General features: G+C 39.0%; 5 protein-coding genes across 9 annotated transcripts; 3 read left to right on the top strand and 2 right to left on the bottom strand.

The window, feature by feature from the left end:
* Positions 1-4,945: 4,945 nt before the first annotated feature.
* Positions 4,946-46,525, bottom strand: LOC117300340 (integrin alpha-9-like). 3 transcript variants are annotated; one of them, XM_033784101.1, is made up of 25 exons: positions 46,014-46,525; positions 39,820-39,947; positions 39,503-39,615; positions 38,002-38,125; positions 23,935-24,069; positions 23,200-23,292; positions 21,979-22,121; positions 20,891-21,028; positions 19,792-19,900; positions 19,273-19,367; positions 18,778-18,914; positions 17,863-18,020; positions 17,050-17,213; positions 16,397-16,546; positions 15,578-15,657; positions 14,800-14,944; positions 13,866-13,964; positions 13,353-13,522; positions 10,770-10,950; positions 9,847-9,954; positions 9,405-9,530; positions 8,657-8,782; positions 7,905-8,009; positions 7,045-7,167; positions 4,946-6,024 (listed from the first exon to the last, which is right to left on the bottom strand). In XM_033784101.1, the coding sequence occupies exons 1-25, from the start codon at positions 46,292-46,294 to the stop codon at positions 5,893-5,895; spliced, it is 3,363 nt and encodes a 1,120-aa protein (XP_033639992.1). In that variant the 5' UTR covers positions 46,295-46,525; the 3' UTR covers positions 4,946-5,892. The 3 variants fall into 3 exon arrangements, with proteins under 3 accessions (XP_033639992.1, XP_033639990.1, XP_033639993.1); XM_033784099.1 differs by lacking the exon at positions 38,002-38,125 and adding an exon at positions 36,216-36,342; XM_033784102.1 differs by lacking the exons at positions 39,503-39,615; positions 39,820-39,947; positions 46,014-46,525 and adding an exon at positions 36,216-36,342 and having other exon boundaries at positions 38,002-38,056.
* Positions 46,526-49,414: 2,889 nt separating this feature from the next.
* LOC117299787 (ras-related protein M-Ras-like) lies at positions 49,415-70,256 on the top strand. 3 transcript variants are annotated; one of them, XM_033783303.1, is made up of 7 exons: positions 49,415-49,550; positions 51,936-51,988; positions 55,429-56,715; positions 64,584-64,737; positions 68,165-68,264; positions 68,929-69,011; positions 69,150-70,256. In XM_033783303.1, exons 3-7 carry the CDS (start codon positions 56,517-56,519, stop codon positions 69,223-69,225), a joined length of 612 nt encoding a protein of 203 aa, XP_033639194.1. In that variant the 5' UTR covers positions 49,415-49,550; positions 51,936-51,988; positions 55,429-56,516; the 3' UTR covers positions 69,226-70,256. The 3 variants fall into 3 exon arrangements, with proteins under 3 accessions (XP_033639194.1, XP_033639195.1, XP_033639193.1); XM_033783304.1 differs by lacking the exon at positions 51,936-51,988 and having other exon boundaries at positions 68,932-69,011; XM_033783302.1 differs by lacking the exon at positions 51,936-51,988.
* A 2,418-nt stretch (positions 70,257-72,674) lies between these two features.
* Positions 72,675-84,329, bottom strand: LOC117299786 (protein disulfide-isomerase A4-like). Its single transcript, XM_033783300.1, has 10 exons — positions 84,155-84,329; positions 82,140-82,308; positions 81,187-81,392; positions 79,184-79,322; positions 78,468-78,673; positions 77,804-77,965; positions 76,903-77,051; positions 75,963-76,119; positions 75,208-75,450; positions 72,675-73,947 (listed from the first exon to the last, which is right to left on the bottom strand). The coding sequence occupies exons 1-10, from the start codon at positions 84,255-84,257 to the stop codon at positions 73,532-73,534; spliced, it is 1,950 nt and encodes a 649-aa protein (XP_033639191.1). The 5' UTR covers positions 84,258-84,329; the 3' UTR covers positions 72,675-73,531.
* Positions 84,330-86,113: 1,784 nt separating this feature from the next.
* On the top strand, positions 86,114-94,317 carry LOC117299939 (cyclin-dependent-like kinase 5). The gene is made up of 7 exons (XM_033783552.1): positions 86,114-86,211; positions 87,034-87,122; positions 87,729-87,914; positions 88,758-88,853; positions 89,249-89,420; positions 89,728-89,858; positions 90,456-94,317. The coding sequence occupies exons 1-7, from the start codon at positions 86,175-86,177 to the stop codon at positions 90,633-90,635; spliced, it is 891 nt and encodes a 296-aa protein (XP_033639443.1). The 5' UTR covers positions 86,114-86,174; the 3' UTR covers positions 90,636-94,317.
* Positions 94,318-99,548: 5,231 nt separating this feature from the next.
* LOC117300398 (alpha-1B adrenergic receptor-like) lies at positions 99,549-102,003 on the top strand. The gene has a single exon (XM_033784182.1). It carries the CDS (start codon positions 100,125-100,127, stop codon positions 101,337-101,339), a length of 1,215 nt encoding a protein of 404 aa, XP_033640073.1. The 5' UTR covers positions 99,549-100,124; the 3' UTR covers positions 101,340-102,003.
* Positions 102,004-114,087: the final 12,084 nt, after the last annotated feature.

The following is a 114,087-nucleotide window of genomic DNA, read 5'->3' as shown; positions in this document are numbered from 1 at the left end:
GTACACATTTTTAGCCAAAATTTGACAAGTTCACAAGGCCTTGTACACATTTTTAGCCAAAATTTGACAAGTTTACAAGGCTATAGCCTTGTGAACATTTTTAGCCAAAATTTGACAAGTTCACAAGGCTATAGCCTTGTACACATTTTTAGCCAAAATTTGACAAGTTCACAAGGCTATAGCCTTGTACACATTTTTAGCCAAAATTTGACAAGTTTACAAGGCTATAGCCTTGTGAACATTTTCAGCCAAAATTTGACAATTTCACAAGGCTATAGCCTTGTGAACATTTTTAGCCAAAATTTGACAAGTTCACAAGGCTATAGCCTTGTACACATTTTTAGCCAAAATTTGACTAGTTTACAAGGCTTATAGCCTTGTGAACATTTTTAGCCAAAATTTTACAAGTTTACAAGGCTTTAGCCTTGTGAACATTTTCAGCCAAAATTTGACAAGTTCACAAGGCCTTGTGAACATTTTTAGCCAGAATTTGACAAGTTTACAAGGCTATAGCCTTGTACACATTTTTAGCCAAAATTTGACAAGTTCACAAGGCTATAGCCTTGTACACATTTTTAGCCAAAATTTGACAAGTTCACAAGGCTATAGCCTTGTACACATTTTTAGCCAAAATTTGACAAGTTTACAAGGCTATAGCCTTGTGAACATTTTCAGCCCAAATTTGACAAGTTCACAAGGCCTTGTAATTTTTTTTAGCCAAAATTTGACAAGTTTACAGACTTATAGCCTTGTGAACATTTTCAGCCCAAATTTGACAAGTTCACAAGGCCTTGTAATTTTTTTTAGCCAAAATTTGACAAGTTCACAAGGCTATAGCCTTGTGAACATTTTAAGCCAAAATTTTACAAGTTCACAAGGCTATAGCCTTGTGAACATTTTCAGCCAAAATTTGACAAGTTTACAGCCTTAGTAATTATTTTTAGCCAAAATTTGACAAGTTCACAAGGCTATAGCCTTGTGAATATTTTTAGCCAAAATTTGACAAGTTTACAAGGCTATAGCCTTGTGAACATTTTTAGCCAAAATTTTACAAGTTTACAAGGCTTTAGCCTTGTGAACATTTTCAGCCAAAATTTGACAAGTACACATTTTTAGCCCAAATTTGACAAGTTCACAAGGCCTTGTAATTTTGTTTAGCCAAAATTTGACAAGTTCACAAGGCTATAGCCTTGTACACATTTTTAGCCAAAATTTGACAAGTTCACAAGGCCTTGTACACATTTTTAGCCAAAATTTGACTAGTTTACAAGGCTAAAGCCTTCTGAACATTTTTAGCCAAAATTTTACAAGTTTACAAGGCTTTAGCCTTGTGAACATTTTCAGCCAAAATTTGACAAGTTCACAAGGCCTTGTACACATTTTTAGCCAAAATTTGACAAGTTCACAAGGCTATAGCCTTGTACACATTTTTAGCCAAAATTTGACAAGTTCACAAGGCTATAGCCTTGTACACATTTTTAGCCAAAATTTGACAAGTTCACAAGGCCTTGTACACATTTTTAGCCAAAATTTGACAAGTTTACAAGGCTATAGCCTTGTGAACATTTTCAGCCAAAATTTGACAAGTTTACAAGGCCTTGTAATTTTTTTTAGCCAAAATTTGACAAGTTCACAAGGCTATAGCCTTGTGAACATTTTCAGCCAAAATTTGACAAGTTTACAAGGCTTTAGCCTTGTGAACATTTTCAGCCAAAATTTGACAAGTTCGCCTTGTACACATTTTTAGCCCAAATTTGACAAGTTCACAAGGCCTTGTAATTTTGTTTAGCCAAAATTTGACAAGTTCACAAGGCTATAGCCTTGTACACATTTTAAGCCAAAATTTGACAAGTTCACAAGGCTATAGCCTTGTGAACATTTTTAGCCAAAATTTGACAAGTTTACAAGGCTATAGCCTTGTGAACATTTTCAGCCAAAATTTTACAAGTTTACAGCCTTAGTAATTATTTTTAGCCAAAATTTGACAAGTTTACAAGGCTATATATAGCCTTGTGAACATTTTCAGCCAAAATTTTACAAGTTCACAAGGCTACAGCCTTGTACACATTTTCAGCCAAAATTTGACAAGTTTACAGCCTTAGTAATTATTTTTAGCCAAAATTTGACAAGTTCACAAGTCTATAGCCTTGTGAACATTTTCAGCCCAAATTTGACAAGTTCACAGGGCTTGTGAACATTTTCAGCCAAAATTTGACAAGTTCACAAGGCTTTCTCTTTTGCTGACAATGAGCTTGCAATTATAATGGAAGTCACACAGTAAGCATAAAATCTGCAATACTATAAAGATTTAACAGCTCTATGAATTTGGGCCCTTTTGGTAAATACATTAAAACATTTTAGCAAAACAAAAATTCAATTTCAATGTTGCAAAATATATTTTTGTTGACTTCATATGAAATGTATGAACATGATTTTACCTGTAATCATTAACTCTACAACGGAACTCCTCTTAAAGGTCCAGTACACGTTTATGCTTGGTATTGACTCTGAAAATTAATGGCGATGCAAACTTTCTTTGTAAAAAGTATAGCAGCTTAAAGGAACGTTACAGAATTGGTAAGAAACAAAAATCGTGAAGATTACAGAATTACATAAAACTTACACGGTCTAATGGTGATGATTGTTCAAAACATCCCTTGAAATAATATTTCTGTCTGAAATGTCATTTGATGAGAAATAAATCATCTAATTTCGCGTTTGGAGTTTATCACTCAGTGAGCGTTTTATTATTTTTGTTTTGGCATCGATGCAATGCAAAAGTTGTAATCGGTTTTTCACTATTCTCTCGTGACCCAGATGGCCGATCGATCTCAAACTTCTACAGGTTTGTCAGTTTATGTATATGGTGGATTATATAAAGTGATTGCACTGCCAGCAACTGTTTTGTTAGCCAAAACCCAAGTCTGTAATGTTCCTTTAAGTATAATGCATTTTGAGAAATTTTGAATTTGAGAAAGTAACGCTTCTCAGATTCTGTATTCCAATCTGCAGATTTTTGTCCAATTTCTCAACAACTTTACCACATTTTAAAATGAAATATTTGTACAGGTTAGTTGTATGGTATATATCTACAACTATATACATGATATAGGATTGAAAAGAACAGTAGGGTTTCCAATTACCAAACGTATACAATCCATTTAAATACAATCAATAAACTTTTTGCCATTAAAGGCACTGGACACCTTTGGTAATTGTCAAAGACCAGTCTTCTCACTTGGTGTATCTCAACATTAGCATAAATTTAAAAGTAACAAACCTGTGAAAATTTGGACTCAATTTGGTCGACGAAGTTGCGAGAGATAAATGGAAGTGGGTGAGGTCTCTTATTAAATTCAAATATTTAAGTGAGAAATTACTTCTTTCTCAAAAACTACATTACTTCAGAGGGGGCTGTTTCTCACAATGTCTTATACTATCAACAGCTCTCCATTGCTTGTTACCAAGTAAAGTTTTTATACTAACAATTATTTTGAGCAACTACCAATAGTGTCCAGAGCCATTCAGTTTACCACTTCCTAAATATATCAACGCCACCCTTTTTTCTGCAACATGGAACTTCACATTTTTAAACCATTCTTATATAATACCAAAGAGGTCATTGTTATCAGCACCATTTTAAAAAACTTGTAATTATTCAAATATATGCAGACTAAAATATTTAGCACACGTAAATTATTCTCAAGTGTATCGCATCTCATGAGATTTTGAAAAGAAATTTTCTAGTGCGTATGGCCAGTCTACTAAATACAAATCTTGCGGCACATAATGGCCTCGCGTTTGTAAATTAATCGTATAATGAAGTAAAAGCTTGTTATTGTTTATTAAAGCACGCAGACTGTGTTCTGGGTGCACGGCAAAGTGCAGAGTTGGAGGCACTCGTCGGAGAGGTGGCTCGTGGGGGCCAGCGGCGCTCCGTCCCCCACGAGAGTTACGTGAAGACCCGGTCCGTTATTAAAGCCCACATTTGTATGGTGTAGATGTCAAGGACCTTGTTACATGTATTACCAAATCACTTTAGGTAATCTTTCACTCGTAGTATAGTTTTTCTCTAGCAATACAAAGCATTGTACATTATAAAATAAAGGGATCACTCCCATGGCTCAACTTGAGGGGTGGGGCTAGCGGACAGGGGGGAATACACAAGACCACATGGTTATAGCTTAAAAATTTTAACCGGGCCTTGGCCATCGCTGCTGACCTGGGCCCAATTTCATAGAGCTGCTTATGCACAAATTTTTGCTTAAGCAAATATGTAAATTCAGATTACCGGCCAAGACTCCACTCAATTGTTATGCTAAGTAAACAACAGCTAAATACCAGTCACAAGCAATGTATATGGCATGAAATTTTTGCCAGTAACATGTGAAAAATAAGCGAGCTATTTTCCCGCTTAAGCAAGTTCTTTGCTTAAGCAGCTCTATGAAATTGGCCCCTGGAGAGGGTGAGTGCAACATCCATTGTGCTTATTGTCAATTTGTGCTAAGAGAGATTGGAGTCAAATTATGATTTAAAGCGTGTGTACCACGCAGCATATAAAAAGTGCACTACAGACATGTAGGGTGCATTTGTTAAGCTTCCCTTGGTCGACCCCGGTCTGCCCCGGGTGGGTTCAAATAGCTTTGATGTCATTCCAGGAGCTCACCTGGGTCAGCCCCAAGTGCCCTGCTTGTGGAGTGGGTCACTTGGGGGTGACATGAAGGTGCTCAAGAGGGCGAGTTTGATCGTTCGATAAGCTCTTGTCAGGGGCTCACCCGAGTGAGCACCACGGGGGTCGACACGGGGAAGCTGATCGAAAGCACCCACTGTTAAACAAACAGTGACATTGACTCCCAGCACAGTGCAACAAAGATTATTGTGATGGTGGCCCAATTTCATGGCCCTGCGCATTGCTGACCTTTGCCCATTGCGATCACCATTCTGCGCTAGCTGAGTGAGCGAATAATGCCCAGTAAACTTGAGAATGCACATATGCACATGCAAAAATTCCCTGCTGACCCGTGAGATACGCTTGACGTAAGAAACTGAATTCTGTGCTTCCAAAAGTGCTAAGCAAAGCCATGAAATATTAGGCCCATGTGAACTGGTTTAATACTCATAGCTGTAATCAAATTAAAGGTTAAGATTAGAAGTGGATTAAATATAAATCTGTTAAAGCCTCTTGTGGTGTCAATCGGATTAAACACTTTACACTGTACAAGTTTCACAGCAGCTGGGGCCCAATTTCAAAAAGCTGTTTCGCAGATAATTCTACTTAGCAATGTTAGCAAGGCGGGTAATTTTCCTTGGAAAATACCTTTGATAGGCAAGATTTTAGGGTGGTATTAGTCACAGCAATGTGAACTGTATGGTATTTTGGCTGTTAAATTATTTCTTCTGAGCAACATATTTCTGTGCAAGTTTTTATGCTTTCATGCTTTTGAAATTGGGCCCTAAATTCTGCTTTGGGAGTCTCCCTGAGCAGAATTTTCATTGACGCTTACTGTAAGCAAAAGCAGCTTGCTGACGGTTTCTGTAAGTATGGCAGTTGTGTGGATTCCGTGTTTCCGCTCACCACTTTCTTCTTTCAGGATGACTCCAGCACCACCATCAGTCCAACAAGCTCAGCCACAACATAAAAACATAGTTCTCAATGCTGACATCACGGATGTTGAGTCGTCACAATAAAATCTTTAAGTAGGCCACATTTGGGCTGCAACCGTTGTGAGCCTTGTATAAAACCCTTGCATCGTAGAACAAAAAAACGATAATGCACCAGCACTAGTAAAGTTGTGTCATCACAGTCATATGCTGATAAAAGTTCATTGGTCACGACACCCCTGTGGAGGTCATGGGGGTCATGACCCATCTGTGACCTCTAGGAAGGTCGGGTCAGTCCTCATCGTCTGCGAATGGCTCTTTGTAGTTTCCTCCGTCTACCTCGTGGTTCAACGATTCCGTCTCGTCGTTATCGCTGATCAGTTTCTGCATTTCTTCTCGCATCGGCCTCCTGAAGAAACCGCACTGTGGAGGGCAACAAACAAATATTTGAACGAAGTTGACGCTATGTCCAAAATGATCTTGAATATCAATTGTCGGCTCAGCGCTAACAAGGTCCTCATTTTAAAATCTCACATTGGTAATTAATCAAAATTGTCTGAACTCCAAACTTTTCTTTAAATTGGAAATATCAAACGCCAGCAATTGATCACTTTCAACGAAAGCTACGTTCATCTTTGCCAAACAACAACTTCGGGGAAGATAGATCAACTGTCATACTGAATTTACCAGTAACACTGAACCAACGATAAAGAAAACTAATGCCTACTAACACAATCGTCAATTCTTAGAATGTGAAACGAAGGTTGGCAATCGCAAAAGAAACATTCATAGATCTGTCAAAAATGTGGAAATCGCATGACACAGCCGAACGAACCAAGATTAGACTAATGAGTGCACTTGTCTTCAGCATCGCATTGGAGGCATAGACAACGCAGGATGAGTAAGCAAAAATAAAAAAGCTTTGGTACTAGAGGTGAATGCTAAATATAAAATGGCAAGACCGTCTCGGACCACCATGGGATGGCTGACGCCCTAATGGACTTTAAGAGAGAGAGAAAAAAAGGGAAATTTGAATGGGAAATAAATCTTAAAGACAGTGGACACTATTGGTTATTGTCAAAGACCAGTCTTCTCACTTGGTGTATCTCAACATATGTATGCATGAAATAAGAAACCTGTGAAAATTTGAGCTCAATTGGTCATCGAAGTTGCGAGATAATAATGAAAGAAAAACCACCCTTGTCACACAAAGTTGTGTGCGGTTAGATGGTTGATTTCGAGACCTCAAGTTCTAAACTTGAGGTCTCGAAATCAAATTCGTGGAAAATTACTTCTTTCTCGAAAACAATGGCACTTTAGAGGGAGCCGTTTCGCACAATGTTTTATACTACCAACCTCTCCCCATTACTCGTTACCAAGTAAGGTTTCGTGCTAATAATTATTTTGAGTAATTACCAATAGTGCCCACTGTCTTTAACTCACCTTCCACAATAATAGGACCACCACTATTAAAAAGAAGATTCCCGCAACCGTGCTGACTGCAATCACCCACGTTGGAACTGTCTTTGAAGTGATTGAGGACTCCGTGTACGCCACGGTTTCCACCTGCAATATGCAAACAATAAAGTAGTATTATAATAACGCCCTGTCAGTTTATTTATTTTTATTCTTCGGACAATACAATAATTATTAAAAACAAGCAGAGGCCGTCCAGGGAACGGCAAAAGTGACAAAAAATTAAAAATAAAATGTGCCCTCCTCACAGACCACGCTCGTATAAAGGGTAAACATTTCTATACTATACACAACACAGAAATCTAAAATTGTAGTGAACATTAAAACAACAGATGGCAAAAGTAAAAGCAATACACAAATGATACATATAAGGACCCCACCATATTACAACTAAAGCCCGGTTCATACTTCATGCGAAAGCGAAGTGAGTTTAACATCACAACCCTCCTTTCGCAAGTGAGTAGAGCAGAGTTGAGCTGCTGCGAATTATTCGTTGCGAATTTGTGACGTCAACATTCGCTTCGCATTCGCTTTCGTAGGAAGTATGGACCAGGCTTTAGGCTCCTACGTATTTGTCAAATGAAAGCAGACACACCAACCAGATGAGATGAATTGGGGGAAAATGGTAAAATAATAAATACATGAAATACAAATTTGTAAAAATGATAAATTCTAAACCTTGACTGAAAAATAGCCTGGCAAAAGATGTGTATCACTGGAACAAAAAAAACCTGCATGTACACACGAATCTTATTGTACCAAAATGCATCGTTGGCCGTTGGCCGAGCACTGAGTTCAATGCATCGAATTTTGAAACTGTTTCTTACCACAATGGAGTCCGGGCGACCATTTCTGGGTTGAACATGAACATTACCGTGGTTCTCCACTTTCACCATCGCGCGACCTTGAAGTCTTATAGTGCTGTATCCTAACTGTGAAATAAAATGAAACATAAACAAGTTTATTTTGTGCAATGCTGAATCACTTCTCCTTACCCTATTGGAACACCACAAAAACTTAAGCCACCAGAAGTGGATTTCACAAAGAGTTAAGACTAGTCTTATCTCGAGTTAGGACAAGTTACTCCTCCTAACTTACAACTAGCCTTAAGTGTTAATATCTCCTAAGACTATGGAACCAGCTCCCAGCAGCCACTGTAATGTCTCCTTCAATAGCAGCCTTCAAGGAAACTGCCCTACCAGCTATTAGAGGGATGAGGCTACCAGTGGGCTCACATCTCCTCTAAATCATCCGTCAGTTTTTAAGCACCCAAGTTATCGTTTTTTGTTATCAGTCTTTTTGTCTTGTCGACACCTTAACTTCACCTTATTTCTTATGCACCTTGCCTGTGATGTCACTTCTGCACCATCCTAGTATAGCTATAGATAGCTGAATAAGGATTCCACCATTGAAGGTTGAAGGACTAGTCCCAAGTTAGGCCACGAAAGCCTTCTTTTTTTTTTTGACTCAATTAAAAGATATTAGCATGAACTCTGACAAAACAAACCAACTCTTTCGTTTTAATTTTGAACTAAATTAGTATTTAATTTAAAAATGATAATATAATAAATATCCTTACATCAGCCAGTGTCTTTTCAAAAAAGCGTGCCTGGATCTGCACCACAGCGCCTTCGCCCATCCGTAGATTGTCAATGATGCAGTAGATGGTCGCACACAGGGCATTGTTGCAGTTGTACGTGGCTGACTGAAAAGAAAGATGAACAAAAAAACAGATCATGAAATTTTTATAAACTTACTCTACTTGGTTATAAAAGTAGTAATTGCTTCCCTACATCCAGGAGTAAGTATCAAGTGCCTGCAAAGGTTGTAAGGGGGTAGAAATAAAGTAGCTTTTTAGGATAGCAAAAGTAAGTGAACCATTTTAATTTACGTGGGGGGGGGAGCACTTCCGGTAAAATGCATTGTAGTTAACAATTCTACCAAAATGTTGGTGTCATATTACATCTCACAGGTCCAGATTTCTGACTAGGGGTGGGGGGGGGGGCAAATGGTGTTTTCATACATTGGATTTCAGAGTTGCAATTCAGGCAAACAATATGTCAAGGGATGTTTGCCAACATCACAATATTTGCACCATGTCAGTTACATGTGTCTGTAAATCTGTGAGCGTGAAATATTCACAGGTCAGTTCTATTGTACGTATAATTATATGTTCATTGATAGAGGATTAAAACGATCAAAATGCTCCACAACAAAGCAGAACCAATTGCTAAACATCACTGTGTGTGTAAAAGCTTGATGAAAAACAGCCACTATGAGTACAAAATCTGCTTACTTACATTCTGTAATATTCGATTTAGTCTTACCTCTCCAGATGTGTAGAAAGCAGGGGCACTGTTTTCCTGGCTGGTGGTATTGGCTCTGTACTCAGGCAGCTCCTTGTGTTGGTGCTGTAGGATGTGATTGTACTCGCATCTCCCTGTGCCTTGTAACTAAAAAATAATCAAAAATAGTTAATGGCCTGATGTTTCGACCCTACTGCTAGCAGAGTCCTTCTTGAAGGCTGTACAACCATAAAACAATGGCCATAAAAGAAACGGTCACATTGTCAGGAGCCATTCCGAATTTAAGTTTAAAATTAAACAGAAAATACATGTAGAAATAGCTGTTGGAAACAGCTTACCTAGTAAAAGGATCAAAAGGATCTGCGGTATAAATAAATAAAATGACTTAACAGTTTGTTTTTTAATTCTCTATTATGGCTATTTGTAATCTTGTGTAAATGCTTGACTGTAAAAGTTCACTCACCTCTATATGCGTAAAGTAAAGCAACCAATCACCATCAAGCGTCTTCCAAGGAAGACTGATGTTCACCGTTGTCAGGAAGGGGATTGTGCTAGGTCCTAAATTACGTGCCTATCAAGAAAATATTTTCATAATTTTATTAGGGTTATTAGGGAAGTGTATATATTTACGCTTTTTCATTTTATGAACTTTTTGAACTTTACTGAAATACTTGACCGCACAAATGACAAATGTGTCGGCGATTCGAGTTACAGTTTTTCAAATAATACAAATAATACAGCACAAGGAAAACTAACCGCGTAAATGTTTAACAATTCTTTTTTTTTAAATATACGAGAGCGGCATTTGAACCAATGACCTCTGGATTAAAATGCCGGTGCTCTGCCAACTGAGCTATCTAGCCCAATAACGACGGTGTCAAAATCTTTTTTTTTTTTTTTTAGGGGGGGGGTGCTAGGCAGAAGCCATAAAACTGTTAGCTGCCATGTAGCCAGGGATTACATCCAAGTTTATGATACAACCTGGGAAGCGGCAACCAGGGAATCATCTTAAGGGGATGCAACTTTTTTTTCTCATAATTATTATCAGTTTCTGTCATAAAAAAGTGCCTTTGACTGATGAAATGAGTGATTAGGGTTAATTACACGCAGACCTATGCCAGCTGCAAGTAGACAAAACTTAGCATGTGCAGCAGATGCACGTCAATGTGACAAAGCAATAGCATTTTTACGAAGATAAAAACCTTGGTGAGGTTTTGCGATAGCACCATGTGTAAATCTCTTTTGAGTAGCGGTGGTTATAAGAAGAACTGGTGGTTTAAGATTCTAAGTTTTGATCAGTATGCTTGTCTCCAGGAGGATGCTGGACTCTTTGCTAAACAAATTAAAATTAAGATAAAAATTAAAAAAGGAGGAAAACAAGCTTACATCATAAACATGCCTGAACTTGGGGCCGATGGATTCTTGTCTGTCTGCCTCCGATGTGAGATTCTCTCTAACAGGTATTAAAGGGATACCATCTGTCCCGGCTTCATACGACGTACTCCCCCCGTCAACCTTTTTTTTGCTTTTGGTCTCACCGAAGACCACTTGCTCTGGATGAGTAACCCTACGGAAAAAAGAAAAAAAAAAAATTCACGCTCAAGTTCATGTTTGAGGTGAACCTATATAGCATGGAATCAATACGTCCTAACGTCTATGGATACGGAACTTAAGATTAGTCCTAAGTAAGTTTAGTTGTGAAATCGAAGACCACTTGCTCTGGATGGGTAACACTATAGAACAAAACAAACCAAACAAATCTCATGCTCAAGTTCATGTTCGAGGTGAAATTGTTGTTCCTGCCGTCGATTTCACCAACTCTTCCTAACTTAGGATTAATCTTAGGACTTAGGACGAGTAAAGTTCCGTATCCATCCGTTAGGACGCATTGAACCCATCCTAAATTAGACACATCCTAATTTTAGATAGGATTAATCTGAACTTTTCGTGAACTTGGCTGCTGGGCCCGACTTCATAGAGCTACTTAAAGAATTCAGGTAATTTTTCAAAATGTCCATAGATTTACATTAAACTTACAGGGTTTGAAGATAATGATAGTGGAAAGCTTCCCTTCAAATATTACCTACTGAGGTGATGTAGTTGTTGAGAAATGAGTAAAACAACGTCATGAAAATGCATTTGTAAAGGATTAAAATAATTTTCGTCTCATGAGGAGACGAAAATTATTTTCATGACATTGTTCTACTCATTTCCCCAAAACTACAGCACCTCAGCACAAAATATTTTCAGGGAAGCTTTCTACTATCATTATCTTCAAACTGTGTAAGTGTAGTGTAAATCTGTGGACATTGTGTTTTTGTGTCCTACAAAAGTTACATAGACCCTTTTACAGCTGTCTTGTGCTTACTGTGCAATTTTCATTTCATAGCCCTGCCGTAAACACATGAAAAGGCGTGCAAACAAGATCGGTAAGGACAACAACAAATGCTGGTTGAATTTAAGTCTGAATGCTTACTGACTTTTTTTCTATGAAAAAATTTCCCTCTGAAATGAAGTCATATTTGAGAAACTGTACCGACACTTTAAATAGTGCCAATTTGGGAGATTTCACAAGTATAGTTTCAAAATTATACACACTGGGTGCGTTTGATTAGCTTCCCTGTGTCAACCGTGCGGTGCTCATCGGGTGAGCCCCTGACAAGAGCTAATCAAACAACCACTAACCCTCTCGTTGTGACATCATGCACCTCGGGTCAGCCCCAAGTGACCCGTTCCACTAGCGGGGCACTTGGGGCTGACCCAGGTGAGCCCCTGGAATGACGTCAAACTATTCGAACGTATCGGGGTCGACCCGGGGAAGCTAAATTGAATGCACCCACTGTACGCCCTTTAATGGATGGATAGCCGCGTTGACAAAGTTCTATTAACGGACCTTGGATCACACCAAAACTAACTGCGGTCATACAGGATGCTATGTATGTTGATCTCTCATGGTCACAGATAAATTGATCCATCCGTTCAACTTGATGAATGCTACCAAAAAACAATACACGGACCTCCGAAATATGATCTTGGCATTGTGGCTTTACTTACCACTGCGAAGCAATACCCATTGTCCAATAAAGTTGAAGTTCTTTGTCAAAATAAATACATTCGGAAGTTTGTGGCGGGAAGGAAGAGATCAAGTACTTCCTGTGAGGTCATCTGAAGACTTTGACCTCCAGGGATAATCGAGGGTCATCTTTTAATCACTGGATTTTGTGGTTTCTACGGCACAGATTTTAGTCATTGTTGCATGTCTAAATTTATCAGAAAGGTCAAACTGTGGTCATGCTATGTCATTCAAACACTTGTATCAAATGCGACAATCTAAACTAACAATAGTGATTTAAATTATAATTTCTATAACTTTTCAAACTTTTAACAGTATTTCAGACAAACAAATTTGTATGGTATGAACTTTAGAATCATTGAGCTTTCAGATGGAAATATTTCTCTGGAGGATTGGTACTGGTATGAACTTTAGAATCAGTGAGCTTTCAGATGAAATATTTCTCTGGAGGATTGGTACTGGTATAAACTTTAGAATCAGTGAGCTTTCAGATGGAAATATTTCTCTGGAGGATTGGTACTGGTATGAACTTTAGAATCAGTGAGCTTTCAGATGGAAATATTTCTCTGGAGGATTGGTACTGGTATGAACGTTAGAATCAGTAAGCTTTCAGATGGAAATATTTCTCTGGAGGATTGGTACTGGTATAAACTTTAGAATCAGTGAGCTTTCAGATGGAAATATTTCTCTGGAGGATTGGTACTGGTATAAACTTTAGAATCAGTGAGCTTTCAGATGGAAATATTTCTCTGGAGGATTGGTACTGGTATGAACTTTAGAATCAGTGAGCTTTCAGAGAGAAATATTTGTATGAAAATGGACCCAGAGTTTTGGAGTGCGGTTTGCTCTACCGCTCAGCCCTGGCACATCACTTCAATCATTGGTTCTTAACTCACCCTGATATCGTAACGTCACCCTCGATCTTCACCGGTAGGTTCATCACAAGAGTGTTATCCGCTAACGTACTGTTAGCCTCACTACTAGACGTCTTGGCATGGACCTCGATCTCCACCGTCTGGATCTCGAGGGTCAAGGAGGGAATGAAGAGCTTGACCATAAAAGATCTCTGCGGAAACAAGCAACAACAAAGAAATCCTCCAAGATTAAAAATCTCACAACAAAAATCCCAACACCAAAACAAAACTGAAGAACCGAAAGGTGTTATTGCATGTCTCTGAGAAAAGAAAAGAAGAAAAAAAAACTCCTTCCAGGAATGTTTAGAAGACAAAATCCCGAAACCAAAACAAAACTGAAATATCGAGGGGTTTAATTGCATGTCTCTGAGTAAGAAAAAAAAATGCCAAAAAACCTAGATTAAAAATCTCACATCCTTCAAGAATTTTTAGTGGATAAAAATCCTGAAACCAAAACAAAACTGACAAATCAAGGGGCGTTATTGCATGTCTTACCTTTCTGAATGCCTTCATGGGGTTGTCGACGTCGCAAAGCACTGTCGAGGTTCTGTTTAGACCCTTTTCTGGTCGACACACTACCACACCACCGCTCCTCTGTGAGGAAAAACACGAACAGGATTGCAGATTATCCAAAAATAATTGAATAAATAGGAAACACTTTGCAAAAAGCTCAATTGTGCTCAATTGTGCTCACTGTGCTCAATTACATGGCTTCGATGTGGCTGGTTCCCAAAAGGTGCCTTACTATAACAGTACATGTGAGGGGACCCTTAACAAAAAGAGCTGAAAAACTACATGATGTAAGAATGATCGTGTAAGGCTTGTCACGCATTTATGCTGGTCGCTGTGCACCCCATTAATCCAGTAACTTAGGCTTAACTCACATTATTGTAGTTGTACATTATTGTTGCCAAGCATATAAGGGAGACAAAAAAGTAATAATAAAAAATAATGGGAAAAAAAAAAAACGGAAATAAAAAATCGGCCTGATCAATAAAAAAGCGGATATCTGCTTTAAAGCTAAGGCTTGACAGGCCTACAATTAACAACCCTGTAGCTCAACCACGTTGAAGCTGCATCCTTCACCATTTAGCTTCTTAGTCTCTTAAATTATTATTTAGGATTGTAAGCTTGAATCTGAAAATCTAAATGATTGTAAAGTTCATACCAGTACCAATACAGATGGAGAAATATTTTCATCTGGAAGCTCACCAAATCTAAAGTTCCTACCAGTACCAACCCCCCAAAGAACTATTGAATTAGAACCAATTTACTCTTAAAAAAAAAACAGTGATTTTGTATTTTCCTTAAGGTGACACACTTAGTAGTCTGGAGTCCTTCTTTGGGACAGCACTGAAACCTGAAACAGTTATGATCAGCGGGGGGAACTGACTATAAGGTCAACGAACCCACAGGTCAACGAACCCACCTGGTCACTTTCAACTCTGACGAATGTGATGTCCATGGGATGCGTAACGATGACCTGGGTCAAATGGGCTTCCTCTCCGTGATTAGTCAGATCGATGTGAATGTATAAGTTCTCTTCATTACCGTAGGCAATGTACGGAGTCCCTCTAACAAGACAAGAATATCGACCAATGGTAAGTCAAGGAAAGATAAAGGGAGAATACACAAACATTTATCCAATTCATTTTCTACTTTTTGTTAAAGTTTAAACAGCTACATACTTAGCTTCAAAGAAAACAATTTCTGGGAATGCTATGTAAACTTAATTATGTAAGGTTTGCGGTGACACCATGTAAAATCTCTTTGTGAGTAGCGGTGGCTCTGCGAAGAGCCGTCTTCTCCAGAAAACGGTCATAGCACATCTGACCCAAATCGAGCAGTACAAATGGTGTCACCAAAAACCTTACTCATTTAGTATTTTCCACCATGCAAAGCCATGTCTTATCCATGTAAACTTGTTAAAAATGTACTTGTTTATCATTCAACTGTAAAATTGATAATTTCACACTTCTGATTTTGTTCATATTTATCAATAAAAAATTAGGGCCCCAACCTCTAGGCTTTTAAAAAACTAGCTCCACTCCTGCTGTTGACAGCGAGGGTCAAAATAACAACACAGTGCCTATACTGCTGTACTTAGGGCATTGTGTACTTTAGGTTTTCAAACAAATTCCAACACAACAAGAAAGACCCTGGAACATTTCCCGAGGAGCATTAAAGAAAACAATTTCGTTTCTAACCTTGCCAGATCTATCCTTCCTTTTAACTGCAGGTCCGTCTCACAGATCGAGTCCTCACCACAGTTGTAAATAAATCCAACCTTATAAAGAAACACAAAAACTGAAACGTTAGGGAACATGGGCATTAGACTTGTCTTTTACCCTGCACAATACGCCTCTTTGAGATATGGCGGACACAATACTACAACACTATATATATACATGTGAGGTTTGGGTTAATTTGTGTGTATACACTCAAACCAAACAGTACACTCCTATCACATCCGCCATACTTCAAAAAGGATTACGACACCCCTCTGATAGCTCAAATATCACCAACAAATTGTATTGTTTGTATACTCGATTAGATTTCTTCTCTTTTCCCTTTTAAAAATTAAACGCTGGTAAAACTAATATTGGATTCGATTTTCAGTCCCTACCTGATTGGAGTTTTCATCCCACATATAAAACTGGAAATTTCTTCTCGTTTTCTATTCATCCAGTTCCTGGCGCTAATGCGCCGTATTTTTTACCGCGTGAGGGAGCTCTCAAATGTAATTGTATCACTTCCGGGTGTACACTCATTCATACCCAAAACAGTTATTAAAGAATGGAACACATCACCACCACAGACATCATATTCACCACAGAAAATAACACCTTTAAAGGAGCCTTTAAAGCAACTTAAAAAAACGGCGCAACAAAAGTGACAGTAACGCCTATTGTATCCCAGAAGTGATTAAAAACACGATTAAGAGCGCCCTCAAGCGGTCAAAAATAAGGCTCATTATTGTGCTATTGGATGTGAAATAAATAAACAAACAGTGTTTCAAACTTTACCTGTTCTACAATAGTATTGGGTGAATACATGTCCAGTACGGGACAGAACCCGGTGCACGACGTGAGCGGAGGACCGACGGAGTTCTCCGTCGTTCTGATGTCAAAGTTCATTCTGAACGGGAGAGGGCTTAGGAAGTCTTTCATGTTGGGCTAGACGATAGGGAGAGAGAAAAAAATATATATATATAGTATATATGGGATTCCTGGACTAGACCAAAAACTAAAACTTTGAGAGCTGACAAATGGTAACAATGACTAGGATCATATACCTACATGTGTTGTAAGTTTATGAAAGCGAATGTTTTAAAGGCACTGGACACCTTTGGCAATTGCCTACACAAAAACCTAAACCAAAGTCTTTTCTGCATGTCGATTAGTAAGATTGTAATTGTCAAAGACCAGTACTCTCACTTGTTGTACCCCAACATATGCATAAAACAACAAACCTGTGAAAATGAAAGAAAGAAAAAACATCCTTGGTGCACAAATTTGTATGTTTTCACAGGCCTAATAACAGGCTTCAGGCCTGAAGTCTCCAAATATTTTATACTATCAACAGCTCTGCATTGCTCTTTACCAGGAAGTTTTTATGCTAAAACTTATTTTGAGTAATTACAAATAGGCCCTTTAAAAGAACTACTTGTTCCACTTACATAGATGTGTGCCTCGTACTCCTGGCAGGAAAGTATTCCAACGTTCAGAGAAGCCGTTCTTTCAATTCTTCCACCTCTACGGATTCCATTTTCGACCAACGTGAGACGTCCAGGTAGTCCAGTCTGCGCCTTGAAGTAATCAACCTCAAGTGTGTAGTTGATGGCTGGAGGAGACAAGATACCAGACAAGGGCCCAATTTCATTAGGCTGTTTAGCAGAAAATGCTGCTTGGCAAATATCTTTACTAGGCAAAAATTGAGTGGGGCACCAGCTGTAATAATGCAAACTGAGTGTAATTTTGGCTGGTGACCTGTTTCTGCTAGGCAAGACTATTCTGTGTTTACAGGCTTTAAAAAACTTGAGCCCAGATAGCTTATAGAATCTTGCTATGGAAGTCATTGGCTATGGCTATAGCTGCTTCAATGCAAAGGTGTATTCTTTAGTATCGTCTCTCAGCGGCTAACAAAAATAGCCAAATTTGTTTAACACAGACGAATCCTTAAGCCCGGTTCATACGCCCAGATTTCTGACGGTTGGTTTCCGAAATAATGCTGCGGGTGCCAAGAGATACATAGGGTTGGTACCTGCTTTCGTCTCGCTAAACATGGATGGCTTCGACAATCTTGTGAAAACACCTAACATGTTTTTTTATTCTGAGCAAGTATAGACACACAGTGTTCAGCAGAAGCTTTCACAAGTGACTTTCAATTGTATCTTTCTTGATAATTTAGCCGATAAATGTATGACCCTACCTTCAAGAAAATGAGCGAGACAGACTTTTAAACCAAAATGTTACAACCGTGACTGGCTTACCTATACTCTGTGGGAGCGCCTCGCCATTGTATATGAAGCAGGCTTCCACTCTGACGCAGGGTACCAGTTTACCTTGGTGCAGGCACTCCGTGCGGTTCAGGTCAATCGGTGTGCTGTGCACCACGATCGATGCCAGCATACGGATTACAGGCTTACTCCTGTTTACAATAGTAAACAAAAAAAGTGGGCAAAACATGAATGACCTTTTCGATAAACATTTCTCATGCTGCCACCTTCTTTAAATTGTTCCCTTTCGCCAAAAGCAATCATCAATGGCGATTATAAATTCTACAGAAAGGAACCAGACTATCAGCCACAGGACGTGTACAAATTAGTGGCAATGGTAATGTTATCACTCTTGGGGTGTTGTTGTTTTCTGGTTTTTTTTTTTCCTTCTCGCATTTGAATTCTGGTCCTTGTAAAAACAAATTTGGTCAGGTAAATATGTAAAGCTACAAGCCATAAGTCTTCTCACTTGGTGTATCTCAACATATGCACAAAATAACAAACCTGTGAAAATTTGAACTCAATTGGTCATCGAAGTTGCGAGATAACAATGCAAGACAAACACCCTGGTTACACGATGTTGTGTGCATTCAGATGCTTGACTTCGAGACCTCAAATTCTAAAGTTGAGGTCTCAAAAACAAATTCGTGGAAAAATTACTTCTTTCTCGAAAATTACGTCACTTCAGAGAGAGCCGTTTCTCACACTGTTTTATACTATCAACCTTATACCCATTACTCGTTACCAAGTAAGGTTTTATGCTAATAATTATTTGGAGTAATTACCAATAGTGTCCACTGCCTTTTAAAAATGGAACCTCGTTAAGATGCTGGCATACAATAGTCTTCCTTGCTTCAGCCGGAGACGAAGGCTGAAGTCAAGATTTGGAAAATGTCTCCTAAGACTTACAGAAACAGTAATGCCTTGTTGCTCTGATGAGCTCCTACTACCAAATCCGGGTAGCCGTTACCGTCCATGTCCATTCCCCCTGATATGGAACTGCCGAAGGAAACTAGAGGAACGCTGAAGGACTTCCCGGAGATCCTCTGTGGGAAAATGAGGGGGTCATTCAAAAGTCAAATAAAGGAAACTTAGAGGAAGGACTTCCCTGGATGGAAAAAGGGTAATCAAAGGTCAAATAAAAGGAGACTTAGAATGCTGAAGGACTTCCCGAATATCCTCTACAGAAAAAAGGAGGATCAATCAAAGGTCAAATGAAGGAAATTCTAAAGGAAATCCCTCATAGGAAAAGGGGTCAATTAAACGTAAAAAAGGAGGAATGCTAAAAGACGTCCCGGAAATCCTCTCAGAGAAAAAAGGGTAAATCAAAGGTCAAATGAAGGAAACTTAGAAAAATACAGAAAGTTTTTGAACCGGGGGATAAAAAAGCTAATAAAACCTCACCTGAGCAGGTGTTGTCTTAAGTCCTGTCATTGATCCATGGTAGATGTACACAGCACCAGCCAGTCCATCTTCATAAGGTGCACCGACAGCAATATCTGTCGCCAAAGAGACACAAGCTTCAAAATTAGTAAATGTTCAGACAAATTTATTTGAATAAACCATAAAAATTCAGTGTTGGTCAGGTTGGCATAGCGATATCTTTCCTCCCTTATTTCCACCTCTAGTACCCCTGTTCGATCATGCTGTGGGGCACTATATGTAGATTGGGGTTCCCAGTCCCTACATGTACCCGACTTCGTGGGTTTCCCGGGAATAATTCTCAGGGGTTTTCCTCCCACATCTAAAACTGAAACTTCCCTCTGTGTCTTCTCTTCATGGGGTTCTTGGCTAGTTCAGTGATTAAGTTTGCTCTTCTGAGAGTCCCTGACTTCACAACCAGAATAAATTAAATAAAATGAAATGAAATGCTCTGAAGGTCAGTTTCTATAGTTTGTTTGTTTTTCATTGACGTCAACTCACCATTGTATCGGTCCATGTTGAGATCGCCAGCGTCTACGATGACCGATCCGAATCTTGCATTCACAGTGTTCGACCCCGTCAGCATTTCTGGCAACTTCCGCATTATGCCCTAGCAGAGAAAAGCAAACAAGATATAACTTTGCTTTGGGGTTGAACGAAGACGAATTGACTAGAGCGGGATTTCAACCAACGACCTCCGGATAACCTTCTGACGCTCCACCATTACAACTAAGCTATCTTGTCCTTACGTTGACAGTCTCCCTATTTTGTCATTATCTTTGGTCATCGGTGCCAGTCAGAAGCCATTCAACCTGTAACTGCCATATAGCCAGGGATGACACACAAGTTTATGATACAAGCGGCAACCAGGCTAGGGGATCCCCTTAAGGGGATGCATACTTAAGATGTAACTTTTACAGCAAAAACTTAAAATCACAGTGGATGACATTGAATGGCACACAGTAGGAAGGGTAAACATTCTATATAAATATTACGTTTAAAATGGACATCACATACAAGCTATACAATTCTCTAGCCTTAGCAATATTTAGACATAGTCAGAAAGTGATCTAGCCATAGCCAGATAGTGATCTAGCTGTAGCTCTAGCTATGGCCAGATAGTGATCTAGCCGTAGCCAGATAGTGATGAAGCTGTAGCCAGAAAGTGATCTAGCCATAGCCAGATAGTGATCTAGCTGTAGCTCTAGCTATGGCCAGATAGTGATCTAGCCGTAGCCAGATAGTGATCTAGCCATAGCCAGATAGTGACCTAGCTGTAGCCAGATAGTGATCTAGCCGTAGCCATATATTTATCTAGCTGTAGCTCTACATGTAGCTGTAGCCAGATAGTGATCTAGCCGTAGCCAGATAGTGATGAAGCTGTAGCCAGATAGTGATCTAGCCATAGCCAGATAGTGATCTAGCTGTAGCTCTACATGTAGCTGTAGCCAGATAGTGATCTAGCCGTAGCCAGATAGTGATCTAGCCGTAGCCAGATAGTCATGAAGCTGTAGCCAGATAGTGATCTAGCCGTAGCCAGATAGTCATGAAGCTGTAGCCAGATAGTATACGTATCTAGTCTTTGGCCGTAGCTACTTACATTGCCATCATTTATATAAATGTACACTCTTCCTTCGTCTTCCACATCAGAGAAGAGGGGTGCTCCTACTAGTAAATCTGTGAGTCCATCGTGATTGAGATCAACACCTTTGACTGCTGCACCAAAGTAAGTTCCCATCTGTAAAGTAATGAATAACATTCAGACTTTGTTTAAATGATCAAATTATTCCATTGGGGATAAACTGTGGCACCTCTGTTAAAGGAACGTTACAGAATTGGTAAGAAACAAAAATCATGAAGATCACATATTTCATGAAACTTACACGGTCTTATGATGATATGATATAAATATTTCTGTTTAAAATGTCATATTTGATGAGAAATAAATAATCTAACTTCGCGTTTGGAGTTTATCGCTCAGTGAGCATTTTATTTATTTCTATTGTGGCATCGATGCCGCAATGCAAAATTTATAAGCAGTTTTTCACTTTTCTCTCGTGAACCAGATGGCCGATTGATCTAAAACTTGTACAGGTTTGTCAGTTTATGTATATGGTGGATTACATAAAGTGCTAACACTGTCAGCAACTGTTTTGTTAGCAAAAACCAATTCTGTAATGTTCCTTTAACTATGAGAGTTGATCCAGGGCAATCTCAGGGTCTTGAAGGTGAGAAACATGGAAGTTGGAGGTTCGAATCCAACCACAGACGCAAGTGAATTCCTGAATTCCCATATTCTAATTTTGTTTTCCACTGCACAAAAAGGAGTTCTGGGTTTGAGTCCCAGTTGGGATGCCTGCAGATTTGCAAATTCTGAATAGGGTTCTCTGTACGTTTTCTGGACAACAACTTGTAAGAAATGAGTAGAGAGTTACCCAATTCTGTTTTCCGCCGCTAACAAATGCTGTGGGTTCGGGTCTCATGCACACAGGATTCATGACAAATAATCTGTCCATTCAGATCAGTGTGCTCTGCACATCCCCCCAAAAAGTGCACTTATCATCATTTAGCGGTTGCAACCAAGATAGAAGTCGGAAAGTGCCGTCTACATTTGACCGCCTTTCGCTCTTCTTCAACCAAAAAAGCAAGGCTTCAAATTTTGTGTAGTAGGTAAGTGGAATGATTTACCGATTCTCCATTGAGTTGGGTGAGCAGGGTGAAGTCTGTCAGGTCGTAAATATAGACTCTTCCCCGCTGGTATGCCCGGGGTGCCCCCGTCACGCCCTGCGTCGTGATCCTTGAGATGAAATGACCCGAGGAGACTGAATAACCTTTACGGGGTAAAAGGAAACAAACCATTGTTAAAACATATTAGACAGTGATGGGTGCTGATGATATTTGCTTTGAAGGCTAGTCCTTGTCATTGCATAACTTATGTTAACGTTTCAGTAAACTGCACAACTTTTTTCTTTTTTTTTTCAGGGGGGGGGGGGATTTTGCGGCTAACTTTTTTCATCATTCCTTTATTTTTTTTAATTAATTTTTCTGAATGAGTGTCTAGGGAACAATGGTACCAGGGTTTGCTCATCCTGGAGGTTGCTATACAAAAGCTTGCCCCGAACCAGTCGATATAGCAACTGTCTGTATATAGTCTGAGGAAATAAAATGTAATGGGTATTTTGTAAGCAAGTCATTGTACCAGACATGATTGAAATCTAACTCGCAAACGGCTAATTACAGTACCCGTTCCTCATTTAGGAAAGAAATTATACAGCACATCCATTAATCTGTTTTCATAAAATATCATGTTATAACTTTAATCGTGTATTTTTTTAGTGACAATGTAGAATGGCATGTTACGATTACGATGTCGCATCCTGTCAGTTTGTTTAACATTCAAGGCTTTCAGAACAACCGTTTCCTGTCTGAGTTTGAATGACTTCAACCAGTCAACTTTGACATACTTTTCATTTTCAATGGTTTGGTTTTATACTATATGTATCAACAGCTCTCTATTGCTTGTTACCAAGTAAGTTTTTATGCTAACAATCATTTTGAGTAATTACCAATAGACGATGTGACCTCTGACGTCACTCGAACACCATAACATGATTTGCGGGCATGCCGCCGGGCAAAACCTTTGTGTTCTGGCAGCCAGCTAGAAAGTACATGCAATCTTACTATGACTACGCTTCTTTTTGCCGGGCGAAATATGACTTGGACAGTGTTTTGTCAACAGAGGGCGGTTTGAATGTAAACAGAGGTCACATCGTCTATAGTGTCCAGTGACTTTAACACATGATGGGTACCCAATCCGAAACCACTGGGTGACAACACCCAAACTGATTGAAACGCCTTTTTAACCCAATACAGGACTTTACTCTATACCCCTGATTAGTGCTCTCTTACCTATATAGCTCTCATCCTCTTCACCAGTAGGATACCATGTAGTAACGTCAGACATTTTCATTGTGTTAAGGCTGTCTATTGACACAACACTCCCTTAAAAAAAAAAATACAGAACCGGGAAGTTATTTGTGTTTATTGAGTAATTTCCAAGCGGCATATAAACAGTACAAATAGGACTACAAGGCCAAGGTCCAACATTCCCCTACTCGGACTTCATGATCATCTCAACAGTCTTTGCTTACCTCAACTATAAGAGCTTCTTCCATTTTTTATGGTCAAAGATAATTTTCTTCACGCTGCTCCATTTCTTTGGGATGGTCTTCCTGTGCATATTGTAATTTGCCTTCTATTTAATTTCAAATTTTAAATTTATGTTAAATTGCTGTAATTCAGCCTTTGTGCTGCGAGCACAGTTTTTTTAATAAACCATTTTATCACATCTATCTATCTATTCGCCAGGCTAGTTCTTTAAGTCTCAGTTAAAAACTTATTTGTTTGAAGCTGCTTATTTGTAATCTACTTACTTGTATTGTATCTTTCACTCATTCTATATTTTATTGTTTTTTTATGTGCTGAGGCTTTTGCATAAGGCTCTTTACAAATAACTTTATTATTAATATTAAGATCAGACATTTCTCGGCAGTAATAAAACGATATTTAATTACACATAAAAAAAATACAACCAAAACATCAGGCTTGATAATTTGCGATACATGTGACAAAGGGTGTACTCACCTCTCCAAGCGAGGGAACCAACTGCACCAACGAGCAACGTCTGGCCATCTTCAGTGTAGTCCACACTGAAGCCCGCCTGGCACCACCCATGCCAGGCCACTCCCCTCCCGTTGGCGTCAGACTTAATTTGAACCTCTGAAAAAAGAAGAGATAAACTATTAATTATGAAACAAAAAATGGCCGGGATAACTTGTGGGTCTGGGTCTCTTCCACAACACAATGGAGCCCCAGATCCTCCTGGGTGTTACAATTCAGAGGTTTTATAAAAGCCTCTCTACATCACCATCCACAAAATGAAGAACTAAGGTAGGTGTCCTTGGTCTCCCCTTGGTCTGAAGGATAAAGCTCCCCTGAACCTCCTGGCCATCACGCATGTAACATTTAACCAATTTTACAAACTCTCTCTAAATCAGCACAACAAAATTACTCAGGTAGTGTAGTAAAGGCAGTGGGTCTGGGTCTCTTCCACAAAAGAGCTGCCAACATTAGTATCGTGCAGCAAGACATCCAATAACATCCAACAGAATAGAAAAATGGCTTCCATCAGAGAGATTCTCAAATTTGTTTATCGGAACAGGGAACTTGTGCAGAGGCAGGTAGGGTGCATGCATGCTCTTCCACAATGGAGCCCCTATGAACCTCCTGGGTGTTACAATTCAGAGGTTTTAACAGTCTCTCTCCGTGAATGAAAGTACCCCCAAACTAAAGACCTATGGGAAGTCTACCTTGCCTCCTGGGTGTTACAATTCAGAGGTTTTAACAGTCTCTCCCCGTGAATGAAAGTACCCCAAAAGTAAAGACCTATGGGAAGTCTACCTTGCCTCCTGGGTGTTACAATTCAGAGGTTTTAACAGTCTCTCCCCGTGAATGAAAGTACCCCCAAAGTAAAGACTTATGGGAAGTCTACCTTGCCTCCTGGGTGTTACAATTCAGAGGTTTTAACAGTCTCTCTCCGTGAAGGAAAGTACCCCGACACTAAAGACCTATGGGAAGTCTACCTTGCCTCCTGGGTGTTACAATTCAGAGGTTTTAACAGTCTCTCCCCGTGAATGAAAGTACCCCCAAAGTAAAGACCTATGGGAAGTCTACCTTGCCTCCTGGGTGTTACAATTCAGAGGTTTTAACAGTCTCTCTCCGTGAAGGAAAGTACCCCGACACTAAAGACCTATGGGAAGTCTACCTTGCCTCCTGGGTGTTACAATTCAGAGGTTTTAACAGTCTCTCTCCGTGAATGAAAGCACCCCAAAATAAAAGACCTACAATAAGGGAAGTCTTACTTGTCTCCTTTGGTTCTAGAGGACAAAGCCCTCCAGGTTTGTTACATTTCAATCAATTTTTCAGGGACAGGCAGTCGGCAAATGACAGGCTGCGGGAAATCATAATTTTCGGATGACTACCATCCATCTATGATCTCGTAATAAATTTTCAAAAAGCATTGTCTCTTCACACATGATTGCTTCTAGCTTCCTTGTCTGGCTTATTTTAGTTTAATTCAGCGGCAACAAAGTCTGCTCCCCAATTTCTGCTTTGTAAAGCAACCCATTCCCTCTTGCACTATGATTTGTTTGTCCTCATAAATGGCTTTATTTCATAAAGCTTAAGAACACAGAGAGCGACGGTTAACTTTTTCTGCTAAGCACAAAGTGCAATACATTCCTTTCTTACATGCCGATTTGTGTTGTTCTCATACATGTATGCAGACATGCAAAAAGTTCTGTAACTTCACAAAAAGAAGTGGAAATGACCAAATTTCTGTGATTTTGTACCATATTTTTCAATTTTGAATGGTGAAACTACATGCAAGAATAAAAACGAGGAAATCAGCTGATCGGGTTGCATTGCCTGATAATGGCTGTTTTTCATAAAGCTTTTACACGTAGAGAGTGATGGTTAGCAACTTTTTTTTCTGCTAAGCACAAATAAGCAGGGTAAGCCATCAGTCATATACATGAATGTTAACAGTACATACAACATGTGTTGGCTGGGAAGCTTTTTCTGGTTAGCGATTTATTGTGCTGATAAAGTTGACTTGTTAAGGACGCAGAGCAGTAAAATTAAATCAATGTTTCAAACTGAACTGAGCAAAAAGAAAACCTGTTTATGTCAACGAAATTAGCCTACTTTTCATCATGTTAACATCTGGCCACGGTCGATTAGTCATAGAGTTCCTGTGAAGAGTCCGACATCCACCCCCCCCCCCCTCCCTTCCACAAATTTATAAATGTTTGAGTCATGTCAGTCTAGACTATAAACTAACTTGACATTCATGTCAGGGAGGGGGGGGGGTGGCTTTGCGAACCTTACGGTAAAGTGCAAATTTGTCTTTTCCCCTCGAGTTGGTGGTGGCAGGGGGGGGGGGGGTTGAGGATAGGATCCCAGCCTGTACATTTCAATAAGTAAACTATACAGATGTAGACTGTAATGTCATCAAAGTTGCTGGTTGCGTTTTAGTGGCAGAAAAAGAGCCAACAAAGTTCTTGATAAAACAAACAATTTTTTGGTCTATTAATTTTGGTTTTTACCCACACACCGTTGTGTGTTATAAGCACTGTATACTTTCCCGATAAAGTTTTCTGCTCGGTAAAGGGCACCCTATGAGGAAATTGTCAAATTCTGCTGGAGCATTTCAAGGGCACCAAGGTAACAATCCAGGGGCATGGAGACAATCACCTTTTGTTCCACTAGGAGCCTGGCTTGGTACGCCTTTACATATTTGTTCCCTACTTTCGTTATTTTAGCACACTCTTCCGGGTGTTATTACATTAAACAAACCTGTGACATCAATCATTACAGAAAAAACAGAATGTTTACGCCACTAACCCCACTGATCACCTGCTCAGTCTGTTGGCATGCCAAAAAATTCAACCAGATACATTTACTAGGGATGTTAAAGTCACATATCAAAGTACACGCTCACAATTTCAATTTCACCTGGAAGTGTTGATGCGTTTTCCAAACCCTAAAGGATTGTACCCTATCACACCTTTTAGAGCTGCCCTCCCCAACCACAGCCCACCACCCCACCTACACTGTTTGGCCCTCTGGTGCTCAAAAGCCTTTGTTTTTGCTCAAATTTTTATTGTGTTTCTTTTTATATTCATCCCATAGACTTTGTTAAGAATTTTTTCGGGATGATATGGGAGTTTATTCAGTGGGATGCAACTGAGAAAACAATGTATGTGACTTGAAGAAAAAACACAGGTTGGTCTGAAACCTGATATATTATATAAAGTTTTCAGCAGTACTAAACCAGGTTGACATAAGGGGAGAGTAAAGGCTAAGTAACACTGCAGCGATAACGATAATGATCACGACGCAAAGAGAACGCATTCTATTGGTTGAATTGCTCCACGCAGAATACGCCCACACTCATTCAACCAATCGAGGCAAGCATTGTTATCATTCTCGTTTTCATTTTGTTATTGAGGCCCGTGTGACCAAGCCTTTACTATGATCATGCTACAAATACTGCTCGTACTGTACTTCTCTTAAAAATGATATACTTTTTGAGAAATTAGTTAAACACTTGATTTTGATCCCAGAAATCTGAAACAAACATTTTAATCTTTTTTTTTTTTTTTTTTTTGGGGGGGTGCTATTTTCATGTGACTCTGGTGACCAACTTCGCTCAACCCTTCACAGGTTTGTTATTACATATGTTGGGTCATATAAGATACTGGTCTTTGACAGTTCATTGTGTACCATTTGTCAGCATACTTTAATGATTGAAATAAAAGAAACATAATCTTTCCAATTGACAGCAAGCCTGTATACAGAATCCTTCAAGTCTTGGAAACAATTCACCCCCTGACCTGACGTATCACAAAACATTATGAAGTACATACAGATGGATTGAGTAAAATGTGTGAATTGTAATCGCTCAACCTCCAAATAAAGCGGACTGTTGAACAAACAAAATCCTACTTGACAGATGTAGAACACACATGGAAGTTGTTCATTTTGGGGTTCTTTTTGCCACTCAACACTAACTGTATAAAATTACGATTTACAAGAGGAAAAGAGAGACAACAAAATTGGAGCCTTCAAAACAGGACAACAGTGGTCATGTTTGTTTAAATCTGGTTGCAATTCTAAATGCTCATTGGTAGCATAGGTTGGTTTTTATCACAAATTTTCGTTATGTATTTTCTATTGTAAAGCTTCATATAGTTATTGTAATATTTTTAACGATTGTGAATTATGTCGCAATTTAGCGGTATGCTGCGATGACATTTTTTGAAATAAATAAACCATTTATAAAGTCAGAAGGATTAATTCCAAGTGCACAGTTCACCAATCAATAACCAACTGGGAGGGCACATCTTTTTTGATGACAGTTTTTTTTTTTTTTTTTTACTTTTGCCCTTCCCTGAACAGCCTGTGCTTGTTTAATTGTTTTGTCCGAAGAATTAAAATAAATAATAAATAAATAAACTGCACCCACAGCAGTTGCAGTGTACATTTTACTAGTCGATCCACTACACTACAGTAGTTGTTCCACTTCTCCTACCTGGCTACTACTACGAGTCACAACTAGCACATTTTGTACAATATATAGTAAAATACTGTAAAACAATTTTTGAGGGTCAAAGTTAAAACGGAGTAGCACTGCGAGTAGTAGTGGGGTCAACTTTTGATTTATGGTACAAAAGGCCCCTCAAGAGGGTTTGTACACAACCGCATCAAGACCCCACACATCGAGCTGCACGGAGGCCTACCAACATGACCAATAATCCTATCACTTCTCTCACAATTGCTTCTTTAGTTTGAGTGGAGTTACGACCATCCTTCTTCAAGCATAAAGATAAAATAACTCTTCAAGCGATTTTATAAATCACAATTTTTCATATCTATTCCAAGAGCCCCCAAAAAAAAAAACGAAATCAGACTTAAGAGGGAGAATATCATGCCTTTGAAAACACAAACCAACGCCGGCCATCACAAAGTCCCGCCAAAAGAGAAAACAAAAATGTGTTCAATCTGAACATACGTACATACACGTACACAGTACGTGTATGTAGTCCTAAGACTAGGACAAAAAAAGGTCAGGATTGCCTTCCTGCATGGTCAACCATATATCAATGAAAACACCCGGTTTACTTTACATAAGGGGGGGGGGGTGTACCTAACTTTCAAAAGCCCTGGTACCCCCCCCCCCCCAAACCTTTTCCTTCCACACTTATTTCCGGCATATGCACTTGTTTAAAGACAGATTACTATATTTAGAAGAATGTAAAACAATGAGTCACAATATCCTTAATGCTATAGTATAGTGATACAAGGTGCTGTATAAAGTTGGAAGTTCTAGTATAAATAGAACAGATTGAGATCTGAGATATTCTGAGTGGACCAAACTGTATCTAGACTTGTTGAGCAGTCTTCAAATGTTTGTCGCAGTGACTCTCTCCATGATTTTCAAGGCACTGGTGAAGACGCTCTCGTGAGACTACCTGCTGCTACCATCAGTTGCACAAATGGCTGCAACTTTTTTTTTTATGCAACATTTTTTTAAGTTTCTGAAAAGAAAGCAAGCTTTAATCAATTTCAAGTACTCTTGTTCTTTGTTGAGCGTTATTTCAGGAATGTCTTGAATGAGGTGTGTGAGCTGGCATTTCTGATCAGGAGTGTAGGAAACTTAAATGATATTCAACATTTTGGGACCTTATACAGAGATTGATTTTTCCGCAAAAGTTGAATGACGTGTTTTTGGCACAACAAAAAAGGGAGCAAGAGGAAGATGAACTAAGATGTCTTTGTTGAGTTCTATATTTATTTAATTTTATTATTTTATGTTTATTCATTTTGGTTTTGGACCCATATACACTGATGTGTGTTAGCACTCTGTACTCAGTTCTTACCCGAGTTCTGTGAAAAAAAAATCACAGGCATATTGCTCGGGTGTGATTCGAACCCATGACCTTTGCAATTCTAGAGCTGTGTCATACCAACTAGACCACCGAGATTGCCCGGTGGCTAGACATGCTAGAGGCAGTTCGAATCCTATGTTTTTAGCAGCGGGTACTGCAAACGATGGGTAAAAACCCAAAATGAATAGTCTTTATCCCCGATGCAAATTTAACATCTATTACTTTGATGTTGTTGTTGTTGATGTTATCAGAAGTTATTCATGCATCCTTCACTCTAACCACCAGACTCACTATCATCAGCATCCCTCTGACTCAGCCACTCACTTCCCTCGACTTTTTCCCTTGCCGAGGTCACGACCTGGGTCAGGTCACAATGTACACACAGTGTCTGGCTATCTACAGGAAGCCACTTAGAGGACACTGTGAGGTCGAACTGGGTACACCCAGGGCTTGTGTGCTGCTGTAGACCAAATTTCCAAAAATGTTGGTTGACAAAACTTTGTACAAGGAGGAACTAAAAATATTTTGCTGCCATTTTACTGTGGGTCAGCCCTGGCACTAGGAAAGATTGGGATAAAAAGCCCCCAGTGAAACCCCTGGGTATGATCTTGACACCCTCAACAATTTAAAGATTTTTTGTAGACCACCCACGGGAAACGATTCTAAAAGATGAGACAAATTTTAAAGGTACAGTAGCTGGTTTGCCACCCCAAGCCTTTTCAATGGTCCATACATTATTCCAAATTGCTGGAGCTACATGTACATGTAGGACCGAAAATAGCACAATCGCCACAGCAGGGTTCCAGGGAAAGCTGAAAGTGAGCGGTGGAAGAAGAGCTGATTAAAGTGGACATGAATGAGGTCTTTGAGATATACATCTACTTGAGCCAAATCAAGAACATTTTTATACAAAAGAAGAATAATTCTGAAGTAAATGCGTTGGTGAATCGGAAGCCAATGAAGAGAGTGAATGACTGGTGTTATGTGCTCCGATTTGTTTTCGTCCAGGTAACCAAACTGGTGGAAATTGGTATTCAGCTGGTCTTGCTGACCACTCACTGAAAAAAAGTAAGGGAAAACATTGGCAATGAACTTGTCACTCGAACCCCCCCAGCTTGGCCATTGTTATCTAAAGTAATATTTGTGGTGTACAAAAAGCAATAAATTATAGTCACTCAGACGGCCACTTTTATTTGAAGTACATTGTAACTTGAACAGACAGCGGTGAACAACAAAGTAGCCACAGGACGGCTCAATGATATGGATGCAGAACAAAATGGGAAAATGTTCCCCCCAGAATGAGCCAATCACCCCCAAAACTTATTTAAAAACAGCACTGCGCTGGATCACACTCACAGCACCTGAGAATGTTGTGTTGGTGGCTCTCAGCCAATTGTGTGACAACGCAACAAGATTCCCAGTGTCATTTAATCCTCGTCAAATTGTTTAAATTCCGAGTCTAAACTTTGACTCTTGACGTCTCTAGATTACAGTTAGTGTGAAGAAACAGTTCAAAACTGTTTTTAAAATCAACAGCATAACTTAAAGGCAGTGGACTCTATTTGTAATTGTCAAAGACCAGTCTTCTGACTTTGTGTATCTCAACATCATGTGCACAAAATAACAAACCTGTGAAAATTTGAGCTCAATTGGTTGTCGAAGTTGCGAGATAACAATGAAAGATAAAACGAAGTTGTGTGCTTTCAGATACTTGATTTTGAGACCTCTAATTCTAAATCTGAGGTCTCGAAATCAAATTCGTGGAAAATTACTTCTTTCTCAAAAACTACATTACTTCAGAGGGAGCCGTTTCTTACAATGTGCTATACTATCAACCTCTCCCCATTACTCGTTTACCAAGTAAGGTTTTATGCTAATATTTATTTTGAGTAGTTACCAAAGAGTTACACATAGCCAAAATTAATTGTAATTGGACAACAACAACAAAAGTGACAGAAATTTCGAAGAACATCAGGCCCTGCTCTTACCCAACCGGGTTAATAATAAACTGGGTTTAACCTCCCCCTGGAAGTTTTAGTAGCCCTGAATTTTAACAATGTGTTGTCATATATGTATCTGTCTGATACATTGATGGTAGCAATCACAACCAGATAAAAGTATATGCAAATAATATGCGACGTATATTTGATAATAATTTCTTGTTTAATTTGTCAATTTCTATTTGATGTATTTTTTTAACGCAACAAAAATCATTTGATGTTGGCATGTGCAATTCAGTTTTTAACTGCGATACATGATTTAATAAACCATTTTTGTATTGAATTGAATTGAATTGAATTGAATTGAATTGAATTGAATTGAATTGAAAAGCAACACTCAAACAGTACACTCAAAAATAAAGTAACACATTCAAAAATGTGTATTTTACATCTGAATAGAATAAATATGAGAATTTTTTTAACAAGGGTTGCACAGTTTTAAGTAGCCCACAGGGCAAGTTGAGAGGTGGTGTTTACTAGCCCACAGCAGGTTTTACTCTTTGTTCAACAGGCTGTGTTAAAGGCAGTGGACACTATTGGTAACTACTCAAAACAAATATTAACTTAAAAGCTGACTTGGTAATGAGCATTGGAGAGCTGTTGATTGTATAAAACATTGTGGGAAACAACTCCCTCTGAAGTAACGTACATGTAGGTTTTGAGAAAGCGGTAATTTCTCACTAAAATAATAAAATACTTCTAGCTAAAAGTCTTTTATTTCCTATCTGAAAACACACAAATTCATCCAACAAGGGTGTTTTTTCTTTCATCATTTTCTCGCAACTTTGATGACCGATTGAGCCCAAATTTTCACAGGCTTGTTATTTTATGCTTATGATGGGATACACCAAGTGAGAACACTGATCTTTGACGATTACCAAACGTGTACAGTGCCTTTAAGGGCGAGCCCTGAACATTGTATAGAAACAAAGAGGATTTGTTTGTTCTTCAAACATTGTTAGGCTTTTATAACGACCTTAAACAAAAAGATGAAACAGGTGTAGAGCTTGTAGACAGTGATCCAGTTATCTCTGGCCCAATTATTGATAATTAAATTACATTTCATCCTGGCAACTTCCAGGGAATGAATGTGGCAATGACACATGGTGTGAAGGTATTACATTTATAGACAATCTCGTGACAATCTCTGCTGATCAGAATCACCGGAGCTTGGGTCTCGTGCTCTTATAACCGCTCAGACACGACAAGTCACTTGTAACCGTCACCTCGCAAGGTCATGCAAGCACCTATCGTTGTAGGTGTGTCATGGCCGAGTAGTTTAGAGCATTGAGCTCAAGTTCGGGTCGTTAAGTCATCGGAGTGTGGGTTCAAATCCCTGTCATAGCACTTGGGTCCTTGAGCAATTTCCTCTTCACCCAGGGGTATAAATGGGTACCTTCTAAGGTAGAGATTGATTTTTTTAATGAAAAAGCCTTTGGAGCGCTACGGTTGCCCTGAGGCCTGTATACACCCAAGGGAGCTGAGAAAGATTTAAAAAGGATTGTTTTTCGCTCAAGGACTAGGGCACTAAAGCGCATTGATACGGTTACTGTAAAATGCATTTTATAAGAACTTTTTATTATACCGTCCAAAGTTTTGAGTCCTACTTTAAGTTACAAGAGATGGATGGATAAATCTAAGATTTCAAAAGTCAGATTCTATATTCCCACTGGAATGAAACCACCTTTAAAAAACATCGGACAATAGTTTTAATAAAAAAGAGAGCGACTCCGCTTGAGCACTAAGCACTTTAACGTAGGATTACCAACGAATCGTGGAAATAAGAAACTACAACAACCTTATAGTGACATGTATATTGTTGGTACATGTAACAAACCTTGGCAGTCGCGAGAGCGTGAGCGACACCGAAAAGCCAGGGTGCCATCACGCTCCACTGCACACCAAAGAACTATAAAAACTGTCCGCTGAAAGACTGACAAGTTTCTACACTGTGTACACATGGACAGCGTACATACCTGTACACACAAGAATTTTCATTGCCCGCGGGGCTCACTCCGGAACCAAATACAAAGCTAGAGCGAAAAAAAGTTTGTTCTGAATCACGGTTAAATTTAGCACTTTGTTGCAAATCGCCAATCGATTTTGCATATGAATGTCATGTATCAATAACACACTTTCCTACTACAGTTTTTTTGTTTGGGGTTTACTTTTTATAGCCAATACTGTGCTCTTTCACTGAGTTTTCTTTACTTTAATTTCACGATTACACAACCTTCTGAAAAAATACCTACCCTTGAAATTGTGGGAAAGTCTCCACCCTCATGTTGTTAGTTGAACCTAAAGTGCCATCCAAAAATGTTCAATAGTGACACATTTCAAAACGAAAATTCAAATTTTTACTGGTAACTTGTTTTAGCTTAGCAAGATTTATCTGCACTTAGCAAGTTTTCGTGCTTACAAGCTTTATGAAACTGGGACATGGTCCCTGGATGATGTTTCATAGAGCTTGTAAGCTCAAAAAATTCTGCTCGACAAAATCTTTTGAGTTGGGTACCAGTCACAGCAAAGGTAAATGTGTGGTATTTTGGCCGGCAAGATATTTTCGTTAAGCAAGAGCTCTCTGTGCTTAGCAAGTTTTTGAGCTCACAATCTTTAGGAAACTTGGCCCTTATCATATAAAGCTTTTTATCAGATAATTCTGACAAGCAAAATCTTTTGCTGAGCAAGAAATGAGTGGGGGTACCAGTCACAACAATGGTAAATGTACAGTAATATGGCCGGGTAAGATTTTTTTGCTTAGAAAGAGTTCTCTGTGCTTAGCAAGTTTTTGAGATTACAAGCTTTATGAAACTGAGTTATGGTCCCTGGATGTTGTACAACGCAGACTGTATGCCACAAAAGAAAGAAAACAAATCTAAAACCACCAAATAGGGGTTCCACCACAAGACTACAAAAGGCTGTTCGTGTCCCGGTCCAAAGTATAGATACTCATGTGATTTTTAGTCTGCTGAGGTCTGAACCTGCTGTGAACCAAGTCAACGTTCATTATAAGCACGGTGGCAGATTCACATCAGACCACGATTTTGCAGACATTACAGATTTCAAGGTGCCATCTCATCAAAAATTGGCATTAATTCTCCAAGTGGTTTACATTTAAGTCGAGCGAGATAACTTTAAACAATGTAATATCATATGGTTGAATCTACAAAAATAGCTATTGGAAATTTTAAAAAACAAGTAATAAAAAACAAGGGAAATTGACTGGGTAAGTTTTAAGTTAAAGGACAAATTTACTGGAACAGGACTCGAACCAACAACCACCAGATTAAGGTACCTGTACTTTAACCCGTACGCCAGTTAAATTCTCTTCATTCAAACCCAAACTCTGTGAAGTTTAATTTAAAGTTTGGATCAAATCAGCCAAATATTGGAACCAAGGTCTTCAAAAAAAACATTGTCATCATATTTTATGGAATTTTCATTGGCTGGTTGTTTGATGTCTTCAACTTGAGTCAAATTGTTGGACAGGTTGTGGCAAGTTTCCAAAGTCCCCGCTGTCATAAACCTTGACATCTACAAGTTTCATTAATGTGACCCAGTTATGTTATTCACGATAGGAGAAGCACGTACATGTACCACTAGGATTCTAAATGGGTGTGTGTTCTACTCCATTACACCTACATCAGCATTGCATGACCCCAAAAATGCTTCGTTTATTACGGGCATCGAGGCATTTTCTCCTTGGTGAAGGGCACCTTATAAATTGTAAACTTCTATAGGAGCATTTCAAGGGCACCAAGGCAATGACCAGGGGGCATGGAGGCAATCGCCTTTATTGCCTCAGTGAAGTATCAGGCTTGAGTTGCAAAATCCTAAGGGATTTAGAAAGCACTTCAATGTAAGAGACATGTTGTGTACACGTATGTACCATCCAATAGATCATCGAACAAACTACTACTGAAGACTCCTAGATGGAAACCAATAAGTGAAAATACATGTACCTCATGCTGTGCTACAATACATACTCATGCTAATTATACACATCAACCAAAAAAAGAAAAAGTTGTACAGCAGTGCATGTTTAGTGCAAGGAGAGGAGAGCAGAGCATGGATAAACTTACCTCAGCCGATAATAACCAGTTACCCCAAATAGGGTATAAGGCCAAATAAATATAAAGACATGTTTAGCGTCCCAGCCCGCTTCGTTTTAGTGGCCACTTCCCTTTTTAATTTGTTTTTTTTCTTAATGACATTTATTTAATTTTTTTTTTTTATGAGCCAATCTCAGCAAAATTTAGAACAATTAACTAACCGTTTGTATTAATAAATAATTCGGACAACCATAAAAAAAAGGCCCTCCGACTTTTTTTCTAAAAAGGGAAGACATTTCACATGTTTTTAGTTTTATTGGCCTAATAGAAACCAACTCTCCCGATTGGGGGGCTAAACTTACCGTGGATGCACGGAATGCTCTTGTTTAACACCTCAAAGTCGTTTGCCAGGGTAAAGCACGCACCGTTGGGCATAATGACTTGGTGACTTTCCGCAAAGTACGCATTGGCCCAGCGATGAGCGCATGTCTGTCCAGTGGTCCAGGGGTCACACAGATTGACCAGTAAGGGGAGGGGGGAAGGGGGGTCAACAAAAAGCAAATGAAAAATCAGCAAGCTTAGAGGGTTGTGTGTTGTTCAGTGTCAAAGGCATGCTTTCATTCACAGAAACATTCAGAAGTCGTAACTTTGACAAGACTTGGCCCCTGTCCATACCACAGAGATTCAGTTCCCCAAGAAATGTTTAAGCACAGGAAATTCTTAGCCATTTGAAACGTCAAGGTCAAGTTAAGTCTTGTGGTATCTACTTATTTTCCAATGGATAAAGTCTTGAACGAAACTTTGGGAAAAAATTCAAAGTCTCTAACTTCACCTTGAAAGAGTGCAAAATGCCATTTTTTCAAAATCCGAAAAACGCTTGATGACGTCACTCTTCAAATATATTGGTCTGTACGTTTTTGTCCAGAAAATTGATAGTTAAATATTATTGAAAAAATGAGTGCATCACGAAAATAAAATAGGCCTTGGTGCCCCTCTTTTTAACATCTTTGCCATGCCAAGTTTGTTTTGAAATTAATGCAAACTTGTTAACGCAATTTGCCCACCTAACATAATCCCAGAACAATGGATTTAATGTAGCACGGCTTCCTTGTCTCCTAAAAAAGCATCCCATCATACTGCTGTTGATGTTTCTAACCAGCAGCTAAAGCAAAATGAACAACAATCCAGGGCCCATTTTTATACAGCTGCTTTTAAAAGCAGAAAAGAAAAATTGCTTCAGAGTTTTCTGCTTAGCAGAACTGAGCAGGATACCAGTCACAGATTGTACATGTGACATAGCTTTTTTGCTGGTTACCCTATTCTAGTAAGCACAATTTTGTTGTATTTAGAAACCTTGTTTTGTACTTAAGCAGCTTCATTAATGTGGCTAGGTTTGGTTGTTAACCCACCAACTATTATTAGGTTTCCGAAAACACCACAGCAAAAATGTTTCTCCTGACAATGATCAGGGTCCTCTGATAGAAACGTCAAGTTACACCTTCTGTTACATCAAAAGGTCATTAATCCAAGGAATCCAATCTTAGCCAGTTAATCCTCTCTCATTTTAAACAAAAATAATTTGTGGAAATTAGTACAAATTAAAGAAACATAGAAATCGTGCAGTGGCAGCAAGTAAGTGCGAAGGCATATTAAGTGCAACTGTTGACTACGTTTAAGGGTGTCTGGGATGAAGACAAAGGCCATCAGCCAACAGCCATAAGCCACAGCATAAGCCAGAGCCAGAGCCACTCCATTCACACAGAAGCCTAGCCTTGTCCCAAGGCTCTTTACGCAAGCGTCCTGCTTTAAATTCACCAGGTAGCATGATACTGGCACGGTAATGCAGTACTTGATACTGTAGGGTCGAAGAATAGTTTTTCAATCTCGTACAACGAAGGCGAATTGAAAACCCAGGGTATACTGTATAGTAATTCATGCAGTAGTGTGCAGTTCGTCGTCCAACATGTGATTCATGCTACATGTATCTAGTGAATTTAAAGCAGGCGTGTGCTTACTCTGAGAGTCTTGGGGACAAGTCTAACAAAAGCCAGCATACCTCATCAAAAGTTGTGAAAATAAAAGCAGAGCAGCATTAGCATAAAAACGTTTCCGGTAGCATGCCCGTGATGATCGAGCTTCCTCACTTACCATTCAAGCATGGCCGTTTTTTTACGACACTCACAAACTCAAGTTCTGCGTTGATAGTATAGCAGGCCCCGTTTGGCAGGATAGCGTCTGCGTAATAGTTATTTGCCCATCGGTGAGCACAAACCTGGTGGTGAGGGAGGGCCCATGCGAGACACGTCAGTTGGAGGTATAAAAGGGGGATGGTTAACAATGTCAGAAAATTAATAGCCCCTTCCACAATTTAAGACGTTCCCAGGAGATTCGGCTTTTTGCACTTGAATCGCAAAGACCAGGGTCCAATTTTATACAGCAGAAAATACTGCTTGATAATTTCTTTGCTCAGCAAAAGTTGAGTCAGGAACCAGCCACAACAATGCAAATTTAATGTAATTTGGGCTGGTAACCTGTTTCTGCTCAACAATACTATTATGTGCTTAGCCAGTTTGAGTGCTTCCAGGCTTTATGAAATTTGGAAAACTTTGGGAATTTTGCCAGAAAAATGTTCTTCCTTGCTCAAGGCAGAAGAGCTTAAAGTGTGCATTTTTTTCCCAAGAAAGATGTCAACTAGTGTGCAAAAATACACAGTGTCATGTTTTGGTGTTATGTGAAAATTCCCGCCAGGAATTTGTCTGGTTTCCCACTTACTCCTTAGTGTGAAAAGGGCTTAAGAATAGTGAAGAAATTGTTTCAAGAAGATAGTAAAATGTAGCAGAGGGCCCCCTAAAATGAGCCCCAGAGGTAGAATGGATGAGGTACGGGGAGGGTAGGGGAGGGTAGGGGAGGGTTATGGGGTGGGTAGAGGGAGGGGTTAGGTTTGTTCTCTATGGGATGCATGTTTCTTCAATGGGGCAAGTGTTCTCCGATTGTCTCCCCTACTTGGAAGGCCCTTTAATATACTTCTGAAAGAGCACGGAGGCAATGCACTAGGCCTGACATCAATGTTTTCTAAATTCCAAGGATCATGCTATATGATACAAAGGGAGTTTGTATAAACGTTCAAATAAAATGCTATTAAAAATAACTTTACCAGTACTCTTCCTCTCCCAAAACCAGAATATTGTCCTATAACCCTTTGTGCGCTATGGGCGCACGATTGCTACGGGCGCACTGCTGTGGCCGCGTATCTGCTATTTGTTTTGCCTACAATCAAGCTTTGTTTTGACCCCTCAAATCCATCCAGGTACTTTTTGTACAGTGATACGTATATGTAGAATCCATAATACAAACAAATACATGTACGTGACAATCTTTCTTTAACAAAAATTTAGTAATTTCCGAGTTTTTCCCAGACTCTTATCACCATAAAACAAAAGGCAGCAACAATGAACAGCGCATTAGCATTCCTAACTGAAGAAAATCAAGAGTTGGAGGATGTTTTTGGAGACGATATAGCGGTGATAATGCTTCAGTTGGGTTATGGGGGTGGGTGAAGGTTAGTGGGCGGGGGGAGGTACCATGCACCTGTTAGACACTACCCAGGAGAAACCAAGTTATAATCCGAGCATGCAAAGTCAGTACTCACGACAACTCGACCGGACCGTCCTGTGTTTTGTCTCGCAAGAGATACGCCGAGCCACTGGTTGTCTTTGGCGTCGAAAAATCGTGGCCTCGTACCCGTGACACTCTTTTCATTGCCTGAGATGAGATCGGAATATGGTCGTTAAAGTTTACTCCGACACAATAGGAAAATAGTAAAGCAATAGTAGCAACAGCAATAGAAACAACAAAAACAACAACAACAACAACAACAAAAAGAACATCAGCACTATTTTCCTCTCACGAGGCCACACTACCCTTATTACCAGCATAAAAAAAGACCAACCCAAACCCAAAGCCTACCTTGATTATCTATCATGATTTGTCGACATGTCTGGGGCTGTGGGAATACGCCGCACCTGTACAACGCCCCCGGTCTCGTTAAGGTGGGCTGATAACTGGAAGAGTCCGTTGGAGCACCAGCCAATACCCTAAAAGGAGAAGGAAAGACAGGAGATATTATTAAGACGGTCTTAAAAGTGATAAGAGATATAATTTTTATGACAAAGGAGCGGACAAGTCAGGTGGTCATGCGAAACAGTTGAATAACAGAACAATTACCTAAGTGGGGATGATATAGGTGTACAGGGTGAGTCAAAAGAAGTTGACCGGTATTTGTTATTTTTTTCAAAACAAACAAATGACACTCAAAAGTTCAGCAAAGTTTATATTTCAAAAACACTCTCTCCTGCTTATTAGAAAAAAAAGAAGGAAGGAAGGTGATCATTCTTAAGAGGTGTTGTGTCTGTATAATGTGTAAGTGGGATGCAGGCCTGTATGCTTCATTTTTAAAAGGGCAGGAGCACCAAGGCATCTTCTCCTTGGTAAAGGGCACCCTATGAGGAAACTGTAAATATCTACTGGAGCATTTCAAGGGCACCAAGGCAATGACCAGGGGCACAGAGGCAATCGCCTTCCTTGCCTCCGTCAACTATCAGGCCTGGGGATGACACCTCCCAAATGTCATGGACACGTTTTCACTATCATCCTTGCCCAACGTTTCCAATCCCTTACCAAATGGGCTTGATGAGCTAAACAATGGTACAATCTTTTTTCAGTCTGAGATTTTGTATGCATGTCAACCTTCTTTTTGTTATTAGCACCCTTTTAAACCCCTTTTTTTTAAATTTAATTTTACTCTTTAGGCCCTTTTTTAAATCTTCAGACAATACATATATGACCAGGAAATGTACCGGGAAGTACACAAGTTTTTAAAAGATAGCTGTCATCAAAAGATGTGTCTTCTACCAGTGTCTACAAGCCTCTGGTCAAAATATTATTACATTGCAGTATTACGACAAAACAACTGCAAACCCAAGCATTGAATTACACGCAGGCCACGGATGGAGGCTATGGCCTCTGTTGCCCCTGGACTTGGCCTTGGTGCCCCTATAAAAGTTTCCCATGAAGACTTTAAGATAATCAAATGGAAGTGCCCTTTGCAAAATGAAAATTGCCTTCCCCTTTCAAAAGATGAAGTTCCAGGCTTGCAAACCACTATTAAATATACTATTTGGTATTTCAAGCAATTGAGGAAAGACTAAGTATAAATATACTATTTGGTATTTCAAAAAATGGAGGAAAGACTACGTCTCATCCGGCCACCTCACCGTCACCCCCCCCCCCCCCCCTCCAAATGACATCATCAACCACACAAAATAAAACAAATTGTAAAACAATAGAAAGGAACTTCCCCGCTGAACGCCGGAAGTCTAATCTGCAATGTTAAATCAACATTGATCTAAATCAACACCAAGAAACATTCAAGGGCCAATGACAGACACTTGATCAATGAACAAAATCTGCCTGATGGTTTCGGAGGTTCGGAGGCCGAGTTCCAAACAGGAAGATATTGCAATACTCAGCAGGGACCACACGAAGGTTTAACAAAGGTCAAGGAAATTGAAATCGGGTCAAACTAGGGAAGTTCCTCCGGTGCCTGGGTGATTGTTTTTCACAAAAATTGAAGCCCTGACAATCAAAATTCATGGCTAGTTCAGTGGCAGAAAGCATCCCTATTTCACTTAAAGTACGGAATAGTGTTCAGAAAAAGGTGCAAACCCTGTTTTTCCAGCCAAGCAATGTACACATTCTTCATAGGGTACACACTTTAAAGGCAATGGACACTATTGGTAATTACAGCATAAAAACTTACTTGGTAACAAGCAATGGATGGCTGTTATTTGTATAAAACAATGTGAGAAACGGCTCCCTCTGAAGTTACAATGTACAAACTTTTTGAGAAAATTTTTCACTAAAATATTTGAATTTAATAAGAGACCTCAGCTGAGGTCTCGAATTCAAGGCATCTTGTGCGATGATGGTGTTTTTTCCTTCCATTATTCTCTCGCAACTTTAACAACCAATTGAGTAAAAAATTGTCACATGTTCGTTGTTTTACGCATTTGTTGAGATACACCAAGTGAGAAAACTGGTCTATGACAATTACCTATAGTGTCCAGTGTCTTTACGTACCCAAAGTGCTTGTCATGTGCAATAAACAATTGCTGAAAATGCATGCGTGACTTCATTCAAAAACTTGATGGAGGACCATACAAAATGTGTAAAGTTAGATGGTACCTGTGGATCAGAAAGCCTTGATTTTCAACTGCACAAGGACCAACCTAAACAATTAGGCCTAGCATTAAGAACCTGCAACATACTTTTACACACCACATGAACTGAACTCGGGCCTTGACCACAATCAATTCCTAGGAGCACAATTCCAAAAGTTGTCCTTCAAAAACCGCTTTTTGCTTTTCAGCATTTTTTACCGACCAAGGCAGAATGTTTGCTGAGTGTGCTTTTAGTTCCTAATGAATCAAGAAGAAGCGGGAACACAAAAACTTCACCGTGCCTGTGGGTGTACATTTCAAGGGGCACCAAGGCAATGCCTTTCGCCGCCTTCGGGTACCAAGCCCCTCATCATGAGGGCAAGTGACTAGGGGCAGTATTTATTTTGTTCTGTAGAGTTTTTACTTTTTAGTGTTTAAAGTGTATAGTAGTACAAGATAGACCTACAAAAAAGAACAATATGTACTGTGTCAGACCTCAACATTTACCCCAGACTGCAGCCTGTAATTTTAGCATGGGCCAGTAAACTCCGACAGTCAAAACTGTTTTTGTTCAAATTTGGAATTACATGTAGTCCTACAGTCTGATAAATCAATTCTGTAGAGTATTGTACAGAACACCTAACTCTTCAAAAATTAGGGAAAACCTTCAATTGTTTGCTTGTTTGTTTGTTTAGATGATCTTCCCATCAAGGGAACTCGGCAAACTCCCACAAGGGGATATAAACACCAAGCTGGCAACAACCAATCTCTCTCACAAACTTTGGTTTAACGTCTACATGTATGATTATGAGTTGCACAAATCAAGGAATTGTGATTCAGTAACTAGACGACAATAATTATTCTTGTCATTGTGAAATCAGCGGTTAGCTGGGGGATTCGAACCCACAACCTTGTGATTGCAAGCCCAGTTCAAATGTTAAACTGACAAGACTTTTCTCTCATATCGCCTCTGCCCCCGTTTAAAAAACTCTTGTCCACCAACTGTTTCAAAAGCATACAAGTCTTGTGGATTTTTTCCCCCAAGTTTTTAAAAAGGCACTCAACACCTTTGGTAATTGTCAAAAGATCAGTATTGTCACTTGGTCTTGGACTCAATTGGTCACCGTTTCTCACAATGTTGTATACTGTCACCAGCTCTCCATTGCTCAGTACCGAGCAAGTAAATTTTTATTTGTTAACAATTATTTTTTGAGTAATTACAATTTACAAAAAGTGTCAAGTGCCTTTAGGCCATGTTTGTACAGTACACTGTAAATATTCATAATTCACAAAATCTTATTTGAACAATATTTGAGGATTTTCCTCATGGGTTATATTTTGGGTTTTTGGTTTTGTTTTCTTTCTTTTTTTTCCCCAGTAAACTTGCCGAGCTTGTTATTTTTATCAAAACACAAAACAACAAAGTGAAAAGGGATCAAAGTCACTCGTAACCTGTCAAAAGCCAGCTGCTGGCCAGTAATTGGCACTTAACTTTGTTACACTCCCCCACAAAGGGACAAGGAATAACAGGAAGGTCACCTCAAGAAGAACCAACAACATTTTGACATGTGGACACCTGATATTATTTTGCATTTATTGGAGACTTTTTATTTTAAACCCCCAAAAAGTGAATTTTACAGACATTGGAATCACCAGTAGTTATGTCGTAAAGAATTACAGAGCCTGGACTTACTGCAGGCACAACTTGTACAAGGCTTTAAAATTTGGGGGAACAGGAAACGATTTTGACATCACTTTTGGAAGCAAAATTGTTGTTTGTCAAACGAGATAAGAGTTCACTGGTGGTAATATTTTGGATTGCTGATACACCTTCTTCCCTCTCACTTTTGGAAGCAAAATTGTTATTTGTCAAACGAGATAAGAGTTCACTGGTGGTAATATTTTGGATTGCTGATACACCTTCTTCCCTCTCACCCCTGCCCCCCCCCCCCCCAACCTGAGAATTACCAACCTGTGGCTTTTCTTATCAGGCTAGGCACTGGACAATACTGGTAGGCCTAAACACTCAAACTAATTGTTAGCATAACAACTTACTTGGGAACGAACAATGGGGAGAGCTGTTGATAGTTCACAACATTGTGAGAAACGGCTCCCTACCCTCTGAAGGAACATAGTTTTTAGTAGGAGGTAATTTCTCACTCAAATTTTCAAAGAATTCATTCCTTCAAAGCCTTTTTTTAGGCATCTGAATTAGCACACACATTTGTGCAACAAGGGTGTTTTTTCTTTCATTATTCTCTCACAACTGAGCCCAAATTTTTCCAGGATTGTTATGCATAAATTGGGATACATCAAGTAGGAATACTGGTCTTTGACGATACCAAAGGTGTCCAGTGCCTTAGTACTGCAAAGTACAATACTTGTATTTTTAAGATGATAATGACTATGGTAGACTTTTGCAAAATATGATGAAGGGAGAAATGTGATTTAGACACAACAAATGTTTGTTGCCATTGGTGTACACCAACCACCACTCATAAGCAACAAATGCTGTCATTTTGGCCTTGAAATTTTCAATCAAATCCAGGTCTGAAATAAGAATACCACCATAACTAGTTTGCTCTTTTGTAACGATCCTCCAGAAAAAAACCTAATAATGGGGTGAAAGTTTCCTCACCTCGCATTTTAATCGCTTCAAATTGATTGATAAGATTTGTAGTTATACCCTCCATGGTAACACAGGGCCACTACAAAACTTGCACCGAACCACTGCATTTTTATGAAAGTGCAGTGATCATTATCTCTAATCACCTAAACGCCTCTGGTGAGCTTGCGTCTTTTTTTTGTACGTGTTTTATCAACCAAGTAAGGCTTTGTGTCACTTGCACAAAAATCCTGGAGGCAGGGCCACTTGAAAAGACCATTGAGATAGAAGTTACTGCACAGTCCCATGATGTAGTGTACAAGATGACTCAACTACAGGAGGCATTAAGTGTTACTCTGTGCATGTAGTATGCCTATGAGGTGCTGCATTAGCTAGGGGTCGCCCAAAGTTCTCAACATGTTTAAGGTCATTGCAGGGGTGTTACTTATTTCTTACAAGTCATCCACCCACCCCATCCCCAACCCCAATCCAATCCTGTCCTCCCACAGTATTAGCAACTTTTTGTTCATCGTTATTAAGTCAACATAATGTACTTTTACTCACTCATATAAATGTTACCCTCCCCACACCCAATCAACCAGATGGTCTCCTGAAATTCATAATTCACTAGAGGTTCAATTGATTCACTAGTTGCGATAACGTAACCCTCCTCCTGACGGTGAAGAGGAGGGTTATGTTATCGCAACTATTTATGCACTACCTACTAAGGTATGGATGTATATGAGAGTGCTACATAGTGCTACTGGGCTCAAAAACTGGACCACCACTCCAGCCAGAAGTCAGTGATTTCAGTGTCTAGCCGGTAAAATTATGGTGCCTCAACATTGAACATTTTTTCAATTTATTTCTCTTGCTAAACAGTAAAGTACATGTACCAAGGCCGGGGTCCTTTTTTTTATTCAAATAATCCTTTGAAAGCAACACATAAAATGACATAACTCTAAAAAGAGTCGACACATCAGGCCAAAAAATATTGTTTGCATTTATACCATAAAAGCGTCTATAGGTCCTTTTGGCTAGACCGGGTATGGTAAGCAGTTTGCAACAGTTTAATAATTTTCATTTTCTCATAAGAATTGAAAAGCTCAAAATAAAACAATTGCAAAATTGAAACACAGATTTTCTATAAAAAAAAAGTATATGATTTAAAAAACAATTTCAACATCAATACAAACTGAATGAAGGCACACACATGCACAAAGAAGGGGATAAAATAAAAATAAAAGTAATGTACTAGCACAATTTTCAAATTATAGGCCTACGTACTAGGGCTATGCGGAGGAAAACTTTTAAAATTCAAAAGAAAACTATCTCACCATTTTCCCTGGAAATTTTCGTGCAGCACTACTGAATATCCAAAATAGCTCCCCGGTGGTCCCTGATATTGAACAGGACTATCTATGTCCAAGTTAAACGCTCTTGTCAGTCCCAAAACACACCACCAAACTCCAAGAAGCAAGGCGACCCTCCACCGGTGAGACACAGCGTGGACTGTCCGAGTACTCCGTGGGGCCAAGCGGTCCTCTGCCCCGGGACAAGTCGAGGCCACGCACTGCCTAATTCTCTCGGAGTGTCCATGTGTCAATTTAAACACCATTGTACTATGAATGTGATTGCTGCTTGCTACTCCAGCTAAAAATGTTCACTGTACTCGTAAAAATGCACACATGAACTGCACAGGCCTTGGTTTTTGTATCGTGTAAGTGGAACTTCCGCAGTTTATAAAAAGATATGAAGTACTTCTACCTCCTCATTGCTATGAAATTGCAATAATTTGTGAAGTGACGACTTTCAACCACCACCATGATATTGGAGAGAGACCTCGATGATTATGTCAACAGTAGAGATTTGTGGTTGAGGTACTCTTCTTGTGCACACACAATAGCCAGTTAAAGTCAGTCACACGCGCGCGTTGTTGCCTCCTTTTTGTAAGCTTTAGTAAACGGTACCTATCTGGCTGACTCGACTACCGGTACGGTCGGATAAGTGGGACGACTGGGGTGGGGCGGGGGGGGGGGGGGTTGTGTCAGTGGTCAAGGGTAACCTATCACCCCTTTAGTTTTAAGCTTGTCAAACTACTCTAATGTCTAATGCTATGGCCAGCCGATCATACCGTGATGGTTAAACCAACGGAAATATTTCATTTACTTTTACACCACGGCCAAAACCGTCATTGACTCAGCCAAAAGTGAGTCAGCTAGGCAGGGCCCCAGGCGCAATTTTGCTCCCGTTTATAGAAAAGCCATCCTCAAAAAAAATCCTGATGTTTTTTTTAATCGTATTAGAAGAAAAAAACATTAAGCACTACGATCCAGTGGTAATTTTGATGTATAGCAAAATAAAAGGTTTTCGTTTCTTAGACATCTTGGCTCAATTTCATAAAAAAATCATACGTATGATACAACTGCTTGACAATTTTTTTTTTCTGTTTCTGCTAAGCAATTTTATTCTGTGCTTAGCAAGTGTTTGTGCTTAAAGGCCGTGGACGCTATTGGTAATTGTCAACACAGTTGGTGTATCTCAACAATATGCATAAAATAACGAACCTGTGAAAATTTGAGCTCAATCGGTCATCGAACTTGCGAGATAATAATGAAAGAAAAAAACACCCTTGTAACACGAAGTTGTGTACGTTTAGATGGTTGATTTCGCCACCTCAAGTTTTAAATCTGAGGTCTCGAAATCAATTCGAGGAAAATTTCTTCTTTCTCGAAAACTATGGCACTTCAGAGGGAGCCGTTTCTCACAATGTTTTAATTATTTTGAGCAGTTACCAACAGTGTCCACTGCCTTTAAGTAGGCTTAACGAAATTGGGCCATGCTATTTTAACATTGTTGCATGATGTTTAAAATTTTAACCATAATATTGATTGATTTTACGGTTTGGTTAACTGTGGATTTATTGGGGCAATAATCAGCTCGCGGCCCTAATGTTGCAGTGAGTTTCATTGCTTCTCTGAAAGTAGATCCCGGGTTTATACGACATCGTTATCAGTTTAAGTGTTTGTACATCGTGCTTTAACTTGATATATTATTATGTCAATAATTGCGGATCAAAATTTCTTTGAGGTTCAGTTTCATTAGGTTTGATGATCGATTCGTCGATTTGAATAATTACAATTATTTGGGGGAGTTGCTTTTATTTGAAGACAGAAAGGTGAACATCGGCTGGACCACAATTGAAGTATCTCAAGTTAGCCGACATAATAGTTGATAACAATATTAAAATTCAACAATATAATACTAACAACTACAACATTTTTTTGAATAATCTTAAAGATAATATTTAGCCCCGCCCCTCCCACTCTCCCCGAACTTTTCCGGTAGACTGGCTTTGTACGGTCCCACAAATAGCGCCCTCTTTCATGTTCTGATGGAGATGTAAAGGCTGGATGCGCCACACAAGTAGTAGTAATAAACTCATACACGAAAATTACTCAGAAGTCACTCATGTTTTTGCAGTGAATAAGGAGGGAACATTATTTATTGACTCTTGAACTTTAATCCTCTGCTCAATATGGGGAGTCCCTGGTCCCTGAGATACTCCCCTCAAAATTAAAACACCTGTGTAGGCCTACACCAGTCAGTGCAGTAAAGGTAGCTTATAATCATCTATGGTACATCTAGCCCACCTTGTTGAGCTGATAATGGCTCCGCTTTTAACATCGGTCTCATGAGCTGTTAATGGCTCCGCTTTTAACATCGGTCTCATGAGACCGATGTTAAAAGCGGAGCCATTACAGCTCAACAAGGTGGGCTATGGTACATCCAAACGCCCGCCGCGAGCATCAATCTTGATCTAAACCTCTCTCAGTGAGTGGGACAATTTTTTTAGGGCCTATTTTTATGTCGTCCAAATTACATCAAGTTGGAAATCAACAACCCCATAGTGCAGGTCACATTATTGGGCAATTCCAGTTTACGCTGAACCATTTTTTGGTTATTGTGGGCTCTCAAAAATATGTCTATGTGACGCTTTGCATGTTTTCTCCTAGAGGGTCATTAAATCGACTATTTCCAACCGAGCGCCAACTGAGTCGACAATGTGAACTAAACCCAAACAATGATAAAGGTGTTTCAGAATTCCTTAGCCATGATCAGGGTCATGACAAGGGAGGATACAAAAATGATAATTTGAAACCCATGCAGCCATGGATATCCCAAACTGACATAGCGGGGATAATAGGGGCTGTTTATTTTAAATCCCCAATAGTTTTATATGTTGTCATCCGTTTTGAGCTTGCCTGATTTGTGTTGTTGTTGCTCTTGAATATGATGTAGCCGTCTCTGCGGTTTACGTTACCCGATCGCATGTTTCCCCTGCAAAAAAAAATCATTAGAATGGCATGCCAAATCCTCAAACATTTTAATGATGTTTTCTAAGGATTCCTTTTTTTTAATGGATTTAGAGAAACTAAAATTCTCCATTGAAAAGCACACTTCTAATGTGCAGGGAAAAAAACAATTGCTACCCGATCAACCGTCCGATCAAAAAGTCTACACCAGTCAAAAACGAATAGCAATACAGAGAGTCGGCGTACGCTTGGACAAAAATAAATTGATGGTGATTATTATTTTTTGTTTTTGTCAGAAGGACTATTATCACTTGCGCCCTCTTGTGATAATAATTCCATTGAAATTTCGTTGGTGTACAAAACCCATAGAAATATAATACTGTTTTGTGGTTTTGTGGGTACCAGTATGAATAGAGGAATTTAATGGGTTGGTCAAAAAAAGGTTCATTCTTGCATGTGAAATTATTTTGTTAAAAAGAAATTCTTATTTCAGCATGTCCTGAAATGCCCGTAGTGTAATTGGTCGAGCTGTGGAAGAGGCATCTCTTTGGTTCAGTGGTGAGTAAAAATTACCAGATTTGCTTCTTTATTATGTTTGTACAAGACTGGGAAAAATGTCATTTTATGAGAATGCGGAGAACTTGCAGTTGACACTGCAGTAGCGAGTTGTGCGAGTGTGAAATCGTGGGGCCGCATGGCGCGCAGGACGGGGTGTGATGTTGGTCGTGACACCGCTTAGTTTCCGGGGAAGGGGAGCAACACACACACACGCTCATCACCTTCCATAGAATGTCCAAATGTGACGCTATTTGTTGCCCAATTCTCGGTCTGCACTCCCCAGACCCTTCTTAAATAGAGGTTTCACACAAAAATAATGCATTTGAAGGTCCGTCAATGTCTAGTAGAAGACTGGTAGATAAGTCAAAGCTGTTACTGTAAATACCAACCTTGGAATATGTTGAACCATCCCATTCTGAAATTTCAGTTTGTATTTTTTAATAGACCATGTACATGATGTACGCAGACTCAACTACAATTTCACTGTCTTGATGCACGGTTATTACAGGTCTAGAATTTCATCTTTGAAAGGCAAAGCCATTTTTATTTTATATAGTGCACTCCATTGGACAACAGGGTATGGGTAACTTTTGAATGGGCACCAAGTCCAAGGCATACCTTGAGGGCAACATGGGCCATTGCCTCCTTGTAATTTTCCAGGCCTGCTTTAAAGACACTGGACACTATTGGTAATTGTCAAAGACCAGTCTTCTCACTTGGTGTATCTCAACATATGCACAAACTAACAAACCTGTGAAAATTTGAGCTCATTTGGTCGTCAAAGTTGCGAGAAAGTAATGAAAGAAAAAACACCCAGGCCTCGAAATCAAGCATCTGAAAGCACACAACTCCGTATGACAAGGGTGTTTTTTCCTTCATTATTATCTCATAACTTCGACGACCAATTGAGCTCAAATTTTCAGAGGTTTGATATTTTATGCATATTATGTTGAGATACAGCAAGTGGGAAGACTGGTCTTTGACAATTACCAACAGTGTCCAGTGTCTTTAACTGGCCAAATGGTGTAAATTTCAAACCCTGGAGGCACTCTAATGTAAAGAAGCTCTTTCACACTACAGTAGATGAGTTTCACAGAAAATTCCTAAGAAAATTTGTACAATGTATGACCTTTTCACAAATCACTAACCCTGGCAAATACCTGGGGAATAGCTTTTCCCAGAAAATAGTTATCTTCCGTGGGAGTAGGGTTTTAAATGTCAGATAAACCCGGGGTCAGCATATCACTCTTCATAGAAAACTGCATTGAGTGTGAATCAATCATGAAACTACCTGGGGTTACATTTCCTTGGAAGTGGCTCTTTGATGTGAAATGGGCTTTACTTGGAGCGCATGCGCGGTTAGACTACTTTCGCAAGGAACGCCCGACAAACACAGCGAATTGTTTTCACATGGAGGAGTGCACAAGGTTTGTTGCAAAACATTCCGCTAGCGTAAGCTTTTGTTGTACACGTAGATTAGTACATTTTGTACATCATTACCTGCTTGGAAATTTCACAATATTGGAAAAATTTCTCAAGGAATGTAAGGAGTAAGAAAATACTGTCCTCACACAACGCTCACTTTATGAAAAGAAATTTTATAAGGGCTCAAGGCTACCCTTAGTAGGTGCATTTTGCAGAAAATGTCATTACTGGGGAATGGTCAAGGTCGCTGCCAATCATCCTGAAAATAAATATTCAACATATCAAATGCAGTCATGCAGAACAATGTCAAGTTCAGTAATTAATAAATCTGATTAGGTTTTGTCACGTTTGCATGGTTCAGTGAGCAATAGTAGGGATAACACTGTATAAGCCTATATTGAACTTCAGACATATGTAAAAATGTTGTTCCTAGTTTTGACTGATTGTGTGATAGTGTAGGCCTACTGTGGACTGTTGATGACATTTTCACCATTATTTACAGCTACATTTTGTGCATTGTTACACACGTAGGCCTAGTGTTTTTTGCAAACAAGAAAAGTGGATTAATATTATTATAAAATTGTTAAAACTAAGGCTCACTAATAAATTTGATAGGAGTATTGAAATAATCTAAAATTTTGAGACATCTAGAACCGAGTCACATACAAAAAAGCCAGCCCTTTACCTGCAGAAGTGCTCCCCTTTCTTTTTACAGAAAACATACATTGTATAAAAAAGCCTCTTTGAATATCACCATTGCATGAAATTGCTTTCAATTACTGTGCATACAATAAAGCCTACCCCAAATCTTGCAGAAAGAATTGCTACATGTATTAATGCACTGTTTGCATTTAAGTCTAAATTCTTAGTGTTTTCCACTAAATGCATTTAGCTGAGTGCACACTCTGCACAAAAAGCACTCCCACGTTTTCTGAAGGGCTTTTGGATTTTTTTTTAAAGATCCTGTGGTAAATGGAGCTCTTTCAGTATTACCTGTATGAACCAACAGATGGGTGAGTTTAACAAATAGTTTACAAATAGGTCATTTTACAATGGGGACAATAGGAATAGTTGACAAGTATACATTAACCATGTGCGAAACCCATACCTTACAAAGTCTACTTTGTTTCAATTGATGCTACACATGTATTTCAACAGGTCATTATTTTCAGTATGACTTTCATGGGTATCTCTTTCAGTATATCTCACGCAACTGTTTTTGTTCGTTTTTTATTTTTATTTTTTTCCCCTGGAGGGGGAAATTTTCTTCAATGTACAAAGCTACACAAACTTCTGGTAAAACCAACTACTTATAGAACGATACTAAGAGAGAAATGGCAAATTGCAAAAACAGGAAGTTTGATGATTATACAAGGCATTTAGTTGGTACATAGCAATACAAAAGACTCCCATTTGGTATTGAACTTATCCAAGTTGTTATTCTTAACAAAGATTAACAACGGGTAATCATGATTTGTTGACTTTGCCTTCATCCGGAAGTTGTTTCCTTATTTGTTTGTAAATTTGGGGTTGCATATATCGGACACTTTGTTTGCGCATCCCACTTGAAATTCCCCAGATCTCGACTTCCTTTTAAATGAGACAAGATTTATCACTGATTAGAAGAAAAACAAGTGTAGGATTCCAAGAAATGCGCAGAGTATGGTCGTGAAGGCAACACGTTATGAGAAGTGTTTACCCCGTCGACGTGTATACAATCAGGGCTGAGCAAATTGACTCCTTCTAATGTTCATTTCCTCTGAGAAACCGTTTCCTGTAATCAATAAGTACCACATTAGTTCCTCGCAATGAAACCTTTCCTGAGTATCCGGCTCCTGTTTCTATTGTATAGCGGAGAGAGAAGAATACAGAAAAGGAACGGCAAGGAAAGAGAAGGACCTGTACAATGTCGTCATTGTGGAGAGCAGTGAACTCTATACTTTGGCCGTGTGCATGTGGACTTGAGCACACCGTCAAAGAAAAACAAATCCATCAATCAATGAGTGTTAGGCAACGTTGCCAGAGTGATCAGCCACTGAAGTTGATTTGTCTGGTGGCTAATTCATTTGTGCAAATTTGTATTATTTTGTGGTCGGGTTGTTTTTTTATTTATATAGTGTGATTCAGAATGAAAATATCAAATGATCTGCCAATATTCATGTTCATGTTCATAGTACAACGTGATTCATCAATTTCATAAACTGAAATGCACCTAGGTACAAAAATGAAGCCACTACGTACTATCCCAAACTCAGGCCTGATGTTTCATGGAGGCGATGAAGGCAGTTACCTCTACCACTATTATTGTCTTTGCCTTGGTGCCCTTTGAAATGTTCCAGTAGAAATGTGCGTTTCCTGCATTCATATAAAACATGGTACTATGGTAGAAGGGGGTTCTTTACATACAAATGGTGGAAAAAATTCCTTGCCCTTACATATTACAAAGATGTATCGCCCTGCAAACTTCAGATTTGTTTTGTTAACATTTATTCAAATATAACCTGTTTAAATAAACGCTTGGGTTGGCATACACACAGCTCTGGGGACTTTTACACAATTAACAAAGACACCCACAATGTTATTTCTTTAACACCATAGAGAAAAGACTTTTTTTCGCTCTATGGTTAAACTGGTTCCCCACGAGGGGATTTTTTTAAAGAAAAGGGAATAACGATTAACAAAAGCAAGTTCCCTAAACTGTGCCTGATGTGTACTTGTTCCAAATGAACTCCTTTTAGAAGTAAACAATTTTACTTTAAACTAATATTGTGAATATTGATCTCAGATTTAAAGCCATTGGACCCTTTCGGTTGAGAAAAAAAAAAAAAAAAAGTTCACAGATTTACAAATAACTTTACAGGGTTTACAGAAGGCAATGGTGAAAGACTTCTCTTGAAATATTATTCCATGAAATGCTGTACTTTTTGAGAAAAACAGCAAAACAATATAAATTCTCGTTAACGAGAATTCCGGATTTATTTTAAACACGTGTCATGACACGGCGAAACGCGCGGAAACAAGGGTGGGTTTTTCCGTTGTTTTCTCCTGACTCCGATGACCGATTGAGCCTAAATTTTCACAGGTCTGTTAGTTGATATAGAAGTTGTGGTACACAAAGTGTGGGCCTTGGACAACACTGTTTACCGAAAGGGTCCAATGGCTTTAAGGATCCAACTACAAACTTGTGCTAATTTCATTTAAATTTATTTGCATAACCATGCCTACTGTACAAGCTCTTCTATTTGTTTGCTTCAATACGTGCCCGTCCACTTCAGATGAGATCCACTTTCCGTTTGTAAACAACCATGACTTCCTGTTTTGTCGCCCATCAGAGAACAAGAGTCCTCCGCTTTTTCAATCCCAGTTTTAAAGAACAGGGAGGTCCCCAAGTTGTACTACTTTAAGAATCTCTCATGGGTACAATACACAAGGGACTTTCAGTAATTCAACAGTATGGGTTTAGTGTGCCTGCATGTGTGTTTGTGAAGTCGGCAAAGAGCTTTGTCACCGAGTTTTGATATAGAAAATTAATTTCTGGATGCAAGGAAGCTTGACTCGTAGATTTGGAGTATGAAAACAACTCTGTTTTTTTTTCGCCCATTGAGGAATAAGCCCTCCACTTTTTCAACCCCAGTTTTAAAGAAAATGTGGGTCCCCAAGTTGTACCACTTAAAGAATCTCACGTCGGTGAACAAAAAACGGTGTCACATCATTAATTTGAATAGTCTAGGGAACTAGTGTGTGTTTTAAAGGCAGTGGACACTATTGGTAATTGTCAATGACTAGCCTTCACAGTTGGTGTATCTCAACATAAACATAAAATAACAAACCTGTGAAAATTTGAGCTCAATCGGTCATCGAAGTTGCGAGATAATAATGAAAGAAAAAACACCCTTGTCACACGAAGTTGTGTGCGTTTAGATGGTTGATTTCGAGACCTCGAGTTCTAAATCTGAGACCTCTCAAAATCAAATTCGTGGAAAATTACTTCTATCTCGAAAACTATGGCACTTCAGAGGGAGCCGTTTCTCACAATGTTTTATACCATCAACCTCTCCCCATTACTCGTCACCAAGAAAGGTTTGATGCTAATAATTATTTTGAGTAATTACCAATAGTGTCCACTGCCTTTAATGCTATATACGGAGTCACAGTGTGGACATGAGAAAACAACATAATAATGTAGGGACTTGAAACACTTATTGTGGACTTACACACGTCCACATGGTGTTTTTTAAGTAGGATTTCCCTTATGTGTACCGAACAAAAAAATGTCCACACAGTGACTGCAATGTCTGTATATATGTAGTCAGCATAGAGCTTTGTCACCGTGTTTTGATATAGAAAATTAATTTCCGGATAGGTGGGAGCTTGGCTCATACAATTTGAGTATGAAAACAACTCTGTTCACAGCCTATTTAATATAATTTTGTTTCTCTTTATTTTTATGCAGTTGATTCAGAGGAACATGTTCAGTCACTTGTGGTGACCACCGACAAATGTAACAGGAGCCCGCAGTACCTGTGAACACCGGATGTCTTTGCAGACACACAGAAAGGCTTTTCTCTTCTTCTGAAAATCATCCCATATTGACTTGAAGAGATTGACGGGGGCTTAAGGGTCTACCAAGCTGCTTACACCGGGAAATTTTCATTTGGAATTGAGCCGCATAAGGTTAAGCCGGACTTTCTTCAGAGTTTCTTTTTTTCATTTACCTAATGGAATGAAGTGTACCAGGCGCAACAGCGCAACCGTCCCGACGTTTGGCGGATCACCGTCAAAATGCAATTAATTATCCCACGTCCACAGGAGAGTCTTGTAGTTGTACGTCGGCGACTACCTTGCTGCAGGCTTGCATAATCATCCAGATTTTCTAGCTCTAGCCCCCACCGCGCTCTCCCCTACTCTTCTCCCAATTTCCATCGAGGTAAACAAAAACTGACTACTTGTAGAGAGCTGTTGTTATCGATAACGAGTCCGATGCAAACGTCAAGTCCTAGTGTGACCAGTAAACGGACATCTCAACACTCTGATAGATCAATTTTCAACTTGGACTCCGTTTCTTCTCCTCGCTGAAGGTGATTTCACTTCTTTTAAAAGAAAGAAAAAAAATAATAAATCATTTTATTGAACGCCGTCTGTACTTTTTTCTCGTGGGCAATTTTTTGAACAAATTTTGAATCCATCCAATCATTCTAATCCCTGCTTTTGGGAACTTGAGGATATACTTTCTTGTATCATCTGTCGGCTGTTTGCTTAGACTACAAGGCGTCTGTGGAGATTATGTCCTTTTCATCATTCAGTGTATTAAAGCGGCCCTCACAACACAACTCAAAACCATCCAAACTGGTAAATATCCGTCTGTGAACACAGGACACGACTTAATTCAACCCAGGAGGGGGAAATAAGACAGAATAATTCATCATATGTTAATTAGTTCCATCACAAACTGTACAAGACACCAGCGTTCGACTCTCTGCTACATTTCGTCTTCTTTTTAAAGCAAGTTGCTGACTGTGACACACAGAGAAACCTTCCAAGATGTCAAACCCCCTTCAAGACATTTCTAGGGACAATCTGACGACGTATAAGCTGATCGTCGTGGGGGATGGCGGCGTTGGAAAGAGCGCTATCACGATTCAGTTCTTCCAGAAGATGTTTGTAGTCGATTACGACCCCACCATAGAGGACTCTTACATACAGCACACGGAAATCGACGGGGAATGGTGCATCCTGGATGGTAAGTAGACATGGTGGAACCTTCCACAGTGGAGGTTATCGCCCCTCGGGCTGTTGATGCTATGAATTTTTAAAACAATAAATTCTCCACAGAAACTAGGTTTTACTTCCTAATGTTCCGGCTTAGAGGTGATTAGTCTTGAACCCTTGCTCTAGATTGTGTAATGTTCCTCTATGTAACATTCAATTTATTTACAATGTACAATACATGCAGTTCAAAGCCCAATTTCAGAAATTTGCCACTAACCACAAGCAAAACAGTAGCTAAGCACAAAACTATTTTGCTTACCAGATTAATGTTACCAGCCTAAGGTATCATAGGTAACACATTCCCAGGCCATATTGCAAAGGGCACTTCCATTTGAAAAATCTTAAAGTCTATGGGGAACTTTCGAACTGGCACCAAGGCCAAGACCAGGGGTAACCAGCACTGGGGGCAACAAAGGCCAAGACCAGGGGCAACAAAGGCCAAGACCAGGGGCAACAAAGGCCATTCATCCACTATGGCCTGCATTGGAATTCCAGACCTACGTTACGTCTGTGACTGGCGTCCTGCTTAGTTGTTTTCCCGGGCAGAACATTTTTCTTGAGCATTCTGTGAAAGTAGCTCTAGATATAGGAAAACTTAGTCCTGGTATTCTGTGCAGACGCCAGTTAAATGGTTACAAATTTGTAACATTTTAACTTGACAATTTTTATAAGCATTTAGGACTGCCTTAAATCCTGATGTATGACTGGTTTCCTGCTGATTTCTGCTAAGCAGGATAATAGATATGTAGGTAAGCATGGGTATCTGAAACGACACTTAAGGTACTAAGTTTCCATATTGACAAAGAGGAACATAGCAATTTTTGTTTTCATTTTTATTTTTGAATAACTTCTAGGTCCTGATGGTTAGATTCTTCAGGATATCACTGTGGTAAATTTTAACAAGTCAACTCGTACAACAAGTCATGTGTGTCCATTAAATTTGTTTGTGGCCTCCGGGGGTAAAAACCCAGTGCATTATCAGAAATTGCCTGTTGCACCTGTTAGGGCCTACCTTTTACTAGTTCACAATCATAACATGTATTGTGAATACAATGCCAAAAATTGTAGCATTTCAATTGTCTGAATTTGATCTTTCGACATTCGAGAATTTTAAAGTTATTTTCTTAAGGTATGCGCAGTTTATGCAATTGTGCAAGTGCCATTAAAGCAGTCAGTCATATCGAAACAGTGTAAAACCATGGAGGTAGAACACTCATTTTTTTCAGGAATGAATGTGAAATTTTGGCAAATAATTTGAAAAAGTTCCCCTTTCCACTTCAGAATCACCCAAGTGGAAAGCCTTGTATTGACTCAATACAATAAATGCACACAATATGCACTTGAAGCAGCGCCAGTTCTGTATAAATTACGCTGTAGTGTAAGATAAATATGTCATGAATTTTGTATTGACCTTGAAATAGTTGATATGAAAGTGTGTTAAATTCCTGCCGTGGTTATACATGTACATGTAATGTGAACTAAACATCTCTGCTCTTGTGGGATGCCTGTACATGTATGTAGGCTTACATTGTGAAGGAGGATTTACCAGTGAGTGTTTTTTCTTGTATAGCAATTAGCATCTATTTGCAGATCATGCTATTCATGTAATAGGCATTTACACAACAATTTCAGTTCAGCTATTTTGCTAGTGGGGGGGGGGGGGGGGGGGGGTGTGGTGCAAAATTGCTTGCATATAATCGTTCCCTGTGTGCGTACATGTGCCTAAACCCTAGTACATTGCATACAAAAAAAGGCACTTGCAGTTTTGCAATGACCCACATCGTACATGTAATTGACCTAATTTTTCACATGAAGATGAACATGAAGATGTTCTTTCTTTGTAGCAATGGCCGAATCAAATAACAATGGATTCGTTTGACCTGTTTTGCATCACAAAAATCTGGTTCACACTAAGGTTTATGGTTCACACACTACATTGAATGTCATACCATGTACAATGTCACACAGTAATAACAATAGATAAGTTACAATAGACGCCATCTTTGCGGGCAAACTGCATTTTGGCGTTTGGCTCGCAAGTTTATTACTAACCAATCGGGCAACGGGTTTTGTGAAATGTGCGCGAGCTGCATGCCGTACTCGCGTAAAACGCATGGCTGTGTGTTCCAAATTGCCCGTAAAGATACCCGATTTACGAACAAATTTAGGTTCACTGATACAATGGATACAACCGAAGGCAGTCGATGTACTCAGATTGGCAAAAGATTCTTACTTTTGTGCATCTCTGTGGAACTCCTTGCCTGGTGGCATCCTACAATCTGGACTGTTTTAAGTGGAATATAAATTCCTGCCTCCAGCTTTATTTTCGTGTTTTAAAATCATTTTCTCCCTGTAGCCCCTTACCTTGAGTGGCTTTTAGAATTGTTTGGGGCAAATTTGCATTAAAAACAAATTAGAATTTTTTTATCAAAATCTCTTTTCACTTCTCATTCCCCCCTCTGTTTCAAAAGAGCCAATTTTGTTTTCTATTCAAAAGTCAACTCGCTTTTGACGGCTTGTCAACAAAAGACCTCAATATTTATGGCCCAACAGCTCAGATTAGAGCTTTCCTTTTTCTCTGGAATTCTTTCCTAATAAAATAAATCAATGATAGGTTAAAAATCCATACATGTTTGTTTCAATTCAATGGGTCGTTGCTTAATTCTGTTTTTACACAGCCACAAGAAAAACATCCTACACTGTAAATGATGGACAGGATCAATCAAGTAAGGCCAACAAAAAGAAAACATGTTTAGCGTCCCCATTCGCTTTCTCTTTTGGTGTGGCCTCCTTTTTCTTTTCATTTTTTTATGAACAGAGCTCTTTTATTTATTTTTAATGAAAAAAAAGAAGATACACAAGAAATCTCAGTTAAAAAGAATTGATAACTATCTTTACAAATTTGTCAGGCGGCCATTTAAAGGAACATTACAGAATTGGTAAGAAACAAAAATCGTGAAGATCACAGATATATAAAACTTACACGGTCTAATGATGACGATAGTTGAAAACATCCCTTAAAATATTTCTGTCTGAAATGTCATATTTGATGAGAAGTATAAGCAATATAACTTCGCATTTGGAGTTTGTCGCTCAGTGAGCGTTTTATTCATTTTTATTTTGCCATTGATGCAATGCAAAATTTATAATCAGTTTTTCACTATTCTCTCGTGACCCAGATGGCCGATCGATCTAAAACTTCAACAGGTTTGTCAGTTTATGTATATGGTGGATTACATAAAGTGCTTACACTGCCAGCAACTCAACTGTTTTGTTAGCAACAAACCATTCTGTAATGTTCCCTTATAAAAAAAGAAAAGAAAAAAAGAAAAACAAATCTTTTTCAATAAGACAGGATGCTAAGCATGTTTTTTTATATTATATTAGGCCTAACCTTGAGGGTTTATTTTCCAGTCTTCCCTCTTTTATATCATTGCACAGCATTCTTTGAACACCTTGAAGGGCAGAATTTATCTTTATCAGGATGTGAGAATCCTAACCTAAGATCGGACTAAGTGGCTTCCCAAGAATTCGACATGTATTGAAATATTCACTCCATGATAAATTGCCTTAGTTACAGCTCTGTGCAGGAAATAATCTACTAAAAAGCTCTGTGCATGAAATAATTTGCTTTTGTATTGGGAGAAATTAATCTAGTTTTTATTGTACACATTGTCACTCAATAGTTATGGTTTCCTCTTTCACTTCAGAAAAATTGTTCCTTTTCACCTTTTGTTATCATTGAGCAGCATTCTTTGAACACCTTCAGTAATTCATTGATCTTTATCAGGATGTCAGAATAGCATTCTAACATGCCTACTTAAAGGCAGTGGACACTATTGGGAAACACTCAAAATAATTATTAGCATAAAACTTTAATTGGTAACGAGTAATGGGGAGAGGTTGATAGTTTTAAACAGTGTGAGAAACGGCTCCCTCTGAATAACATAGTTTTCAATAAATAAGTAATTTTCCACAAATTTGATTTTGAGACCTCAGATTTAGAATTTGAGGTCTTGAAATCAAGCACCTGAAAGCACACAACTTTGTGTGACAAGGGTGTTTTTTCTTTCATTATTATCTCGCAACTTCGACGACCGATTGTGCTCAAATTTTCACAGGTTTGTTATTGTATGCATGTTGAGATACACCAAGTGAGAAGACTGGTCTTAGACAATTACCAATAGTGGCCAGTGTCTTTAAGTATGACTATTACATCGACCATGGAGGGTGTAAATGGCTTCCTGAGAAACCCACACAAAAATATTCACTCTGTAGTGAATTGGCTTTCATTGACTATAAAGCTGTGTGTGTGTGTGAACTACATGTACGGTATAACTTCCTGTTTGTATATTTGGAGGAAAATTAATCTAGGTTTTATTGTACACATTGTCAACGTGTACTCAATATGCCTACTTCCTCTTTCATGTACAAAATCACCTCTTGACCTTGCCTATACAGGATCTCAAACCAATCTTCAAATTCTGAAAAAATTATATTGTTATTATACAATGGTTAATTATGTAGGTGCAATGAATCAGCTGTGTCTGCACGTGTCATTAGTAGCATTAATACCCCCCCCCCCTTTCTGCATCAAATCACTCTCAGCCTATTTGTTTCATGCATGGCTGCTAGTCCCCCCCCCCCCCAAGGGTGTTGGGCCGTGAAACTTCCGGTGTGCGGCTGGCTGGCCACCAGGCTGGCTAAGATGGTTGTTTTTGAGTATGTGTCCGTGGTTGCTAGGCCCCCCCAAAAAAACATGTTTAGCGTCCCTGCTCCTTAAAAAAAAAAAAATAATACATGTTTTATATTTCTTTTTTTCTGAAAACCAAAAATAAGGAAATAATTTAATCATCTCAGCAAAAAATATGTTTTTGAAAAATAGCCCGACTGTTTGTATTATAAAACGTGTGAGGCAGTGAAAAGGCCCCCCCCCTTTTTTTTTTTAAGGGAGGACACTAAACATGTTTTTTTTGTATTTGACCGTATGTAGAAACTTCGTCCCTGGGGCAATCATCAACCGCACAGGTTTCAGCAGGGTTTTGAAACTCATTTGAAAGTCTAAAATTCTGATTCAATTATGTTTTTAATTGAATATTGTACATGTTATGCATGGTCTGTTTTCGTTGATCTGGAGGGTTGGCTGCTGCAGGAGAAGAGGTCTCTTGGGGGGGGGGGGGGGGGGGAGGGGGATGAGGTTGTTAGAGTATTGAAGTGTGTTTGAGAGGTTAAAATTACCATAATGTACTCAGTAATGAAGTCAATACGTGTAGGGATATTTGTACACAGGCCTACATACAAGTGTACATGTACATTGTATCAGATATAAACACGAACAGAGATATTGACAAAATAGGGACTTGCCAACATAGGGCTCATAGTAGCTCAGTTGGTAGCGCCTGTGAAGGGTTACCGACATCTTCATACATGTAAAGTCATAGCCAAATCATTCAAAACCGACCACAACGAGCAGGCTTTATTTCAACTACATACAAACATAAAGGCAGAAGGAAACTGACTGAATATACATTTTAATTCTCCAGTCGATCTGTCTTTGTCCAACCCAAAATTAGAATCTAATGAACTGGAGTTAGTATCAGAAATTCAAAATAAAAAAAAAATAAACAAAATCTGGGTTTTGTGGTGACACAGTATGACCACAGAGCAACCCATTCTCTTTCAAGTATGATGTGCACACAGTAGGCCTACATCATATTTCTCCGGTACAATCAAGTACTAGTAACGAGTTATAAATCTTGTACAGTCCATGGTGTGTTTGCAGCAGGCAGCCATTTTCAAGCTCGAATGGTGATGGCAATTTGACCTTTACATGTGTGCTGTTACATTAGTGAAATTATTATGAGACACCTACATGTACCGAGTGTACAGTGCCATAGATGTTCCCCCTTTAAACCCCCCCCCCCAGAGTTTTCTTTAAGAAAAAGATGTATCTCTAATTGAGCACCTGCTCATTTGCAAGAGGAGACAGTGATTTCAAATTCATATTAAAGTCACAGTTGGTTTGATAGTGTTAAATGTACATGTTTGCGAATGGTGTAAACTTACATTGGACAAATCTTTTTAAATGTCACAAAATGTCAGAGACAAGGCCGCTATAGTCAGGTAGGGCCTACATGATACCAGGTTTAAAGGCAGTGGACACTATTGGTAATTGTCAAATACTAGCCTTCACAGTTGGTGTATCTCAACATATGCATAAAATAACAAACCTGTGAAAATTTGAGCTCAATCGGTCATTGAACTTGCGAGATAATAATGAAAGAAAAAACGTCCTTGTTGCACGAAGTTGTGTTCGTTTAGATGGTTGATTTCGAGACCTCAAGTTCTAAATCTGAGGTCTCGAAATCAAATTCGTGGAAAACTATTTCTTTCTAGAAATCTATGGCACTTCAGAGGGAGCCGTTTCTCACAATGTTTAATACCATCAACCTCTCCCCATTACTTGTCACCAAGTAAGGTTTTATGCTAATAATTATTTTGAGTAATCACCAATAGTGTCCACTGCCTTTAAAAAGACAATGTGTTTTGGAGGATCACTGATCAAGCACAGCATAGGCCAGCATGTATAAAATGTAAAGTTGCTTCCGCTTTAAAGGTGATATCTGTACTGCCCCCTTCCCAGGTTGGATCACAGATTTGGGTGTGAACCCTGGCCAGGGTTCAGCCTTGTGGTGGTCTGCTGGCCAATTGCCAGTGGTCATACACCACCATGTGAAGATTGAATGGTCACCCGCCCTCTACCCAGAGCCCACTAAGGAAAATGTGTTTTCGTTTTAAAAATTTGTGCACGATTTTGCACATTTGTTAAATTTGCTCCTGACCCACACAACTGATTGGCCCAAATTTTCACATTTTTGTATTATTTCATATACATGGTTGATTACACCACCGAGAACCATAGAGGGAGTTTTGAACCCCCCCCCCCCACCCCCACCCCAGGCCAGTAACGATTAGGCCTACAATGTATATGAGTTTTTTCACCTCCTACATGTACTTACCATGTTCATGTAGGCAGGAACGGTAAGGTTATAAAACTGAGTTTGAACTTCCCAGGCGAAAAAAATAACACTTGATATAGAAAGGTTGGTGTTACCACATGGTGTTACCGCAAACCTTTCTATATCGTATAGCCATCATGCAAAGTTTCAAATCCTACTTGAATAATATTTGTATTATATTAATCTCCATATTATGGAGATGCTGTGACTGTGAGTTTGAAGTTTTAGGCAGTAACAATGGATCGGAGACGATACGAGTTTGACACTCCTAGGAAGTAACAAGTACTGGGGTCGATTTCACAAAGAGTTAGGACTAGTCCTAACTTAGGACTAGTCCTAAGAGATATCAAAAACGTACAGCTAGTCCTAAGTTAGGACTAGTAACTCGTCCTAAGACGAGGTAAGACTAGTCCTAACTCTTTGTGAAATCCACCCCAGAGATGATATGAGTTTGAATCTCCTAGGGAGTAACAATTATTGAAATATTACACAAGATTATGGATCATTGTCTCTCAGCCTCTATATTGACTACAATAAAACATCCCCACTGGCAATTTTCATAGGTGCTTCACCCCTTGACAGAACTTACTTGGGGATGCTTTTGCCAGGGCAGGAAGGGGGAAGCAAAAAACAGACCCAAGTCTGTTTCCTCACCTCCTGTATAGGTTATCTTACTGTATGTCATTCCCTTGGGAAGATGCACCTGCCTACTTCCTTTTAGCCAAGCCCTGAATCTGATAGGTGCTGGACTTTTGAGATTTGCGACAAAGCAACTCCCTCTAATCTTTGGAATCATCTTCTTCTTTTTCTTCTTCTTCAGTTCTGGACACCGCAGGGCAGGAGGAATTCAGTGCCATGAGAGAGCAGTATATGAGAAAAGGAGATGGCTTTCTGATTGTCTACTCCGTCATCGACAGAGCCAGTTATGAAAACACTAGGTCCTTTTACACACAGATACTCAGAGTTAAAGATAGGTACGTCGCATAATAATAATAATAATAACAGTGGCTGCTTCTTACATGTATATAGCGCGTATCCGTCACTCAGTGATGCTCAAGGCGCTTAAACATACAGTATTTTCCTGCAAGGTATGTATATATGTACATGTGGGACTGTTTTGATTTATGAGACCTACATGTATTCCCTGGTTTACAAGGAGGTGTGGTACATTGCAGCCGGTCTAACCTAGTGCACCGGGCTATTTTAGGAGCGTTACACAACACACGCAAGGACCCCTTCCCATCCCCCTTCAAATCTGGAAACCAATGGACCAACAATCGCTGGCCTTATGACTGAGGCCAATTTAAGAACTGATTCTGCGGTAGTGCAGTTAATCACGATCCTATAAGCTAATCTGGTAGTCCCATCCTATACCATCCGCCCAGGTTAAAAAAGCAGGACAGTTCTTTTCAGAACTGAGAAGTCTCCCGAACCCGCCGAATATCTACTCCGCGGTAGTAAAATAAAGCAAGACAGTTCTCTAAAGAACAAACTCTACCTGGCAAGTAGGTACACATGTATGGTGTTACCGCAAACCAAAATATATATTGATACCTCACCAAGCAATGCCTCAAATCCTATACTTTGCTCTCGAAGGGACTCGGCAAAATGACTCTGGTAAGGTGCACCTCTAAGAGGAAAATGTAAACTTATATTGGAACTTTGCGAAGGGCACCACGGCAACAGCTGTGGGTGCCGTGGGTTAATTCGAGGCCTAAACATAAACGTTGTAAAACAAATCGTCAAGTCTTTCTGGGCAGAGATTATGATATTTGATTACAGCAAGCCAAGAGCTTTCCGACTGTATCCACATTTTTTAGGCGGAGAGAATCCTCCTAATCTGTTGAAATTTGAGACACACACTGCGAGGATCTTGCCATGTCCTTTCGTCATTACATGGAAAGTTCATGTAATAGCTCAAGCTGTAACATCACACTTGTTAATAATGTTCACACAACGAGGGTTTGGATTTGCGCAGTGAGGGCACACAGTCGCAACGGGTGCTACATGAAGTAATTTGAGATGCCTCTTAATGGAACATCCGAGCAGATTTGGACGCGGAGTGTAAATGTGGCATCGGAAATGCAAGATTCAACGACGATTGATTGGCAGACATTAAGGGTGTCTCATCTTCTAGGGATGTTTTCAAGCGATATTCTTGACATTTCTCGTTTTTAGACATTTCACTTGTAATCTGCACGTACATGTGTGTCTATGTTTTACTAAATTAAAGTGTTTGGGTACTTTTTTGTACGACACAAAAAACAAATGTCCACAGATTTACATTAAACTTAAACGGTTTGAAGATATTTATGGTAGAACGTTTCCTTTAAAATGTTGAGGTGCTGTAGTTTTTGAGGAATGAGTAAAACAATTTCCCAAATTTGTTTTTGGCATGCACATTGGATTTACGCGACTCTCCTGAAACAATTGCTCTAAAATGTTTATTTTGTTGTTGAAAACTTGATGACTAATTAACATGATTAAGATGAAACTTCTGCAGGTGAATTATATTACCTACAGCTACAGCTTCATTCACAGTGAGCAAGGATTCATGCCTGCATGGCAAACAAATTTGATCTACATTATGCACAAAAGGTATCAAAACCATTTTAAAGGAACACGTTGCCTTGGATCGGTCGAGTTGGTCTTTGAAAAGCGTTCTAAACCGTTTGAACGTTATAAAATGCATGGTTAGAAAGATATTTTAAAAGTAGAATACAATGATCCACATAAATTTGCCTCGAAATTGCGTGGTTTTCTTTTTACTTTGTGAACTAGGCCATTTACTGGAGTCAAACATTTGACTCCCGTAAATGGGTGACCGAGGTAAAAGGAAAACCACGCAATTTCGAGTGATACTTGTGTGGATCATTACATTATATCCTACTTTGAAAATATCTCTCTATAATCATATATGCATTTATAACAAACGGTTACAAGCGCTTTTCAAAGACCCACTCGACCGATCCAAGGCACTGTGTTCCTTTAACAGATAGTTGTGTCTTTTTGGTAGGACATTCAACTTCTCTCCGGAGAGTAATTTCCTTAGTTTTGGAGAGGTTCAGCCCTAAATAGTTGTCGAGCGTGAAACGTCATTTCTGAATAAAAAAAAAAACAAATTTGTCTCTGCCTGCAAGTGTCTGTTTGAGTTCTTGGAGCTGCATTCCTTGCAACTGATAAGGTTTCAGAATGAGCTGCGAAGTCTGTGCTGTGTTTTTGGTTTTTAGGATCGGGGAGAATTACTAATAGCTTTTCTCCCGGTCTTTACATCCAATGCTTTCAGTGTATCTATTCCACAAATCAAGTCCTGAAGTCAAATTGTCAATTATCGGCAAAATGCCAGGTCAGTTGTCTCTTGGTCACACTGTAAGGCCAAATAAAATAAAAAACATGTTTAGCATCCTCTCTTTTTTTTAAATAGGAAGGAAAAAAAAATCAAAATGATCGCCTGACATATATTTCAAAACAATTGTCTGGGCTTTATTTTTCAAATTAAATTATTTTCGTCTGAGATTGTAAATGTAAACTTTTGTTTTCTTCATTAGAAAAAAAAACCCCAAAAAACAATTTGGAATTTTGTTTTCGTAAAAAAAAGGTGGCCTCCATAAAGGAAGCGGGCGGGAACGCTTAACTTCTTTTTTATTTTGGGCCTAAAAGGTCAGGGTGGTATCAAGGGATCCCCCTCCCCTTCACCGTTAGCTGAAAGGAATGGAACATTCCTCAGGGAGTTTTGAATGACTCGCTGGTTTAGTCCCAGAATCATCTCAGTCCACTTCTGGATTGAGTAAACATCTCAGGACTCTGTGATGTTAATGCACACTCGCTCCATTGGTCGCTGCTTGAGTGTTAATGCACACTTGCTCCATAGGTTGCTGCTTGAGCGTACTTGTGTTTTGGGGGAAGTGTGGACCTTGTTTACTTTGTTAGTAATTTATGGATTATAATGGGATGCCCACTGGGGGTTTTTGTAGGAGTTTTTATTTTCAAAGTGTATTTTGAAATGAGAAAATGGGTTAATATAGAAGGTTGTTTATCTTCTTGACTGTATTTTTCTTTTTGGGTCCGGTCTGTGGTGTGGCGTCACAGTGCTGTTTTGTGATCCCTACATGTTGCCACTTGGGGCCTTTTTGTGAAATCTGAGATTTTGCTCAATATGACATTAATCGACATGGATCGGCATGCGTCGTTTTTTTTTCTTCAGTTTTAGTCATATTGATGTGTGTGATCATTACACTAGCTTACCTTTCTATGATAAAACAACAGTAATTAATGCTGTTCAAGTTTATATTCAACTATAATCTTTTGCAAATTTGACAAATTGTATCATTTAGTTCTTGTACTCCCATTGACAAGTGATATTTCTATCTATAATCTATCCCCACCCCTTTGTTAATATAGAGATGCCTACCCAATGATTCTCGTCGCCAACAAAGTAGACTTGGTTCATCAACGGAAAGTAACCGAGGAGGACGGCAAGGCTCTAGCTGCCGAGCTTGGGGTAAGATCACAGATTGATTTGAGGTCATACGTTGTTTTGAATTTAATGGTCATTCATATATAAACCTGATTGGTTGCCACTACTTGTGGCCCGTCATGTCCTACCAGATAAGAGCATCAAACTCAAGCTCTGGTGTGTGTCCTCAAGCAAGACACTTTAACCATTATTGCTTACTCCTATGGATGGGATGTTAAAGCAGTTGGTCCCATGTATTGTGTAATGCACATAAAATAGCCCAGCGCACTTATCGTTAAAAGAAGGGGTTCGTCCCGGTGTTACTGGTTTGATTGGCTGCATATTGTGCCACAGCACCTTGTAAACTATAGCATGGTACTAAGTAAATGAATAATTATGTCTCATACTTCAACACCTTGCTCCACTATTAGGAAAATACCCACTGTGTATAGGGACCTCATGGTGATATGAGCTATATTATTACTGGTGAAGTACATCCAGATATATACGTAAAACTTGCATTGGTGAATCTTCCACTACAGTTATGTATCCTATTCAACAAGATTTGTAACTTGTGTCAATTTTTCTGTCTTGTGTTTTTCAAAGGGAGACTTGTTTCTTTTCAAATTTTTCTGGTACTATTTGAGGAATTATTTGACAAACTATTGTTACCATGATTATTAAACGTTCACTCCGACCTTTTTTACAGAAGATTTCCTACATAGAAACGAGTGCTAAAGACCCACCTCAAAATATCGACAGGGCATTCCATGAAGTCGTCAGGGTAATCAGGTAATTGATAAATAGCAAAAAAAAACAAAAAAACAGTTGTGCTACATGTACATGTACATGTACATCATATTAACAACTACAAGTAAACAATTTGACTTGATTAAAAGTAACTGTTGGTTTGCTGTTTTATCTTCACAGGCGACAGCCAGTTGACCGTGCAGCCAAGCGCCGGAGCAAACGAAAGAACAAACAGCAAAAGTGTTCCATCTTGTGATCAGAAAAAAACAGGTCAAAACAGTCCTAAGTTACTACGGAAATCGTTCAACACAAGAGCAGACTAAGGTTTTTCCCCTTAAGTAAAGCTCAAAATCAGTGTTTTTTTTTATCGTTACGTATTCACGAGTGCCTGCTATGAAGAAAAAAAACGCAAGCTGCAATCGATTTTTGTTTTCTCAAAATCATGAGCATAGTATCGTAAATTACAAACTTTTTGCTTTCTCTCCAAAATATAATCTTACAACTTCTTGTAATAGTCTGGACATAAATACAGACATTTTAACCATTGAGTCTATTCACATCTAGCCATCAATTATAAATCTTGAATGCGCCATATTCAAAGGCAGACTCCTTGTGTGTGACTGAGCAGTGCGCACAGTCACAATGCGCTTTAATGTAGCACTACAAGTGTATTTTACACATTCACAATGCCATCAGAGGTGAAAATATAACCTGGTTTAGTCCTCTAGTGTAATTGTTCATCACTTTAAAAAAAGCACAGCATCATGTCAGGCTAGGGGGAAACTTTGAATACATTTAATAGATGTTTAAAAAAAATTGTTTTACCCATATACACCGATGTGTGTAGCACTGTATACTCAATACATTCAAAAAACCTTGATTTCTGGATCAATTATAAGCGTACATGTAGCAAAAACAAGCAGGGCTGCAAAAAAACATTACTTTTTTCTTATCCCTTATAAAAAATTAATAATTACCAGTTTTTCTACAAGTGTCTGAAAGCTGTTATTATTATTTTTTTTTTGAGACAGATTTTTGAACTATGAGATACGTTTTTGTGGCACCTTATTTCTTCTTCTTCCTTGGTTAGTACATACCACCAATGGTATATTACGTACTGGGATTTTAAAGTATTTACAAAGTTTTGCGGTAGTGGTGCATTCAGCGGCCACTGCCAGAAACACTGGGGCAAACCCCATCTGTTAGCCACAGGGGTCCTTTTTACATCTACACATAAGACCTACAGACCTTTTACACAACTCCCTTGCTGCTATTCAGCGATGAAGATCAATATAAAGAACGGTCTATACTCCCTGTATGGATATTATACAGCAATTTCTATCTGTATCTTGTGAGAGTTCGCTTTTTAGAATGTTAAGTTGTTTTTATATAATGGCAACTCACTCCCCTGGTGGGATAAGTTTTGTCTGTCTGTCTGTATGTCTCTCTAAGGCCGTGTCCGAAACGACGACTTCGGCTACAGCTACGTCTAGATCAGCGAGTCTACCAGTGTTGAAGAATAGGCAGACGCGCGCGATCTAGCCGTAGCTGTAGCCGAAGTCGCCGTTTCGGACACGGCCTAAGAATGTCTGTTTGCCTGTCTGTCTAGTAACTGTCCAGTCTCTATTGCTCATGTGCAAAGGGAAGGCCTCGCAATCACTTTTCCATTTCACTCAAATCCTGTGCTGCCCTTTTCTATGTGTTGATCAATGTATAATAATAACTATAAAGCTACTTAATAATTCTGCTATTGCTTTTTTTCTTGTTAATTTGTGTATGAAGCAATTCCAATTATGTCAATAGTATTTCTTTTAAACTTTGATGAGGGTTTAAACAGCAATGCCAAGTCAAACTCAAAGCTTGAAACGCAGGACTGGATTTAAGCAGGCTTTATAAAATGAGACTTCATGCTTGTCCGATATTATGAAGCTATAATATACACAGAGCATTCTCCCTAAATATTGGTACACCAGCCAAAATGCTTGCTAAAAACACCTGTTAAATATCTACTTCCAAGTGATACCAAGAACACTAGTCCAGTCCTAAAGCTACAACACTATCGAATAATCTACTACTTATTCATTTTTATATCAAGTAATAAACCACAAGGGAAACCAAGTGGGTTAATGTTTTGACTAGAGTGGGATTTGAATCTTTGACCTCTAGACTAATGTGGCAGTGCTCAACTACCAACTGACCTGTCTAGTAGCCGTTACGTTGGGTGTCTCCTTTTTTTTTATACAATCTTTATGACAATTGAAGCTGCCCTGTGGCAAGTCACTTAAAATGAAACCCTGGCAAATGTTACTTAGGCTGATGGTATTAAGGTGTTGGATTTCACTAAACCGTATACACAGACATATTACCTAATTAATTATAAGCACAAAAAATATGTCTTCAATGCATTTGTGTGCACATTTTGACACTATTAATCGATTAAATAAGTATAACTGTTCCCTTCCAAATAAAAATGGTGAATAACTAAGTGATGTTTAGTATCACCTCAGACTTGCCCAAAAAGCTTTCCTTTCTACAGCAATCATTTTGATTAGATGCCTTTAATGTGTAATTTATTTTATAATTGATTTGATAAAATATGATTTTTGTGGTTGTTTTGGTTATTTAATTTCTCAAGGTGTATACAATTTTTTCTAGAACACGCATAAATGAATCTTGTACAGTAAAAAGTAAAAATGTTTTATTATCAAGTTTCATTGTAACGGTTGTGAGCACGGGTTATTTCATCCAAAGGCAGTCTGCCTGATACAATTGCCTCCATGCCTCTTGTCAATGCCTTGTTGCCCTACAAAATGGTCCGATAGAAATTAAAATTTCCCTCCGGAACTGCCTCGCTATTAACAAGGATGAACCAATCATCATCATCATTTGTATTGGCAGTCTCAACTGAGATACCATTCACATCATGCTACATGTGCTAGTATAGGGCCCACTGTTATGGCTCTGCTTACTGTAAGCAAAGAATCTGTGCTTAGCAGGGAATTCCATGCTTACGTCAAGCGTATTCCACGGTTTAGCTAGTGCGTACACTACGTAACTAAGCATTCTTAGCTTACACAACTATTGCAATGAAATTGGAGTGTTTATCCCTCACATTGGGAAGGTCCTCAATTTCAGATTGAATTATTTAATAGACCCCTTCAAATGACCGCCATCACAAAGGTGAACCAATGGAAATAATTTGGGTGCACTCACAACTCTCAGCTGATGACAAGTCGTCATTAACTTCAGTGAGGGCGCTGTTTAGGTCTTGAGCCTGTAAATATCACTCTTTGCACAAATTCAGTTGATGTCCAAGTACATTTAGCGTTCAGATTAAAAGAGGCAAGGCAACTTTTTTGCCCAGTGAGAAGACTATCGGTCAGTATCAGATAATCTGATTGTTATGATTGCAAGTTTTCTTGGAAGGGCAAAAAAACGGAAGAAACCATGGCTCCTAATCCAATTCTTGGATCACTGAGAGCAACCAATTGAAATCATACATACAATGTATACCACTTATAACTTCCCGTGTTTAAACAACTATATAAAATGCATTGTATCAATTCATTCATTTGTATACTGTATTCTGCGTATATGTGGAATAAATGTAATTTTTTTTAAATCTCTGGTTGCATTTGTCCTTTTCTTTTGAGGTAACAAAGACTGACTCACATTCAAATGACGACGCTGTAACACAAAGTCTGATCACAGTTTGAATTTTTGTTTAAGTACACTGATTTAATAAGGCTGATCAAGATCTAAATTAAAACCAATATGAATGTTAGTGTCTTGCATACAAGTGCAAAATTGTTTGTTGTCATTCCCTGAAGTAAATGTTCAAACAGAAAAGGGGAAAAAAAGCAAATTTTGAATCTTTGGTTGGTGAGTTAACAAAAAAAGGAACGATGTAAACCTGTAACCTGTGAGAATTTTTGTTTTCACCAGTCACCAGATGTGTTTGGAGGGAATTTTTTAAATATCCATAATAAATTGTGCATTTAATGTTTTCAGTCAAAAGCTGAAATTCTTTTAAGTTTCAAAACTTGGTCATGAAACCTACATCACAATGCAAGTTCTGTAACCGTTACAAAATAAAACGGTATGAAAGTGGAAAATAGTAACGAGTGGAAAATAGTAAAAACAGTTTGGAAAGAAAAATAATAGATAAATTAGATTATACAGTCACTTTTATGGTGCTGGAGAATGTGTAGCATAACAAATGATAAATTAATTTAATCAACCTTCCCCCATGTCGAAATATTTTGGATAGTGCCAGGTATCTTTTGCCAGCCTTGCCCCGGAACTTTGGTTTAAAGAAGCATTCCCATACATTTATGTGTACTCTGCAACGTAAGCAGGCAGTTCCACAAACTGTTGGACACAAGAATATCACTAAGTCTTTTAAAGAAAACTTGGTGAAAATGGGACAAGAAAGGTTTTGACAAATTTGTAGTACTTTCAAAAGTAATTATAACCAGAAATAAAATTTCAACCGCTCTAATTAAAAACAAAAAAGGAAAGGGGGAGATATAGAAAATACAAATGTTGTATTACTTTTATCATTAAAGTTCTTCCTTGGCTTTTGCTGATTTCAGTGTGGAAGCGTTGTCCTCAATAAATTTACTCAAGGTTTCCAGTGATCGATCACCGCCCTCAAACTTCAAAGGGTTCTTTTTATCGTCAGCTTTTGCAAAATAGATGGTCGGGAAGCCCGTACTGCTGAAATCACTTGGAGTGTCGTTCGCTGTGGCGTCCATCTTGGCGATGACAATATTTTTGTTGTTTTTGAACTTCTTGGCAAGTTTTTTGTAGGTCGGCTCGAGTTTTTTGCAGTGGCCGCACCACGGGGCGTACAGCTCGATCATGACATCCTTTTTCTTATCGAGGACAATTTTATCGAAGGTTTTGCCGACAACAACGATGACTGGCCCTTGTTTTTTCGGGACAGGCTGTGATTTAATGACTGGCTTGATTTTATCTGTGAAAAGGAATTAAAACATAAAGATATTTCTTTAGAACTCTTACTTGGGGATAATTCAATCTGTATACAACAGGCATGCAACTGCCCGTTGAAAAAAAAAGAGGAACATTTTCAAAGGCACAACGCAAGTGCGGAGCGAGGCAGCCACGGGACATGATACCCACAATGATACCCTAGAAAATGTTGAGGTTTATTATGCTCCAAGGTGCATTTTTAGCATGTACTAGGCTTATTTTTACATGATTGTAGTTGTACACTCTTAATGCCAGGCATATATTAGGCTTAAAAAAAAAATCTGAAAAAAAAAGAGAAAAAAAAAGTTTTTTTTTTCTTCACGGAAACGCGGAAGAGTTGCATGCCTGATACAAAGTGTCCTCAACAAGAACTTCTAACAACTAGAAGAATAGTCCTTGGTTAAGCTTCCTTCTTGGAGACTTCAAAGAAATCAAAAAGAATCCCTCCTTAGGGCTTTCCAAGAGCTCTTAACCATCAGAAGGAGGTTTCTTTTTATAGCATGCCTAAACAGAATATGTAACAGTGGGTGTGCCCCTAAATGTTCCCATACTTTAAAGGCAGTGGACACTATTGGTAATTACTCAAAATAATTATTAGCATAAAACATTTCTTGCTGACGAGCAATGGGGAGAGGTTGATGGTATAAAACATTGTGAAAAAAGGCTCCCTCTGAAGGGCCATAGTTTTCGAGAAAGAAGTCATTTTCCACGAATTTGATTACAAGACCTCAGATTTAGAAATTGAGGTCTCGAAATCAACCATCTGTTTTTATTTCGTTCATTATTATCTCGCAACTTCGATGACCGATTGAGCTCAAATTTTCACAGGTTTGTTATTTTATGCATATGTTGAGATACACAAACTGTGAAGGCTAATCTATGACAATTACCAATAGTGTCCACTGCCTTTAACACACATTATCACCCAGCTACTAAATCACCATTTCTTGATTTGTGCAAATCATAATCATGGATGTTTTTATGAGAGAGATTGGCTGTTGCCAGCTTGGTGTGTATATCCCCTTGTGGGAGTTTCCCGAGTTCCCTTGACAGGAAGATCATCTTCAACAAGAAACAAACTAATACTCTTTTCTTCTTGTACAGAAGTCCCCCTAAAGTTAGAATTCCTGAGATTACCAAAGCACATGAAGACAAATTCAAAGGGTTTTATACCACATACCACTATGTCAAGCCCCAAAAGCATCCCCTCCGATCACCCTACCCATCTCAACCATCCACTCACCTTTCCTCCAAGCCTTCAAGAAATCCCTGAGTACATCTTCATCAAACTCATCTTCAGGATCCATCCTATATTTTCTGCCGTTGGAATCAAACAATCCGATGTTGATTTCTTCTCCACTGTCGTCCAGCCCGAGCTCCTTCATCTGATCGGTGAACTCCTCTTCCTGAGCAACGGCGAAAGTAACGTCCTTGAACTCCTTGTCTTTGGCTACGGCAAGGACTATCTGACGCCAGCGTTCAGTGGCTGTAATGCAGAAAGTAAATTATGATTTTAATATTGTCCACTGTGGTTTTGACTGCTTGTTTAGTGGTGTAAGTCTGCAATATGATGTCATGTGGTGAATGATTTAAAAAAGTTCACGTCTGTAGTTGAATAGTTTCAGATGGTTAGTTAACTCCCTGGAAAATGAGTAGCACAATAACAAAAATCATAAGTATAATAATTGGATGGACCATTCAACCTCTGGGTGCCAAGGTTGTACATGTCCAATCTATATATTATGTTCTCAAAAGATAAATCATACATGTATGACCAATAATCTACATGTTATCAAGAGAGGGCATTATCACTCCGGAAATATGATTGGCTTCGGTTAAGCAACACAAATCATTAAGATGCACTTTGTTTGGTCATGTTGGTGAGAAGGACTTATTTCTTAATATATAGATTTCTGAAAACCCCTCAAAAAGCAGGCACTGACAGAGCTGGTCAAAGGAATACCCGTTTGTAAAAGAAATCCTAAAAGTTGTACTAACCGATTCTATTATCAAAACTCCAGTCCACATCGTAGTAAGCCACCAGAAGTGGTCTACCCTTGTAGCGTTTTTGCATATTGCCCTTAGTCATCTGACCCACAAGGGGAATGTTGTGAGCAGAATAGAAGCTCTGGATATCAGCAGCAGTTGCATCTTCCTGGAGGGGAGAGGGTGGCAAAGATATTATTATTTATTAAAGGCAGTGGACAGTGTTGGTAATTACTCAAAATAATTAATAGCACAAAACCTTACTTGGTAACAAGTAATGGGGACAGGTTGATAGTATAAAACATTGTGAGAAACGGCTCCCTCTGAAATGACGTAGTTTTCGAGAAAGAAGTAATTTTCCACGAATTTGATTTTGATACCTCAAGTTTAGAATTTGAGGTCTCGAAATCAAGCATCTGAAAACACACAATTTCATGTGACAAGGGTGTTTTTTTCGTTCATAGCTATCTCGCAACTCAGACGACCAATCAAGCTCAAATTTTCACAGGTTTGTTATTTTATGCATATGTTAAGATACACCAAGTGAGAAGACTGGTCTTTGACAAAACCAACAGTGTCCAGTGTCTTTAATGGTTCATTAAAATACTGCAATACAGCAGCTAAAAGCCGAATGTAAAGTTTAATGTTACAGTCAGTAAAAATATAATAAAGGCACCAGCAATATATCACATAAATATGATGAAATATCAAATAACTATTAAGAAAAACATATACATGTAAACACCCACAACAACTTTGGAAAATGTGAAGTATTTTAGTGGTGGAAAGCAAAGACAACATGCAAAATGCACCGGTAATGAGCTAATTATAGAGACAATGCCCAAGAAATAATGACAAAATCAGGACCAGCTAGAAGCAAAACAAACATAGCTGAAGATGCGCAGTGGAGTCCTTGGAGGATGCTAAGTTACATATCGAAACTCTAAGTTACCTTGGTGAGGACGTGTTTCTTGGGTTCAAACTTTGACTGGAATCGTTCCGGGATGAACAGAACGATGGAGTTAGGGTTGACCTTGTACTTGTTCATCAACTGGTGGTCAAAGGTGTGACCGAAGCTGTAGTCCTCTCTTAGATCATTGCCTAAAAGATAATTGAATGATGTATTTTTTTTAATGGATTGCAACAGGTGTGTAATCAATCTTGAATACTTGTGATAATTTGTAAGACCGCAAGAACAGATGGAGGAATGTGGACGCATAACAAAAACCAATCACAGCAATCATCTAGATATAACTACATGTATGTTAAACTAAATTTAAACTAAGCCAGATTCTACATGTAGGTTGTGCGAGGGAAAAGACAGCATCACCAGTTAAGTTAACAGTCATTTCACTGGAAAGCCAGCTTTTAAACTAGTGCATATTTTCGTTTTTTTTTATTCAACTTGAAAAAGGATTAAAATTCAATTATTTTTGTCATTAATACTATTCTGGTTTAACAAAAAATTAAAATGTGTAAGTGCAACCATTAATTAATACAAAACATATTTAAAAAATAATAACATTAATTGACCAATTAAATGCAGAGAAAAAAAAGGAAAAAAGTATTAAATTTACAACAAACAAGTTGAAGACAATTTAAATTACACAACATTTCAATTTTCAGCACACTTAAAAATAGTTATACAAACAAATACATCAACACATTTTAAATGTAGCAGCAATAATAACAAGTTCAAATTGAAAGCAAAGTGACACAGTACACTTGAAAGGGGGCACCAGGGGCACCAAGGCAATTGCCAGAAAGAAGTTTAATGCCTGTCAATCCCCCTATCAGCAACATTAGGCAAAGGGACAAATGTACCGCCCCAAAAAACTTTTCTCCCATCTCACCTGCATTGAGGTACGTCTTGTACATGCCTTCCTCTTCTGTCTTAAAGAAGCCGACGATGCGAACATCATCTTGGCCCTCTTGGAGGAAATTTTTGAGATCTTTGGCAGAAGCGAGAAGCTTTGAGCTGTCTCCTGCCTGCTTCCTCATGAAGTCAACAATTCCTGTGATTTAAGAAACAAATTTACAGAAACTGGTGTAATTTTTTCCCTTTCTGACATGGAAAAGAAAGTCTGTTAATTTTGTAATTAAATTCATTTGAAGTTTGTACAAACACTACACGAAACAACTACCAATCCAGTCGCCGATTTCACAAACGTTGACCCAACTGGGTACGTCATCTTGCGCAGCACTTGTTGCACAATTTGTGCATCAATAATCTTGCACACGAGTGGACTTCTGCATTTGCGTTATGTTTTGTGAAAATTGCTGCTGCTCAGGATTGGTCAGAATAGTATTAAAAATGTAGCCTTGCATTAGAAACCAACTGGAATGAAAAATGAAATAAACAAGACTAAAGATTTTGGTAGATCTTTCTAACACAAATCTTGGAGGGAGATAGGCATAACGCAATCCAAGAACAGGATTAAGATTGCTTCAACTAAAATGTCCCATTATGCCCCATGAGGAATTAAGAGATTAAGATTAAGAATTAAGTAATCTTACCTCTCTTTTCTCGTGGACCATTGTATTCAAACTTTTCTCCCTTCCTGAAGATGAAGAGCGTTGGGTAACCGCTCACGCCAAAGCGTGTTCCCAAGTCTTTCTCCTCAGTAGCGTCTACTTTGGCGATCTGAATTGGTGGTGTGTCGTCTTTCAAGACACCAGCTGCTGCTTCAAGCTCTGGAGCCATCTTCTTGCAGTGGCCACACCTAGAGGTAGGGGTAGAACAGCGATTAATGATGATATCAGTTGAATTTTAGAAACCCACTTTATTAACTTGTTCGCAAAAATTTCCTGAATGCGCCATATTTTTTACCGTGTGGAGGCCCTCTCAAACATATTCGTATCACATTCATACTCAAAACAGTTATCAAAGACTGCAACACATTACCACCACAGACATCATATCCATTCTGGACAATAAGACCTTTAAAGTGGTCATTACAACCCATCTCTAAAGCAACTTAAAACTGTGACACGACAAAAGTGACTGAACCAGGGGTTTCCCTTAAAAAAAATTCAAATCACCTGCCAGGTGAGTTAACCAAAATTTTTGATTGCCCACAGCCTTTTTTCAATAGCCCGCATTTATTGACACACAAAATTGTCAAAACATGAAATAAAAAAACTAACAATAAAAAATCACGGAAGTGATAAAAATACCATTGAGAACGCCCTCACGCGGGCAAAAATACGGCGCTTTACATGATTTTATTTACCAAGGGGCGTAGAATTCAACTAGGATGATGTCCACATTGTCCACAGTTTCATCAAAGTTCTCTGTGGTCAGAGTCAGGACAGCCTCTGGTGGTGGTTTCCAGTTAGGATCAGACTGTGCTTTCATGTAGCGGACAATACCTGGGGAAATGATACCGAACATGAAACAGTCGACTGTTAATGTGATTGATACGCATAGTTCAATGGACATGTACAATCATGCAGCTGTTTTATGAGTAAAAGCATTTATAATATAACCACTTTGTCTTTGGAAATTCTTTATGCTTTCAAAATGTCATTTGTGACCCGCTCTAACGAAATGAGGATTGTCTAGTGAATTTCACATTTGCATATTTCATAATATTCCAAACAAGCAAATCTTAATATTTTAAATGAAATAAAAATCAAGATCATACGACCTTCCTGTCTGAACCAATGTGGAATTTTCGACGCCCTTGACGCTTAATTTTACGACCCGTTTTGGAAAACACAAACTCCATAAAAATTAATTTGAAAAAACGCGACGTCTCACACACTCATTAAAATAATATTAATATTTTTGTTTACGATAATGAAAACATCAATTTTTAACCCCCCGTAGTCAGGCAAACAAAATTACCAAAATGAACAAACAACTCAACGAGAAGTTAGATTATAATGTGTAGACAATTTCACCAATAAGTTTGACAATGTTTACCTGAAATTTTAGAGCAATTTGCGTTGATATTTCCAACTTGAAATGCGAGTTTTGTTCCGTCAAGTCAAAACATTGTAAAGACAGCTGTCACTCAGCGCATAGCATCAACCCCCACGGGTATACTCGGCTTGAAGACCCGGGAACATTCGCAATTTCCCCGTGCATGTTTCTCATGATTTTAGCGAAATTTCTCACCCAGCATGAAGTTTAACTGAAAGATTATTCCTTTAACATTCAGAATTATTTTGGTTTGGAACAATTCAACCTTGAAAAACCACAAAACAATGATGGAAATTAGACACTGTTTTCCCAACGTTCGATAAACATTCCACTGTTCCATACGTCGTACGTGTAGCAAAGTTTGTGCATGGTACCCGCGCAGTGTTCGTGTGTACATTGTCGTATTACCAGCGCTGCAACTAGCTATGGCAACAAGACCGGGTCGGGTGATCGGACTCTCACGCTGCATGGATAAACAACGCCTCGGTCTGTGAGCCATACTAAATCTCGCGACGCGGATTTATGAATGAGAGATGTCATCGCTGATAAAACAGGGTTTGCCTTTGGTGACCTTTGAACCCCTTTCAGTGTTGACACATGTTTTTGGTGGCTATATTTAGACACCTCTAATCTTTGGCTTTCCAATGGTACTCTTGGTGGCGCTATGCAAGTTGTGTGAAAAGTTTTGCGACGCTCGCCAAATTTGGTGTTTTCAATGAATGTTCGCTGTCTGTCCCGTGGGATTTGGAACATTTTTGGATAATTACGTCAAGAACGTGGCTCAGAAATCGTCTGTTTTTACATCTTTAGTAATCTTTTGACGAAAAGGTAAGACCATACTAAGTTTAATCAAGATTTAGGCAACCTAAAAGTGTAGTAATAAAAAAATTAAAAAATTCAATAATTTTCATTAATTGTTTGTTATGATTATGTTCGGTGTCAAATTACACGAAATGAAACTTTACTAGACATTCCTCATTCCGTCAGAGCGGGTCACATTTTTTGTCATCATATAAGTACGTAGTGATGGAACAGTCAACCCTCCTACTATCAGATCATTTAATATCAGCCACTTTGGTTTTGAATGATAAACTATGCCAGCCTGCAATATGACACCATGTGGTCAATGCAGCACACACAGTTGGTTCTGTGAAGAGTTGTTTCCCCTTAAATAACCCGGGCAGTTGACAGCTTCAAATCGTTGATCATACTTGCTGGAAAATGATACTAAGAGTAGAAGGGTTAAACTTCCTCAAAACCAGAGGAATACCTCTGTAGGATTTGAGGCAAGCAATCAATATCACATACCTCCCTCTTCTCTAGGTCCTTCGTAATCAAACGCTTCTCCTTTTCTGAATACTTTGAGCGTTGGGTAGCCCTGTACTTCATACCTGCTACCGAGGTCAGGATGAGCAGTAGCGTCCACTTTGGCTAGAGGAACGGGTGGTGTGCCATCTTTCAAAGTCTTAGCCGCTTTGGCATACTCTGGGGCTAGACTCTTGCAGTGGCCGCACCTAATAGTAACAAAAATAAAAATTAAATCCAGCATGAACAGAGACACTAATGTAACTTAGCAGTAATAACAATAATGTGAATTTGTATAGCGCCGGCATTTGTCAACTTAGCAAGGCTAAGAGTGCTTTGCAAAAAGGATCCTGTTTTTCATGGGCCTGAACAGCTGCTAAATGTAACAATGGATTCCCCCCCAACAGTCACAACCCTTGATCCTCCTGATGGATATTAAGAATTGAGGGTTACAACAATCACATCCAAAATAGACCAAACTTGTTAGTTATTTCCACTGAAGCTGATCACAGAAACGCTTTAAAAAAGGTATATGTAGAGATGGACACTACAAAAGGCCACAGTGGTCCAGTGGTTAGACTGCAGGACTTGCAATTACAAGGTTGGGAAACGCTTTGAAAAAGGGATATGTAGAGATGGACACTACAAAAGGCCACAGTGGTCCAGTGGTTAGACTGCAGGACTTGCAATTACAAGGTAGGGGGTTCGAATCCCCCAAGCCAACCACTGATTTTACAATGACTATAATAAGTTATACCTTCTACACAAAGTAGTTACTGAATCACAATTGATTGATTTGTGCAATTCATTATCATAGACGTTAAACCAATGTTTGTACATGTATGAGAGAGATTGGCTGTTGCCAGCTTAGTGTCTAATCCCTTTATGGTAGTTTGTCGAGTTACCTTGACGAAAGATCATCTAAACAAAAACAACACCAGACAAAAACAACCTACCATGGTGCGTAGAATTCCACCAGTATGATGTCTTCCTCCATGACCACGCTATCAAAGTTATCCATGGTGAGAACAAGGACCCCATCTTCTTCCTCAACCTTTGGGGCCTCCTCATCAGCCATGTCCACTATAAGGTCATCACCTATTGTGAAGATCTCATCATCACCATCTTGCAGACACATAACAAGAAAAACAGAAATTTAGAATAATTGTCATCAGACATAGAATTGTATTTACAAAAGTATACAAAAACGCAAATGTAGCAGACATGAGTCATGACACAATATTCAACTTCGTTTTTAATACAAACGTTCTAATATTAAAGGCAGTGGACACTATTGGTTATTGTCAAAGTCTAGCCTTTACAGATGGTGTATCTCAACATATGCATAAAAAAATAAACCTGTGAAAATTTGAGCTCAATCGGTCGTCGAAGTTGCGAGATAACTATGAAAGGAAAACACACCTGTTTCACACGAAATTGTGTGCGTTTAGATGGTTGATTTCGAGACCTCAAGTTCTAAATCTGAGGTCTCGAAATCAAATTCGTGGAAAATTACTTCTTTCTCGAAAACTATGGCACTTTAGAAGGAGCCGTTTCTCACAATGTTTTATACCATCAACCTCTCCCCATTACTCGTCACCAAGAAAGGTTTTATGCTAATAATTATTTTGAGTAATTACCAATAGTGTCCACTGCCTTTAATATAGAGTCAAAGACTACAATGTAAGTAAAACATTACTATGTAAGTAAAACATTACTAAAATACATTGTTGTGTAGATAAATAACCCAGAAAATTAATTTTTTTATCTTGCTTATTATTATTAATACCATATTAATATTTGTTAACTAATTTTATTTTATTTATTAGTGTTTTTTAATCCTTTCAATTAAATTAAAAGTTAATTGTTATTAATATTAATTTTAATTAAATGAATAATAATTAATATTTAAAGGAACAATTACAGAATTGGTTTTGCTAGCAAAAAAGTTGCTGGCAGTGTAATAAACTGACAAACCTGTAGAAGTTTGAGATCGATCGGACGTCTGGGTCACGATAGAATAGCGAAAAACCGATTATTTAGCCTTAAAGTTTTTTTAGTTGCGATAACGTAACCCTCCTTCCCGACGGTCCTTCCCGATTTTTACCACTTTCAAAAATCATGACACAAATTCTGAGGGTACGAACTTAATCCGCAATGTCTAATGCAGCCTGCCATAATACTCAAAACACCATTGAGGAAATATTTTGAAGAAAAATTGACAAAAACTTACCCGAACCGGAGTGAAACTCACAGGTTCAAATGTTGAACCTGCGTGGGGCGGAGCTTCGGCTCTACGTGTGTGACGTGTAGTTCAACAGTACACGTGCATGTACATGTATATGTACATGTACATGGTGTACTCACTCACAATCATGTACAGTGCATTGTCCTATAGGCCTATGCATGTGATGACCGCACATATGTGTGCACAGTTGCCGGGCTACACAATGCACCCTACGCATTGCCACGAAATATTTCCTCAATGGTGTTTTGAGTATTATGGCAGGCTGCATTAGACATTGCCGATAAGTTCGTACCCTCAGAATTTGTGTCAGATCAACCGTTTCCACTCGTAACAATCTCGTAACCCTCCAGCCTGGCGGCCGTCGGGAGGAGGGTTACGTTATCGCAACTATAGTTTTTTAGACCTAGCCCTAGGGGCCTACAAAAAGGCTACACGCCTACTCTAATCTACAGTACAAACTTTGCTTTGGCTTTGCATCGATGCCGAAACAAAAATGAATAAAACGCTCACTGAGCAGAACTCCAAACGCGAAACTACATTATTAATTTCTCATCAAATATGAACATTCTAATCTACATGTATCATTAATTATAAATTATAAATATAAATAGATAGATAAAGAAAGGAGCATCCCACATTTTATCCCGAAATAGATGCAACATCAAATACCAATAATAATCAAAACACACGTCACCACAAACAATCCAAAAAGTACAAATTTACCTGCTTCTGTCTTCACGTCCTCCCCTTCAGATAAAACAGACGGAGAAAAGACAACTACCAGCCCAAGAAGGGCTGCCAAAAACCAGACATTTTTGGGCGCCATCGTCAAAAAGAACGACAAAATTCACCACACTTCCGAACTCTTGTGTGTACTTTTTGTAGATGTATCACTGGCCTCATAACATCCAATTATTATTTCCAAAATATATACGCGCAAAAACATAAATCTGTATTTTGGTTAAAAATTGCACTTTATATCAAGATATTATACAGCAATTATGTTCAAAACACTAATTTAAGGTATTCTCTACCTAATAAAATACATACAATAAGTTATTAATAGGTGGAAAATTGATTTACTTACTGGCGGATTAATTACACTTGTTGTACACTCAGCCAATCAGCTTTTGCCATGTCTTGTTAAAGACCACTGTCGTCTGCTACAGAAGTGCCGGGACTATTTTATGGCTGTAAAGTCTGGTGCCCTGTAACATTTATACGATTGCTAAGTTACCTACGTCCAGGTAAATTCAGGCCGATTCAAGCGAGAAAATCGACATTTGAAACGTGTCATTATTTCAGCGTGTTTATTAAGCCACGTGTTTTAGGATTACAAACGCAATTAAACAAATTAACTGTTCCGATTTCGGCTTTTGAATCTAAATGTTCTGCAAAGTCATGTCCTAAAAAATAAGAACCAATAAGTCTTTCACGAGGCGGCTCAATCCTTTCGGGGCCAAAATTACAAGTGATTTATTCTACATGAACCACCGTCCAAAGAGTTTAAAATGTCATTGTATGAAAGCATTGGAATTACCTTGTTGGGGATCAAATGAAGATTAATTGAAATAAAATTAATTTGAATATATTTGACTGGGTAAATTTATATGTTGTGTGATGTGCGATGATTGGATAACACAGCTCCCTCCCACTGTTCATCAGATAATTATTCGAAACGACGACTGAAAGGGGTGGGCCAGTAGTGTGCAGCTTGCGACATCCACACGAGCATTTTTAGACCTTGGCGGTAAAAATTAAAATTCAGAATCTGTCACATCAATATTCAATTTATTCCTTCGATAATGTGTCATCGCAATCCCATACTACTTCCAAAGTTCTAGCAATAATTGGATCATTTATGGAGGAACTTGCCATGGGGAATTTCATTGTTGGTGACCAATTATTTCTTTTTTGTTCGATCATGAGGTACTATTAGTCATAATTTTGGCTCTGAATCTTACACATTAAACGTGAATAAAACACAAAAGTAATCCCTTATGTTTTACGTCAGATTCTTTTCTGATTGTTACCGAGATAGAACTAATTTGATATGTATTGATGATTCATTCCAGGGTTGTGCTAAAAATAGCGCACGATTATGTAATCGCTTGTGCCGTGACTTTTCTCACGCTGTCAGTGTTAGGCCGTGTCCGAAACGACGACTTCGGCTACAGCTACGTCTAGATCAGCGCGTCTACCAGTGTTGAAGAATAGGCAGACGCGCGCGATCTAGCCGTAGCTGTAGCCGAAGTCGCCGTTTCGGACACGGCCTCAGACTGTCAGGCCGTACCCGTGTAAACGTCTTATACTTTACCGAATGGGTGACGCGTAAATATACAGCTTCTCAATATCTTATTTGTACATCACCGAGGAACAAGGTGCCTGCCTGTTAACGCAGTACGATTTCAGCCTCACTGATTGTAAAATAACACAAGACTCCAACCCTAGCATTATTCTTTTAGTGCATGGATTGTGAGGTCACAGATAACAAATTGGGGGGGGGGGGGGGGGGGTGATACAAGGAGGTATACCTCCACTAACCCACGATTTTGAGTAACAGCTACTCACAGTTAACAATTTTCGAATAATAATCTCAATTACGGTTTACGTAAAATCCAAGGTTATTTGTTGGGACAAACAAACTATTTAGAGAGGTAAACTCCGCCCCCAAACACCCAAGACTGCATCCTTTCTACTGCTAAACCGGTAGTGGCGGCGAATCCGTCAAAACGAGAAAAAAATGCAGAAATTCGAGAGACTGGAGAAAATCGGCGAAGGTAGGAATTAAACACTCATAAAAACTGATCATCGGCAAATTAAAACAGGAACATTGTGTAGATTTACTATGGGCCATTTTGGGTTGATAATTTTCTCGAGAAATCGGTGTACAGCCGTGATTTAATTTGGTGTCCAGTTTACGGACAACTTCACTTCCCGGCTGCTGCACTGCAGTGCTGTACAAATTGATGCGTCACACCATCATATAGGATATAGAGAAGAGAAATTAAAGTTCTTTCTAAAATCTATGGTCACACACACACACACGCACTTCTCATTATTATGGCTGGATATGTGGACCGGCTTTATGTTCGTTCTGATATTTGCGATTTCGTGAATGTTTGAATAATTATTTATTTATAATTTTAATGAATGTAAAAAATTGTAGGTCCTACTTTTTCACTCAAAAAGTCAAACATTTAAATGTTTAACATAAAAAGAAAAATTTTATAAAAAAAGTCATCTCGTCAATCAATATTTAATTAATAATTTAATTACATTTCACCAATTAAAATATCAAGGCTCAACACAAAAATTAAGTGTTGAGCCTTGATTAATGACATAGCCTATATTTCTATATAAATTTGATTCAGTTTAGTGTGGAGCCTTGATTGGTGATTGTGGACAATGTTTTTAATTATAAAATAATTGTGTTTTTCATGTTGCAACTTAATACAATTGTAAAAGTAACTACAACCTAAGTGATAATTAAAAATATAAATATGCTGACAAACATTTACCCTCAGTCAGGGCCTGTAGCTTTAAAGAAAATGATACTTTGTGCAGTCCCAAATAAGCCCTATTTTTGTGTGTTATTTCAGGTACTTACGGAACTGTTTTCAAAGCTAAAAATAAGGAAACTCAAGAAATAGTTGCTCTGAAGAGAGTGAGGCTTGATGATGACGACGAGGTATGTACAATAAAAATACATTTTCATTCAGTATCACCAAATCTTTAACAAATTTAATGATAATCGACTAAAAAAAGTCAATAAATTTGAGAGATTTATACTGAAAGAATTACATAATTTGTAATTTTATACTAAAACAATTACATTTACAATCACCAACTAAATAGATCTCTAATTACATGAAGTTGTGATAATCATATTTGTAACCCTTCCATTTGACTGTCACAGAGTATGGAGGGTTACAGTTATCGCAACTAATCTCTAACAAAGTAATGATTATCGGCTAAAATAGGAGAGATTTACTGAGAGTAAGACTTTAAAAAAAATACAGTTACAAAAAAGAAAAGATGCTTGTTCCCATTCCCATGCTTATGTGAAATTTAAGCAGGCTTACTTCTGCTTAATAGCTCCATTACATTTGACTCTATATACTGTCACACTGATCACAAACTTTTGAACCAGTTTCAACTTTATGTAGCTTCACTAAAGAATGGCATGACCCAACTCAATCAACTAATGAGTATTGCCATGACTCACTGGTCCAATCTAACCCTTATTTACAGTTTCAGATAGTGATCATTGTTTTATTTCAATATTCAATTCCAGGGCGTCCCAAGTTCAGCTCTGAGAGAAATCTGCCTGCTGAAGGAACTAAAACACAGGAATATAGTCCACCTTCATGACGTGTTGCACTGTAACCGACGACTGACGTTGGTGTTTGAGTGCTGTGATCAGGACCTCAAGAAGTATTTTGATGCTTGCAACGGGGAGATCGATCCTGACGTTGTAAAGGTGGGTATAACTGGATTGGTTTACAGTGGTGTTATTTTGAGATGAGAGTTTTTTATCCATTAATTTAGAGCCAAATGCTCAGTCTCAGTGGTCCATTAGTCATTATGTGCAAGTATTCACACACAGGTAATACGCATCCGGGATAGACAATTTTTGTTTTAATCCCCTTCCTTACACTAATGTATGGGGTGTCGTGGCCGAGTGGATAAGAGCACCGAACTCAAGCTCTGATGCTTCTGTACAGCAGAGTGTGGGTTCGAATCCAGGTCGTGACACTTGTGTCCCTGAGCAAGACACTTAACTAAAATTGCTTCTCTCCACCCAGGGGTAAATGGGTACCTGCGAGGGCAGAGATGGTTCTTGTGATTGGTTTAGCCAGGTAGCGCATATATTGCGCACAGGCTGTATACTCTCCAGGGAGCTGAGATGGTTCAAGGAATGATTTAAGGCCTAGTGACCAGGGGTAATATGTCGGAAGCATTTGAGACACCCCTCGTGCGTGAAAAGCGCTATATAAAAACAGTCTATTACTATTATTATTATTATGTTAAGAGTCCTGGGGAAAAAAACCCAGGTTTATTACTCAGCAGGGACTCCAACCCATGACCTTTGCCATTCCAGAGTAGAGGTCTAGCGACAAAGATTGGATTATGTTGACTTTTTAAACTTTCAAACACGGGTTTAACAAGCAATGGTCCATGTTAGAATTTTTGACTATTTCGTTACATGTAGTTCACTGGAACTGGTTAAAGAACAAAAACAGCAAGCTTAGCCTTTGAGCAGATCCACTTTTTAAAATAATTGTTTTTAAGATCTCTGATTTATTATTGTTTGTGTTTTCAGTCTTTCATGTTTCAGTTGTTGCGAGGCCTTGCATTCTGTCATAGTCAGAATATACTCCACAGGGATCTTAAGCCACAAAACCTTCTCATCAACAAGGTGAGTAATAAAATACTGAATTCTGACATCGCAACAAAATGGCCAAAGGATACAAACTGGTTGAAAGTGATGATCTAAGAAAACAATCACTGAACATCAATTTGAATTCTCCATCTATGATAATTCTCGTAAAAGTCTGTTTAGCCTCTGGACGAGGGGAGAAGACAATAAAGAAGGTAAGTTTTAGACGCGGAGGAAAACCAAAGATAACTGTTCCAGGAAACTGACCCATGCAGTCAGGGACTGAAACCCAATCCAAATAGTGCCCCCAGTGGATTTGAATAGGGGTCCTAGAGGTGTAAGGCAAAAGAAAGACACCACTACGCCAACCTTACCCGTCATGAATACTTAAAAAAGGTAGCCACATAAGTTGTATTCCACTTCGTTTATTTCAGAATGGTGAATTGAAACTGGCTGATTTTGGCCTGGCGAGGGCGTTTGGCATTCCAGTGAGGTGTTTTTCAGCAGAGGTAGTGACCCTGTGGTACAGACCACCTGATGTGCTGTTCGGGGCCAGAATTTACACAACGTCCATTGACATGTGGTCAGCGGGATGTATATTTGCAGGTGGGTGACTAGTTTAGATACTGACAATTATTGGAATGCCATCATAGTGGCTTGCAGGTACTTCAAACTTGATAGAGCACTGAGCTTCATAGGAGTGGTGAAGGTCCCTACTTTGTCAATATTAGTTTGATAGTTCCATTGTTATTGTTACGCTCCGAAGGGGCATATAGTTCGTGCCTTGTCTTTCTGTGTGCGTGTACATTCATTGTCTGAGCGATAACTCAAGAAGGCTTTGGCTTCAACTCCAAACTCAGTTTATGCATTGGTCTTGGTTCTCATAGTCTTTGACATTTGTGTATCTTTTTAGAGATGGCCAATGCGGGACGCCCTCTGTTCCCAGGGAATGATGTTGAAGATCAGCTGAAGAGGATCTTCAAGTTGTTAGGCACACCCACCGAGGATACCTGGCCAGGTATCTCAAAGCTACCAGACTTTAAGGTAAGTGTACACCGGGCCTGACATTTCATCTTGGAGAGGGCTAGGCCATTTTGGTTTTGCTAAGGGTAATTCCATGGGAAAATCTTACAGTATAGGGGAAACTTTTGTAGGGGCAGCAATGCCATGACCAGGGGCCAAGCCCTCTATGGTTGTAAAGTAATATAATAATAATAATAATAAACTACAGCATTTATAAGGCACACTTTACTGAAAAAGAAAAACATTCAAAGGCGCCGGTCAAGTTTTGTCAAGATGTTGGAAAGCAAGCAAGAACAAATGTGTTTTGAGTTTCTGCTGCAAGAGAGTGATGTTGTGCATTTGTCTGAATCTAAGAAAGACTTTGGACCTGAAGCCCTTTCTCGAACATCGGAGAGCACACACATCTATGTATCAGGGTGGTTCACGTCCCCCCCCCTATTTCCATGCAACTTTGATGACTAACTGAGCAAAAAATTTCACAGATTTGTTGTTTCATACAGGTGAGGATACTGGTCTTTAAAACGTACACAAAGTGCACCCTGCCTTTAAAAATACAACTGTAGAACAGTAGGGAAGAGTTTCTCGGTTAGTAACATCGATCTTTTATTTGAATTGCAGCCTTACCCGATCTACCATGTCAGTACTCCTCTCTCATCAGTGGTCCCTGGACTCTCAGCCAAGGGTCGTGACCTCCTACAGCGTCTGCTCATCTGTAACCCCTCACTGCGCATGTCGGCTGAGGAAGGTCTCATACACAGCTACTTTGGAGATCTCAACCCAGCTCTAAAGGCAATGTAAAAAACAATAAACAAAAAAACTATGAAAAGTGTTTACCCTAATAACCACCTCTAAAATCTAAGCGCGGGTTTTATTGGATGCTTTACTGCGTAACTGTTTCAGGTATTGAACAAAACACAGGACGAATACTTCATGGAGGCAACAAAGGCTTCAATGCCACTTAGCATTCCCTTGGTGCCCCAATGGAAATTTTACGTACAAAATATAATTTCACTCATGGAAGTGCCATTTAGTACGAGAAAAACTGTCTTGCCCTTTGAAGAATGAAGTATTAAGCCTGAAAACATAGTACCAGTTGCTCGATATGTGTACACAGGCATGGATGTTGTGTTACCCAGCACTGTTGTTAAGCTTTTTCAGAATTTGTCTTGGTTTCAGGATTTTCTCAAAATGTCCTGGAACCTTCAGATTTTCTTGAAAAGTGTTAAGCAGCCACCGAAAGGGAGAAAGTAATAGTCCATGTAAGTTGTAGTTTTGTATTTCCGGTGATGCACCACAGAGACTATAAATCACCTGAATTGTAACATCTGTGAGGTTCTGGGTCTAGAATTTTCACATACGTCAAATCTGATCCTTGCTCTTAAATTCCAATGGAGTTACAACATTTTTTTTTAAGCACAACCAAGGGGTAAGGTTTGAATAATTAAAATATCTACCAGACTTTTCTCTAGGCCATACAAATTTCACAGGAGTCCACAGGTTTGGACTTGAAGTTTGGAAGATGAAGACTTGGACAGCAATTTGTTTAACTTGTGTGCTATTGACTATCATTGCCAAATGCAGTAAAAAAGCTGTAAAGAGTGATGTTTTCCAGTATACACTTGTAAAGTTGTAAAGATGTAAACATTTACTATAACATTTTTTAGATATTCATCTATTTTTGTCCCTTTCCAAGATATGTAGCACCATTGTCATGTGCTACTAGTAAGCTTGCTTTTGTACAAGACACTGAATACCAGCCATTAGTTTTAGGGTTTTTCACCTATGACCTTGATTGGTAACCTTCCCTCTTATGCACATCATTTTGTCTAAGTGTAAGTGGGCACCAGCGACCGTCAGAGTTTAACCAATGAAATTCAGGAGCTAGTATGGCCAAAGTTGTCAATTCGGCAGAGACATAGGTGTTGTCTGTTTCTCATTCACTACTTTAACACAATAGACAAACTGTTGACAAAAAAACTTATGTTGGAATTTCACAATATCTCAGTTTGTGAAATATTATCCTATAACAAAATTTCACTGACTAATAATATTTCGAGATAAAGACTCTAAACTATTTTTAGTTTCAAAAACAGAAGTTTAGGGTTTCAACGAAACAGATGGGTACAAAACGATAAGCACTTTTGAAAAGAATGTTTCAACTACATCAGATAAAATGGGATAGAGTAGCAGAACCGCTCTTTAGGTCCCTTCAGGAATGCAAAAATTAGGTCAGTGCACAATTGTGGCTGATGGTAACATGCACCAAGTTGTTCTGTCCTTTAAGATTGTGAGAAAGATTTGTGTCTTCAAAAAACTCAAGTTGGAGTGGAGGGTAAATTCAAGAGTTAAAGACCATGGTTTCGGCCTTGATGCCAAGTTTTCCATAGATTTTCAGATTTTCCAATGGAAGTGCCCTTTGCAATATCAAAATGGCCTTGCCCTTTCAAAGATGAAATTCAAGACCTGCTTATAGACTAATCCGACGTGCACCAGGCGCGCAAGTGTTTAGCACCACGCGCCTTTTTGCTGCGGTGTCTTCAATGCCTAGATTGTGCACAAAAAGACACCGCAGTTGGTAGTTTTCAATAGAGGGGATACCAATTTTGTTTTGTCGGATTGGTTTATACCAGGGTGTCATCCAAACATGAAATGGGTAATTTTTTTTAATCAGGCTTATAGTTCTTCTAGTCTATCTACCAAGGGGGGAATATCAAGTAGCACATCTCCGTATCAGTTAAAATGGTTTAGTTAGTTCAAATGAGAAAATAGAGTTAGCTGTTGCAAACTGCTTACCAACCAAAAGGACCTATGGTATAAATGCCAACAGATAGTTAATGGCCTGTCGTTTTGATCTTAGCAGAGTCTTAGTTCAAATGGTACAGAATGGTACACACTGGCACACGGGGTATCATCCATACATGAAGTGGGTTCAAGTTTCTACACAGAAGACTCTCTGTTCAAGTCACGCCCAGCGAACTCAGTTTCGGTTCCTAAACAGCGGAAACTTTAAATGAACCACGAGCTGGCACCATAAATTTTTTTAAAGGAAAACTGTACATCCCTCTAACAGGAACTTCCATAGGTTTTATATTGTGGAAGTTTCCTATCGTTAAAGTACAAGTGCAATATTTTAAAAGTTTTTTTTTGTGTGTACGTGTGTTGGAACCAAAAGGGAAATATGGTCTGGTGAAACTGTTTAGGGAAAACGTGTAATGCTTCCTGTTGATCGGAAATGTGACTGTGGTTTTGTTTTGTTCTGTTTTGATTTGTCATAACTGTTCATTAATCGATGATTTTGTCCATGATTTTGATTAATGTGTTATTTTATGGTTGCAAATGATAATTATGTGATTGAGCACCGCCGTTCATTATTTAATTTTATTTAACAGATTTCTTTTTTTAGTTTTGGTTTTTATTTGTATTTTAAGTTTTGGTTTATTCATCATTTTGTTTTATTTTAATTTCCTATTATTTTATTTTACTTTGATGTTACAGGTGTCAGGGTGTCAGGAGATGCCATTTAATTTACTGTATTACAGAGAATTATTGAGTTATCAATTTTATTAGATCAACTATGATGCTTTGTGGACAGCAAAGGCAACTATCATGATACCTCCAGACCACTGGGTCTGAATTTCATACCAAAGATGTTAGCATCGCACAAAGTAAAATTGCTTACCAGATAATGGTTACCAGCCAACATGCCATAGTCGTGTAACCTGGTTGAGGCTGGTTCCCTGCTAATTTAGTCCTATCCAGAATCTGCTTAGCAAATTAGTACGCATTCAAAATTGGCCCCTTGTTCTGCACCCTCTCAGAGTAATTTGGATGTCAAGCTTGATGCTTCTCTCGGAAGAAACTTAGGCTGTTGCCTCCATTACCCCTAGTCATTGCCTCGGTGCCCCTTGAAATTTGCCAATGAAATTTTGGACAATTTTCATTACAGAGGTACCCTTAACCCAAGGAGAAAACGCATAGGTGCCCTTGACGTTTCAAGACTGGATAGTTCAGCCTAAATGTCAAGGTTAATCAAGACTAATCCAGGCTGAAATTTTCTCCCAAGGATTTTGTTCTGTCCTGGACTGTCACTCATCTTCAAAGTGGCAATTAGTTTAGAGTCCCATCCATAAGAGGATGTTCATGGGCAGGATGCAGTATAAATAACCGGCTGTTCAGCTTGCACTGTCTGCCCTTTATGACCCTCACAGGGCTTCAAGTCCATCTGTTTAATCGTTGCTAATTTATGTTCGGTTAAAACAAAAAGAACGTTTATAAACGTGCCTCGTGTAGAGACTGAAGTATTATAGTTATGACTGACCCCCCCCCTTTTTTTTTTACTTGTGATTTATTTGGTCTAATGTGGATACTGGTGGGTTGGTACTGCCAGAGATGGGAAATGTCAGACTTTTATCAGAAGTCGGATATATAATCTAACAGTTAATGTCTTACCAGTAAAGTATTACTATAAAAAGGTCTTTAATCCTCACTAGTAAAGTCTAACATAGTAAAGTATAAAAGTCGGGTTACCATTATGCGGAATGTCAGGGCTCTATTTGAAATGTAAGCTAAATAAATTCCTTGATTATAACAACTCCTATACATTATGTATTAAAACCATGTACAAATTTCACTTTGAAATGAATTGCCAGTGGATGTAGATAAAAGTTTTTCTCTTTCACATTTAAAGGGTTGTATACGTTTTGTAGTTGGAACCCCTGTTTGTTTCAATCATATAGCATGGTATAGTTGTAGATTTACCATAAAACTAACCTGCGGAAATTTCATTTAAAATGGTGGTAGCGTTTTTGAGATATGCTCTATTGCCGAACGTCTCGAGCGGTTATGTCCACACAGAAAGAATGTCTGCAATTGGAATGCACAATCTGCGAAACATCCCTGTCAGTAAATGATTCTCAGATTCAAGTTTTGGGGGATGAAGAGTGATATATTTTCCCCATAACTGCAGTACTTCGTTTCAGTGAAAAGTTTCTCAAAATGCATTCTACCCAAAGCTGCTATACTTCTTACCACGTAAGTTCGTATTGCCATTAAAACAGAGTCCTTACCAAACGTATGCAGACCCTTTAAACCGTGAACATGTGCTGATGTATTACTTTGTACGAAAGTTTTGTTCTCAGTATTTTGTAATAATTGTGTTTTAATCAATGTGGAAATAAAGTACAACAAGCGAAGAGAAAGAAAGAAAAAGATTCTTGTGGTGATTTAATATTTCCTGTCGTTATCACGAACTTCCATGCCCCATCCTTCGATTGTTTTAGGCAATGGATATAAAAATAAACACCTTCACTAATTTGACCTTTTGTGCACGATCAACGTCCGACTATTTAAACCCGGCAGTGACCTTCCGTTTCAAACCTTCAAACTACCGGTCATTCATTGATTAATGGAACTGAACATTCTCTCTCAATAGTTTGTACTTCCTGAGGTGAACCACTTGATTAGTCATACAGCAATTTAAAACAATTATCTCTGAACCCATCTAATAAATAAAAATCAACCAAGCTGGAAGTCAATATGACATTTAATAGATTTTAAATTTTGCATCGGGGATAAAGAATATTAATTTTTGGTTTTTACCCATACACCGATGTGTGTTAGCACTGTATACTCAGTACTTCCCCGAGTCCTGTGAAACGTATCACAGGCATGTTACTCGGGTGGGATTCGAACCCACAACCCTTGCAATTCTAGAGCAGTGTCTTACCAACTAGACAACCGAGGTTGCCCGGTAGCTAGAGGCAGTTCGAATCCTGCTCTAGAATTGCAAGGGTCGTGGGTTCGAATCAATTGCAAGGGTCGTGGGTTCGAGTAACATGCCTGTGATATTTTTTTTCACATGACTCGGGGAAAGTACTGAGTATACAGTGCTAACACACATCGGTGTATGGGTAAAAACCAAAATTAATATTCTATATGACATTGATAACTTGGTGACAGTCACACGGAGGGCCACGGAGGCCATCTGTTGCGCATAGTCTTGGCCTTGCCGTGTCCCTTCAAAAGATTCCATGGACCCTTTGCAAAACAAAAATGGCCTTTCCCCGAGCAAGACAATGGTTGTGTAGTTTTAGAGTTGGGGGGGGGGGTGGGGGAGGGGGGAATCCCAATGGAAAACCCACACAGCAAGGGGACTGAAAAACCCAAACCACAAGACGACGGCCTGAGGTTCGGGATCCGAACCTTCGATCCACAGACGTAAAAGGCAGGGGTGAGCCAACCTGATTACGAAGTCAAATTGTTTCTCATTTAAATGAACGGTGAACACATTCTTGCTACCAGAGGCAATTTGCATCCATGCTCGTCCCAAGTTGATGTGTATATGTTGGTATTTCAAGGGAAATTAGTTTTCGTTTTTACATTAATAGCGGTTGATCTTTACTGAGAAGAAATCTCCCCAAAACAAACAGCCTCGCCCTGTAATGAACTAAATATCAGGCTATTTATCAACATATGACCCTGTTTCCCAATAAAATAAACACAAACGGCAATTTGTATGAAAATAACAATACCACAATATTAACATACGCGTGTAATGATTACTCATTATAGCTATTAAATTATTCAATATGCAAACTTATAGTCCCATGCGTGACGCCATGATCAGTAAGCGTTTCTGTCAAAACAGAATATGTTTAGTAAGTTTAATCGATGACTGTAACAAAATAGACCAAGGCTGTTACACAGCTGTAGCCTATACGTACCGTCACAATACACTAAAATATATTTCTGAATCATAAACAGTTTTTGAAGCAGACAAGAGTTTTGTTTTTTTCCGCACGGTTGGTTCGAGAAAACCATTGCACGCTTGGCTGAATCTGATTTCGATGGTATATTGTGATGAGTAATTTTCACAATATTATTATTAATTTTGAATTCCAAAGCAGAAGGTCATACACCAAGTGTTTACGTGCCATCACGGAAGAACCAATAGTACTACTGCCTTCTCGAAACCACGGCTTCGGCTCCAGATTCGGCTCAGGCCAGCTCAGTGCCTCTCCTATACAGCGTGAACCCGGCCGTGAATTAGATAAATGTAAAGAGGTTTCCGCTCTTAATTAAAAAGGGTCTCTCTCTAAGGTCGAATTCAAAATCAATTCTAGTTTTAGTGGAGTGAAAAATGGACACAAACGCAGGTCTCTAACCCCACATTAAAACGGTGTATTGTCACTGTACTTTAACATCATTCTTTTTGTCAAGATAAAAAACTGAATTTGAACTCGCAGCCCCATTTAAAGGGAAGGTACACGTTTGGTATTTACTCAAAACAAATATAACTTAAAACTGACTTGGTAACGAGCATTTGAGAGCTGTTGATAGTATAAAACATTGTGAGAAACGGCTCCTTCTGAAGTAGCATAGATTTTGAAATAGAGGTGATTTCTCACTAAAATAATAGAAGTCTTCTGCTAGAAGTCTTTTATAATAAAAGATATCTGAAAGCACAAAGGTGTTTTTACTTTCATCATTTTCTCTCAACTCCGATGACCAATTGAGCTCAAATTTTCACAGGTTTGTTATTTTTTGTATATGTTGAGATACACCAAGTGAGAACACTGGTCTTTGACAATTACCAATAGTGTACCTTCCCTTTAAGGTGCAATTTCAAGGATGTTAAATTGGCATTCCTGAAAATAAGGTTTGTTGGAAATGCGAATTGGTTTATGCGGGTAGGGTTTGGTTGGAATATAATGTGTATTGCCTCAAACTATAACCCCATAAAGTATTCCATTCCAAAAAAAACACGGGGCTTCTCCATAATGCAACTCGTTTAGTCAGAACGCACAATAAAACTACAGGTCGTTATATCTTTTGTATAGCTCCATGGTATTTACACTTGCTCTTTGCTATTATAGGACCTGCATCCGCGATAGAATTTATAGAAAGAAATACAAACTACGAACACGGTCATATACCCTTGCCCGTGCCTATCACTAATTGTTTGCGGTCATAAAGCGTGTCTCCAAAATGAGCACAGTCATCACAAGAAGTTCAATGTCACGTTGATCCTTTTTTTTTTCGTTGCAGTTAAGTTTCAAAATAGATGCAAGTTAAATATTTCGTTTATAAACGACACCTAATCCATGCTGTCACAACGTAAACACATATCAATTAATAGTGAGAGTGCTTGTTTTTTTTTTTAGTTTAAAGGCAGTGGACACTATTGGTAATTGTCAAAGACTAGCCTTCACAGTTGGTGTATCTCAACATATGCATAAAATAACAAACCTGTTGAGCTCAATCGGTCATCGAACGTGCGAGATATAATAACGAAAGAAAAAAACACCCATGTCACACGAAGTTGTGTGCGTTTAAATGGTTGATTTCGAGACCTCAAGTTCTTAATCTGAGGACTCAAAATCAAATTCATTTCATTTATTTTTCATGGAAATTTACTTCTTTCTCGAAAACTATGGCACTTCAGAGGGAGCCGTTTCTCACAATGTTTTATACCATCAACCTCTCCCCATTACTCGATACCAAGTAAGGTTTTATGCTAATAATTATTTTGAGTAATTACCAATAGTGTCCACTGCCTTTAAAGGCACGGGGGACTATTGGTATAGCTACTCAAAATCATGGTTAGAATCATTGAGGAATTCTGGGGGTAATGATCAATGGAGAGCTGTTATAAAACATTGTAAGAAACGGCTCCCTCTGACGTCGTAGTTGTTGTTTTGAAAGAGGTTGTTTCTCAAAATATCAAAAGTTTTCTCAGTCCTGAAGTCTTTTATGATGCAACTGAAAGCACACACATTTTGCAAAAAAGGGTGTGATAGTTATCCTTTCATTATTCTCTTTGAACTTCAATTACCAATTGTGTCAAAATTTTAATAGACTTTAGATGTTATGGTATATTTTATACTTTATATTTTATGCATATAAATTGGGAAATACGAAGTGATAATACTGGTCTTAGACAATTACCAATAATGTGTCCAGCAGCCAACTTCACCCGAAACGCTAGGGTTAATCCTATCTCAGGTTTATAGGATGAGTAACTCTTCCTAACTTAGGATGGGTTCAATGCGTCCTAATAACGTCCATGGGTACGGAACTGAACGTGTCCTTATTAAAGGCAGTGGACACTATTGGTAATTACTCAAAATAATTATTAGCATAAAACTTTACCTGGTAATGAGTAATGGGAAGAGGTTGATGGTATAAAACTTTGTGAGAAACGGCTCCCTCTGAAGTGGAGTAGTTTTCGAGAAAGAAGTAATTTTCCACGAATTTGATTTCGAGACCTCAAGTTTAGAATTTGAGGTCTCGAAATCAAGCATCTGAAAGCACACAACTTCGTGTGACAAGGGTGTTTTTCTTTCATTATATCTCGCAACTTCGATGACCGATTGAGCTCAAATTTTCACAGGTTTGTTATTTTATGCATATGTTGAGATACACCAAGTGAGAAGACTGGTCTTTGACAATTACCAATAGTGTCCACTGTCTTTAAGTATTAGTAACAATATTAGGTAGATTATTAAGTATTAAGTATTAGCATTGGAGTATCATAAGTTAGGAAGAGTTTGGTGAAATCAAACGACTGTGCCTTTAAGCAGTAGGGGAGTTGTACAGATTTTGTTATGAAGTTAATACATTCAGTCAATAGTGACCCTGCGTGAACAAATCGCCAGCTGATTGGGAGGGACCCTCTTCATTTTGTGCACTGAACTGATCATCAGTGCTGTACAGTGACGGTGTGGTGACGAACAGCGAGTTGCCAACTCATGCCTCGTTTCCGCTGCGTGTAAGCACTGCTTTTTCTTCATGGTGCGTTAAATGATGATCGCAAAAAAGTTGTCAGTCAGTTTGACAGATACACTCATCGCGGTTAGCCGGCGGGGGACCCTTTCCAGTTAAAGCATCATTCGACAAGACGGGTTGGTGTTGGATTGTTTTGAGTCCCTTCTCTCTGGTTGAACTTCATACACCCGGACATGAACCTTTAGGGTGTTCATGGTTCCTTGATTCAACATTTTGGTCCAAGCTTTGGCGCTACCGTCACCAACACTTAGTGTACTTCATTGGACTTTTGAAGCTGGGGGCGAGGGCATGTGATGCTATCGTGGTATGAACATCGATAGATACACGAACATGATTCATGCCGGTTCAAATTCTAAGGTTCATCTCTGTACATGAATGTCACATTATAAACAGTGATTTTAGGTGACTTGGTTTTGAGAGTTTTTTGTACGTCGTGTGGTTACAAGTAAATATTATTTGACGAGATTGCAAATCTGACGTTTTGATAAACTGTGGTACAGAATGGCAGCGACCACAACGGGTCAAGAACTGACTTCAAGCTCATCGTATCTCGTCACTTATAATGACACCGGGAACACGGGGTACGAAAGCACCCCCTTCTACGAGTCCACATCCCCGGGGACGAACGACGACTACGACGGGGAGTTTAAATTTGACGACTACACTCAAAGATGCATTGTGTCGGGCATTTTTATCGTCGTCTGTATCGTAGGGACTTTCGGCAATGGCTTGGTCATTCTTGCCGTCTTGCTGTCCAGAAAACTCCGGACGGTCACCAATGTCTTCGTGGTCAACCTTGCAGCGGCTGATCTCCTGGTGTGCTTCGTGCTGCCTTGGAACGCCGTGGGACTGCTGACCAAACCGGGAGACGGGTGGCCACTGCCGGATCAACTCTGCGTAGCTGTGGCATTGATTAGCTTCACCTGCGTAGGGTGTAGTTTGTACACCCTAGCCACCATCGCCATCAACAGGTGGATGTTAATCACACGGCCTTCTAAGACATACAGGACTTGTTACACCCCAGCCTATCTAGCGGCCATGATCGTCATCGTCTGGCTGGTGCCGTTCTTAGTAGCATTCGTCCCGCCTAGGTTTGGGCTGGGTGCTCTGGGCTACACGGAGAAATACAGCACCTGTACGCATAAGAACGCGCATGCTTTAGCGATGTACTACAGTCTCCTCCAATCTGTGGTGTTATTCCCTGTCCCCTTCGTCATCATCATCGTCAGCTACGTGAAGATCTTCAAGCACGTGAAGCAGCACACCAAAGTGATGAAGGACCAGTCTGAGATGTCTGCTGAGACTTCAAACAACCGCGACTCCACCCACGAGTCAGTGAACACACGGGACAGCGCCATCCGTGGTACCTCAAAGTCAGACCTGTCCCCCAGGCGGCCCCGAGACGCGAGCGTCATCAAGAAACGCCTCAGTAGACGTCAGGTCGAGATAACCAAGAACCTTTTCTATGTCGTGTGCGCGTTCACCATCTGCATCGTGCCGTACGGAGTGGCCCTCTTGATACCTCCAAGCGACCCGGTCATTCCGTGGACGGGAGCTTTACTTGTGATTAACAGCTGCATCAACCCCATCATCTACGCCACGAAACACCCGTACTTCAAGCAGGTCTTCAGGCTCATGCTGGGGTGCCAATGTGGTAAGATCCCTGAGCAGTCAAACTTCCTCCGCTCAGTGAGGTCTACGGTGAGGCGAACGTGAACCTCAACTTGAGGCACACGTTAACTTTAAAAATACAATCCGGTTAAAGCTGACCTAATTATTCACACCGCTTTAGTGGGGTTCAACGTGAGGTTATTTGAAACCTCAGTTTGGGCATCTTCCTGAGTCCATGGTTTGTGGAAAAACTATACACTTGAAAACAATTATGTCGAGATGCCCCTGGAGGTAAACCCAAGCAGTTGAACCCCGTACCGTCACTTAGTGACGGGTCCAGACGACGTGATCTCAAACTTCAGTATGGGCATCTTCATACAACAAACATAACTTGTCATCTAACTTTATTAAAACAAATAATATAATGTTGCGGTGCCTCACCCGCACGCTTTCGAGCGTTATAGTGATGTTCACAGTGAAGTTCTCAAACTTCAGTTTGGGCATCTCTCTCCATGGTTTTGAGCAAGTTGTCATGACGGGTTAAAACATGTTGGGGTGCCTCTGGGGTGTATACCCGAGGTTCACACAGTGTGGTGATGTCAAACTTCATCAGTTCAAACAAAACATTTACTTATCATTTTAAAAACAGAATGCTGGGGTATCAAATGCGGAAAACAACGCTAAGTTTTTGAACACCACTATTGGTAATTACTCAAAATAATTATTAGCATAAAACCTTCGAGTAATGTGGAGAAGTTGGTAGTATAAAACATTGAAACGGCTCCCTCTGAAGTGGAGTAGGTTTCGAGAAAGAAGTAATTTTCCACAAACTTGATTTCGAGACCTCAAGTTTAGAATTCGAGGTCTAGAAATCAAGCATCTGAAAGCACACATCTTCGTGTGACAAGGGTGTTGTTTTTCTTTCATAGTTATCTCGCAACTCCGACGACCAATCGAGCTCAAATTTCCACATGTTTGTTATTTTATGCATATGTTGAGATACAGCAAGTGAAAAGACTGGTATTTGACATTTACCAATAAAATCCACTTGCTTTAAAGTGAGCTGCGGTGAGACTAGGTAAATGTGAATCTCAATTTGATTCAATGAACCTATAAACAGGTTCATGATATTGAGGTGGTCTTCGACCTCAGTTTAAGGCATACAAAATTACTATTGTTTTATGGTGTTGGGATTCGTAAATTGAAAGCTATAGTACGCACCATAGTTTATCAAAACAAGCTTTCGTAACAGCGCTTCCAAAACTTTCCACTGTTTACAGTGTTTTACAGTTCCTTATATAGAGTGGATAATTATTATTTGATAGAAAGTTCCTTTTTTTGTATTGTTAATACTCTTGCCATGTCCAAAGTATATAGTCATTATTTTGTATACTAAAACAGGGTTGATTTCCAGTCATTTACTTCGAGCTTGTTAAATACTTTTTTTTAATCCCTGTTGGTTATTTAAAGAGTAAATTAAAATGTTACAAACAAAATCAACAGTACATTTTGTTGCATATAACCAAAGCCTTATGATTTCATTAACCAGATATTTATTGTAATTATTCCGATATTCAATCAATTAATGAACCATAGTGAACTTGACCCAGATGTATCCCCCCCCCTTAACCACGTGAATCATCAGATAACTCATCAGGGAAGCAGAAATGGGCATGGTACCAGTCACAAGTTGTATATGTTTCATGGTAAATTGGCTGGTAACCTTATTTTGGTAAGCATATCTTTGTTGGGCTTATAGCTACTTTTTGTGTTTTATGAAATTTGGCCCAAGTTTGTTACCCAAAACTCCCAAAGACACTGTAAAAGTTTCACTCAACGTAAATCATAATATAATACAAAAAGTGCCGTGTTGGTGTAAGTGTGTGTGGGAGGGGGGGGGGGGGGGGGGTGCTGCAGGTGAGAACTTCAGACCTGAAGTCTTTTATTCAGGCATCTTAACGCAATAATTACAATTATATATTGTGACAATCAGGGATGTTTTTTTCTTTTATTATTCTTTTCGATGACCAATTATTGAGTCCAAATTTTTCGCAGGTCTGTTATTCTATGCATATGGGTTATCCATCGAGGCCAATGCCTATAGACCAATAATACATTTAAATTGATGAATGTGTTACAGTTATTATGAGCACCTTTTGTCACGAGCTCCTCGTTGTATTACATACTCTACGCTTTCATTTTCACTTTCTGAATTACATCAACAAAAACAGCCCTTCTGTTTAAATTGATCTATGAGAGCGCCGCGCGACATCTGTTTTACAACTGTGTTCTTGAACCTAAAATAAAAACAGGAAACATCTCTTCCGAAGAAGTTATACGTCTCGGTTTCGAGTTCTTGTTTTGTTTGTTTGTTCATCCTTGAGAGCGAAAAACATGTTCATGTTGCAAAGGGCACAAAGGCAAAGACCGAGGGCAACAGAGGCCGTGTAATTTCAGGGCCCAGTGTTACAGAGCTGCTTATGAAGGCACTTGACACTATTGGTAATTACTCAAAATAATTGCTAACATAAAAACTTACTTGGTAACCAGCAATGGAGAGCTGTTGATAGTATAACACATTTTTAAAAACGGCTCCCTCTAAAGAAGTAATTTTCAATTAAAATAATTGAATTTGATTTCGATACCTCAGATTTAGATTTTGAGGTCCCGAAATCAAGCATCTGAAAGCTCACAACTTCATGTGACTAGGGTGTTTTTTCTTACATTATTTTCTTGCAACTTCGACGACCAATGGGAGACTTTCTGGGACAATAGAGGGCAGCAGACTTACCGGGTAAATCCATTGTTCTCAGAATTATGCGCATGTTCAGAACTACGTAAACAATGGAAATTTACCCGGTATGTCTGCTGCCACCTAGCGTTGGAAAGTCTCCTATTGAGCTCAAATGTACGCAGGTTCGTTATATATTGTGCATCTGTTGAGATACACCAAGTGAGAAGACGGGCTTTGCAAAAGGTGTCCAGTGTCTTAAAGCTGAAAATAATGCTTAACATGGTTTGTCTGCTTAACATGTGACATAGCGTTTTGGCTTGTAACTTTATTCTTGTATAGGCATACTCCTGTGCTCAACTGTTTGTTGAGCTATACACATAAGTATAGCTCTGTGAAACTGGCCCAATGTGAGGCAAGACAATAATGGGTGAAACACATCTTTGTTAACTCCTGATGAACATTTAACACAAAAAGGGTGAACAAAGGACAATTCCGGCCAACAATGAGTGAAGGCAAATATAACTTCCGAAACAAAAGCCTGATTCATTTCAACTCTGCATGACAGTAATCTAAACGTTGTGACGAACTTGACAATTCATTTTATGTAAATGCTGTCTGATTGAATTTAAAGGGATGCTCCGCATAAAATTTGTGCTGGTTTTTGTCACATGGTATACTTTTTAAAGAATAAGAGGTTCTCAAATCTCAAAAATCTGAAATTATGTTTCATCCTATAGGCCTATACAGGCAGTGGACACTATTGGTAATTACTCAAAATAATTATTAGCATAAAACCTTTCTTGGTGACGAGTAATGGGGAGAGGTTGATGGTATAAAACATTGTTACAAACGGCTCCCTCTGAAGTGGAGTAGTTTTCGAGTAAGAAGTAATTTTCCACAAATTTGATTTCGAGACCACAGATTTAGAATTTTAGGTCTCGAAATCAACCATCTGATGAAAGCACGCAAGGTGTTTTTTTCTTTCATTATTATCTCGCGACATTGACGACCGATTGAGCTCAAATTTTAACAGGTTTGTTATTTTATTCATATGTTGAGATACACCAAGTGAGAAGACTGGTCTTTGACAATTAACAATAGTGTCCACTGTCTTTAAGAGATTGTCATAGATTGGTTTTTGTCAACATAATGCTGATGTGTGTAGGCATCACATGTGAAAGTTTAAACTGAAAGGCAGTGTGTATTTGTTGAGAAAACAAAGCGACAATGTCACGGTATTTTCATAAAGAAAAACGAAAATTCATCCACGGTTTGTGAGGTCAATATATTGCAGCGGGTACCAAGCCGCCTGTGAACGCATCTTCGAATCTCAAAAGCTCAAACTTGAAGTGAGTTTTGTGATATTCAAATCTGTCGACACTTTTTATTGAGTTCTAAAGTACGACACTACCTATATATAACACAATTGTTGGACTAATCTCGTGCACGCTAAAAAACACACTAATGAAACAGGTTAGAGCTGTCAGCACTAAAGGTGAATGCAACCCCCCCCCCCCCCCCTCACTAAAAGTAATAAACATAAGCCCCTTTCATACTATGCGTTTCCCCGGGGTTACCCACGGCCGGGGTTATATCCACGGGGAATAGAAGTCGGTCGTTTCTCACTTGATTCGCTTTACCCCCGGTCTGCCCCGGCGAATGATCACCCCCCCCCCCCCCCGAGTACGGGTAAGCGGCAAGACCCAGGGGTATTTGTAATCTCCCGGGAAATAAATACTAGTTAAACAAGCGTTTTTGGTCTATCTCTAATGAAACAGGTTGGAGCTGTCACCACTAGGGTGCAAACCCTCCTGGTGGTGTGAATGAAACCATACAAGAAGGACAAACAAACCATTATCTCACAAGGCAGACACTTTGCACATTAACTACAAAAACATTAATGTCTGAGGTACCAGGAGTGTCATGTCACTTAAGATCCGCGACAATATCCTTCGGGTATTTTCATTTGCCCGTCCCTAAGCCAACACCCCCCCCCCCCCCCCACACACACACACACAACCAAAATCCACCTCAGTTTTCCCCCATGGCCGAAATTGAATGTTGCGACAAACCAAGTGGACCCACATTAAAGATGCTATGTCATATTTTTGGCCCCAAACATTAAAAAAAAGATTTTTTGAGTGAATGGTATTTCAAAGAGTATCACCCGCTCTAACGAAAACTTAACTTTTACTTTTAATGGTCAGCAACCATGACAAAAATTTAAAACGTTTCTTATAAAACACACAAGAATTGGTCACGTGATATATTGTCGGGATCCCGACAAAAACTAATTTTGAGCACTTTATTTCACTGCTACTAATAATTGGCGGACTTTTTCGAGCAATGGCTCAAATGAAAGCTTGTAACTTTCTCGACCCCCATCAAAATACCTATTGAATGTTAAATCAAAACTTTTGGGTCAAATCGGCCAAAAATCTGACATAGCATCTTGAACGCAACTGTTCCAGCTCAAGAACAACGCTAGTGTATGTAAGTCCGTCATTATCGTAAAAGTAAATGTTTGTTCGGAAGAGTACCAAAATTGAATGTTTACCCCCTCCCTCCCCCTTAAATTACAAGCTTGTCCTGTTGGGACCCCCCCCCCCCCCCCCCCCCCGGCACATTAACTGGTCTGGTGCACTGTCACTACTGAATTGCTCACAATGAAACTACACACAAATTCCTGTCTCAGCATGGACTTCTTTAATTGCGAATGTAATGGTTTCAAGAACATGAAACAGGTTGTTCAAATTTAGAGGACATTTTTAGACATTGATGATGCGAGTGCTTTCTGTTGTAAACTTCCTTTTAGTATTTGAAGGATGATCACTGTCTTGTTTAGTCTTAATTGCTTTCTGATTAAAAGGTTCATTAAGACGATTTTTTCCTGTGAGATATTTCCCTCTGAAATGAAGTTTATTTATCATTGTATGTTACCAAAGTCAAGGATATTGTCCGCATGCTGAATATTGTGCACACTTTTTCACTATAATCTGCAAGACTCACGGAACGAATTAAAGGAACACGTTGCCTCGGATCGGTCGAGTTGGTATTTGAAAAGCGTTTTGTGACCGTTTGTTATAAAATGCATATGGTTAGAAAGATGATGTAAAAGTAGAATACAATGATCTACACAAATATGCCTCGAAATTGCGTGGTTTTCTTGTTACCTCGTCCAATAACACGCTCGGCCATTTATGGGAGTCAAAATTTTGACTCCCATAAATGGCCGACCGTGATAGTTCGCGACGTAAAAAGAAAACCGTGCAACTTTGAGTGATACTTTTGTGGCTTTCTAACCATATACATTTTATAACAAACGGTTACAAATGCTTTTCAAAGACCAACTCGTTCGATCCAAGGCAACGTGTTCCTTTAAGTCCACATATTTACTGGTTTGTTATTTTATGGTTGATCAGACAAAAACATTTTGGTGGACGGTTTTATTGATTTGAGCTACCTTCAACAATGGAGGTAGAATGGCAGGGCTAGACAAAAGAAATTCTATAGGTAATCGGGTCATTTATCATGAACACTAACGAACTTATACAGGGCTAAAGTGTAGGGATCAATATCAAGGTCACCCAACAGTCGTGTGATTATGACCACTCCCTTATATTAAGTTATGACGAGCAGACTTACGCATCAAGGTCACGCATCAGTCGTGGGATTATTGTCACTCATAAAGTTTTGACAAATGAAAACAATGTTATTAAGCTAGAGTGTAAACATCAATCCCATGGAACAGTCGTGGAATTATGACCACTGTAAAGTTATGACAATTTAAAACGGACTTACAGATCTATGGGTATAAACATCAAGGTCACGCAACAGTCGTGGGATTATGACCACTCTAAAGTTGTGACAAAGAATGACTGTTGAGCCTTTCTTTCTGCAGACATCAAATAAACTTCGGCTCACAGACTATTGATGTTGTTCATAATTATTTCTGCAAATTATCTTACTTTGAACACCATGTCTGTCAAAACAATAAGACAATAATTCCGGTTTACATAACGTGTATTATTATGATTGGAAGAGACATTATTATTCAGACATAAACAGAGCATTTCCCATGTTCCCGGCCAAATCAGTCATCAAATCAAGATTTATTGCTAGAGGCGTCTCAAATAGATCGAGAGGGCGCGATTTATTTATCCGCACGGGCGGCCTAATTTCACATTCACTCGTCCCATAGAGCTGTTCTTTTATATAGCTCTATGACTCGTCCCCAGCGCACGCACATTGCGCAGTCCCATCATGCATCACACTCACACTGCGCCATATTTGTATGCACTGCATACATGACGTACTTCCTGAACAAGAATCTGTGCAAGCGACTAGCCCATCCCAGCGGTCCTGGATAGCCTGGCCGCTGGGGCCGAGCGAAAATTTCACAAAGCCTGAAAATCCACAAAAACTTGCTATGCACTTTACCAGAGAGACAAACAATTTTTGTTTACCAGCCATACATTCCATACATTTGACATTGTTGTGACTGGTGCCCACTCACCCTTTACATAGCAAGGAAATTCCCTAGCCCTTTTTCCAATTTTGTTTTATGAAATAGGAGACTTTTCAACGCTAGGTGGCAGCAGACATACCGGGTAAATTTCCATTGTTTACGTAGTTCTGAACATGCGCATAATTCTGAGAACAATGGATTTACCCGGTAAGTCTGCTGCCCTCTATCGTCCCAGAAAGTCTCCCATTGGGTATTGGCTACGTAAACATGCTGAACCGTAATTCTTGAGACGATAAGAGCATGATCGAAACGTTGATTGGTCAACCACCGGTTCTTTTCAGAATCACTACTCAAACGAGAGGTTTACACATTGTGCTCCCGCAATCCTCACATATTTAACAATTCTGCTTAGCACAAATAAGCAGGACATTAAGCACATGACTGGGGCCAATTTCATAGAGCTGCTTAAGCAAAACATTTGCTTAAGCACGAAAATAGCTCGCTTATTTTACACATGCTACTGGCCAAAATTTCATGCCATATACATTGCTTATGACTAGTATTTAGCTGTTGTTTACTTAGCATAACAATTGAGTGGAGTCTTGGCCGGTAATCTGATTTTACTAAGCAATGAATTTTTTGCTTAACCAAAATGTTGTGCTTAAGCAGCTCTATGAAATTGGGCCCTGGTTGGCTGGTTGGGTCGACCGCTTTATGGGCGGGTCATGAACCCCTATTGCATGGCTTTACCGGGTGATCGTTTGTTAGGCACGTTTTAAAAAACAATACCCTTCATGGTCCATTGGACTTCAGTGCGTCCACATCCCTGCCCTTTTGTTCCTCCCCCCCCCCCCCCCCCATTAATTTCGATTTTTGCTAATATAAATGCAAACTTTCAGAACAAAAAGGTTTATTTTTCAATCAGATCCTATAACAGGCTTCGAATTAGCGATTCCAACCCGTAAGAGTATTCCCCACTTTGGTGTTCAGGCCAACCCTTAAGACCTCACCAATGGGATAGTGTCTGCTGCCCTCAAACACCACCATTATTAATAAGAAAACACAAATAATTTAATTGTTTTTGTATCGCATGAGGGCGCCTGTCATAAATTTTGTTTCTGCTGGGTGCGCCAGGCAATAATATACCCCACATACTACTGTAGTAACCAACGCTAACGCTCAAAATTACTCAAACAAATCTCTTGAAAACAAATCAAATATGTTTTCTAAACTTGTTTCCAATCAATCTGTTAGGACGTTAGTCGTTCAGCTTTTGCTGTATATTATACGATCATCACCCAAAAAACCACTCCTGAACGAGTAAAAAGAACCTCAGCTAGCCACCACCAACAGACTCCATCTTGGAAAATGACCCATATATCCTAATTTGTTTGCAAATTATGGCAATAAGAATGTAGAGAGGTATGAACAACAACCACAACAACAACAACAACAACAACAACATAAAGGGGCACACATTTTAACAATCCATAAAAGCCTTGACCTTCTATTGTTTTCAGGAAAAAGTTGAGCTCCTAATAGTAATAGTCTCCGTGAATGAGTTTTTCCGTGAATAAGTTTCTCTATTTTATTGTAGTGCGCCCTCTGGCGGTTGAAAATGGAGTAAACGTTCACAGAATTTATTATTGGACTTCACTAGATTAAGCAAAGCAAATAATACATGTGTTTACGGGGTGATTTAAGATAACAACATATACACTCTTTGAGACTATAACAAAAATCCATAAACAAAGCAAAATACGCAAACAAACACCCCAGCAAACACACAAACATACAAACTAGTGGGAAACAAATCATAAACATTCTGGTCCCGTAATGGAGTCTTTGGGGGGGGGGGGGGGGGGGGTATTAAATATTAAGTATAACAAAAGTGTGTCTACAGATTTAGACCCAGAGCGAAACGGACATTGGCAAGTCTAATAAAAGCTAAGAACTAATTAAAAAGCAAAGCCATTAGTTTCCAGTGTCCGAACCATTTCCGTCAACCATCGGAAATAAGGGCCAGTTGAGCAAACTTTACACACCGGTAGGTTCGACTTGCATGCATTATCATCGGCATGCATGCTTAAAGCACTGCTACACTATTTATAAAATAATGTTTAGCAAAGAACTGGGACTCGGTAACGAGCAATGGATATATAGCTGTTGATAGTTGTGAGAAACGGCTCCCTCTGAAGTAACGTAATTTTTTGAGGGAAGAGGTAACTTCTCACTCAAAATAATAATAGAAGACCAGTCTTTTCACTTGGTGTATCTAAACATATGCATAAAATAACAAACCTGTGAAAATTTGAGCTCGATTTGTCGTCGAACTTGCGAGATAATAATGAAAGAAAAAACACCCTTGTCACACGAAGCTGTGTGCGTTTACATGGTTGATTTCGTCAAGTTCTAAATCTGAGGTCTCGAAATCAAATTCGTGGAAAATTACTTCTTTCTCGAAAACTATGGCACTTCAGAGGGTGCCGTTTTCTCACACTGTTTTATACCATCAACCTCTCCCCATTACTCGTTACCAAGTAAGGTTTTATGCTAATAATTATTTTGAGTAATTACCAATAGTGTCCACTGCCTTTAAAACTTCAACCAAACTCTAAAAACAACGCAGACGATATTTGAGTGCGATAGACACAGCAACTGCACGTTCGGGTTGAAAACGGGTCACATAACCTAGCTTTTTCTTTACTATAGAATTTCAGTATTCAAAAGATTATGTCTATTGAGAACTATACGGCTCTGCTGAATAAGGTTGAACGCGTTGTCTTCCAAAACGTGTTTCAAAAAAACTATTCGATTATTTCGAATAAAAAATTATTACGTGATAAGTGAGCGTGTCCAAGTTTTAACATGTACATCTTTATGTAACGCTGTCCTCTGACTTCGAAGATATGCAGTTATGTTAGTTTAAAAATTGGTAATAAAGCAATTCATCTTAACTAGACGTGTTTGATTACGTGTTCACGGTAGGGTCGTGTGTGCGGTTTATTTTGTTACCATCGGAAGACCGCGGGCCTCTATGTTAAGTTTGATTACCATGGTAACGGTAAACTACTTCATGTAACTTACTCAATACCTTATTCGTGGCTTTGCCCTATCCCTGCACTACATAGTGTTTGGTTGCAAACAATGTGTGCGTTTTAAACTGCCAGTAAAAAATGTGTATAAACTTTTTGAAAGAATTTAAAAAACATGACCACAACAATGAATTGATAGCTGGACACAACATAAACAAGGTTCGATAGTATATTTATGTGGGAGTTCCGTTCTAATCCATCTTTAAGGTGCACCAATTCCTCAATTTTGTCATGCCGCAATGTTTTATGGATAACAAAAACGCTATTATAACGTTTTGAAAACAGCTTCAAGAAAAGTTGCTTCAGATTCTACAAAAACAAGTGAGAAATGGAATAAATATTGTATATTATTCACAGTGAAATCTTTCTGGGCCATTGTTTCATTTAAAATGAAATCAAAATTATAATCCATAGTTCAGAGTGATGCTCCAAACCCGACCCTCGTATCAAGTGTTTTCGTAACCGAGACCCGCGTGAGGTCCGCTTCTCCAACATTTCAAGAATATTTCTTCACTCGAAACCGTTCGGAACAAATTATGCTATGAAAACCGAGGCTGGTTGGGGGGGGGTGGGGGTTGTCTGGTTCCTTTAGGTGATTTGCTCACTGATATTTATAACTGGTGTAGCGTACAGGCCTAAAGGAAATAAAGATGATGTCAGCTACCATCTGTTTGGTATCAGACTATTTTCTGATACTTCCAATCACGGAGGCGCTACACCATTGAGACCAACGCCTGTTGAACCTTTAAGAATTCGGATATTAAACTGAACGCACCACAGGCTCATATCTGACGAAAAAACACTATTGTTTACCTGGGTATGTGACACTAATGTTATCTACGGGGAAATAGTAATTCCGCAATATTCAACACAACAATAACAACACCAAGAAACGGCAAGCGTTTATGGTATTAGTAGACATGACATATTTAAAGTCACCTGGAAGTGGTATTTTGTCAAAATAAAGCTTTTGTCACTAAAATATGTGTTTTGATGAGTGGAACATGAATAAACAATTAACTAAGGTTGAAAAAAATTAGGTTCCATGTTATTTACTGTTCGTGACGTCAATCGAGGCGCGATGAATCGCATACAGTGCCAACACAACGACATTGCCGGAAAAACCTTTTTCGAAACCTACAAACTCACGACTAGGATTGTAATGTACCTGCACGTACGTGTGTTCGATGTTCGATCTTCGATCGAGGAAAAGTCTGCCTCGATTGACGTCACAAAAGGGGTAGGCGGAGTCACACCACACACAACTTTATTTATTTGTTTAAACATATAAATCGTTACAACCCAATTACTCAAACTTTAAAGTTGCCCTTGAAAACACAGTTCAATATTGAACAGTGCATGTACACGTGGGTGTAATGCTTGTATAGACTTTTCGGGCCTTTATTAACAATTATTTTGCTGATCTTTCTGAGAGAGAACAAAATTGGAAATCAGACTATTAAAATCGGAAGAACATCCTGTCTGTAAAGGTTCATCGACACACTCATATCAGACAACCACTTGCATATTCTTCAAATATTTTACTTTGCTTTACTTTAAAACAGTCGGACTCAGCAGTATATCCCACGGAGAGGGACCAGGGTCATTTCAGGAACAATCTGGGAACAACCCGAAAAACTTTCCCACGGACAAACAAGTTCCGCAACATAACCAGGGAAGAATTAACCCGACTTGACCCCACGAGCATGTGTCCCGCCGGGTGTATGCAGACAGACAATTCCAAGTCGCGCTCTTTTGATTTACCCGGCGGTGACGTACCAATAGCTTTCGGTCTCGAGTGCTTGTTCTGCTGATCTGGGCCCAACTTTACAGAGCAAAAAGTAGCTAAGCTCAACAAAAATATGTTCATCAGAATAAGGTTACCAGTCAAAGTACTATGCCACATGTACAATCTGCGACTGGTATCCTGCTTATCTTCGCTGAGCAGAAAGTTGCTAGGCGTAATTCTCTGCGTATAAGCAGCTCTATGAAATCAAACCCAGGGCCCAATTTCATAAAGACTGTAAGCACAAACTTGCTAAGCAAAGACAAGTATTGCTTAAGGAAACCTTACAGAATTGGATTTTGCTAACAAAACAGTCGCTGGCAGTGTAAGCACTTTATGTAATCCAGTGTATACATAAACTGACAAACCTGTAGAAGTTTGAGATCGATCGGCCATCTGGGTCACGAGAAAATAGTGGGGGGGACAAAAAATTTTTGAGTGACGCCGATTAAAAAACAAAAAATTGTATTAAAAAAAAACGCTCACTGAGCGATAAGCTCCCGGCCAAACAGGAAATTAGTTTTAATTATTTCTCATAAAATATGACATTTCAGACAGAAATATTTCAAGGGATGTTTTCTACTATCATCATCATAGATCGTGTGATAATCTGTGATCGACGAGTTTTTCCTTCTTACCAATATTGTTCTGTATTGTTTTCCTTTAACATAAACTGGTTCCCAGCCAAAGTTACTTTAAGTTTACATTGTTGTAACTGGTGCCCCACTCACTTTCCACTTAGCAATTTGTCAAGCTGTATTTTCTGCTTA

The sequence above is a fragment of the Asterias rubens genome, chromosome 15 (genome assembly GCF_902459465.1).
Source record: "Asterias rubens chromosome 15, eAstRub1.3, whole genome shotgun sequence".
In the NCBI taxonomy this organism is placed as follows: domain Eukaryota; kingdom Metazoa; phylum Echinodermata; class Asteroidea; order Forcipulatida; family Asteriidae; genus Asterias; species Asterias rubens.
This window is presented reverse-complemented; position numbering and strand designations above follow the sequence as displayed.

Coding starts and splice junctions, on each gene's coding strand:
- LOC117300340 (XM_033784099.1), bottom strand. CDS start 46,294: ATGGTGTTTAAATTGACACATGGACACTCCGAGAGAATTAGGCAGTGC. Junction 19,368..19,791: donor CAACATGGACCGATACAATG/GTGAGTTGACGT, acceptor CTTTGGCGACAG/ATATTGCTGTCGGTGCACCT. Junction 13,523..13,865: donor CCATGAAGGCATTCAGAAAG/GTAAGACATGCA, acceptor TTGTTTCCGCAG/AGATCTTTTATGGTCAAGCT.
- LOC117300398 (XM_033784182.1), top strand. CDS start 100,125: ATGGCAGCGACCACAACGGGTCAAGAACTGACTTCAAGCTCATCGTAT.
- LOC117299939 (XM_033783552.1), top strand. CDS start 86,175: ATGCAGAAATTCGAGAGACTGGAGAAAATCGGCGAAG. Junction 87,123..87,728: donor GGCTTGATGATGACGACGAG/GTATGTACAATA, acceptor ATTCAATTCCAG/GGCGTCCCAAGTTCAGCTCT. Junction 89,859..90,455: donor CAAAGCTACCAGACTTTAAG/GTAAGTGTACAC, acceptor TTTGAATTGCAG/CCTTACCCGATCTACCATGT.
- LOC117299786 (XM_033783300.1), bottom strand. CDS start 84,257: ATGGCGCCCAAAAATGTCTGGTTTTTGGCAGCCCTTCTTGGGCTGGTA. Junction 81,393..82,139: donor GTGGAATTCTACGCACCATG/GTAGGTTGTTTT, acceptor TGTTACTATTAG/GTGCGGCCACTGCAAGAGTC. Junction 73,948..75,207: donor CTTGAAGGCTTGGAGGAAAG/GTGAGTGGATGG, acceptor TCCTTTTCACAG/ATAAAATCAAGCCAGTCATT.
- LOC117299787 (XM_033783302.1), top strand. CDS start 56,517: ATGTCAAACCCCCTTCAAGACATTTCTAGGGACAATCTGACGACGTAT. Junction 56,716..64,583: donor GGAATGGTGCATCCTGGATG/GTAAGTAGACAT, acceptor CTTCTTCTTCAG/TTCTGGACACCGCAGGGCAG. Junction 64,738..68,164: donor ATACTCAGAGTTAAAGATAG/GTACGTCGCATA, acceptor TTGTTAATATAG/AGATGCCTACCCAATGATTC.